This window comes from Malania oleifera, chromosome 3, assembly GCF_029873635.1.
Source record: "Malania oleifera isolate guangnan ecotype guangnan chromosome 3, ASM2987363v1, whole genome shotgun sequence".
In the NCBI taxonomy this organism is placed as follows: Eukaryota; Viridiplantae; Streptophyta; class Magnoliopsida; order Santalales; family Ximeniaceae; genus Malania; species Malania oleifera.
This window is the reverse complement of record NC_080419.1, coordinates 83,206,765-83,337,796: the sequence shown is the minus strand read 5'-3', so window position 1 is coordinate 83,337,796 and position 131,032 is coordinate 83,206,765. Positions and strand designations below refer to the sequence as shown.

Genomic DNA, 131,032 nt, shown 5'->3' with positions numbered 1-131,032 from the left:
ATGGTAGGAAGAGGATCCATCATTAACAATTGTCCTCTTATAGCTGAAAATGAATCATTTAGTCCCATAAGAAATTGAATAGTGTAATCAAATTGTTCACGAGCAAATATTTGTTGAAGTGCTCCACAGGAACATGATGGTGAACAAGAACAATGAGGAGTTGGACGGTATGTTTGAAGCTCATCCCAAAGCGTTTTCAAATGATTGTAATATTGAGTGATTGATAATTGGCCTTCAGAAAGATCTAATATCGATTTATTTAATTGATAGACACACGGTGCACTGCTTCTTGAAAACCTTTGTTACAGATCCAGCCATATGCTTCTTGCATTATCAGAGAACAAAACATTGGAGACAATGTCGTTTGATAGTGAATCTGTAATCCATGCAACAACCATTGAGTTGCATTGCCCCCAAGAAGATCGAAGAGGATCATTAACATCTAGTTGTAGAAGAGAGCCATCAATGAATGAAAGTTTGTTTTTAGCATGAAGAGAAGTGATCATGGAACGACTCTATGTATGATAATTTGTTTCAGTGAGAGGTGTAGTAACAAGAGCAATGCCAGGATTATCCCTATGATGTAGAAAATAGGGTTTAGTAAAATCATCTACTATAGATGAATTTGTAGAAGTAGAAGAAGATGCCATGAAAGCTTCAACAGAGCTTCAAAAAAAAAAAAATTGCATAGAATGCGGAAGAAGTTTAAAAATGCTCTGATACCATGTTAAAACGAATGAAATTTTAACTTTTACTCACACACAAAAATTACTTACACAATCCTTTATATACACATTACAATAAACAGATATTATAACTGAAGAATAAAATAACAAACTGTTGTTATCTGTTAAGCTAACTAGAAAACTGAAGAATGGAAAATGCTGTTGTTGCTGTAACTGATATGTTGTTGCTGCTGTTTAACTGAAATGCTTGTAGAGTTGCTAAGACTTATAATAAAATATCATGTAAGTTTGGAAGATGAATTCGAATAGGGTCAAGACATGAGAGATATGATTTATTTGGAGGCATGTGGAGTGCAATCCAAGACACGTAGGGTGTGAAGGTAAGACCCACTTAACTAACTATTGGAGAATTACCTTACTCCCATGAGGGAAATTGTTTTCGCTCGAGGGGGAGATGGTTTTCGCTCAAGGACAAGAGTTCAAATTGGGTTCGAGTGTTCTTACATGTGTTCCATGATTGAGCAATGACTCCTATTGGTTGCATGACAAGTAATGACTTCTGTTTAAGGGGGAGTGGTTGGGACTCACAAGTGAAGGGAAGATTGTTAAAAATTCTATTAATGAATTTGTCCTACATTAAAAAAATAGTGAAATATGGGTGTTTATATACATGATTGAGCTTATGATTCAATATGTTTAAACTTTTAAATCAAGTTGGTTCTCATTCATATATATCAAGCTCACTTATGGACTCCTCCAATGCTAACAATGTTCTTGTTAATGTTTTTTTTTTTTGGTTCCACAAGTGAGCAGCCAAATTCCCCTACATGTACACGAGACGAAGCATGGACCATTCATTTCGAAGGATATTGATCTGAAAGCATCTAATCGGGCATGACAAACGCATACATTGCCCATTGCTTGTGATCCTCCACGTTTCATAATTTTGGCTCGCTACCCATTCTTTTTCGATTGAAGAGAAAAATCTACTCTCCATTTTTATAAGTTCTTCAATCTCTACTCCTTTTAAAAAAATATATTTTTTATGTTCGAATTCTTATTTGATCCTTGATTTCTTTGTGCTCAAAATATGTAAAATAAACCCTAAGAATAGTCGCACACATACTTCAAGCCATAAATTTTCCCAATTCATCCTTTTGCAGTATGGGGGCTTGGTGAGGTGACAGGTTTTAGCATTAGAAGATTAAGGATTTGGGCAGAAATTTCCAAGAGGTTTCCCATTTGATCCATTCAAAAGGCAGCATTTAATTTTATTTTGTTTATGCTTTGCTCAAAGGAGAAGGTAAATAAATAACGTGATTTGTGTTTCCCTTGAAAGTCGAAGCACGTTTCCCGCGTGGGCTGGACTCTCTCAAGCCTGAACTCATACCAAACGCGCAAATGCTAAACCTAAAAATGCAAGACAAGCTAAGGGATCTATGGATCCAGAAAAGGAGCCACGTGTAACTTACGAATCATGTGCTTTGGATCTCAATCTTCGTACTCTGCCAACTTCCATTTTCAATCCCTCTCTGCTTCATCTATCTAATCATTTGTCTTATCTATTTTTTGTTCTCCTCTCTCTTTCTCTCTCCTAAATTTTTTGAGCAAATGCTTCTTTTATATTCGCATTTACTCAATTATGATTTGGTATTTTTTGAAAGTTTGAATTTTTATATTTTATTTTTGTAAGTCTAAACATGAAAGATCTTGGCAATTTTTTACAGTTGTTGTGGGTACGAACTTTAAAATTTGAATTTATATATGTATGAATTGAAAAAAAATTAATTGTTATATTTTATTCAAATACACGCGAATTCAAATAGAAAATCCAAATTTTATGTTTTCAATTACAAATTATTATTTTAAAAATTTTCTCACTAAAATAGACAAGAAAAAAAAAAACTCCTTTCGCTTTCATTGTTGTGGCCAGGAATCACAATATCTCAATTGCTTCATCCTTTGACTATGGTTACTTAAGAAGAAATAAATAAAATGATTTGGAGGACCCAGGGTGCACTTTAAAGGATCACTCTGATACTTAAATTAGAGAAGGGGAGACTCAGATTGCAATAATAAATGTGAATTGAGTGAGAATGAGATGCTTACCTTTCCCTCGGATCCCCTTTTTATGGTAATGTCATTATGTCTAGAGGGGGTTACAAGCAACTCATGGGCGGTTAGGTAAGCTATCAATTGCAGCTCTCATAACTGCACTACGGATTATTGATTGTTAAGTGAGAGTTATGCGAGATACCCAATGTCACCCAAGGCCAACTTTGTTGCTGCCCGCCTCCATGGGCATATTTGTCAAATTTGGGTGTGCTAGTTTTGTCTGTATCAGTTGTAGTAGGCAAGAAAAACACGTGTTAACTTTGGTACAATCCCAAGAGGGGGGGGGGTGAATTCGAAACTTAAAAAAACTAATCTAACAATAGTATAATGCAACCTAAGAGTAGTCTAAATATATATGAAATTGTAGATATGATATATTAAACAATTTTCAGTACATGCACCACAATTTTAGTATTTCTCAACCAAATACAATGTAGTGTCAATCAGATATGCAGTATATTCAGCAAAGCAATTAAATCAAACACAAAGCAGAATATAATGTAGGAAATGTAAAATTGACACCAAATATGATATCGGGGTTCAGTCAATCCTGCCTACGTCCCCGCCTTGACTCTCTAATACAAGGATTACACTATGAGCTCACTTAACGGGTGAAGCCACACCTGAATACAACCAAGTTAGTTAGCACATGACTGACCTTAACCTTTACAAACAATCATTCTCGGGCTGGATCACCGCCCCCTCAGGCCATGCCTGGAATACAATCAATGAATATGAAATTTTTTGCGTAAAATTTTAAGTGCTTCTACACAAGCATATATATTACAATACAGTACAGATAAATGTGCACTCATAGATGATATGAATTTAATGCTCAGGTGAGATCCAATATGTAAACTCTCTAAGATGTGAGTGTATGTATATGTGAGAGTTTCAACCTTTGATTCAAGATAAAATATTCAACACACAATTAATCAAATGGAGTTTAACACAATCCAAATCAAATATCTCAAGGATATTCTAAATGTAAAGCATAGTAGATATTTTGGATTGAAACTTGCAAAAATAATATCAAAAATTATATGCAAGCTTTCAAGTCTTGCAATATAAGTGTCAAGATTAGCAAGCAAAAAACAAAATCTTCCCAATCAAATATTTATATATGAAATATTATGAGAAAGATTAAACAAGCAAGAACTCTCAAAAATAGATTTTCAAGTAGGTATGAATATATGAGAGTTTCTGCCAAGGAAATGACTTGAAGTGATGCACAATAACTTAATCAAATCTCCCTACTCTTTGTAATTGATTTGCAAGCTAGGGAAACAATAAAGAAGAGCTCTCTTTGTTAAAAATGATTTTGCAAATAAGGTGTAAGAGAGTATGAGTGATTTTTGCTTAAAAAATGGAGTACGATAAAATAGAAGTGTAAGAAATTGAGAGAATTTTGTGCTAATCTATTTGCTAATTAATTGTTAATTGAAGCAAATGAGAAGGTATAAATAGTTTCTCCTCAAAAAGTAACCATTAGGACTTAACGGGGATTATTAAAAATGTTTTAAAATAATTTAAGAAAATTAATCATGTTTAACCGTTCTTAACTACGGTAAAAAAATAAGACAATCCGAGAGTTTTGGGTGCCCAATCCAAGGTTCAGGTGCCTGAACAGACATAGTGCAAAAAAATGTTTTTAAAGTTCGGGTGCCTGAATATGGGCTTGGTTTGCTGATGGAGGCAATTCCTCAAAACAGCGATTCGAGTGCCCGATCTAAAGTTCGATATGCCGAACGCGTACTTTCGGTCGCCTTAGGGTAAATAGAACGTGGGAGTTCGGGCAGCCGAGTTGTTAGGAAAAAGTTAGAATTGACGTTCGGTCGCCCGTGGACGTCACGGTCATTTTGGTTCGGGTGCCCGAAACCAAGTCAACTTTCTGACCGGTCAATGGTTCAGTTTCCCGAGGTGTTTTGAACACCAAGGGTTCGGTCGCCCCACCTCTTATAAAGTTTGCTCTTTCAGTTATATTTTAATTCAATTGTTTCCCCCGATAGTAAATGTGATTTTGGGGACTAATTTAAGTGTAAAGGCAAGGACCTAAGGTCTTTCTAAGGTGTTTGAGTTAGTCCTAAAAACCTAGCGTCAGTCGACCGAAGGGTGAACCCTAAGGTCACTTTATGGTCTTGAGCATTTAGTCCTATCATGCATGTGATGTAGTTTATTATAGACCATATTATATTATACATTAATTAAAAATGAAAGCAAATACAATAGAAAATAGGTCTTCATTCTGTCGATTCTTTAGATGCCATAAATGAAGCTTGATCTTCATAGTCCGTATGACTTGCTTAAGTTCCTACCAACAATGCATGTTAAGGATAAACCTGTTCAAGAAGCTCAGTGCACAGGTGAAAAACATTGGTTTTGTCATAATCAAAATTGGACCAGACTCATAGAGTCAACAACATGTGTGAGTGATTGACTCTAATATAGCTAATCTTTTCTTTAAACTATTGTTTTATTATGTAAAAATATGATATAGTTATTGGAAATAATGCTTAGCCTATCTTTGAAAATTTTGTAATTTTTCATTATAAAAGACATAACGATCAAATAACAAGTCTCTTAGTTCTTGCAATAGTTTGTAGGTTTCTATCAACTGTGATAGTTCTTCATTTTCCTGTTAGTTAATTTAAAATGCTTCATTCTTTATGAAGATTGATGTATATGTATAGCCGTATAGGGTAGGCATTGTGCATTTGTATGAAAGTTGATATTTTGAAAATGCGGAATTGAAATTATATGTTTAGAATGGTGTTACTACCATGTTGACTCCTAATCCTTTCACATTTCAAAGTAGTATTGAACTACTCTTTATTTTGGAAATGGGACTTTAATGTTAAACCATAGTATAAATATATAACTTATATACTTATGCATTTGACAGAAGCATTTAGGACATTAAACTTTTGCCTTTTGATTGACCGAATATAAAATATAATATTATTCATAGTTTATGATCTTTAGTGCTTTACCTAATTACCTTTATGTTGATGTGTTATTATAGTACATATGCTTTAGTAGTTGTTCTTCATAGCTAGGTATATTATTAATTATATATACTTTAATACTTATGAAAGTGTCCATAAAAACAATAGATTATGTATGCCAACTCTAGTGGACTTATGCCTACTAGACTATTGTACCGAAAGTTTCAAATCCTAATTGGAAGAGTGTTATTTTATTTACTTATTTATGTCTTTATTTATTTTTTAAAAAAACTTATTAAATACAAGGAAGAATACATGGATTATGTTTAATGATACTTTTATGCTTTTGCCTCTTTTGATGTAAATATTAGGAGTTTATTTTAGTGTAAAGGCACTGGAGAATGACATGTATGGAGTGTTTCTTTTGATTTCGTTTGGATAAGTAACTGTTATTTAAAATAACTATTATTAAAATTTAAAATATTATTGTATTATGTATATACATTTTAATTAATTTGCCTTAGAAACATGAAATTTTTTATTTAAATATTTTTTGCCCTCATTGATGAAAATTCCTAACTCTGCCACGACACACCTTCACGTGCTTTTTTCAAAGCCAATTTCACTTATTAGAAATAATAGGATCTTTGTAGTTATTATTAATTTTATTGACCATTGCATTTGAATTTGATTCAACATTCAATGTATGTAATTCCCAAGAGAAAAAAATGTCATGGCTATTATTTATTTAAATTTGATAATTATTTCAAAAAGCATGAAATGGATTTCATAATATTTTATTATGAGATTCAATAGTTCATTATTATTATTATTATTATTATTATTATTATTATTAGTCCCACCAAATACTCAATGTGGGTAGAAAAACAACTATTATATGCGTGTGTTTAAATATTTATTATGACCAAACAACCCTTGCCAATGCCACTTATTGTAGACACCACACATGCAAGCACTTGAGTTTTACCATGACAAGATGCTTATATAAGTATAAAATTTAATGTTCTTCTCAAAAAGGTCTTCAGGGGAGTGTTATTCTTGGCCTCAATAATGTTAGGAATCTGTGAGCCCAAAAAAAAAAACACATCATAAAAATAGATGATGCCAGAAATTACGTGGTTCAGTCTAAATTGACTTACGTTCACAGAGCACACCACAATTCACTATGAAACCGAGAGAAAAATACAAACTCTTAGGTAGCTCTCTCTACACTCTTCCTCACTCTTTTTTCTGCATTCTACCTCTCTTCTTTGTACATTTTTCACTCGCACACACCTCTCTATTTATAGATGGCTGGAGGAATTACATTAAATGGTGAAAGAGGAATTACAATAAATCGGCGGACATAGCTCAACGCAGCTCCAGCTTGCACGCGACACCAGCTCACACATGCGTCTTCTGGCTCCAGGTACTTAACAATCTCCCACTAGGAGACGGAGACGCCTCCTCAACCAGTATATGGTTAAATGATGTGCTCAAATATGTTTTCAGGCATGAAAACCAACTAAAGTTGAACACAATTTCAGCTTCTCTGTAGTTACCACATTTGTCAACATATCTGCCGGATTCTTGCTACCTTGGATTTTTTCCAGTGTCAACACTCCATCTTCTAATTGAGATTTGACAAAATAATAACGTTATCCAATGTATTTGGTTTTGGAATGAAATGTAGAGTTCTTTTCCAGATGTATCGCAGTTTGACTGTCGCTGTACAAAACATTTCTTTCCTACTTTATTCCGAGCTTTAACAAACCTTGAAGCCAAATCATCTCTTTACTTGCTTCTGTCACTGCTATGTACTCAGCTTCTGTAGTGGATAGAACAACAATCTTCTGTATCTGTGACATCCAACTAACAACTGTTGTGCCAACAGTGAATATATATCCGATGGTACTTCTACGATGATCAATTTCACCTACAAAATCAGCATCTACATATCCTTGAATTTTCAAATCGCTTTTGTTGAAACATATGCACTTATCAATAGTGCCACGTAGATATCTCAAAATCCACTTCACTGCTTCCCAGTGAGTATTCCCTGAATTTGACATATACTTGCTGACAACTCCCACTACTTGGCCAATATCTAGTATGGTACCAACCATAGCATACACGAGACTTCCAATGGCTGAGGTGTATGATACCTTAGCCATGAAATCTTTTTCTTCATATTTCTGGAGAGACTAATCCTTAGAGAGACGGAAGTGACCTACCAATGGTGTATTTACTGCTTTGACGCTACTCATGTTAAACCTTTGTAAAACACGACTAATGTACTCTAACTGAGATAACCGTAACGTACCTTGTTGTTTATCTCTGGAGATCCACATCCCAAGAATCTATTTTGTAGGACCCAAGTTTTTCACATCAAACTACTTTGAAAATTGCTACTTTAATTTTCTGATCTCTTCTATATCTGATCCTGCGACTAGCATATCATCAACATATAACAATAGGATAATATAGCTAGTACGATACCTTTTGAAGTAGCAATAGTGATTGACATTACACTTTTGAAAATTTTTCCGCTGCATACAACTGTCAAATTTCTTGTACCATTTCCTAGGAGCTTGTTTGAGACCATATAAGCTCTTCTTCAATCTACACACAAGATTCTCTTTACCTTAACCGAATAACCTTCTAGATGTTGCATATAAATTTCCTTATCAAGGTCACTGTGAAGAAATGCCGTCTTCACGTCCAACTGCTCAAAATGTAAGCCCTCTGAGGTAATAATACTCAAGACCAATATGATGGTTTTTAGCTTCACAACTGGTGCAAAAATATCAGTGTAGTCAATTCCTTCATTTTGCTCGAAACCTTTAACTACTAACCGGGCTTTATACCTCTTGGATCCATCATGCCCTTCTTTGATCCTATACATCCATTTGTTGTGAAAAACCTTTTAACCTTTGGGCAACTTAGCTAGTTCCCATGTTTTGTTGGAGGTAAGAGATTTCATCTCGTATTTCATTGCAAGCTCCCACTTGCTTGAATCTCCTTCCTGACATGCTTCAACATAGCATTTAGGTTCTCGTCCATCTGTAATAAGTAAATGATTTATATACCTCCTATTTGGTACATGCTACCGAGAAGATCTCCTAAACTCTGGAACTGGAGTAGGAGGTAGTGGTGCAACAATTTGCTCCACAGGTTCCTTGGCCTAAGGATTCTCGGTGTTCTGTTAAGGATTCTTGGTGTTCCGCTAACGTGTCCTTACACCTTTTAGGACATCATCCACATCTACATAGGTTGTTTCAAACTTTGTAGGTTTTGTTGTGTGTTTATCTTTGTACATTACCTTTTCATCAAAAATCACATCTTCGCTTCTGATCACCTTTTTGTTTTCATTATCCCAAATGCGATACCCATATTCATCTCCACCATAACTGATGAAGGTACATTTCCTGGATTTTGGATCAAGTTTATTCCTGACATGATCATTCATATGTACATATGCAACACAACCAAAAACTCTCAAATGTGAGTCAAGTTTATAGTCCAATGGTACTAATGGACTCCTGTTAATCAAGTAAGGTGCTGTGTTGACTGCTTCTGCACAAAACATTTTGGTAAGCCTAACTACATACACATGCTTCTGGATTTTTCTGTCAACAATCTGTTCATCCGTTCGGCTAGCCGTTATGCTGAGGCGTACCTGGTACAGTTCTTTTCATTCTGATACCATGCTCATAGCTGAATTTCTTGAACCCGGTGTCATCATCCTCACCACCGTTATCGGTTCTCAGCTTCTTGATTTTCAAATCAGTTTCATTTTCAACCATTGTTTTCCAAATTTTAAAAGCATCAAAGACATTAGATTTGTTTTTCAGGAAGTAAACCCATACATTCCGAGAATGATCGTTAATAAATGTTACGAAGTAATGCTTCCTAGCTGTGGATGAAATGGTCGTTGGTCCCCATACATCTGAATGAACTAGTTCAAGTCTCGCCTTCTTTGGGTAACTGGTGTTTGTCTGGAAACTGACCCTCTTCTGTTTCCCAAGTATGCAATCCTCACATGTGTCAATCTTCACTGATTGTAAATCACTCAACTTTCCTTTTAAGTGCATCACCCTGAGTCCCTTCTCACTCAGGTGTCTGAGTCGTTGATGCCAAATGTTGTTATCATCATTTCCTACAACAACTGTAATAGACATGCATGCATTAGGGGTTACATAAAGAGTTTCACTTTTCTTACCTCGTGCAATCATCAATGCACCCTTCGAAATCTTCCATTCATCACCAATGAAAGTTGTGTTATATCCTTCATCTGCTAGTTGACCAACTAAGATCAAGTTCTTCCTCAGGTCTGGAATATATATGACATCTTTTAGCTTCCATACTGACCCGTTCATCTTGATCTTCACTGTCCCCTTGCTGGTAATGTCGCAAGGTTGATCATTGCCAAGGTATACTTTACCGAAGTCACTTGGTGTATGCTCCTCTAGGCAATCTCTACTCCAAGTGGCATAAAATAAAGCTCTAGAGTCTAATACCCAAGACTCCTTTTTGCTCTCTAAAGAGCAGATCAACATATCATCATTTTCTGAAGCAACATTTGCTTCTGTTTTCACCTTCATCTCATATTCTTTCTTTGAACCTTTGCACTGGTTTCTATAATGACCAATTTTTCGACAGTTCCAACACTCAATATTCTTTGTACCCTAAGAACCTGTGTCCTGAGAACCTTTGGGTTTTCTGGATTTGGATCGCATGGACCTAAATCTGCCGTGATTGTTTGATTGTCCATGCCTGCTTCCTCTGCCTCGACTTTCCACGTTCAAGGCTGAACTCGAAGTGGAACCATGGTTTGAATGCATTCTAATTTCTTCCGTCAAAATCTTACTGACGACCTCATCGTATACTAGCTTTGATTTCTCTATGGAGCTACTAATTGTAGTAAGTAGGGCACGAATCTTACTATCAAATGTAATCCTATCTAAAGCGAGTTGATCCGACAACTCGTTGAAACTATTCAAATGCCTGCTAAAACTTTCACCTAGAGACATGGTCATAGTAAATAACCTTTTCATAAGACGTACTTTATTAGTGGTTGACGGCTGCTCGTACATGTTAGAAAGCGCATCCATCAAAGACTTGGTGGATGATATGTGCTTGATATTAAATGCCACAGACTTTGACAACGTCATTCTGATAGTTCCGAGAGCTTTCCGATCAAACAACTCTCACTCATCCTCGTTCATAGATCCTGGCTTTCCTTTCAATGGTAAGTGCAACTCTTTCCTAAATAACTAATCTTCAATCTGCATCTTCCAGAAATCGAAATTGTTGCCATTAAACATCTCGATCTTTGAGCTCTTTTAGTTTAACATCTTGATTCGCTAATCTATAAATGAAATTAGCTTAAATGGACAGCACGATTGGATCCGTAAAAGTCGAAAAACCGTAGAAATGGTTTAAGTCTTTCGAAAAGGGCTCCGTAACAGTTTCAAAAAAACCAGTCAAACCCTCGGTCAAATATGGTCAAACACAGTCAAACTTAACGGAATATACCTCTGACTGATGAAATATTCCTGACGGTGTCACTGACGCTGTTAACAAACGCCGTTTGCTGACGTGGCAGGGTGTGGGTCCATTGTTGACGTGGCACTGTGGGCCCACCTATTGGCAAATTCTGTGGGTCTCACTAGATGACGTGGCAGTGCTGACGTGCTAGTTGCTGCGGTTGCCACGTGGTGACTGACAGGGATGCCGTGTGTCGGTTGGTCAGGTCTGGATTAATTGGTATGGATCCAGGTCAGGTACAGTCCGGGTTGGGTCGAAGCGGCTGGGTAAGGAAGATGCATGGAGCACGTGTGGGAGTGTGGTTGGCAGGTCGCTGGGGCGTGAAGGCGCGTAAAGACACGGATGATTCCAGCGTGGCGCGTGTGGTGCGTATGGGCTCCTTTCGAGCTCTAGTTTGCACTATTGGCTTCGTCTCGACGAGAGGAACATGATGGTGGCCTCAAAATTCAATTTCAAGACATTGGATAGGGTTATGTTTTCGGTGAATTTCTCTAATATGGCTTTTTTGCTCCAAACTAGTCTCTGATTCCACTTGTTAGGAATCTGTGAGTAAAAAAAAAACACACACACACACTAGAAAAATAGATGACACTAGAAATTATGTGGTTTGGTCTAGATTGACCTACGTCCACGGAGCACACCACAATCCACTATGAAACCGAGAGAAAAATACAAACTCTTAGGAAGCTCTCTTTGCACTCTTCCTCACTCTCTTTTCTGCAATCTACCTCTCTTCTCTATACATGTTTCACTCACACACACCTCTCTATTTATAAATGGCTAGAGAAATTACATTAAATGGTGATGGAGGAATTACAATAAATCAGCAAACACAGCTCAACGCAGCTCCAGCTTGCACCAGCTTGCACGCGACACCAGCTCACACACGCGTCTCCTGGTTCCAGCTACTCAACAAATAAAACTCCTATCCTTTACATAAGTGTGCATTTTTATTATTTAGAGGTATTAAAAATAAGTTTAAATAAGAAAAAGTGTACCTTTTCTTGTTATTGAACAGTTTAGAAAGGAAAACAATTAAACCATCAATGTTCGAATCAAAGAAAATATTCATTATATATGTTTGTGACTTACCAGGATATTAGCGTGAACCATCCAAGTGAGATACTAGCTGTAACGCTGCGGTAACATGAAGCCATTGACGGTTTTTTGAGCTCCCATGAAACCATCCATGGTTTGGTCTATACCAAACCATTCTCCCTCTTTTCTGATTTATTTTATTCTTATTATTTTCCAGATCACCACACTAAGCCTTCTATTTTTAATTCCAAAATAACCATAATTTATCGCCTATCAATTTTATAATGCATAAGAGCTATCATCCATGCAATAGTGATTCTTATGTAGGGTAATCCACAACAAAACATAATGTGAATTCTATCATTGACTTGACTTCTACTTCTCAATTACAAGGAATGGTTGATACTGTTATGATGTGACTCACACCATCACAAGTTGTTATTTCATTACTTGTACTTTACACTTGTCTTAGTGTCTTAGTGTTCACATTTATGCATGGACTTGCTTTTTTTTTTTTTAAGCCACCTCGACCTTAGGGTCAATGAATTCCTTGATTTGGGACTCTCTCTCTCTCCACCCCCCATTTTATTTTTCTCTAATTACATAGATCATCACATAGGAAACAAACTTCCTTACCTAATACACCAAAAATAGAACATTGTTCTTAGAGAAAGAGCTTAGGAATTCCCAATTACTTTTGGTGCATTCTTTAACGCTAAAGCTAATATTGCGATCAAGTTTAGGTAATGTAATCATATTTAAGAACAATTAGAACACGTCTTAGAGAGTCTAAACAGTCCCATAAATGAGTATCTCCCAACTAAAATGTAATGCACATGCATAATTAAATGCTTCTAATTGATTTGGGGCTATGACCTTTATGTAGTGGTTGTAATCCTTTATGGTCCATAACTCTCTTTAGTGTTTGTTATACATAATGGAAAGTTCATTTGATTAAAAAATAAAAAAATTGAAGTAATAGTGTGACAAAATTTAATAGTGTGTATTCATGTATGTGTGTGTGCGCGTGAGTATGATAACAGTTAATGGTGTACACACACACACACCCACCCCAATCAATAAGTCACAAATAAAATTATTAAACTGTAAATTTATTTTAAAGATGTAGAGTTTCAATTTTATATGTGTTAAATCAAAGCAATTTAAAACGTGTGTTTGAGTATTGACTACGGCATCTCCTTTATATTTCCAATAGTCTATATTTTAACATATAGAAATTCAAATAGTTGTTTCTTCATAATTTTTTATTCACATAAGAGTCATTTGATATTATTATCAAGATTTATAAAAATAAAAATAAAAATTTGAGAATGAACAACTTGTTTGATTTTTATTCTCAAAATTAAAAAAAATTAATTATCAAATAGAATGAATGGATGCTCATTTTTTAATCCTTGAACCAAAGAACTATTAAAATAATAGTTAAAATAATAAAAATGCAAAAAAAAAAAAAATTATTTTACTTGATTATTATATTTTGGGTAAAAAACACTGATCTCCCTTTAGGTTTGGCAAACAAACACTAACATTCTTTAAGATTTCAAAAATTTTAAAAACCTTCTCTAAGGTTTCAACTCTATAGACTTCCCTTAAGATTTGTCAAAAATATGCAAGTCATTTCATATATTTTACAAGAAAGTAAGTCTTTTAAAAGGTGAAACCTCGGGAAAAGTTTATAAGGTTTTTGAAATTTTAGGAGAGATTTTTATCTTTTTACCAAATCTCATGAGAGGTTTGTGTCTTTTGTTTTCATATTTTTAAAGTCAACTTTTTGTGCTCAAGATCCGCTACATGAAGATTTAAAAATGGTAAAAATATTTTGACTAATTATATATATTTTTTTCGAATTTAAGAAACTTATAAAAAAATTATTTTATTTATATCGTAAATTCAGATAATATGTTTATTTAATTGTAAAATAATTTTAATTTTACAAGAGTGAACTCTAAATATTAAATGCTGCATGAATGAGTTACTGTAATAATTTGTTAAATAAAAAATTGAAATAAAAAATTAATAAATTTTAAAAACTACGATTGAAGTAAAAAGCTAATAATTAGATAAATAAAATAACATATTTTTATTTTATTTTATTACAATCGAAAAATGAAAAATATAAATGATATCAAGCCGCCCTCGCTCGGTCGTTTGTGAGAGAAAATATTCCAAAGTCTGGTAAGAAACGTAAATAAACGAAAGTAGAAGGGCTATCCCCACAATAATAAGATCGGCTGGCTTGTCATCCTTATCAGTCATCTCGCTCAGCCCGTCTCCTTCAGCGGTCTTCTTCTCTGTAACGTTGTCTCTACAGTTGATTCTTCTCTCTATATATACAAACCCGCGCATAACATTTCCTCTTCTACAAGCTCTCTCTCTCTCTCTCTCTCTCTCTCTCTCTCTCTCCGGACTTTCTATTTCCTATCTCTGTAAACCCTAAGTTTAATTTTCTTCTCTTCCACTCGTTTGATCGAAACCTTATTGAGCTCTATCCATGGCTTCTGGATCTTCCGGTCGAACCAATTCTGGTGCGAAGGGGTTTGATTTTGGGACCGATGATATTCTTTGCTCGTATGAAGATTACGGTGCGCAAGAGAGCTCCAACGGAAGCCACTCTGATCCGGCGATCGGAGCAAGTGCTGGCAAGGTATTGAACTCGTCATCTATTTGAGAATCGAAATATGTTTTTGTGATTTTTTTTAGGGTTTTCTTTTTTGTTTAGTTATGAAGTAGTGATTAGGATCGAGGGTAATTACTATTGTATATGACATAAAGCCGCTGAATTTTGTTGGGGGCCTGGTTTTGGTTCTGGTGGACTGATTTGGACTCGGCCGATGAAGCGATCTAAATGATATGTTGAATCGAAGTCGTATGCCCTGTTCTCTTTTGAGCTCCGCTGTGTAATACCTTCTCCTTCTCAACCTTTAACTACGAGGTTCAGATTGACCAGGTTGGAGTGATGCAATTGACTGCTAGAATGGAAGTTTTGAGTCCTTCTTAAGAAGAGTTACATTAAAGTTCCCGGGAGTTGGGCTTGGGGAAGTGGGGAATCATGAGAATTGTTGCTTCAGAGATTAGGAAAGTATGTACCTTTTACTATGATGGTTGTATTTTCCCGTGGATTGAGACGTTTTGTTTTGTTTACTTGCGGGGCTAAGCCCTGTTCCTTGCACGCCCATACTTTTTTACTTGGAAGAGGGCATTTATGGATCTTGTAATGTGTTGATAATTTGTTTGAGAATGTGGCAACTGCCGTGGTTTTCCATTATTAAGTAAAGAGCATGGTATATACTTGTTTGCTTGCGTTAATGGACTTTTCTGGAGAAAATCTAGGTGCATATGGTCTTCATCATTCGATTGACTGAAAATCCTTTTGAAATATTATTGCTGGCCTAGCAATACGCTAGCATTTTGGACTACAATTAATTTCGTAAGATGATAAAGGAATGATGATATAGTGCAAAAAGAGAATTATCTTGCAAGAATTGGACCTCGTGGGTAAAGTGGTACGGATGTATATTGCCAACCTGGCTACTTAATTAGGCTGTATGGGTGCCCCATGCTTGGCAATAAAAATCCATGGGAACGAGTCAAAGCTCATTAGCTGGATGAGATTGGTGAATTTGAATAATATATTGTGCATCAGCCATCAATGTAGTGGGTTGTTTGGGTCTATTCTAGGCTTCTAGTGAACAAATGAGTAGGCTTTGAACAAGTGAGTTTCTTTATGGTTTATTGAACAAGAATTAGGAGGATTTTGGATTAAATTTGTTGATGAAGTCCATTGTATATTTTAACAGAACATTGTTCTGCCTAAACATCCTAGGTAAGGCTGTGAAATGAAAAATCAAGAAAAGCATCCAGTGTTTATATTTGTAGTGTTTTGCATGGTGCCTACTTAAAGTTGCTGCCCTGTGTGGCTGTGTTGATGTTAGATTGAACTGGAAATGTAGGACCAAAAGTAATGACTGCTCGTTAGATCCTGTTTTAAATGTTCCACCTATTTTGTGATGATGCCATGGAATTTTAGTTAGCCAGTTGGTACTGAAATCTTTTTGAGAGCTGTTCCATTTTTCAGCTTTTACTGCTAAACAAGACAGATTCTAGATGTAGTAATGGATGGATGTATTAGTTCTTACTCTCTGTTAGTGTAAAGAACAAAAAACATGTATAATGACAAAAGCACAGGTTTTTTCGTTGCTGTAAAATCATTATCTTGATAAAAAAAATTTGAAATTTAAGTCATATGTTATGAGGGAGAAGCTTTTTGCACATTGGGGCGGCAGTTGTGGCAGAAACATTGCAGGTAAGAAGCTAATTGGCAGACTATTGTTTCATAATTTCGCTCGACTGATAATAGTGTTGAAGATTTTGCATTCTTTTATATTTGTTTCCCATGCTGAATAAATTACAATTCTTCATTTTGGAGCTCCTTCATGGAAATTTAGGTCCATTTTTGGTTTACCCATTTCGTTCAATGAGTTCAAAATTTAAGCTTTTCTTGGAATGTTCCTTTGTGCCCATTTTACTGAAGAAGGGTGGGGAAGTGGTTGGAGAGAGATCCATACTAATGGTTGGATTTTTTTGAAACATTCTGCCTTTACTGTTCAGTTATCTCTGATCCCTTTGAAGTTGGTTGTGGTGAATAATTTTTGGTGACACGAAATCAAAGAATGTATAGTGGATGATCTAATAAGCAATGAGGGAATATTTGATCCTTAAGGATACTTAATTGTCTTGATTGCTACTTACAAAACTCGGCTTGCTTTTGAAGATTGTGGCATTTGTGAATTGATTGCCATAATAGCCTGTACAAGTTTGAGAATGTGTTTTTGGAGCTTAGACGGTTCGTTCAGCTTCTAAGAAAGCTGATTCTGATGGGCTTTTCCCAAACAACTGATATATATATATAAATTTTAAAACTGCTGTTACTTTTGGTGCGTAGATTTTTTCTTTATTTTTTGAGGTGGTGGGGAAGCTCAATTTGCATTTATCTTGCTTATTCATTTTATGGCTGTTGTTGTTTTCTGTTATACCCCCCTTTTTTTCCCATGAAGATGGAATAAATACCCTCGTGAAACTAAGGATTTTTGTTTTTACCCTCTCCTTTCATCTTTTGTCAAGCAGGAATTCCATAAAAACAGAATCTCTAGATCATCGTTGTTCCCCACTAGTACCTATGGGCCCCAGGAAGACTCTCTCAACCAAGATGTGATTTGTACTGTTGAAAAGACGATGAAAAAATATGCTGACAACCTCATGCGTTTTCTTGAGGGAATCAGTTCTCGTCTGTCACAGCTGGAATTGTACTGCTATAATCTTGATAAGTCAATTGCAGAAATGCGATCTGATTTGGTTCGCGATCATGGGGAAGCTGATACAAAGCTTAAATCTGTTGAGAAGCATCTTCAAGAAGTGAGTTACAACTGCCTATGGGATTGTTCATATATCTATACCTGATAATATCTTACGGACTGCTGTAAAAACAGTTTGTTCTTCATTTTCAGTTTTCCAAAGAATTACAAAAACCACCACGTAATCTTTGGAATATTTTGAAGGAAAACTTGGGAAATAATAAAAAGATATTTTCCAACTCTCCTACACAAGGAAAACTAGAGTTTTGTATTTTTTTGGAATATTGAAAATGAACAATGAAAACTGTTCTCTGAAACTAAACAGACCCTTGTTATTTTGTTTTAGTTGAGGTATAATTGTACCTTTTCAATATGTGCATCTTATCTATCTCTCATGACATTTGAACTCCATGGAAGTGTTACCGACAGCTTCCCAGCCTTGGGAAACGATTTCTTGGCCGAAAAAATTATATTAAGGATTGTGAAGTTGTCTTTTGTTTCTTATGAAGGGTATTTAGTGAGCTCTTCTAAACATTGCACTAGGGGACTCTTTTTCAACGCGTGCCCATGGTCACAGCATTTTGTTTTCATTGGAAGCTAGGGAACACTCCAATTGAGATTTTTGTTCAAGGGCATCAGCCTGCTGTACTGTTTAGTTTTTGACCTACATTTGTGATCAATGATTATGGCTGCTAAAATGTTTTTATTGCTTTTTGCCTCTCTGATATAGACCCAGTCACAAAGTTCTAATATCCAAGGTTTTTGGAACAATTAGAATTACTTCTCTTTAATGCCTTGCTGCAGGTCCACAGGTCAGTGCAGATTCTGAGGGACAAGCAAGAGCTTGCGGAAGCACAAAAAGAACTAGCTAAACTTCAGCTGGCACAGAAAGAATCGTCTTCTGCTAGCCATTCCCAACACAGTGAGGAGAGAGGTACCCCCACAGCCTCAGACTCCCAAAGGTCTGACAATGCATCAGATATGAGTAACCAGCAGTTAGCTCTTGCTCTACCCCACCAAGTGGCTCCTCAGCCTTCACTTCCGCCCAGACCTATCGAGCAGCAACAGCCTGTGGCGCCCCCCTCACAAGCTCCAGTTCAGAATGTGACCCAACCACAGGCATACTACTTACCTCCAACCACCCAGTTACCAGCCCAAACGCAACATCCTCAGGGTCAATATTTGTCGTCTGACCCTCAATACCGAACACCTCAACTGCAGGATATTTCTAGGGTGGCACCACAGCCAGCACAATCCCAGGTTAGTCAGGCAACCCAAGTTCATCAATTGCCTCAGTATCAGCAACCATGGGCACAGCAAATGCCGCAGCAGGTGCAACCACCACAGCAACCATCTATGCAACCCCAGATCAGACCCCAGTCGACATCAGTTTACCCTCCCTATCCAAGCCAACCTGCAAACCCATCTCTTCCAGAGACACTCCCGATCAGCATGCCAATGCAAGTGCCATATTCAGGAATTTCTCAGCCTGGGGCAAGCCGTGCTGATGTCATGCCTTATGGGTATGGCGGGGTTGGTAGAACAGTTCAACAGCAGCAGCAGCCGTCACCACTTCCACAGCATGTCAAGGGAAATTTTGCAGGGCAGCCTGGGGATGGGTACTCGGCCACTGGGCCGCACCCTGCTCTCTCCCATGGGAATGCATATGTGATGTATGACACTGAGGGAGGGAGAGCACATCATCCTCAACAATCACCACCCTTCTCACAAGGTGGCTATCCTCCGTCAAATGTTTCTCTTCAGAATCCACAGCCAACCACTAGTGCAAATCTTATGTCCCGGAATCCAAGCACTCAAATTCTTCGCAACCATCCTTACACTGAGTTGATTGATAAATTGGTGAGCATGGGTTACAGGGGAGATCATGTTGTTGGTGCGATACAAAGGATGGAGGAGACTGGCCAGCCTGTGGATTTTAATTCTGTGCTTGACAGGTTGAATGTGCTTTCTTCTGGAGGTTCTCAAAGAGGATGGTGATGGTGAGTCAGTATTGAGGTATGAGACAATGTTCTAACTAATCACATTGCGGCGACACTTAATTTCTGTGCGTGTCCCTAAAATAAAAAGCCTGATATATAGGTTAAGAGTAGATGGTATTTGTGGTAAATATGGATCGAGAGATGCGGAGATTACTGTGTTATCTGTGAATCTGTGATCTCATCCCCAGACCCTGTTTTTTTATTTCGGTCTCTGAATTGAATGAATGTCACGTCTTTAAGTAATTCTAGTAATAGCAATGGAAATATTTCAGATGCGTAATGGAAATATTTCAGATGCGTAATGTTTCTTGTGAAATTATGGATTCACAAGCATAGTGCCTCTTAGTAGCAAGCGAGTTTTCCTTCTGGACGGAGCTGTGGTTGCTCCCCATCTTGTAGATGCATTGACTAACAACCAAGAGTTCAAAATCTTATGTTTTTAATTAGTGTTATCATATGGCCATCCCCAACTCTTTACTAGGATTTTGAATTTATGTGTTGTATAAATTGAACTTTTCATGTGCATGTGTGCAAAGCATACGACAAAAGGTCACAAAAATATAAATATTTTCTGTGTTTAGAAGTATGAATTTTGAACCTTGTATTTAAATTTAGATGGATTTAAGTAAATTTTAATATAATTTTATATTATATTTTATTTAAATTCAATATGAAATTAAATTCAAGGCCATAAGATTTTTATGTTAGAACATTTGAATTAAAGTTTTGGTCTAAGAATATGATGTGAGAATGTTAGTGAGTTGTGCGTACAGAGAGCATTACTTGAAGAGTTGTGTAATTTTGAGTAATGGCATGGCATGATTTCGTCTATTTATTAGAAAAATAAGAATTAGTATTTATCTCAGAGGGGGTGAGCTTTATTTATAGGGCAGCGAAATTAGTTATGTTTATAGGTTAGCTTTTTGTGTTTTGCGGGAAGAAGAAAGTGATGCTATCCTCGGACAGTTGCCAAGTTTTGAAATTTAGCAATCAAATTACCATTTTATTTAGCTTGTTACTCAATCGAATACGAGACTTGTAGTAATATTATTTGGTTTATCGCAAACATTTTTCAAAAAATATCATTCTAATTTTGATGGTTACTCGAACAAACTATGTAGCAGGTATGTAATATTCCTATTTGGGGTTATCCTTCATAAACTCTTGAGATAAAATAGCTTTAACATTAAAAAATAGTACTCAAAAAATTCGAACCGCAAATTATATGATCTTCTTGAGTGCACTTGCACTAGTATTCAACGATTAAGAAAATTAGAGAGAAAAATGACTACCACAAGATAGAACTACTTCTATATTTATAAAAAGAAAATTGAGAAAAGAAAAATATGCAGAGAGACAGTAGCTAAAAATATTTTTGCAGCAGTGATATAAAGCGAACAATGCCTAAAAAGTCTCTGCAATCCCATGTGAAGTTGAACAATGGTTAAAATATACTTCATGAGTTGCCTATTTAACATGATTAAAAGTTCAGTGATAATGTTTGCAGCCTCAAAAGTGTCATCATTCGTTTGAAATCTGTTTGTAGAAACACATCACAGCATCTCATCCTTCTTTTTCTCTTTTGTCTTCATGCTTGAAATTAGTAACAAGAATCTTCACGGTTTCACCTACATATCTAATCACAAACTTGAACAATACATCAACAGTCCTGTTTATTTATTTATTTATTATTATTTTTGACTTGCTTCACATATTTGATTTGTTGTTGATTGAAAATTGCTAGTACCATTTGTGGAGACATTTATGTCATTCAAAGAGAAATATATCAAATATTTGAAGTTTCTTTTCATATGTTATTTGGATGATTCGATTCGCAAGAACTATGATTGGGAAATTGTTTGATTGTCTTTCTCTAAAACATAATCAACCTGAATTTGACACAACAATTTGAAATCTTAGTGGGATACTGGAATTGTATCTAAAATTCTTAATCAATTGAATAATATAACGAATACGCCAAATATTTGACGAAAGGCATGAATGAAAGAAATGAATTGAAAAAAAATAAATAAAAAAAAGTCGCAGTAAAGCAAAAAGAAATGGTATTGGGGATATTTGTCCTATATCTGCAAATCGAAATTGCGCGGGATATTGGAATTACAATCCAGTGTTTCCTTTTCTTGAAAAAATACCAATTAAATGATAGGGTTTCCTGAAACAAGGAGTCGGGTCAACTACTCTATCAAACGATATCGAGCATGTTCCACATTTCTTGTAGAGAAACAAGTGGATTATTTCTTTGCAAAATTTTATTCAACTTTCATATATGATAATTCCGCCAAGATCTCTTGGTTGGTTAGGCTGTAGCGAGACTGTGAGTGCCATTTGCAGAGACATCAATGTCAATTCATATTCCTCAACCTTGCAACCGAAAATTGGATTTACAATTCGAAGTGCATTGAAATATATTAAATAAATAAGCTAACATGCCAAATTGAGATGTGAAGATATGCTTTGGTATCATAATTGTTTATATAGTCCCAATTTATTTATCCGATGGCATGAAAGATATGCGCTGGGCATAGCAAGGCTGTCCAGCTGAGAAGAAACTGCTGTTATCTAATGATGTCTTACCACACAATTTCATTGGATCTAATTTTGTTCCATTTTTATGTCCCAAACATGTAATATAAACGTTAGATCTAGTAAAACAGATCGGGTCAGATAATCCGTGGTGGATTAGGCGGATTATCGGGTGAAGAAATCATGATTCATATTCGACTCGTTTAAGTGGCGGATTGGTGATGGTTTGGATCGAATAATTCATGGCGGATGACAGATAATTCGCCATTCTCAAATATAAATGTTATAATAATTTAAGTTGTATACGACAACTTACAATTAGTTTGTGCATTAACTTTTCTAATAATTATATCAATCATTCAATAGTTTTTACTAATTGACGACTCCTGATTCATGCAAGTAAAACTGTAAGTATTAAGGCATAATAAATTAATCGCAATCCAACTCAAAATAGAAACGCAAACCGTATGACTTGTGTGAGTCTCTCTAAAATCTAAACATCACGTTGGCTTAACAAGGCTTAATCTCGTTTTGATGATAACAAATTAAGATTACTTAACATATCTATGTAAATTTGAGTTTCAGCACTTAAGTGTTTTTGTGAGCGTACGTGAAGAGATTATTTGATTTGAACACTTAAAGTCATGAATCATGAAGGATATAAAGTTATGTGAGACATGAAGCTCGTTGAAGCAGCGCATAGAGCTCAAAAGACATATTGGAAGCTTCACAACATGAAGACTTAGGCACTCAGATAGAATAATAAGATGAAAGTCTCATTTAAGTACTTCAAATTCCAATATTGATTGATTGAAGCTCCTAGGATATGTCATTGGACTTAGACACCTAATGACATCTCATCAGGCGATTGTGGTGCTACTGAATTTGAAAATATACAAGCAGAATAGGCACAGATGATTGACCTATAGGGAACAGTCGACTGACACCAGAATATGCTATTTTTAAAGAGCACAAGCGACTGACCTTCGAGTACAATCGATTGATGCGTATGTTTAAATGAGTTACAGTGCTGATCTTGTTTCCATATCTTACTTGATTGGTTTCCAAATTAATGGAAAATTTGAAGGAAACCTTTTGAAACCCTATCGCACTATTTAAATATCATATTCTCACACGTTAGGGTAATGGAAAATTCACAAGAAAGAGTACGACATGCACATATTTTTGAAAACGCTCTCTAGTTATACTACTACTGTGTTCTTGGTAAATACTCACAGAAAACTAATTTGATCTTTCAAAACTCACACTCTTGAATCAGTTCCGGTGATATACTTTCGAGTTTAAACTTTCATATTGTTTATTTGAAGTATTTTTTTTATTCTAATGTATACTAATTTGCTTATTTGAGGAACTTTCTATTGTACAAGCAATTGTTGCTTTGGTTGTTTTTGTTTTGACGATTCAGGTATTTTGAATTGTTGCCTAGGGAGAGGATTGTTCTCGTTAGAGAGGCGAACTCCACCTTGAACGGAGAGAGGTTGTAACTTCACTTGGTAATGAAGTTGGGAAAGGAAATCCTCACAGCGGGTTGCTTGAGGCAAGGATGTAGGCTGCGGCCAAACCTTGTAAAAATAATGTTGTTCAACTTCTTCTTTCCTAAACTTTTAATTTTTGCAAGTTATAACTTGCGTGCATGATTTTTACTTTTATTAAGAACTGAATGAATATTGAATCTTGCTGAGTTTAGAATCTTGCTGAATTTTGAATAATGCTGAATATCGAATCTTACTGAATATAAACTCGTGTTAAATATTGAATCTTACTGAATATTGAATAGTGTTGAATATCAAATCTTGCTGAGTATAAAAACTTGCTGAATATGGGAGATTAGCTGAATATCAATTTCAGTTGTGATAGAATCTATATTGTCTTTGATTTAGTTATTGGATATAAAATTTAGACAAGTATAAAGTTTTGGAATAAGCTGAGATCTTAAAAGATTTTCTTAATTAAAGCATATATGCAAAGATAAACATACTTCATTACTAAAATTGTTTTTGAAAATATCATTAAGTATTGCTAAAATAAAAATCAGGTAAATTGTTCAGCCGAGTAAATTAAAATTTAATCTTGTGATATAATTGTAGACTTCATATATATATTTGTGGTCATATCTAAAGACTCCTTGTTGATATAGTTTTGTTGTTGCATATATATATGTTGGTTGTGAATATTATTTTAAGTGTAAACTAGTTAAGGGTTAAAATAAAAAGGAATAATACACGTAAATTTAAATACCCAATTCACCTCCCCTTTTGGGAATATATATCCTAATTTCAATTGGTATCAGAGCCTAGGTTGTAACATATCCTGACATGTAGTTACATAAAGATCCCTATGGCACAGTTAGGAGTATCCCCTTTTGGTGAAGGCCAATCTTCATCTAGACCTGCAATTTTCTATGGTGTAAATTACACCTTCTGGAAACAACGAATGAGGATATTTTTGTAGACTATGGATTATAGATATGGAAAGTAGTCACACATGGTGACTTGATTCCCACAAAAAATGAATCAACTCCAAATTAACTCTAGTGCAATGAATGCACTATGTTGTGCCTTAGATGCTAATGAATTCAATAGAGTCATGGGTTGTAAATCAGTTAAGGCAATATAGGACAAGTTAGAAGTTACCTATGAGGGAACCATGAATGTTAAAGATAGTAGGATTGACATGCTCACCAGCGAGAATGAGGCCTTTAAGATGAACTCAGAAGAATCTATCACTAGTACGCACACTAGGTTCACCCATATAATAAATTCCCTTAATGTAGTAGGTGAGAATTATTCTACCTATGAGATGATTAGGAAAGTTCTTAGAGGACTTCCTCCTGTTTGAGAACCCAAGGCCACCACCATAACTGAAGGAAGAAATATGAAAAGTACTTCCCTAGATGAATTAATAGGTTTGCTTCTCACATACGAGATGACGATTAATGAAAGAACTGTTGAGGGTAGTAAACAAAAGAAGACAATAGCCCTAAAAGCTTCAAAGGAGAGTTCTAGTAAGGAAGAGGACAATGAGGCAGATGACGATGATCTAGCCTTATTCACTAGACGTTTAGGGAAATTCTTTAATAAGAATAAAATATTTGCTAGAAAATTCAGAGGGTCAAAGACACATAAGGGTGAGCCAAGTAAGAGTGAAACAAAGAATGAACCCCTTATATGTTATAACTGTAAGAAAGTAGGACATATAAAACCTGATTGTTCACAGCTGAAGAAAGACGCCAAAAAGAAGAAAAAGAAAGCAATGAAAGTAACCTGAGATGACTCAAGCTCAGGTGACTCGGAGATTGAATCAAGTGATCATGAGATTGCTAACCTGTGCTTTACAGCAAGAGACAACGAGGTAAATTCCTATTCAACCTCTTCTTATGAAACTGGTGATGAATCTTGTAACGAATCATATGAAAGTATGCCTTCGTATAGGGAAATCCAATCTGAATTATTTTCATTACATAATAGATTCATAAAGGTGTCCAAGAGAAACATAGCTCTAAGAGAACAAAATGAAACACTTGTGAACCAACAAGAGTCATCAAGATTATCTGAAAAATAAAAAGACTCAACTATTGATGAGCTTATGGGTAAAATAAACTAGATGTCTCAAGAACTAGTTAAGCTACAAGCAAATGGTAAAAGTGCAAAAGACTCAGAAATTTGTAGTCTTAAAAGTAAAATTGAGGATAAAACTAAAATCATCTACAACTTCACTAAAAGAAAAGAGAACTTTGGCAAACTTGTTGGAGCTCAATGAATGTTCTTGGACAAAGAAGGAATAGGCTTCAATGGAATTAAGAAAATGAAGAAAAAGAACCTTTACATGTGGTGCTTTGTAAAAGCCTTTAACAATTATGTTAATACATCTTCAGTTAATACATATGAACACACTGTTTGTTTCTTATGTAAGGAGAAAGGGCACAAAAAATTTGAATGTCCATACAAAAGAAAGAATGTTAAAAGTAAGAAAGTACGGAGAGTAAAAACTGAAAATGAATCAAAAAGACCTAAGAAGGTTTGGGTACCAAAAGTAACACCTTGAATCCCTTCATATAGGTATGCTTTAGGTCCACACCAACAAAAGATAAATGATACTTGGATAGTGGGTGCTCGAGGCACACGACCGGAGATAAGTCCAAGTTCACCTTGTTGACACTAAAGGATGGTGGTAGATATGTCACCTTTGGAGACAACGCTAAAGGAAAAATTATCGGCATCGGTAAAGTCGGTAAGAAACCCTCCTTGGAGATTGATGATGTTTTATTGGTCGAAGAATTAAAACATAATCTTCTTAGCATTAGTCAGCTAAGTGGTAAAGGTTTTGAAGTGACTTTCAAACAAGATAAATGCACAGTTGAACACAGTGAAAAGCATAAAACCTTGTTTATTACTATTCGGGTTGACAATGTATATTGCATTAACTTTGAAAACCCAATATATCAAGAAGTTCAATGTTTCACAGTTGTAAACGAAGCTAGTGGGCCATGGCATATAGGAGATTAGGACATGCTAGTATGGATCTATTGTCCAAATTAGCGAAAAAAAAAAAAAAAAAAAAAACATAGTTAGGGGTTTACCCAGCACTAAGTTTGTTAAGGACAAAGTGTGTGATGCTTGTCAACTTGAAAAACAAACAAAGACAAGATTCAAGAAGAAGAAGCATATCTCCACTGGTAGGTCACTAGAAGTTATTCATTTAGATCTATTAGATCCCACCAAAACTCAAAGCCTAAAAGGAAAGCAATATGCATTCGTCATAGTTGATGACTACTCCAGATTTACCTGGGTGCTTTTCTTATCTTCCAAAGATGAAGATGTAAGATGTTGATTAACTTATGCAAGAAGCTTCAAAATGAAAAGGGGTATGACGTTCAAAACATTAGGAGTGATCGAGGGAGATAATTCAAAAATAAAGATGTTAAGAATTATTGTATTGAACATGGAATATCCCACAACTTCTCAGCATCTCATACTCCTCAACAAAATGGAATTGTTAAGAGGAAAAATAGGTCACTTCAGAAGATGGCTAGGACCATGTTGAATGAGCATAAACTGCCTAAATATTTTTAGGCTGAAGCGGTGAATGTGGGTTATGTAATGAAGAGAGTCTCATTTAGGATTAGCCTAGAAAAGACTTCATATGAGCTCTGGAAAGGAAGAAGACCAAATATATCTTACTTCCATGTTTTTGGATGCAAGTGCTTTGTCCTAAATGACAAAGAGGACCTGAGAAAGTTTGATGCCAAATCAGATGAAGGAATCTTCCTAGGATATGCTGAGAATAGCAAAGCCTTTAGAGTCTACAACAAAAGGACTCTTTCAATTATAAAATCGATTCATGTAGCATTTGATGAGGCTAATCCATTTTCTTCTAAACCTATTGATGTTGATGAAGTAGAAGTAAGAAAGAGTTTAGAAGACCTGGCAACTCAGGAAGTAAAAGATGAGAGTAATGAAATAAGCACACCTGTAAAAGATAACCCTCAAAGTCAGTCTGAATTGCCTAAGGAGTGGAAGTTCGTAAGGAATCACCCCAAAGATCAAATTATAGGTGAATCTTCACGAGGAGTGTCCACTAGATCATTATTAAAATATCTGTGCAATCTTTGTGCATTCCTATCTCAAGAGGAACCCAAAAACATAAATGAAGCAATTAATGATGAATCATGGATAGTAGCCATGTAAGAGGAGTTGAATCAATTTGAAAGGAATAAGGTTTGGAAGTTAGTTTCTAAACTTGCCAATCACTCCATAATTGGAACTAAATGGGTGTTTAGGAATAAGAAGGATGAGAACGACATTGTAGTCCATAACAAGGCTAGATTGGTAGCTCAAGGTTACAATTAGGAAGAAAGAATAGATTATGATGAGACTTTTGCTCCAGTAGCTAGAATGGAAGCTATAAGAATGCTACTAGCCTATGCATCCCATAAAAACTTCAAATTTTATCAAATGAATGTAAAAAGTGCATTTCTAAATGGATTCATAAAAGAAGAAGTGTATGTCGCACAACCCCTAGGGTTTGAAGACTTTCATTTTCCTGATAATGTATTTAGACTAGCGAAAGCCTTATATGGATTGAAACAAGCTCGTAGAGCTTGGTACGAACGATTAAAGTGGCTTTTTGTTAAAAAATGGTTTTTCTAGAGGAAAAATGGATAGCACCATATTCATAAAGTCTAAAGATAATTATATACTTATCATACAAATATATGTTGACTCTATGAGTCCAGTTCTATTTTGATAATGACAAATCACTTGGTATTTGAACTGTACAATTGATTTTTTGAACAGGATCATGATTTAAAATGCACGAATGATGAACTTGTATGGAAGCCATGAAGAACCTAAAGTACATATCACTTGGCGCAATCCATGGAACTATAGGAATGAAAGGATGATGAAGCAAGCTTCAAGTTCAAGATCTTCAATGGAATGGGTATTTAGAATTGAATGTATTTACATATGTCATATGATATAACTCGAAGCTCAAATATACCCTAGATAGACCTTAGGATTCATGCATTTCATGAAAAATACATGTACATTAGTTCTAAGTTGAAAGAAATTTTAGAGGCAAAATTTAGAGGCCTCGTCAACGAACCACATGGCCTGGTCGACGAACCCCATGGCCTCGTCGACGAACCCCATGGCCTCATTGACGAACCCTATGGCTTCGTCGATGAACTCATGAAGGGCACTCGGCGATGAACAGTGTTGTCTCGTCAACGAAAAAATATTGAGAGCCCAAATAGTTCAAACAGTGCTCTCGTTGACGAATGAGTGTTGTACACTCATCGATGAACGTACCCATTCGTCTACGAAGATTGGGGCGCTTATTCATGTTTCAGCGTAGGCACGGACAAAAACTCTTGTTTTTAAATGATCCAAGGCCAGGATCCAATGGGCCGAGAATACTTATAAAAATAATTTCTAAACCCTAGAGCACCATACTTTTTGCCTATCTCTTGAAAGTTTTGAACATGTTGCTAAGAATTGTTGCCTGCACTCCAAAGAACTCACATTTGTTTGGGCATTCGCATATTCAAGATCTAAGCAAATACACGCACAACTTTTGCTAAATTTGGTTTGATCTTGAGGTTTGGAAAAATATTTTATTGAGCTTTCAATTTTTTTTATTAGTTGGTCATCTTTTCCATTATTCGTTTATTGAAAAATCTTTTTGGGAGTAAGAAACTTATTTTCCCATAGTTATTTATTTGAAATTTTTTTTTGGGAATAGTATTCTAAAGTTTGAATCCTTGTGATATTCAAAGTTATATTTTTATCCAAAGAGATCTATCTTATTGGTGCAAAAAGTATTTGAAATTTTTTTTTTAAATCTTTGAAATATTTAAAGTCATATTTTTTATTCAAAGATTTAATCTTATGAGTTATTTGATAACAAGAACTTAGATCTGCATAATATTCAAGATTTTTTTAAAGGATCTTATTTGGTATTCTTGCATAAAGTGATTTGAACTCAAACCCTAAGTTCTCCAAAGCATTTATTTATAAAAATTATTTTTATGAGATATTGATAAAAAGGTAGATTTGTGAAGCATATCATTCTTCTTATAAAGATCATATTATTACATACATACTGAGTTTCAAACATTTATCATATGATTATGTGTTAGGATTTATCTTGTACTCACTAGCTTGGTTAGAAGCATTTTAAGTTATTGCATAAATTGTAATCTTTATTTTGTATACATGGTTCGGACTGTGAATTGGGATTGAGGAGGAAGCTACGCCTCTTGTAAGCAGCAGGTTGTAAGGGAAGTTCCGTCCCAATTAAAGGAGTGGACTTTCAGTGGAATCCTTGAGTGAGTTGCTCAAGGCGAGGACGTAGGCTGGGGTAGGCTGAACCTCGTAAGATCGAGTTTGCATCTCTTTGATCCTTACCTCTATTTAATTTCCGCGTAATCTCATTGTGTATGTGTTGAACTTTTGGTACATGTGTGAGTAATTGGGTAACATTGTACGCTTGATAAAGACACTCATAAAATTAATTAATTGTCAAACATTGAGGTAGTTGTAAGTAGCTGGCAAGTTAGAAATTGATAGTTTTCAAAATTAGAATTTAAATGACCTAATTTTTTTAATATACCCAAATTTCCCCCCTCTTGGGATAACACCGTAATTCACATTTGGTATCAGAGCGGGTTTACATAGACTTAACCATTATTTTTGTAAAAGATCAAAATGGTACACACCGGTGTAACCCCATTTGGTGAGGGACACTCGTCTACTAGACCACCAATTTTCTGTGGTGTAAATTACACCTACTGGAAATGAAGGATGAGTATATATCTTTTAAATGTTGATTGGAAAGTGTGGAGAATAGTTCTAAGGGAAACCATGTTCCTATAAAAGTAGTTGATAAAGTAAATGTACCTAAGATAGAAGATGAGTATACTGATGATGATTGGAAATCTGTTCAAATAAATGCTACTGCTATAAATCTTCTATACTGTGCACTAGATGTTAATGAGTTTAATAGGATAATGGCATGTAAAATTGCTAAAAAGACTTGGGAAAAATTAGAAGTAACATATGAAGGCATAAGGAAGTAAAAGATAGTAGGATAGATATGCTTACTAGTGAATATGAGGCATTTAAAATGACTACTGGTGAGTCTATTCAATCCACGTACACTTGATTCACACACATCACAAATTCATTAAATGCTCTTGGAAAATCTTACCCTACTTATGAGTTGATCAGGAAAATCCTTAGGGGACTACCTCCAGTTTGGGAAACTAAAGCTATTGCTATAGTCGAAGGAAGGAATTTGAAAGAGATGTCAGTTAATGAACTGATCGGATCGCTTATAACTTATGAGCTAGCGATAAATGAGAGGAAAAGTGAGCAGAATAAAACAAAGAGAGTTACAGCTCTTAACGCATCGTCTAACAGCTCTAGCGAAGGAAGTGACTCAGAGTCAGAAGATGACATGGCTTTGCTAACAAGGAAGTTCGGAAAGTTTCTGAAGAAGAATAAGAAGTTTAATAGAAAATTCTGGAACTCAAAATCAGAAAGAGGAGAGTCTAGCAAGAGAAAACAGAAGGAAGATCCGCCAACTTGCTACAACTGCCGAGAGGTTGGACACATCAAGCCTGAATGTCCTAAACTAATGAAAGTCTCCAAGAAAAAGAAGAAGGCTCTAAAATTCAGTTGGGACACGCACAACACAAGCAGTTTAGACACTGAGTCCAGTAGTGATCTGGTAGCCAATCTGTGTCTAATGGCACATGATGATATTGTGGTACAATCGTCCTTCTCAGCATCTTCCTATTATTCCAGCGATTTTGAAAATGAAAATAACATGCTTTCTTACAATGAATTGCAACAAGAATATTTGTACACTCTTAAAATGTTTGAAAAGAAAACTAAGAAAATTTCTGATTTGAAATGTAAAGTTAAAGAACTCTCAAAGTTTATTAAAAAACAGAATGAGTCCCATGCATCTGTGATAAAAGAAAAGGATTTAAAAATTGAGGAATTGTAAATAAATTTGAAAGAAAATTCTAAAATTATTCATAAATTCACAGAGGGCCAGAGTAACTTTGAAAGACTTCTTGGGGCACAAAGAAATTCCCTAAATAAAGAAGGACTTGGTTTTAATGGAAAAGAAAATTTGAAACAAAAACATCTTTACATGAGTTATTTTGTATGAGAATAAAAAACTTATGCTCCATCACAAGACTATTATAAATATACCACATGCTTTAAATGTAAAAGGATGGGTCATATAAAATTTGATTGTCCTTTTAAGAACAAAGATGTCAAAATGAAAAAGGTATGGAGAGTTAAAGGAGATTCAAGCACTAACCCCCATGGACCTAAGAAAAAATGGGTACCAAAAACAATTACTTGAATGTCTATTGGAGGTGTGCTTGAGATCATCCTCCTCAAAAGATAGGTAGTATATGGACAACTGATGTTCATGTCATATGATTAGAGATAAAGCTAAATTTGCATCCATCACACCAAAGGACGGAGGATTTGTCACTTTTGGGGACAATGCAAAAGGAAGGATCATAGGTGTAGGTAAAGTTGGTAACGATCCATCACTCATTATAGATGATGTTTTACTGGTTGATGGTTTAAAGCATAACTTATTAAGTATAAGCCAATTGTGTGATAAAGGTTACAAAGTATCTTTCGAACATGACAAGTGCATTGTTGAATATAAAAGTGATAACAAAATACTATTCACTGTTAAGCGTCATGAAAATGTGTATACATGGTACATGGTACATGCTCAAAGAATATGGATGCTTGAAGAAAAGATGGACTCAATCCAAGGACAAAGCATGAAGTCTCAAGAACCTATAATGTTAATATCTTAGAAGTCTTATGTAAGTGCTTTAATATTTAAAATATGGTTTGAAATATTTTGAAACTTGTAGGTTAACTTATTAGACCTAGATACCTTTTAATATACTTGAAAAATATTTTTATAAGGTCTAAAATTATTTTAAAAAGGTTAGAATCATTTTTGGAATGAAAAGCACAAAAAGAGTGTTTCCAAATGCTGTCAGTTTTTATACATTCGTATTGAGGTGAATTTTTCTCCATTAAAATTGCCTTATTTTAAAATGTATTCAACATGAAAGTTGTAGGATTTTCTCTTATATTTCTTTTGACACCAAGAACAACTAATTTGGAATTATATAGAAAAAGTTATGGTTCAAACACTGAAGCGGGGTCACTGTTGTGAGTCATCTGAACACTGTTCACAGGAGGCACTTCAGCTGTCTGAGCAGCACACAAAACTACTTTAGATGTCTGAGCTTGACACTTCAGATGTCTGAAGATTTTTTGGGACAAAAACAAAATAGGCAGTAGCTGTTCAGACGTCTGAACTCAACACTTTAGACATCTGAACCTAACACTTCAGACGTCTGAACCCTCTCTTCAGACATCTGACCCTGTGTCCAGTACATTTTTTAAAGGGTTTCAGGAACTTCAGATGACTGAACTCGAATCTTCAGAAATCTGAACACTGTTCAATGGGAAAAATTTTAAATTCTAATATATTAAAATATAGCCGTTTTGAGCTCCAAATTTTCTAACAACTTGGGAAACTCTCTAAGGAAACTTTAGTAACATGGAAACAAGTTTGAAAGCCTATAAATACATGATTTTGCAAATCAAAATATATTTAAGAATTGAAAAATCTATTTGTGAAGCTGAAAGCACTCTTGTTCTTACAAGTTCTCTTGCTCACTCATTGCAAAACTCTTTTGCTGAGATATTCTAAAGTGCTAATCCTTCCTCCTCTGAATTTTTACTACTAATCCTCATCTAAGAAGGATATTGGTGAATTCTACACTTGAGCTTCATTCTATTTCATATTGATATTTTACATTGAAGTATATAGTGCTAAAATTGTACTAACTTGCTATTTGAAGAGAGTATACTTGTACGCAGATCTTGTCTTGTGTTTCTTGTAATTCTTTGACGCTCCAAGGATTGTTTGGATCATTGGCTAAGTAAGGGGATATTGCTTAGAGAGGCGGGCTCTAGCCTAAAGGGGTGACTGAACGAGGGGACATCGTTTGGAGAGGCGGGCTTTAACCTAGTGAAGGAGTGTTTGAGTGTGGGGTATCACTTGTAAAGGTTTTGTTCCACCCGTCAATGGAACAAGTTTAGTGAATCCTTTGGTGGTTTTGCCAAAGGCGAGGACGTAGGCTGTGTTGAAGCCGAACCTCGTAAAAATCTCCGTCTCACTCTCTCTTTCCCTATTTTTTATTTTCAATGCATATTTAAATTGCGTGGATGGTTTAAATTTGAAAATCATATAAACTATGTATATTTGGAAATCAAACAAACTTAAGGTTTAATTTTGATTTGGGTTGCGAAAACCGAAAGGGAGTACGTTGGTTACACCATATCTTGCGGAAACCATACGGGAGTACGTTACTTAGTTAACATCCCAAAGATAAATTTACCAAGAGTTTATTTGAGTTCTAAATATTTGGAAGTGATCAGATTCATCTATATAGGGCTTTACATTAGCAAACATAAATTCTCATTCATTACAGGGTTTGGTTCAAATTTGGCTAATATGAATAACAACCATCTTAAGTTTTTATATTACATAAGTGTTGTGTATTGACTTGTTTGTTTACTTTCTAATTATAGTTGATTGATTTGGTTGAATGATTAGATGTTTGTATGGTTAAATATTAAATAAAGAAACTAAGTTCTTGAGTGACAAATTAAACAAATAAGTCACAAATTGGTTAAAAGAAATAAAATAAGTTTAAGAATTCTAAAAAGGAATTAAAAGAAATTTTTAAAAGCCAATTCACTCCCCCTCTTGGGAAGCTATTGCTAATTTCAAGTCCTGTTAGACTATCTCTAAATAAGACGCCTTATGAATTATGGAATGGATATAGACCAAACATCTCATATTTCCATGTTTTTGGCTACAAGTGTTTTGTACTTAGAGACAATGAACATTTAGGAAAGTTTGATGTGAAATCTAATGAAGGTATTTTTCTAGGATATGCCTTAGATAGTAAAGGCTATATAGTATATAATAAATGAACATTAACCGTTGTAGAATCCATTCACGTTGTATTCGATGAATCAAATCCATTTGCTCAAAAGACTGATGAGGATGAACTTGAGATTAATAAGGAATTTGAAAAATTATCTATTGAAGATAATTCAGATAAGAACACCGAAGTTAACGAAACATCCACTGAAGATAGTCAAGTAGAAAAAAAGATTAATGAACTACCTAGAGAATGGAAGTACATAAAGAATCATCCTATAGATCAAATTATAAGAGAACCATCTCGTGGAGTAACTACATGATCGTCAATTAGAAATATGATTAGTCATTTTGCCTTCTTATCACAAGAAGAACCTAAAAATGTGAGTGAAGCAATTGAAGATGAATTATGGGTAATATCTATATAATAAAAATTAAATCATTTTGAGAGAAATAAAGTCTGGACATTAGTTCCTAAACCTAAGACTAAGACAGTCATTGGAACAAAATGGATATATAAGAACAAGAAAGATGAACATGGAATAGTTGTTAGAAATAACGCAAGACTAGTAGCTCAGGGATACAACCAGGAAGAAGGAATAGATTTTAAGGAAACCTTCGCACCTGTAGCTAGAATGGAAGTCATTCGAATGCTGTTAGCTTATGCTGCATTTAAGGATTTCAAGTTGTATCAAATGGATGTTAAAAGTGCATTTCTAAATGACTACATAAGTGAAGAAGTATATGTAGAACAACCCCTAGGTTTTGAAAACCATAAACATCTAAATCACGTTTATAGATTAACTAAAGCCTTGTATGGTCTAAAGCACGCTCCTAGAGCTTGGTATGAAAGGCTAAGCAGTTTTCTACTGGAAAATGGATTTACTAGGGGAAAAATTGATACAACACTCTATAAAAGCTGAAAATGAAAATTTGCTCCTAGGACAAGTATACGTAGATGATATCATATTTGGAGCAACAAATGAAGAGTTGGGCAATGAGTTTGCTAAGTGTATGCAAAATGAATTTGAGATGAGCATGATGGGAGAACTCAACTTCTTCCTAAGACTTCAAATCAAACAAGTAAAACATGGAATCTTTATAAATCAATTGAAATATATTAGAGACTTGCTCAAAAGATTTAATATGGGAGATGGTAAAATTCTAATAACACCTTTGAGCTCTTCTTTGAAATTAGACAAGGACGAAAAAGGTATACCAGTAGATGTCAAGCTCTATTAAGGGATAATTGGCAGCTTACTATATCTGACTACCAGCAAGCCTAACATAATGTTTAGCGTATATTTATGTGCAAGATTTTAGGCTGCACCTAAAGAGTCCCATCTATTAGCTGTCAAAAGAATACTTAGATACTTGATTGGAACCATTGAACTTGGATTATGGTATCTTAAGTATACCTACTTTGAGATTATTAGTTATTCAGATGCTGATTTTGCCGGTAGTAAAATGGATAAAAAAAGTACGAGCGGAACATGTCATTTCTTAGGACATTCGTTAGTATCTTGGTTTTCAAAGAAGCAAAATTCAGTTGCTCTTTTAATAGCCGAGGCAGAATATATAGCGACGGGAAGTTGTTGAGCTCAAACGCTATACATGAAGCAACAACTTATGGATTTTGGATTACATTATGACATAGTTCCTATGAGATGTGACAATACGAGTGCAATAAACATCTCAAAGAATTTTATATTACATTCACGAACTAAACACATAAAAATTAGACATCATTTTCTTCGTGACCATGTGCAAAAAGGATATGTGACACTTGAGTTCATGTGCAAAAAGAATATGTGACACTTGAGTTTGTATGCACAGATGAACAATGGGCAGACATATTCACAAAATCACTTTCGGAGGATAGGTTTATCCAAATTAGACGTGAATTAGGCCTGATGCATAGTTGAGAAGTTGCCTAGAATTACATTAGACTACATAATTAAGGGGGAGCAACTTACATTAACATTAATATTTGGTTAAACATTTCACATTTGGAAATTTTTTCTCGCATTTGGCATTAAACTTAAAGCATGGTGATTGCATGTTAAATTTTTTATGGATACATTACACATGTTGATACTCATATAAACCTTTGAACTTTAATGGCCGATTTGCTTATCCCTGTATATGTAAATTGACACACTGTGTATGTTCGCATTGAAATTTAATTCAACAACACAGATGTATTTGTAAGGGGGGGAAGTAAATTGAATAACACAGGGAGATATATTTCGTAGTACAATTTTGAAATATAAAGGTTGCATTTTATTTTATTTTATTTTTGCAAAGATGAGATATATTTTTGCTAGCACATTTTTTGGTTGATGTCAAAAAGTGGGAGAAATTAAAGCAAAACTGATAAAATGATTTTTGGGAGAAGTTTGTAAGCAAAAATAAATTATGAATTTTCTTTTATCAAAAAGAGGGAAAAGTAAGCAATATTTTTTCTTTTTTAAATAAAGGGGGAGAAGAGTATAGTATAAACATATACTAGTAAAGATATTGCATATTCTACAATGTGTATGAACTTCATTGTATGTAAACTATATCACTGAATTCTAAATTATGCATTATCTTAGGGGGAGCCTTATTAGGCATAACTCAATTTTGCTCATGTATTTGTCATCATCAAAAATAGGGAGACTGTTGACTCTATGAGTCCAATCTTGTTTTGATAATGACAAATCACTTGGTATTTGACTTGTGCAATTGAGTTTGTGAACATGATCATGATTTAAAATGCACGAACAGTAAACTTGTATGGAAGCCATGAGGAACCTAAAGTACATATCACTTGGTGCAATCCATGGAACTAAAGGAATGAAAGGATGATGAAGCAAACTTCAAGTTTAAGATCTTCAATGGAATGGGTATTTAGAATTGAATGTATTTACATATGTCATATGATACAACTCGAAACTAAAATATACCCTAAACAGACCTTAGGACTCATGCATTTCATGAAAAATACATTTACATTGGTTCTAAGTTGAAAGAAATTTTAAAGGCAAAATTTAGAGACCTCGTTGACGAACCCCATGGCCTCGTCTACGAACTCATGAAGGCCACTCGACAATGAGTAGTGTTGTCTCATCAACAAAAAAATATCGAGAGCCCAAATAGTTTAGACAGTGCTCTCGTTGATGAACTCATTGCCTCGTCGATGAACAAGTGTTGTACACTCGTCGATGAATGTACCCATTCATTGACGAAGGTCAGGACGCTGATTCATGTTTCAGCATGGACACAGATGAAAACTCTTGTTTTTAAATGATACAACGGTCAAAATTTAATCTAGGGCCAAAAACACTTATAAAAATAATTTCTAAACCCTAGAGCACCATACTTTTTACCTATCTCTTGAAAGCTTTGAACATATTTCTAAGAATCGTTGCCTGCACTCCAAAAAAGTCACATTTGTCTAGGCATTCACATATTCAAGATCTAAGCAAATTCACGTACAACTTTTGCTAAATTTGGCTTGATCTTGAGGTTTGGAAAAATATTTTATTGAACTTTCAATTTTTTTATTTGTCAATCATCTTCTCCATTATTCGTTTATTGAAAAATCTTTTTGGGAGTAAGAAACTTATTTTCCCATAGTTATTTATTTGAAAAATATTTTGGGAATAGTATTGTGATATTCAAATTTACATTTTTATCTAAAGAGATCTATCTTATTGGTGCAAAAAGCATTTGAAAAAAATTGTTTAAATCTTTGAAATATTCAAAGTCATATTTTTTATTCAAAGATTTAATCTTACGAGTTATTTTATAGAAAGAACTTACATTTGCATAATATTCAAGAGTTTTTTTAAAGGATCTTGTTTGGTATTCTTGCATAAAGTGATTTGAACTCAAACCCTAAGTTCTCCAAATTTATTTATAAAAATTATTATTAGGAGATATTGATAAAAAGGTAGATTTGTGAAGCATATCATTCTTCTTATAAAGATCATATTATTACATACATACTGAGCTTCAAGCATTTATCATATGATTATGTGTTAGGATTTATCTTGTACTCACTAGTTTGGTTAGAAACATTTTAAGTTATTGCATAGATTGTAATCTTTATTTCGTATACATGGTTCAGGCTGTGAACCTGGATTAAGGAGGAAGCTATGCCTCTTGTAAGCAACAGGTTGTAAGGGAAGCTCCGTCCTAGTTAAAGGAGCGAACTTTTAGTGGAATCCTCGAGTGGGTTGCTCAAGGCAAGGATGTAGGCTAGGGTAGGATGAACTTCGTAAAATCGAGTTTGCATCTCTCTTATCCTTACCTTTATTTAATTTCCACGTAATCGCATTGTGTAACGTGCAAGTTAGAAATTGATAGTTTGCAAAATTAGAATCTAAAGGACCTAATTTTTTTAATATACCCAATTCATCCCCCCTCTTGGGATAACATCGTAATTCACAATATATGTTGATGACATTATCTTTCGTGCTACGAATGAGGATTTATACAAAGACTTTGCCAAATGCATACAAGACGAGTTTGAGATGAGCATAATGGGCGAATCTACATACTTCCTTGGTCTTCAGATCAAGCACGCTAAGAATGACACATTCATAAATCAATCAAAGTATATAAGAGACTTGCATAAGAAATTCGATATAGAAGGTGGAAAGCCATTAGGAACTCCAATGAGCACTTCTATTAGTTTTGATAGAGATGAGAAAGGAAAGTCAGTAGATGTGAAATACTACCAATGCATGATAGGTAGCCTACTCTATTTGATTGCTAGTAGACCTGACATCATGTTCAGCGTCTGCATGTGCGCTCACTTTCAAGCGACTCTTAAAGAATCTCACCAAATAGCTGTTAAGAGGATCTTGAGATATTTAATAGGTACTATTGACTTAGGTATTTGGTATCCTAAAGATACAATTTTTTGAAATGATTAGCTATTCGGATGCAGATTATGTCAGATGTAAGATAGATAGAAAAAGTACAAGTGGTACTTGCCATTTTTTAGGACAATTTCTTGTATCTTGGCTCTCCAAGAAACAAAATTCTGTGGCATTATCCATTATAGAGATTGAATAGATTGCAGCAGGTAATTGTTGTGCACAAACTCTATATATGAAACAACAACTCAAGGATTTTAATTTGGAATATAAAAGTTGTACAAATCAAATATGGTAACACGAGTGCCATAAATATTTCCAGAAATCCCATTTCTCACTCTAGGACCAATCATATTAATATTCAACATCATTTCCTTATAGATCATATGCAAAAGGAAGATATAATTCTTGAATTCGTAAATACAGATGAACAATGGGCTGACATTTTTACTAAACTTCTTTCAGAGGATGGGTCCATCTCAATACGACGAGAATTAGGTTTATTACATAGTAGAGAGGTGATTTGAAAAGAAGACTTTAATGTGAATGAGTGGTTGAGTTAAAAGAATATGTAAATCATAAGCCTTGAAGGATAGGCGACTGACACCTCAGTATCAGTCGATTGAAACTACACTGACTTACCAGTATTTTAGGTTCAGGCTTATCAGGTGACTAGCTCCTTGAGTGCAGTCGACTGACTCGTTATTGACTTGTGAAATTTGAAGAAATACACAGGATAGGCGGCTACCTCTTCGAGCACAGTTGACTGACCCGTGACGGTATATATATTTACTATTTGTAAAAACCCTAACTTTTCACATCTAAACCGTATATCTCCACTCTCCCAAAGTCTCTCTCTTTTGTCCTCTATTCATATTTCAAAAAGATTCAATTGATTAAACCTTCATTCTTTCATTCCCACTTCATTTTAAAGGATTTCACTAGTTAGTTTCTTTAAAAACATGCCTAGAACCAAGCTAATGCTGACCCGAGGTTCCTCCTCTGGAAAAGACGATACAAACGACATCAAGAAATGGTTGATGTCACCTCACGCAAAGCAAATCTATAGGAAGCCATTTCGATCTACCAAACCCATATTTGGTAAGGTTTTAGATGTTGAATTTTTTAGAAAATAGTTTCCGGATATTTTACAATTGTTTAATGCTTTGGGTTGGGAACGATTCATAACCTATGTAATGCCCCGATCCTTTATACGAACCTAGAGTGCTACTACATATACTCTGTTATACTTGTATCTGATAAGCATATATAAACAACCTACCCTAAACAGGGACAAACGAGTGTAACTCAAACATATATGTAATCTTGCATAGCGGAAAACATAAACATTCCCATTCGAGGTTCTATTAGATATATATTAGAGTTCTATCTATATTTTTCAGTACATAAGATCCATGTTTAAAACATAAACATATTACATCCTCATACATTCTGCCAGGCTAACAATCCAGTACCAATACAAAAACTTACGACCACTAACAAGACTATATGCGCCAAAGTCCGTCTAGAAGAACTAGGACCGACGTCCTGTAGGACCTGAAATTGAGGTTGTAAGATTCGAATGAGACACTTCTCAGTAAGGTGGAAGATATTACAACAGCACATGACTATATGAGTTTATTCCAGTTAAAAATAGTTGCACATTATTACATACACAATACAGTACTATCAGAGATATATAAACATAATACGACATCATTACAAGCAAGAGTCCTCAAGGTTAGGGTAGGGTACAGGCCCATGCATTGTGTGATTCCCTGCACACAGTACTCAACCATGTGAATTTGCCCATTTCAGTTTTTAAATCATGTATATGAAAATTTAGGACAATGACCAACTTTGGAACTTTAAAAAATATGCCCAATTATCCTGTGGCACGGGTTGTGCACTGATAACTCTGACAGAGCCCTATTCATGCAGGCACTATCAAGCATTACAAATATAGTCCAACTACCCCATCTGGTCTATTATTTAACCAGTGGCCCCATATACTCTTGCAAGCCGACTGTCTTGATACCCATAATGATTCACATGTGTGGTTGCATTGTACCTTAGTAAGCAATGGAACCGTGCCTCAAGTTATTTAAAGTCTCAGATAACCTGGAGTATCTTTCAACTCCTTCGGAGTGTCTTTCAACTCCTTTAGTAACAAGTCGTGGTCTCACTAAATCATATATATAATTTACAATAAAACATAACAACCTGTGCAGTTCCAGTATTTTCACAATCACAATCATGCAATCTTTCATGCATTTTCCTTTTCTGTTAGTCAGTGGTGTTAATCAGCACAAATGCTCTTGGTTCAACCTTTTTACATTTTAAAGCTCAGTGATTAACCAACATCCGTTTTCCATAATTTTAGATAACAAAATGAAATTTTAGTTTTCACAATTCATTCACAAATATAACAATTTAGTATGATCCAGTTCATATCATACGTCATGTTTGTTTCATTAAAAACTGCTTTAATTAGTGTATAATTCGAAAAATATCATTTGGACTGCAAACATAGGTATCCAGCAGTTCCTACCTTAGTTTTAAAGTAGTTAAAGTAGTTTCGGAAAATTTGGAGTTCATATGCCAAAACCCCTATTTTTGCCAAAAACTATAAAATCGTAAAATTGTAAAAAACAACATTTATACCTAGTAAAATTTTGCAGATAAGTAGTCAAAATGTACATAAAGGCATAAGCCATCTTTCTAGTGGTTCAGTTTTCTAAAAATACGGATGTAAACAAATTCCCTTACCTTAATCTTGAAAATAGAAATACGAACGGATTGGTCCAAAATAATGACCCGGGATCCCAGAAACCTAAAAATTGAAGAACATTACTTCATTATATTCACGACTACTACATATATATCGAATCAAAAACGGAATTAGATCCTTACCTCGATTTTAGGGAAAAACCTGAAAATCCTCATATCGAAAATCTGATCCGTTATAACTATGGAGATTCTCCTCCTAATCCACGTAGTGATGTCGGATTGTTGATTCTAGCAACAGACGACATGGAATCCTAGAGAGAGAGAGAGAGTGTTGGTTCATGTTCTAGAGAGAGAGAGAGAGAGAGAGAATGGAATAACTTAGTAAAGAAGGAAATGATATTCTATTTATGACTAGGTTGACCCGACCAGCCTCGTCGACGAGTAGGATTTCTCGTCGACGAGCCTGAGATTTCAGAATCTCTAAAAATCCCTTGGTATCTCCTCGTCGATGGATCTTTGCGTCTCGTTGCCGAGCAACAGAGAAGACTTTGTCGACGAAAAATGGAGCCTCGTCGATAAGCTATGCTGTTTAATCCTTTTTAATTTCCTTTCTATTTTCTTTATTTATTTTCCAGATTTGAGTCCCTACAATCTCCCCTCCTTATAAGAATTTCATCCCCAAAATTCGCCAACCGATACCAAACTCACTCTACCTTACGTCAGAGATCTACAGAAGAGTCGGCATTAACCCATAAAGCAGCTCCGGCCCAAATTTATTACCTACCCTCAGTTATGATGGAGGAATACTGTGGTTACACCATAAAGCTTCGGAAGCTTACAATATATATACAGAATTCTCCCGAAGATCTTATCTACTTACCAAACATACTAACACACATACATTCAGTTACCTGACTAACTTATCTATCTCTGAACAACTGAGGATACTTCTGACGTATCTCAATTTCTAACTCCCATGAAGCCTTTTTCATTGCATGGTTCCGCCACTATACCTTCACTAGCGGTATTTCCTTAGTCCGTAACTGCTGAACTTTTCGATCTAACATCTACACCGGTACCTCCTCATGTGATAAAGTATCGCTAATCTCTAGAGATTTGTAACTCAGCACGTGTGATGGATCTGACACGTACTTCCTCAGCACTAAGACGTGGAACACGTCATGGACTCTGGATAATGCTAGGGGTAAAGCCACCCGATAAGCTACCGAACCTATCCTTTCCAGGATCTCAAAAGGCCCGATATACTGAGGACTTAGCTTCCCCTTCTTTCCGAACCTCGTCACCCTTTTCATCGAAGCGATCTTCAGAAACACCATATCTCCTACCTAAAATTCCAGCTCTCGTCGATGAGTATCACCATAACTCTCTATCGACTCTAAGCTACCTTGATTCTCTCCCTAATCAACTCAACCTTTGCAGAGGCCTGCTGAATCAGTTCCGAACCCAGAATGTAATGGCCTGCTTAATTAACTGATTTTTTTTTTATACTATGATATTCTAAATACTCTGATACCATATTGGGGGTAAGCTCAATCATTAACCTAAGCAGCGAGAAGCGTAAATCACATAAACGTAACCATAAATCATTACATACAATACTAATACCATACAATACAATACCAGAGTTCTAACATGTTTCCCAAAATATACAAATATAACTATATCCCCAAAATACCCTCAGTTAGCTAGGGCTATAAAAAAATACTCAAAAAATACTCACTTCACTGACAGGGCACTATTGAAGCCCCTTTATCTGCGAGCCTGGTCTGCTCACCTACATTGATCACCTGAAAAATGATTCAACACTAGGATGAGCCAACGCTCAGTAAGAAGAAATATGCTATTACTAGTGTGTGGAAAATGAGCTACAATATCATGAAAATTTGTTTCATATAATCATGTATAACTGAATACGTAAATACAAAACAAGTGATAAAATACACCATCCTTTCCATGTTGCTTAACAAATCAGTATTGTAGGATTACTATTCAAAATACTTCTAAAGTACGTAAGTATGTTCCTTGTTCAGTAAATCTGTATGTACGTAATAGTAACTAAAAACTTTCCCTGTGGATAACTGTGTGTCATGATTTAACCCCTCATGACAGGGTTGTGCGGCCCATAGGTGGGATTTACCCTGGTTGGCCAACCAGGAATAAATCACTATACTCCATCAGTCTGATTTGCCCACCTCAACCCATATCTGATGGGGAGCCTGTCCACGTGAAGGGCCTAGGTGATCGACCTGCTACCACGTATTATCTAAATAGGTGGTTGCACTCATAACATAACGTAATATTTGTAGTAACGGTACCGTGCTCTGTAACTGCATAGTTCAACAAGGTCTGATATTATATAATATATTTCTATATACAACTATCTGATTTACCATGATTCTGAAATAATCGTAATAACCATGTTATTGCATAAACTGTACTGTAATTCATATATCATAATACTGAGAACTGCATAATCATAATACTGAAGTTTGTATAATCATGGTACTGAAATACCTAAAATCATGGTACTAAAATACATAAAACATATCTTCTTACTAAATTCATATTCTCAAGCCACATCATACTTTAATACATAATATTTTAAAATGACCTAGTACAACATATTTTCCTTACCTGACTATTGAAAAGCCCTTATGGTTTACTAGCCTAACACCCATAGGGCCTTCTACATAACACCCTGAAAACAAAATTTTCCAGAACAGAATATCAGTATTTCTTTGCCTACATCATTTCCTATAACTATCATAAGGCCAAAAATGGGCTTAAAGGCCTTACCCTGAATTTGGGATGAAATCCAACTTCGTTTAACCAACGATCCGCTTCGGCAGACTTGTAGAGAACTTCGCCAGGAGCGTTGTGGTAGCTTTAGATCTTCAATTCGACAAGGAATAGGCCCAAAAACGAAGAGAGAAGTGAGAGAGAGACGTAGAGAGAGAGAGGAGAGAGAGAGGGTGGGTTGAAAATGGATAAAAATCCAATTTTTAGCTATTTATAGGGATAGATTCATTGATGAGACACGTCACCTCGTCGACGAGTCCTTTATTAAATTTTTCAACGAAACCCTGTATTCATCGACGAAATTCAGAGCAGCCCATTCTTTGCTTGGTAGTTTCTCGTCAACAAATTTCCTCATGCACTCGTCAACGAATCCCTGTATTCCTCCCTCTTTAATATTTAAATATCAGTATTTTTTGGGTCGTTACACAGTATTTACCGCTTACCTACTTGATCCCAGTACAACGAAGATTGACATCGGTGACCATATAATGCCTCGTAAGTTGCCATCTCTATGCTAGTCAGGTAACTGTTGTTATACGCAAACTCAACAAGTGATAGATACCATATCTAACTGTCACCAAAGTCCAGTACACAAGCCCGCAACATATCCTCTAACGTCTAAATAGTCCTCTCAGATTGCCCATCCATCTGTGGGTGGAAAGACGTACTGAACATTAGTTGTGATCCTAAGGCATCTTGTAAACTCTTCTAGAAACAAGACGTAAAACGGGGATCTCAATACGAAACAATAAAAATAGGAACATTGTGGAGTCGTACAATCTCTTGTATATATAGCTTTGCCAGCCTATTCAAGGAATAATTGACTCTGATAGGAATGAAATGTGTAGTCTTCATCAGCCGATCAACTACAACCCATATAGCATTCTGCCCATGCACCGCCACAGGTAATCCTGTCAAAAAATCCATCGAGATGTGCTCCCACTTCCACTTGGGGATGTCAAGTGGCTGAAGTGGTCCTACTAGAATCTAGTGCTATACCTTGACCTACTGACATGTCAGGAACTGCTCTACGAAATGGGCAATCTCTCTTTTCATGTTGGACCACCAAAAAGATTCCCTCAGATTTCGGTACATCTTCGTACTACTAGGATGTATGATGTAGAGCGAACAGTGTGCCTCCTCCAGAATAACCTATTTAATTCCGGTGTCATTTGGTGCACATACTTTGTTATGGAGTCACAAAACCCCATCACTTGAGATACTGAAATCCATCTTTAACCCATTATGAACTCCTTCTATAACCTCAACAAGTTCTGGATCCTCTTTCTGCGCTGCTCGGATCCTCTCCTGCACGGTCAGTTGTACGACCAAGCTAGCAAGAACAGCCTAATGATTTCCTTCCACTAGCTCCAAGCCTAACCTTTCCAGGTCTATACAGATCTGATGCTGAACTCCCACCACAGAGACTGACGCATCCACAGACTTCTGACTCAGAGCATCAACTACCACATTTGCCTTCCCTGGGTGATAGCTAATAGTATAGTCATAGTCTTTTATCAACTCAAGCCACCTATGATGTCTCATGTTCAACTCTTTCTCGGTGAAAATGTATTTGAGACTTTTATGATCAGTAAAAATCTCGCACCTTTCACCATACAGGTAGTGCCTCTAGATTTTCAATGCAAACACTACAGCTGCCAATTTCATATCATGTATCGAGTAGTTCATCTCGTACTCTTTAAGTTGACGAAAAGCGTAAGAAACCACCCTACCCTGCTGCATTAGAACACAACCAAGACCCTTCTTAGAGGCATCACTGTAGATAACAAATTCGCCATCCCCAGATGGAATGGTCAGAACTGAAGCAGTAACCAGTCGCCGTTTCAGCTCTTGGAAACTCAGCTCGCACACATCAATCCAATCATACCTCACGTTCTTCCTCGTCACTCGCATCAAAGGACCTACTAAACTAGAGAACCCTTCTATGAATAGTCTGTAGTAACCTGCAAGACCCATAAAACTTATGACCTTTGGAACATTCTTCAGTTTCACCCAGTCCACTACTATCTCTATCTTACTCGGATCCACTGATACTCCTTCCTTAGACACTACGTGCCCTAGAAATGCAATATGTTTCAGCCAGAACTCGCACTTCTTCAGTTCATCATATAACCTCTTCTCCCTAAGCACTTTCAATACCAGTCTTAGATGAACTTCATACTCTCTAGCACTCCTAGAATACACTAGGATGTCATTAATAAATACCACGACCAATTGGTCTAAGTCTTCGTGAAAGACCCGATTAATCAAATCCATAAATATTGCAGGTGCATTAGTCAAGCCGAATGGCATAACCATAAATTCGTAATGGTCATACCGAGTTCGAAAAGTTGTTTTCGGAACATCCTCCGTTTTCACCTTCAACTAGTGATACCCAGATCGTAGATCGATCTTAAAGAAAATTTGCGTGCCCTGTAGTTGGTCAAACAGATCATTGATCCTGGGTAACAGATATTTATTCTTTATCGTTACCATATTAAGTTCTCTATAGTCAATGCACATCCTCAACGACTCGTCCTCCTTCTTCACAAATAGTAAAGGTGCTCCCCAAGGAGAAACACTTAGTCGAATGTACCCCTTATCTAGCAACTCCTGAAGTTGCTCTTTTAACTCTCTCAATTCAGCTGGAGCCATACGATATGGAGCTTTCAATATTGGTGTCGTACTTGGAGCTAACTCTATAATGAATTCCACTTCACGGTTTAGAGGTAATCCTGGCAAGTCCTTTGGAAACAAGTCAGGGAACTCACGCACTATAGGAATCGTCTCCAATTTACATTCTTCTGCTGGCGTATCTTTCACAAATGCCATATACCCTTGGCATCCCTCCCAGAGCAATCTACCAGCCTGCAAAGCTGAAAGGATCCATGGTGCAGAACGCACGTACAACCCTACAAACTTGAATTCCTGCTCCTCTAGAGGTCTAAACATCACTTCTTTCCCGTGGCGGTCAATACTAGCATAACTGGAAGACAACCAGTCCATTCCTAGGATGATATTGAAGCCATACATGTCAAATACTATAAGGCCAATTGGTAGTACCCTTCCCTGGATCACTACTGGGAAATCACGGACTACTTTGCTACATACAATTGCCGATCCCGATAGCGTAGCCACTACTAGTTCATAACCCAACTGTTGCATCTCTAATCCACACAATTTAACAAATCCCTGGGAGACAAAGGAATGTGTTGCTCTTGAGTCAAATAATAGAACAGCTTTATTGGAAAGCATGTAAATATTACCCGTTACCACATCTCCAGCGTTTTTTACATCACCTGGAGTCAAGGAGTACACCCTAGCCTGAGCAATACCCCCCTTATTGTCCATCTCATGGCGCCTACGCACCACCTCTGAAAGGCTGCTGTGGAGCTCCGTCGTATCTTGGCAGAATACAATCCCTCACCTGATGTCCCATCTTGCCACATCATAAACAAGCCCCCATAGCCCTCCAACACTACCTTGCGTGAGGTTTCCCACACGTAAAACAAACAGAAGCAGATGTGGTACTTTGTGAAGCACCACCACAGTTCTTCTTCTTCTAGTTACCCTGCTTTGCCCCTCCATAAGAACTCGAAGGTGTAGGTCTCTTCTTAGAGATTTGACCCCCGACATCCTCCTGTAGACTCTTCTCTACTATAGTGGCTTTGTCAACTAGAGCAACAAAGTCCTGCATCTGCCAGATAGCCGTTGGCTTACGAATCTCCTTCCTCAGGCCCCTTTAAAATTTCCAAGCCTTTATTGTCTTGTCCAGAACCATGAATGGAGCAAAATGGGATAGCTCTTGAAATCTAGCAGTACACTTCTGAATTGTCAGCTGCCTCTGTTCCAGACTCATAAATTCCTCCATCTTGGCATTTCTGACCGTAACTGGAAAATACCATTCAAAGAATAATTCCTTGAACCTAGCCCACATCACTACTACAGGGATGGGTCGATGCTCCTCAAGTATCTTTACAGATTTCCACCATCTCTCTGCTTCGCCCAACAACTTGAACTTTGCAAAGGCTACTTTATGCTTCTCAGTGTAGTTCAGGATGTCCAGAATCTTCTCAATCTCCTCGATCCAATTCCCAACTTGAATCAGGTCTGCACTTCCCATGAAAACAGGAGGTTTCAATCGCGTGAACTGATCGATAGAATAGCCTAATTCAGTCGCAAGACGACCTTGCCCCTTATTCGTCTGAACCACCTCAGCCATCAAGTGCTGAGTGAAGTCCCACAGAACATTTGTGGAATCACTCCCAGCCTTAGGGCCAGCTCCCTCACTGCTTCTGCCTCCAACATTGGCAATATTATCCCTAGATTTGATCCTAAAAAGCAATAGAGGAAACCAATTAGAAGCTTAACCAACTAACACAACAATACTGCAAACATACTTCCTATAATAACAGTCCTAGTATTGATGTACCCTAATGACTCACATGCTCATTCTGACTCGAGTTCGGCCCTTCCACTTAGAAATAAAATCGCCAATAGGTTTCCATGATTTTCTGAACCTTTCGAATGATCCAGAAAAGCACAGAAGTCTGTCAATGGATTTCAGTATCCAGGTATATAGCTGCACTCGCTAATCTTATTCACATCCTATACTCTGGTATATTCTAAACTACAGAACCTAGTAACCTAAGCTCTAAGTATACCCCTAACCAGGTAGTATAATTCGCATCACACTTCCAACTGGTTAAGGGCTCTAATACAATACTGTAATGCCTCAGTTCTTTATACGAACCCAAAGTGCTACTACACATACTCTGTTATACTTGTATCTGATAAGCATATATAAACAACCCACCCAAAATAGGGAAAAACAGGTGTAACTCAAATGCATAGTAGAAAACATAAACATTCCCATTCGGGGTTCTATTAGACATATACTAGAGTTCTGTCTGTATTTTTCAGTATATAAGATCCATGTTTAAAACATAAACATATTACATCCTCCTACATTCTGCCAGGCTAACAACCCAGTACTAATACAAAAACTTATGTCCACTAACAAAGCTATACGCGCCAAAGTCCCTCTAGACAAACTAGGACCGATGTCCTATAGGACCTAAAATAGAGGTTGTAAGATTCGGGTGAGACACTTCTCAGTAAGGTGGAAGATATTACAACAACATACGACTATATGAGTTTATTCCAGTTAAAAATAGTTGCATAGTATTACATACACAATACAGTACTATCAGAGATATATAAACATAATACGACATCATTACAAGTAAGAGTCCTCCAAGTTAGGGTAGGGTACAAGCCCATGCATTGTACGATTTCCTCCATATGGTACTCAACCCTGTGACTTTGCCCATTTTAGTTTTTAAATCATGTATATGAAAATTTAGGACAATGACCAGCTTTGGAACTTTTAGAAATATGCCTAATTATCTCGTGGCACGGGTTGTGCACTGATAACTCTGACAGAGTCCTGTTTGTGCAGACACTGTCAAGCATCACAGATATAGTCCAACTACCCCAGCTGGTCTATTATTTCACCAGTGACCCCATACACTCCTGCAAGCAGACTATCTTGATACCCACAATGATTCACATGTGTGGTTGCACTATACCTTAGTAAGCAATGGAACCGCGCCTTAAGCTATTTAAAGGCTCAAATAACCTGGAGTATCTTTCAACTCCTTCGGAGTGTCTTTCAACTCCTTCGGAGTGTCTTTCAACTCCTTTAGTAACAAGCTATGGTCTCGATCAATTATATATATAATTTACAATAAAACATAACAACTTGTGCAGTTACCGTATTTTCACAATCACAATCATGCAATCTTTCATGCATTTTTCTTTTCTGTCAGTCAGTGGTGTTAACCAGCACAAACGCTCTCGGTTTAACCCTTTTATATTTTAAAGTTTGGTGATAAACCGACACCTGTTTTCCATATTTTCAGATAACAGAATGGAATTTTTCAGTTTTCACAGTTCATTCACAAATATAACAGTTCAGTATGTTTTAGTTCATATCATACATCACATTCGTTTCGTTAAAAACCATTTTAATCAATGTATAATTCGGAAAATACCATTTGGACCACAAACATGGGTGTCCAGTAGTTCCTACCTTAATTTTAAAGCAATCAAAGTAGTTTCGAAAAATTTGGAGTTCATATGCCAAAAATCGTAAAACCGTAAAATCATAAGAAACAACATTTATACCCAGTAAAATTTTGCAAATAAGCAGTCAAAATGTACATAAAGGCATAAGCCTTCTTTCTAGCGGTTCAATTTTCTAAAAATATTAATGTAAACAAATCCCCTTACCTTAATCCTGAAAACAGAAATATGAAAGGATCAATCCAAAACAGCAACCTGGGATCCTCGAAACCTAAAAATCGAAGAACATTACTTCACTATATTCACAACAACTACATATATACCAAATCAGAAACGGAATTAGATCCTTACCTCGATTTTAGGGAAAAACCCAAAAATCCTCATATCGAAAATCTGATTCACTATAACTTTAGAGATTCTTCTCCTAATCCACATAGTGATGTCGGAATGTTGATTCTGATAACAGATGGCACAGAATCCTAAAGAGAGAGAGAGAGAGAGAGAGAGAGAGAGAGAGAGAGAGAGAGAGCGTTGGTTCGTGTTCTAGAGAGAGAGACAGAGAGAAAATGGAATAACTTAGTAAAGAAGAAAAGGATATTCTATTTATAACTAGGTTGACCCGACCAGCCTTGTCGACGAGTAGGAGTTCTCGTCGACAAGCCAAAGAAGGTCACTCGTGGTCAAGCAAGTGACATCGTCGACGAGCCTAAGATTTCAGGGTCTCTGAAAATCCCTCGGTATCTCCTTGTCGACGGGTCTTTGCATCTCGTCGTCGAGCAACAGAAGAGACTTCGTCGACAAGAAATGGAGCCTCGTCGACTTATTAGTATAACGAAAAGAGATGTTCATATGAACAGATCAATAGTTTTTTATTTTTACTTTTAAAATATTTTTATTGATTTAAGAAAATATTAAATTTTAAAAATTAAAAATTCTAATAATCAATCTGAGTTCTAAAAAACAATGATAATAATAATAATGAATCATGTGATTCAATACTATATTGCATTTTGAATGTTTGCTTCAAATTTCATTTTTTGATTTATGATAATTAAACACTACAAAACAATGTTTGGTTTCATCCCAATATTGGCCTTCTCCACCAAAGCTCACGACTAAAAAAATATATAACTATATAGGTTGGTTAAAAAGTGGAGGGAAAAAATTTTGGAGGGGAAAATTGAAAGTCATGGAGAAAAGAAAGAGACCGATGAAAAAGAAGAAGAAGTAGAAGAAGAATTTGGAAAATGCTCATATACTACTCTATCGCCATTTAAAACTTCAAATGTTAATTAATTTGAATTTAACCAAGTATAGTAATTACATATTTTCCGTACATAATTATTTTAAATTTTTAACAATCGTGTCAAAACTCTTGCGTGCCCACAAATCTCTCTTAATTACCAAAAAAAATTGAATGCACAATAAATTTCGCTACTTGGTCCAGTTAGATTTAAGAAAATCTCGCTACTTGGTCCCGTGAGATTTAAGCAAATCTCGCTGGACCAAGAAGTGAGATTACATCAGAGTCATTCCAGGAAATATTTTTCCCGAATAGGGTATTATTTAATATATTATTTTAAAATGAAGACAAATCGGGAAAAAACTCGTGGGGTGTGACATCTTCGCTTATGTGCTCAAAGCCTAAGAATCTACACCTGGGAGGGGGGTGTGGCATGTGGACCTCGTGGACTATGGTCGCAAGCCACGTGTGCGTGGCTGTGGGGTGTGGGCTAAGTGGGTTAGGGCCTTGGGGGGGATTTTGGGCTCTTATGGGTTTATCAATAATGGGTTTTTAAGTGGGTTGGCGGATATCCTCTGGATAAACTTGACCCGACTCATTAACGGGGCGAATATAAAATGAAAAACCTTATTCGAATCATTTAATAAGTGGTTGATTATAAGCCGATTAAAATGGGTTGGATTCGGTTCGGATTAACGAATTTGTATCCATTTTGCCAGTTCTAATAAATGTTAAACATGAAACCCAAGAATTTATAGATGCCTAGAAACTTGCACAACTACTTTCACGCTACTTAATTACATGAAATCAATTACTAATCCCTAATCAGTTACCTATGTTTATGGTTTGCGGAATGAAATTAAAGTAGGAAAATAGTTAGGGAGTGGAATTACTTTCAGAATGCAATTATTGTTTTTGATTAGTAGAATGGAATGGGTGTAGGAATCCTTGTTTCCATTTCTTTCTAATATTGGTATTTTTCAACTACTTTATAATAGAATGAAAAGTAAGACATTTTTTTTTTATAATTGCCCCTAGTGCACAATTATTTAATTGTGTAATTATTATTATTATTTTATAAAAGTGATTATTATTAATGCTATTGTCGCGACGTTCCCAGACGCAAATTTGGGATGACTAAAAATGATGAGGGTGGTTTTAAAAATGTGATCTTCATGGAAAATATGGTGTGATGGAGTTGTCACTAACCTTTTAGTATGGTTAGAACACTTGATTAGTACCCAATTAAAGGTAGAATTGGTTTGCATTACCAGAGTCCGGCTCGGGAGTTCGGTTACGAGAGGGGTAGCATCCCCTACGTGCCCATTCCTACGAACGATACCTAATTAATAAAAAATTATCCCAAAATAAATTCAAAAGGCCTTTTATTTTACTCCTTTTGTGAATGTACAAAATGCAAATAAATGAGCCACATAATATACAATATGTACATATTTCCTCAGAACTGGGGTACGGGAAGCTTGAAAAGCTCATTAACTTTTGTTGCAATCATCGGGAAAAAAATCAAGAAAATACTTTATAAAAATACGCTCCTAGGTTTTTGGAAATTTGTAGGATTTTGCTAAGTAAAAATATATGTTTTGTAACCTTAGGAGGTTTTTGGACTCATTCGGCATGAAAACAATTTTTCAGAACCTCAAAAACATTTTTATGGTTTTTTAATGATTTTTCTAAGTGCAAAAATATTTTTGTAAATTTTGTGATTTTTTAATATTTTCCCAAATTTTGAAATAACAGAAAGATAATTAAAGCAAAATAATGGAAAACAAATCCTAAAAATATTTTTAGAATTTTTTTTTTTTTTAGTTTTCTGAATTTTTAGCATTTTATTTATTTATTTTTCAGAATTTTTGTGAATTTTTATGAATTTTTGTGAATTTTTATGAATTTTTGTGAATTTTTAAATCATTAAAAATAATAAAATAAAAGCTAAATCGGTTCTGAGCGGTTTAGAGGACCCAATCGATTCAGGGAGAACCGGTATAAGAGGGGGGCCAACATATTTAAGGTCTAGTTAATACCAAAGTCAACACATGTTACCTTCTGCGGGTCGTATGTGTGGTCAAGTGTGTGTACATGTGCAATGGTGAGTGTAAACAGTGTGTATTTTTTAGTGTGCGCATGAGTATAAAAGTGTGTTTTTTAGTGTGTGCAGGTGTGTGTGAACAGTGTAAACAGTATGTGAATAAAGTGTGTGTAAGTGAAATGTGTAAAATGTGTGCATAGAAGTCCGTGTGTGTGTGATAATGGGTGCAAATGTGGATGTTGTGTCTTCACAGATCCCAACTTAAATAGCCACTCCAAACAGCAACATGATCTAATTAATCACCATCAACATGGCTACATCAAACCCAACTACTGCCATCACATTAGTTTCAATAAACTGGATGCAACGTGGAAATCAAGCAAATTCTCTTCTCTGTGGTGCCCATAAGCCTTGACTTGCAAGAAAAATCAAGTTTCTGCAATCTAAAAAAAACTTGAGCACCAGTTCCATGTGCTTTGGGGAAAGATTAACCGCAGTTTTGAGGCCATTATACAGACGGCGGCATGTCACAGATGGTTTACTGTGTGCTTTCCAAACACTCAAGCTAGAGACAACAAACACATAAGCTGCATGTTGTAGATGTTAATGGTCATTTGGCCACTGAAAAATGCATTCAAAATACCAACAGAGAAGCTAAACTAAGTGTCAGTGGATCCGGATGCAATACCTGTTTGCTAATGTATGTATCATACTCCCCGGTTGTTCTGGTCTTGGATCCCTCCCTGCTGCAAAGCGAACCTCAAAGCATCTGCGCAGCTGATTCATCTTCCCTCTAACAAAGAATTTTTGAAGTGCCTCTTCAAGCAACCTTTCCCCTAGAGAGGTTCCCCATCGAATTCTATGCAGTCATCAATCTCTGAGAAGTCACATCTCTTTGAGGCATTTCATCAAACACCTTCCCTGCGAGGAGAGAAAGGATGAGTGAAAGCTAAATATCAAACTTTATCTTTACCTAATCATTGCATATTCAGGAGAATTGAATTCCATCTCTATAGAAAGAGCAATAAAAGACTCATATGCATCATGTTTAACTTTTTGAATATTGAGGCTCTTCTGAAAACCCTAAACATCATATCCATCTCTTAAAACTTTATGATTAGATATGGATTATTCTCAGTAATGTGCAATACAGTATGCTTTAATGTCTACTCTCTCTGATGCATTTGTGTTCCATAGGGAGACTATACTAACCAACTGATAAAATATGGTTTTATAAATACCAGTATAGTTATTTTAAATATTTATAGTGTTTGCTTATACTGCTTGGAATTCTCAGTGAAATCTCCCTTATAAGCAGTTATTTCATCTAAGCTTGAATTCAAATCTAAAAAGAGAGATTTTATAAAATTCCAATTATTATGCTCACCCTACTTTCATCTTAGATTTATAGCATACTGTAGCCCATACGTTTAGTATAATAAACTTCTTTCTACCCACATTAATTCTTATATTCATAGCATCTAAGCTCGTATTCAAATTTATAGGAGGAGCTTTTGAACTTACACTTCTATTTTGTTGCGCTTACCTTATCTTCGGCTTAGATGTGCATTGAGTTATAATGTGGCATGTGCTTAAATGCGATGATTTTATTGAAAATCTTAATTTGAAATTTGTTGTTTAGCCATAATCATTTGTGTAACCATATGATCCCTGTTTTAAATTTTCTGATGTCTTTGGATCTATATGGTTGTATTTTTCTGGTCATTTTATGAGTTGTTTTTCAACGCTTAACCAGGAAAATGTTTGCTTACTTAAGATTTGTAATAAAGTTTCTTTTTCAGCAAGTATCATCCCCAACATTTTCTGAAAATATCAAAAGGGGAAATATATTTTAAAAATTGCTTTTGGGGCAAGAACTATTTTCAAAACAAAATTGTTTATATCTTGCCTTATTGTTTATATTATGTATAATTTCATGACCAGTTCATTCATATTTAAAAATGCATGTTAACTAGTTAGATTGGTCTTATGATCAAACCTACACTAGATATCATATGTTGTATGCTTTGAACTCAAATCTTTTATGGGTCTTACTATATGTGTAAATTGAAATGATTTGTGAATAATTCTAGTCTGACCATGTTTATCATGTCTTTTTAAATTTTAAAATGGCCAGTTATACCCCCTTTTTTTTGTGTAAAATCGCAATTTTTGGACAAACTATAAATTTTTATGCCCATTTATTTAGTTAAAAAGGGGGAGTTCTCTTAACCTAAGTTTGTGTTAAATGAACAAATTTTTTTTATACTTAGTTTAGCCATTTTGCTGATGCCAAAAAGGGAAAAAATTATAAGCAAAATGACAAATGACTTTATGCCAAAAAAGGAAAAAAATTTTATAGGGAAAATATTTTTAATGGGGTAAATATTTGAGCTTTAATGTGCTTTAATACTAAAACTAAATGCATGATTATTTGAAATGTCTAATGTCTTTTGATATGTTTGAATTGCACTGCTTATCTTTTAAGTTATGCATATTATTAGGAAGAGCATTTTCAGGCTTAACTCATTTTGATCATGTGTGTTTGTCATCATTAAAAAGGGAGATATTGTTGACTTTTTGAGTCTAATTCCTATTTTGATGCTAACAAAGTACAAGTATCTTATGTGTGTATTTAGTATGTGAACATGTTCATAATTTAACACACATAAAAGGGAATTGAAAATGGAAGCTGTGGAAGAACTTGAAGCACACTCATTCTAGCGTATTCCATAGAAGTGTGATGAGTAGAAGAAGAAGAAGACATATATTTATATTGCATTTAGTTTAGAAATGTCTGTAATAATGCATGACTTACATGACGTGGTTAAATGCTTAAATGACCATAGACTGACTATAAGAGACCAACACTATCATGAAAAACCTTTTCTAAAAATGCCTAAATCTTACAAAGGTTTTAAAATAATTTTAAGGAAAAAAACAAGGCTAAAAATGATTTTTACAAGAACCTCGGTCGACTTACCTCCTCGTGTATAAAACACCTCAGTTGATCGACCCTTCATCTTAACCTATCTTTTAAAGCCTCAACCGACCGACCATAGCATTTTGGCATGTGTTAGCCTTAGCCGACCAAGCCATATGCCTTAAAAATGCCCAGCCGACCGGCACTATTCACTCGATCGATTGGCTCTTGTGTTCAGCTAACCAAACTAATGAAAGGTTTGGAATCGCCTTTGGCTAGCCGACCAGTGCCTTCCACGGTCGACCGACCAACATAGAAAATTTGAATTTTGGCTTAGGTCAGTCGACTGACGAAGTCGTTAGTCGACTAACCCTCTCAAGTTGTCTAATTTTTTAGCGTTAAAATGTGTTTAATTTTTAATTAAATAAATTTAAAATACCCTTCGTGTCCCTAAACGGTCATATTTTTAGAAAATCTATAAATATCTCTTTCATAACTCATTTTTAATTAATGCTTATATTGTAAATCTTCCCAATATTTTTTGTGCTTGATTTTACTCTCTTTCTCTCATTCCTTTGAAAAACCTTTTTGAAAGAGAGCATCTATTTTGTTTGGGCATTTTGTTTATCATCAAAAGCACTTACTCTCTCTTTTTTAAGCTTTTATCTTGAAAATCATTCTTGTGAGAAAGCTTAAGTTTCTCCCATATATTTTCTTGATAAATATTCTTTGGGGAAACTTTTGTAACTTGTGAATCTTTTTGCACATTCATTGCAAGATTCAAAAGCTCACTTGTGTTTATTTGCAAAAATATTTTTGATCTAAAAACCCTAACTTCCCTTGAACTATATCTTTTAGATATCATTATTTGGGAAATTTCTTAAGGGTTTAAGATCTTTGAAGTATCTATTGCATACTTCATTTTAAATCAAAGATCATATATTTTCACTTGTACAAAAATCCCTTTGAAAGCCAACCCTAGGTTCTCCTGCACTTTTATTGAAAAGTATTTTTAGAGAAATATTTGTTTGGGTTTAAATCTTTGAAAAGCTTATTATATATACTTCATTCAAAGATTGGGAAAATTTTTATTGAGAAAAATACCCATACTCTATTAAGCTTAAACTTATATCATTTGAGAGTGCATTTTAGGGCTTAAATTTGTACATCTCTGTTTTTGTAGAAGCATTTTTATTTGTACACAAAAAATTCATATTTTTGTATTCCAAGCGTGGCCTGAAGAGGAATACACCGTCCTATAAGGTGTACTGGTTTGGCTCTAACCTCGTTAGGTGAACGGAGTAGACTCTACCTCGTAAGGAGATTTGATTTTGTTCCGCCCGGTAAGTGAACTGAGGAGACTCCGCCTCGTAAGGAGAAACTAGTTTGGCTTAGTCCGGTGAATTGAGTTAAGGTGATTCCACATTGTAAGGAAAATTGGTTTGACTTCGCCCGTAAATGAGTCGAGGAGACTTCGCCTTATAAGGAGTACTGTAAACGGCGTCGCTCCGCTCGGTTAAGTGATCGCTTAGTGGGATTCTTGGGTTATTGGCCTAAGACGATGACGTAGGTAGTCTTGACTAAACCTCGATAAAAATATTGTGTCTGCTATTCTTTCCCTACACTATTTAATTTCCACTCTTGTATGCTTATATTAAATTTGTTGTGATTGTTATATTTATTTCAAATATTTGCATACGTTTATTTTTGTGGTATTGGTATTTGCATAGAAAGACCCTAGGTTATGTACTATTGGTTGTGGTTTAAAATTGAACACACTTAACCTAAGAAGAAATTTTTAAAATTTCCAATTCACTCCCTTCTCGAGATTACACCATTCACATCATATATATATATATATATATATATATATATATATATATATATAATTTTCTTTTTTACTTTCCTTAATAACTAAACAAAAGAAAATAGATTCCTTCAAATTTTCTTTTCCTTTCCCTTATATTTTTAAAGGTCCAAACAAATCCACAATAAAAAATTAGTTTTCTTCTTATTTTTTTAATTCCTTTTTCTTAAGTAGAAATTTTATGCTATGTTTGGATAAAGAATAAAATAAGAAAGAAATATATTTTCTTTTACATTTCTTCTCTATATCAAAATCTTATTAATGATGTATAAAATTAATTTTTGGGCAAAAGACACTCACCTTTTTTTAGATTTACCAAAAAGATAAAGACCTCTCTCCTTTTGAAGTTTCAAAAAATGCTACAAATATCTCCTGAGGTTTCAAAAACGTTACAGATCTCCCTTGATATTTGTCAAAAAAGATTGAAATATCCTCTAAAAAAACTTATCTTTTTGTAAAATATAATAGGATATTTGTGTTTTTTTAACAAATTTCAAGGAAGACTAATGTCTTTTACCCTTAATTTTATGTTCATTGGCTTACTACAAATTTTATTTATTTTTTATTTTTCTTAACTACCAAACATAAATAAAAAATTATTTTATATTTCTTTTCTTTTCTCAAATATTTTTCAAGTCCGTTTGACCAAAATCTCATTTCTTCCCAATTAAGATCTCATTTCTAGCCTTCATTATTATTCTTAATTTTCCTTTGGGTCAAACTTATCCTTTTAAGAACTTAATGCACCAAAGATGTAATGTATTTTCATAACCAAAGGTACCTGCTAGGTAAATATGCAATTAATCTATTAATAAATTTAGATCTGATTGCAAATTTATAAATTAATTAATATAAATTTCACCTTTTTTCGTTAATCTTCGCACATAACACGAGATCTTTATTAATTAATATTACGATATCTTTATTAATTAATAAATATATATACTTTATTTAAAGTAATTAAAAATCAAACGAACGCATCCATTGAATGGCGACAGTTAAACGCCGCGTTTTGACTTCCTCAGATTACACATTGTGTCTTAGTCTAAAAGTAAACAAATGGGTAGTTGTAAACGAATAGGAGAGCCACATGGGAACGCCTCAGAAGTCAGAAGGCGGAAAATATTAAAAGAATTTTTTGGATAGCGTTCCCTCGAAGGCAATATATTGTAACCATAGAATTCTGGGACCGGAACGGGTCAGACATTGGGATATTCAACTTTCCCCCCCAAGTTTTTCTGAATTATGGGTTTGGCCCTATGGTTTTTGAATTTTCATTGGCTTCCCCTGGCACTTTTTCTTCTTCTACCTTTACTAGTTCTTTTACTATTATTGTTATTATTTTATTATTGCTATTATTATTGTTATTGTAATAATTATATGTTGGAAATAGTGTGATCCCAAGAAGGGGGTAGAATTGGATATTTAAAATTTTTTTGACTAATTTAAATATTTCGTTAATTTACTACATACCATATCACATTTAACATTAAACGTGTGCATGTAAAAAGATTAAGTTATTCGGTTCATGCATACATGCGTACCTCATTCAAAGTAAATATGTGCATGCAATTAAATATAACAATAAATAATGTATACATACTGAATTTAAAGTGCAATAATTTAAATGAGACAGTGAGAGAGAGACACACAAATTTTATTATCGAGATTTGGCCAAACCAGCCTACATCTCCGCCGTGGGCATACCCCCAAGGATTTCACTAAACTTGCTCACTAAACCGAGCGGAGAAGAAGCCGTTTACATCCTTTCCTTACGGGGCGAGGAAAACCCTAGTTCAAGTACTAGGCTGAACTGAATTAGTCTCACTTGTGGACCTGAGACTTCCCAGTTCAATTTTTGGATTGAACCGAACCGATCTCACTTACGGGGTTAAGACTCTCCAGTTCAATTAACGGGTTGAACTCAACCAGTACAATAAGAATAATTTTTGTACATAATATAGTATTTTTAAATACAAGCAAAAATGTACACATTTAAAGCAAAAGGCAATTTTTTGAGGTTCGGGTGCCTGAAAATGGGCTCGGTTTGCTGAACCGAAGACGATTTCAACAGACTGCGGTTCAATCACCCGATCTAAAGTTTGGTATTCTGAACTTGAACTTTCGGTTGCCCGAGGCATATTTGAACGTGAAGTTCAGGCGCTCAGGGAAGGTGAAAAGTGACCGCTTAAAGGTTCGGTCGCCCAAGGTCGCTCTGTTCAATTTGGTTTGGTCACCCAAACCAAGTCAAACTTGTTGACCAGTCAAACATTCAGTCGACCGAGGCATTTTCAACATATACAGTTCGATCGCCCGAAGCCCTTTCACACTTACGATTTTGTCCTGATTTTTAGCAAAATTATGTGCAAAAACCAAGGGTCAATCTAAGGTCTGGGCATTTTAATTTACCGTAAAAACTTGGCGTTGATCGACTAAGCCCTAAGGTCTGTCTACAGTTCTGTCTGAGCATTCAAATCATTTCATGCATATGCATGCATTATTACAGACCTGAATAATAAAAATTAAAATGCATACACAAATTGAAGCAAATGTCTTCTTCTTCTTCTTCTTCTTTACTCTCCTGCCCTTATGAAATATGCCAGATAATATCGCTCTTCAAGTTCTTCTGGCAACCATTTATCAGTATATTATGTTCGTGCTGAATTGAAAACATGTTCACACACTAAATGAACACATAAGATACTGGTGGTTTGTTAGCATCAATATAGAGATCGGACTCAAAAAGCCAACAATCTCACCATTTTTTATGATGACAAATAGCCAAGAGCAAAAATGGGTATAGTCTGAAAAGGCTCCCTCTAAGAATATGCATAATTGAAAATATACACAGTAAAACTCAAACATATTCACGAAAAAAGACATTACAAGAAATTATGCATTTAAATTTTTGCGTTAAAGCACAACTGCTCAGAAATTTGCCCTTACCTAGAAGCTTTCCTATTGGTCATAATCATTTTGCTCAAAAGCATTCTCCCATTTTTGGAATCAGCAAAAAGGGCTAAGTTAAGTAGAGAAGATTGATCATTTAAAACAAACTTAGCAAAGAGAACTCCACCCTTTTAAAAATAATTTTTTTTATTTTCTTATAAAACTCTCCCTCTTTTTAGTATAAGATTTCGGCATAGATATCTATAACTGTTAAAAAATATAGCAATGAAGCACATACAACAGTTTAACTGGTCATTCAAATTTAAAATGACATAATGAACAAAGTCAAATAAAAAATATACACAAACCATTTCAATTTAAGCATAAAATAAGACCCTGCAAAGATTGGAACTTAAAAGGCATGCGGCCTATGAAAAAATAGGTTTGAGCATAAACATGATCTAACAAGTTCACATGCATTTCATGAATGATGCATGAATCAGTTATTTAACACCCTTAAAAAAATTTATAAATAATATAATTTCATGACACATAGATTTAATAAAAAGAAGCACAAGTCAAGAATGCATTACAACAAACAAGCAAGAAACAAGATATATTTTATATAAGTTCAATTCTTGCTTTCAAAAATGTATATATATAAATATGTATAGATAAAAATATATTCTCTTAAAATTTTCGATAAAAACTGGGAGCTTATGCTTGCTGAAAAAGAAACTTTAATTCAAACTCAAGCAAGAAAATGTTTTTCTGGTTTGACATCTAAGTGCAATCCATAATATGACTAGAAAAAGCTAACCACATAGATCCCAAAGATACAAAATTTACAAACAGGGATCATATGGTAGAACCTAAGACACTGTGGCAAAGAAAATATTTTTATTTATAATATTCAATGAAGGTATTACAATTAAGCACAAGCCACAATAAATCCAAAAACCAAATCTAAGTTAGAAATGTTGTGAGCACAACAAGATAGAAAAATAATTTTAGATGCTCCCCCTATCAATTTGAATACATGCTTAGATTCCGTTAATTACTTATGCTGATATTGATAATGAAAATTCATTAAGAGTTTGAACAGTATAAGTACTATTTTCATTCATAAACTAATTTTACTGGATATATGTTAAACCGTTTGTATTTCACCAGTAAAATCTTTCTTAGAACACACATGCGCTAAAAATCAACAACCAAGTCATGCATGGTGTTCATGCACCCCAAGAACAATCTATATAAAATATTAATGCAATATAGATAGGATATGATGTTCATGGTACTAAAAAAAATTTTGGACTCAAAAAGTAGAAACAATGACAAATATGAGTCCATGGGTCAAGTGATTCAAATCATTTTTCAAGGATGGGGCTTAAACTCCCCAATATAGTCTCACGCACACATATACGCTCAAGGATGAATTTCGTTCAAGTATATTCATCACATGTCCATCCTTCCAAATATTACTCAGCATGCAAGAGGTTATAGACATTAAGTTTATATTTCTTAAAAGTGGGGCTTAAGCTCCCTCTGTAAATTTGCATGCATACATACTTGCATTAAGTTCAAGGATGATAGTCTTTTAAGAACAATCCTCATATTTCATCCTTTCTAAGAATTTCAGTATGCGGAAAATATTAAGCATTTAGCACACAACATGACATATTGCATTTTAATTTAAATATGCAATAGCCAATCAAGGCTATACTCAAGGGTAATGCAATAGGGGATCAAATAGAATGACACACCTCAAAACACGATGAGAGTGTGTAAAATGAAAAACTCCCCTTAAGTCATGTAAATTTCCTAGTCAATGGACCATCATCAAAATATGGAACGCTCAATTTAAAAAGGATGATGCTCTACCATTTGGGTTAGGAGTGAAAGTACATAACCCAAAGAATTTGACCAAATGGTGTCCATGAACCAAGTTCATCCTAAGACACAAACTAAATGTGTACACGTCTTCAATTTATAAAGGATGATGCTCTACCATTTGGGTCCGAAGTGAAAGTACATAACCCGAAGAATTTGACCAAATGGTGTCCATGAACTAAGTTCATCCTAAGACACAAACTAAATGTATACACATCTTCAAAATATATAGCAATTTGGATTTTACATGTACTAACCTATGCAATTACTGTGCATCCTAGGAAGGAAAATGTGTTACTTATACTAATCAAAAATTAATCACTAAGTATACCAGATAGTATAAGCGGTCTTTTTAATGCAACTATACTGGTTATCTATTAAGACATTTTATTATATGTTTAGTATAGTCTTCCCTATATGTTATTGTGCATGCGTTTTTAATAACGAATGAAAATAAATATTCATTTATCATTCACTCAACCTTTCAAAAACATTTGGGCATGCAATAACTAATTATCTTGATACATGATTTTATTTTTGGGAAAAATTCTACCAAAATTTTGGCAGCATTTCATCTGTAAATTGGACTTTTTTTTTTCATTTTTCCATGTACCTGAAACCTGATAGATTCAAGCAAGCAGTATAAAATAATCTACATCATGCAGATACCATTCAATTAAAGGCATGCGAGAACCTATATCCACTACCAGCATACAATTCTCATCAACTGCATCCGCAATACAGGAGGCATTCTAGACTAAGCATGCAATCAGGTAATTCAATCAATATATCAAATAAAATATAACTATCCATCAGAAAATAAAATCATTATGCAAGTAATGGATAGTGGCATTCAGCTCAAAAACATATTAAAGGAAAAATTATCCATTCATCAGAAGATATAATCATTTAGCACAAATGGATATTTGCGTTCAGCTCATACAAAGCATCCAATATATATGAAATGATAAGTACAATACAACAAAATGCATATTGGATGAATTTTCAAAACATGCTGCTCCCCCTCAATTATGTAGCAAGAGCATTAAATTCTTAGCCAAAAGTATTAGATTTTCAATAGACGAACTTAGGCATTTTATTGCTAAGCTTAGGAAAATATGATATAATATAAGTTTTAATTTCCTAAAGCCCAACACAATATGATGGACAAAACAATATGCTATATTTAAAATATTTATACTAAAGTTTATATATAGCACCATTTTACAAATTTAAACACCATTGTCCATTTGAAGGGGATTTATTTAAACATGTTTATGAGATTTAATTTAAGAACTGATAATTTGATATAAGCATGCACTAGACAGTATTATCATATATTAACCAATCATAATTATATGTATATATTAAGTTAAGATTGGATGTGATCACTAATACTCAGTATTGGCTAGATTTTCTTAAGGTTCTCAATAGAATAATAGAGTATACTAAAATATAATCTTTTAAGCACGAAACTTTGTCTAATCATTTAAAGCATTTTGATTCCTTATGTATATATCCTAAAATCTTATTAGTATTAACAAAATATTCTTCTTAAGTACACCTTATAATATGGCATGTTATAATCACAGAATTATCATAGTAAGAATAAACATAAAACATGCAGCATGTGAATCAAGCATCAAATAACATAGAAAGAGGAAGATATACCTTTCTAGTTTACTCCTTCATAATCAATTAAGCTCATAGTAGCTTTTACCTCTCTCTCGACTTTTCTATATTTTTCAGATATTCCCAAAAACCTTAGCACCACAACAAGACATGAACTTTCAATAACATTAGTAGCTAAGGCAAAGTAAAAGTATGCATGACACACAAATGATATGCATTAAAACACATGTTATGCAAATTCAATTCATTTTCAAATTTTGGAAAATTTGCATTTTGAAAACATTTTCTGTGGGATATGAAAAATTTTGAAAACTCTTTCCAAGTCCTCCAATCATTTGATTTTACAAAAGATTTCAATATTTAAATCGTAAAATCTACGCAATGAAAACAGTGGAGGATTTGCAAAGGGTTGACCCTCAAAATAGGGATACACAAAAAAAATGAACCATTGCAATCTTTATGCAAATAACGGTTAAGCTTATTGCAACCGGGCTCTGATACCAATTGTTGGAAATAGTGTGATTCCAAGGGAGGGGGGGGGGGGTGAATTGGATATTTAAAAACTTTTCGGCCAATTTAAATGTTTCTCCAATTTACCACATATCATATCTCATTTAATATTAAACGTGTGTATATAAAAAGATTAAGTTATTCAGTTCATGCGTACATGCGTATCTCATTTAAAGTAAATGTGTGCATGCAACTAAATATAACAGTAAATAAATAGGCATACACATACTGAATTTAAAGTGCAGTAATTTAAATGAGGTATGAAGAGAGAGACACACAAGATTTGTTATCGAGGTACAGCCAAACTAGCCTACGTCCCCGCCTTAGGCATACCCCCCAAGGATTCCACTAAACCTGCTCACTTAACCGGGTGAAGTAGAAGCCGTTTACATCCTCTCCTTATAGGGTAAGGAAAAATTTATCTCAATTACTAGGCTGAGCCGAATTAGTCTCACTTACGGGGCTGAGACTCCCCAGTTCAATTTTCGAGCTGAACCAAACTCGGCTCACTTACGGGGCTGAAACTCTCTAGTTCAATTAACGGACGAAACCCAACCAGTACAATAAAAATCGTTTTTGTAGATAATACAATATTTCTAAATACAAGCAAAAATGTACACATTTAAGTTCAAATGCAAACACTCTAGTATGATATGAAATGTATGCTCAATAGAGTAAGAGTGTGTTTCTCAAAATATTTTTCCAATCTTTGAATATAATATGTGTGATGAAGACTTCAAAGATTTAAACCCTAAATCAAATATTTCTCCAAAAATATTTTCAATAAGACATAGGAGAACCTAGGGTTATAGTTTCAAAAACTTTGCATGAAACAAAATATATGCATTTGAAGATCTAATGCAAATAAAAGCAAGTAAAAGCCCAAATAAAATATATGCTCTCTTTGAAAAGATTTTCTAAAGAATAATAAAGAGAGATTCAAAGAGTAAAAGATTTGCCCCAATGAAAGAGTTTTTGCAATAAAAATGTTATTTGGGGAACTTTGATTAGGATAAAATTAGAGAGAAAAAATGGCTAATCAAAATTACTAATCTAAGTTATGAAAGGAGTATTTATAGTTTTTTAACAAAATATGACCGTTAGGGACTTATTGGAAATTTTTAGAAAAGTTTAATTAAGTTATAACCTTGATTATCGTAGTTAAAAATGAGCAACCCAAGAGTTTTGGTCGACTGAACTCATCCGAACAGACACAAGAGAAAAAAAAAAAAGAGTTTTTGAGGTTTCGGTGCCTGAAAATAGGCTCCTTTTGCTGAACCGAAGGCGATTTCAAAAGACTGCGATTCAATCACTCAGTCTAACGTTTTCGAACTTGAACTTTCGGTCGCCCAGGGCATATTTGAACTTGAAGTTCAAACGCCTGGGGAAGGTGAAAAATGACCGCTTAAAGGTTCGGTCGCCCGAGAACGCTCTGTTCAATTTGGTTTGGTCACCTGAACCAAGTCAAACTTATTGACCAGTCAAACATTCAGTCGACTAAGGCGTTTTCAAAGCACACAGTTCGGTCGTTCGAAGCCCTTTCACACTTATTATTTTGTCCTGATTTTTAGCAAAATTATGTGCAGGGACCTGGGGTGAATCTAAGGTTTAGGCATTTTAATTTACCCTAAATACCTAGCGTCGGTTGATCGAGCCCTAAGGTCTGTCCATTGTTCTATCTGAGCATTTAAATCATTTCATGCATATGCATGCATTATTACAAACCTGAATAATAAAAATTAAAATGCATATACAAATTGAAACAAATGTTTTCTTCTTCTTCTTTGCTCTCCTGTCCTTATGAAATATGTCAGATAATATCGCTATTCAAGTTCTTCTGGCATCCATTTATTGGTATCTTATGTTCGTGCTAAATTGGAAACCTGTTCACGGACTAAATGCACATATAAGATACTGGTGGTTTGTCAGCATCAAAATAGAGATCGGACTCAAAAAGCCAACATTATAAAATAATGTGTGAGTAAATGAAAAAGTTAAAAATTAAGGGACAAAGTTAATTTAATCTCATTCTTAGTATATAGTTAGAATTTTTATAATTCTAATATTTTTTAGTTCATGCTTACTAGCGATGATATATCACAAAGAGATTGATGATGGGGAAATGAGGAGGAGGCTACATATGTATCCCATAATCGAGACTTCAAGCAAGTCACTGTAGTCACTTTGTCACTAAACGCAGTGGTTAAAACCTAATACGATCTTGTACCACTCTCTGTAGCCCACTGTTGAAAATGGAGTGAGAAGTTAGAATCTCCAAGTGCCAAGGACACATAACATAAGAAGGAAGAGAATAAAAAAAAAAAAAGGTAAGCAAGCCTAACCATATCATGCACCCCATTGTCTTTCTCACAACACTTGCTAACTCGATGATTTTTTTATTGTTTTATTTTTGAATCCTAACTTTGCCGCCACTTTATTATATGACTACGAGAATGTCAAGTCCAAGGAGGCCCCTTTGGTAACTAAGAAGACTACAAATCCAAAAATCCCTTCAATAATTTGGAATAGCGAATAACCATTACATGCTCACATTCTTGTTATAATAATAAGGGGAAAACAAGCCAGAAGGATGGATGAGAGCTTTCATTAGTGTTCACTTGCCTCAAATACCCATTCCAATCGAATGAGCAAAAGAGGTTGAGTAGGGCCAAAAGAGAGTGATCATAAAATTAAAATAGAAAGATTACAAGTAGTCACCCCATAAGGAACTAGGCTTTAGAGATGATTTGAGCACTTTACTCCCCTTAACATTTATCGTGCCCAAATCTTGGTGCAAATCTAAAATGATCCAAAATACACTGGCTCAATTTTAGGAAAAAAGGAATCCAAGAATGATGCACAAAAAGATACTATAAATTTCATTAGGATTACAAGTATGACATCATAGACGACCAACACATAAGGGATGTGATTAACATGTTCATCCAAGATGGTCTTTGACACACATTGCATGATCTACAGAACCAACACAAGATACGACTACTGAATAGTGGGGACCATACGTGTGATCTTTAGAGGTCTAACAAGAGAGGATTCAACATCACCCCCAAAGGATTTGGCTAGTGATCCGTCCAAACCTATTTATAGTAAGTTGATGGCTAGTTTCAGTCAAATTTGAGAAACAATCTCATTCTTGGACTAGGACCTTAGATGCCTACAACAACCTAATGACACTTTGATGGTCATCATCACCACTCCCAACTATGACGTGAAGAAAGTCCTCCTTAACAGTGGTGGCCTGGAAGATTTATACATATACTTTAATAGAAGAAGTTCCAATTAATGAAGATAATCTCAAATCTCTTAAAGCCTATAAAGACACCTCTAGTAGGCTTTGCGAGGGAGATGGTGTAGCCTCAAATACAATAGCTCTGCTAGTTTCCATTGGGGTTGGGCTCTACAAGGCCTCTACGATGGTGGATTTCCTTATGGTCAAAACCCCTTTATCTTATAATGTGATCTTATGGAGGCTATTTTGAACTACATAAAGGTTGTAACCTCAACCTACCACTTGATGATGAAGTTCTCAATTAGTGGTAGAGGAACCACCCTAAGGAGACCAAGTCATGGAATGCATAATGTTGTTTCAAGGCTTTGAAGGGGAAGGGTATTCAAAAAGAAAATATGATGGTGGAAGAACTTCAAATCCACCATGAAGAGAAGATATTTGAGTTGTTGTTACCTTAGAATAGATCCCTCTTAACAAGAATATACTAGACAAGATGGTCTACAATGGATCACCAGCCCAAAGATCAAAATAACGATTAGTTATAGATCTAATTGTTGGCCCAAGTGGCAAACTAAGAGGGGGCGAATCAGGTTTAATAAAAATTAATATGTTTGAATACAAAATTTTTTTTAAAAAGTAATCAAACCAAGAAAACACACAAATAAAGAGCAATTTAAAAAAAGCAGAGTAGGGAAGAGAAATTTCAAATGCTTCTATAATGATTTGGAAACTCGGCCTTCATCCACTCTTTCAAGGTCAACCACCTTGAGGTTCCACTACACCTCTTGCTTTAATGATGGCATGGGCACTACCTATGATCTCCTTGCTTTTACGGAGGTAAGGTCACCAACTTACAAACGACATTTGATTACGCTTGAAATTTTCCTCACAAGGAAGGATTTACAAATAAATGAGAAAAAAAATTCAAATCTTTTTTAAAATTTTCACATAAATGGCTTAAGATGTATGATCACAACTTTAAATACCAAACCACTAGACCAAAATAGTTTATTATCATCAAAACACAATTAATGAAACCTTGGGGCTAACAACCTTCTCCTTTTTTATGACGACAAACTATTTTCAAAAAATATGAATAAACTTGTAAAGTAAACAGAGATATTCAATGAAACACAGTTAAGTAAAGTATGTCTTTCAATTTGCATACTTATAAAAATTCCTATTTTTCATTCTTCTCCTCCTTTGACATCATAAATTCGAATAAGAGAGGAGTGAAGATATCAATTGAAAGAAATTTTCAAAATGCTCTCCCTATTTAATTTATGTGTATGTGTGTGTGTGTGTGTGTGTGTGCGTGCTTTTTAAGGAAGGTGAAGTATAGTCATAAAATTTTTCACGATATCCAATATAAAGAACTTGCCATGAAACGACCTGCTAATAAAGTAAAATAATTTTCCCCCTATTTTAATATCCAATAATAACCTAAACAGTGGAAGTCCAATCATATAAAATAAGTCCACATATAATACAATACCAGAGTGTCAAATCATTCCACGATATACAAACAACATTGTTTCTCTCGAAATTACCCTTTCTAATACCAAGGGTTTACAAAACATGTCACCCAAAAAGGAATACTCACTCTCAAAAAGGGTAGTACAACAGCCCCTCTACCTGCGAGCTTGCTCCACTCGCCTAACTGGTTCACCTAAAAAAAAATTCAACACTGGGATGAGCCAACGCTCAGTAAGACGAAACATGTTATTACTAGTGTGTGGCCACTGAGTTATAGTTAGTAAAAATAATCTGAATTAAGAGTAATACGAACAATTGAATCTGGAAATGCCGATATTACATAACTTACAAAAACACCATCAACTATATTATTTAGCATGCCAATTTGTATGAAACTACTTTTCGTACTAATACTACTATTTCTGAAAATCTACTTATACCTATAATATCTGATAAAATTCCCCTAAATGGTTGTATGTCATGATTTAACCCTTTATGACAGGGTTGTGCGGCCTGAAGGCAGGACCTATCCTGGCTAGCCGACTAAGGTAAGTCAACTGAACTCCAACAGTCTGATCGGCCCCCTTAATCCATATCTGATGGAGAGTGTGTCCCGACGTGGGCACAATCGACCTCATACCACTTACTATCTGAGTAAAGTGGTTGCACTACTGAACTGAATATCTGTAGTTACGGTAATGTGCTCTACTGTCTAATCCATCAGGGTCCGATACTATATAGGTCACTAATATCTGTAATATATTGTTTTTACTGTGGTTTCTAAAACAACCATAACCCCATAAAATTTAACAGAGATTTCTAAATAAGCTGACTGAAAATCTGTTTTCTGTATAACTGAACTATGTCTGAATAACTGTATATTGGGGCGTTATGGTACTGATAAACATGTTATTCTAGAATTACTGAAAATGCATATTTTTGAATATACTGTTCACTGAAAAATAAGTCATTCTATATCGTGCAAATATCATGGTATTTCTGTTAATGACTATAAACATAGTATTCACAATTTCTATAAATATTGTACTGTTTCTGTTATCGACTCAAGCCACACAATTACATACTAATATTATCAAGTCCTGGAAACTGTAATATATATATATATAACTTGAATAGTAATTTGATAAAAATATATAATTTATGTTGAAATTATAAAAGGGTTCCCTAGCATAGCATGTTTCCCTTACCTGACTACTAAAAGCCCCCTGTGGTATACTGGTCTAACCCGCAGGACTTCCTACTCAACACCCTGAAAACAACATTCACCAGAATAGAATCAATATTTCTTGGCCTACATCATTTCCTACAACTTCCAGAAGGTCAAAAATTGACTAAAAAACCTTACCCTGATTTTGGGAAGAAATTCAACTTGATTCCACCGACAATCCGCTCCGGCAGACTTGTAGAGAACTCCACCAAAAGCATCGTAATGGCCTCAGATCATCGATCCAACAACTGACAGGGCCGAAATCGAAGGAAGAAGAGGGAGGAACCATAGGGGTAAAGAGAGAAAGAGAGTTTACGACAAATTCTGTGATTAAAAATCAGTTTATGACTATTTATACTGCGGGATTTGTCGACGAGCCACATCATCTCGTCGACAAGTCCTTAAGTAATTTCATCGACGAACCTTATCCTTTGTCGATGAAATTCAGAGTAGCCTAAATTCTCCTCTCGATTTTTTTCTCATCAATGAAGCTCACCCTCGTCAACGAGGTCTTGTTGTACCATCGTCGACGAATCCCCTGTATTCGTCAATGAGACCCTGATAAATTTATTGGGGTATTTTTCCCAAAGTTCGATGTCATCGACGAACACTACGAATGCCTCCTTTTGTTACTGTTTCCATTTCTCTCCCTCATTATTATTTAAATTCTATTATTTTTTGGGTCACTACATGCCATGCTTTGAAATATAGCTCCCCCTTGGTCAATATCAATAAAGAATGGTGGGGGTATGAGTTTTTCAATTTAAACCAAAATTAATATCACCTACTTTCATGAGATATATATGATCAATATGCTCGAGATTCATTCAAAAAATATGCGATTTTGATCAAATAAGTTCTTTAAAATGAAAATTTTCATGAGAATGGCTTAGCAATACTCAAATTTACAATCTCTCCCTAAACCAATGCAATTCAATTTGCAAAAATTTCAACAAAGTTTCATATTAAAATTTCAATAATTCATATACATTCATCAAGCTGCACACAAAAGTCTATATCAAAAATTTAGTATTGCTCCTAAAAAGCAATCAGTCAATAAAGTGTTACAATTATAAGACTATTTTCACCACACAATCATCCATCAAAGTTCATAATTTCCAATTTTTGTACAAGTCTCAAATAGCAAGTTACCACAACATTTCCATTATAATCCATAATCAAAATGTTCCAAGACCACAACCCAAAGATTCAACATAATTCACAAATGTTCACCTAATGTACATAGCCCAAAGATACAAAAAAAAAAAAATAAGTTCAAAATAAGCATATATCTCATCAAAGTGACCAAAAAAATACAAAATACCAAAATAAAAAACCCTTAAGGTGGTCACATAGGAGGTGGGGAGGATGTTGGTGGTGATGCATCAGTGTTGTGCAAATAACCACCATTGCGTAGCTAAAAAACCAACAAAACCATTTCGGATCAAGCAATACAACAACCAATGATAAAAAATACGAAAACACAATCACATATAGGTAATTATCAAATCAATAAAACATATGACACGAGAATTTAAGTGGTTCAGCAATGTGCCTACGTCCATGGGAGCAAGCGACTAAATTTCACTATCAATCATCAAACCAGAATTACAATATTATTTATATGCTAACCCTACACATACAAAAAACTTAGGAAGTTCCTATAGTACCCCTATAGCAATCCCCGGAGGAAAATCTTTCGAATTCCCCAACCTACTAATCTTCCCATTTCAAAATTCAAAATATGCGCTGACTAAAATCATTGACGATTTCAGCAAACCATCAATAGTTTAATATCGAGATTGAGTTGTAAAACCAAAAACCGTATCGGTTTCACCTAAGGGTAAACCATCGATGTAATAATTGGCCAAAACGTTCACTATTTTCTTCCTACAATTCAACTTCCTTGTTTTCATCACCATGCTTTACCTGTGCATATGTTCCACTCAATATGAGCTACATACTTCAACAATATCCACCTTGGAAAATATTCACCCCTTAGGAGAATATGAAAGCATAACCCAGAGCTTCACCTTGGACAGTAGGTTGGGACGCCTCCCATCTAACAATTGGAGATGTTGATAAAGTCCAAGCAATGCTTTAACTTGTCCATTGTAACAAGATTTGTCAACATATCAACTGTATTTTTAGACGTGTGAACTTTCTCAAGTAGTAGTTCACCAGAAGGAACCAGTTCATTGATATTGTGAAACCGCACATCTATGTGTTTGGTCCTCACATAATACACTTAGTTCTTCGCCAAATAGATGACACTCTAACTATAACATCGTAGCTGAACTCCACCTTACTGAATACCTAGCTCCTTGACTAACCTTGTAAGCCACAACGCTTCTTTGGCAGCCTCAGCCATTGTCATGTATTCTGATTTAGTTGTAGACAAAGTAACAAGTGACTACACTATAGACCTCCAATAAATAGGCCCTCTCATGAGGGTGAATGCGTACCTATGGTAGACCTATTGTCATCCAAGTCCCCTACATAGTCTGCATCCACATAACCTACCACTAAAGGATTTCCCTATTTTATGCTGAACATAATGTCATAATTTGTTGTATGCCTTAAGAATATGAAAATCCACTTGACTGCATCCTAATGTTGCCATAGCATACATCAAAGACCCCACTCCACTGACATAAGGGACCTTTGACATGTCATGAACATCAATATCTATCTTTGGGCACTGTGCGATAGACAACCTAAAGTGATTCGCTAACAATGTACTCACCGATTTAGTATTAACCATTCTAAACCTCTCCAAAACCTTCTCCACATAACTGCTCTAAGATAACCACAATCTCCCTGCAGCTCTGTCCCTACGAATTTCTATCCCAAGAATCTCCTTTGTTGCACCCAAATATTTTATGCCAAACTCTTTACTCAACAGAGTCTTCAACTGATTTACCTTAGTTATATCCTTCACAACAATCAGGATGTCATCTACATAAAGAAACCAAAAAATTAGGGAATCGTCTTTAAGACTCTTCACATAAATACAGTAGTCATACTTACACCTCCTATAGCCAATCTAAATCCTGTAGGAGTCAAAACGTTTGTACCATTGCCTCAGAGACTACTTTAACCCGTAAAAAGATCTCTTCAGTTTACAAACCAAGTGCACTTGTCCAAGTTGACTAAACCCTTCTGGCTGTACCATGTAAATCAGCTCCTCCAAATCACTATGGAGAAACGTTGTCTTTATATCCATCTGCTCCAAATGCATGTCATAATGTGCCATTAATCCCAACACTACCCTAATGGAAGTGTGTCTAACCATAGGAGATAAGATCTCATTATAATCAACTCCTTTCCTCTGTGAGTAACCATTTGCTACTAACCGAGCCTTGAACTTCTCTCCTTATTTTTCTGATACCATTTCTTTCTTTCTATACACCCACTTGCATCCTATCACCCTCTTCCCTGCTAGAAGCTTAACCAACTCTCATGTCTGATTCTTATGTAATGATTCCATCTCCTCTTCCATAGCACCCATCCATCTACTTTTCTTCTGGTTGAGCACTGCCTCTTAAAAAGTAGTAGGATCCTTGGTACTAGTAATAAGTGTATAAGACACTAGATCATCAAATACATACCTGGGCGATGGCCTGATAGTGCATCTGGGTCTATCTAGAACTATACTGCGTTACTGCTAGTTTCCTGAGCTAGAACTTTATACGTCTAGCATATTGTCATCTCCACCTTGAGTTTGTAACTCCACCTGCACCACATGCTCATTGTTGCTGTAATTTTTTGGCATTTGTTTCTCTTCTTCTTCTTGAGTATGATACAACATGGTTTTCTCATCGAAAACTACGTCTCTACTGATCACCACCATGTTTGCCTTTGGATCTCATAGTTTGAACCCTTTCACCCCTTTCTGATACCCCAGAAAGATGCATCATCTAGACTTTCCATCAAGATTTGATCTCTCCTCACTAGAAACATGCACATAGGCTAAACATCCAAACACCCTCAAATCAAAGTAGTCTACCGCGCTGCCTATCCATACCTCCTCTACAACTTTCCCATCTAGTGCTGCCCTTGGTGATCTGTTAATTAGGAAACATGCCATATTTATTGCCTCTACCAAGAAGTTCTTCGCGAGCTTTGTATTCAACTTGAGACACCGAGCCTTTTCTATTATGGTTTGGTTCATCCTTTCCACCACACCATTTTATGGTGGCATCTTATGTACTCTAAAATTTCTCCTAATGCCATGCTACTCGCACAACTCCATGAACCTCGAATTAGTGTACTCATTTCCATTATCTAACATGAGGCATTTAATTTTTCTCTTAGTCTGGTTTTCCACTTCAGTTTTTCACAATTTGAACTTGGCAAATGTCTCTGAATTGTGTCGCATGAAGTACAGCCAGACCTTCCATGAGTAATCATCGATAAAACTCATAAAGTATATATGTCCTCCTTGTGATGCTACTCTCATCGACCCCCAAACATCTGAATGAATGTAGTCAAGGACCCCCTTCGTCTTATGCATGGCTGCCTTGAACTGCACCCTATTCTGTTTTCTAAGCAAATAGTACCAGCAAAAATCTAGCTTGCATGATTTGACCCCCTTCAAAAGAATTCTCTTATGAAGCTTCATCATTCCACACTCACCCATATGGCGTAATCACATATGCCACAAGACGGTACGGTCTAACTTAGACTCTACAGCTGCACCTCCACCTACAATGGTGGTACCTAACAGTGTATAGATATTCCCTAGTACTTTCTTCCCCTTCATCATGGTTAGAACACCCTTACTCATCTTCATTACCCGACTTTCAAACTTGTAACTGAACCCATTACAGTCTGAAGTGACCAAAATTCTTTCTCAATTTCGGTATATGCCTAACATCACATAACATCCTCACAACGCCATCAAACATTTTGATCGTGATATTCCCTATTCTAACAATTTTGCATGAAACATCATCCCCCATCACAATGAAACTAGAATTTTCCAACCTGTAAGTGGTGAACCAGTCTTTGTTGGGTGTCACATGATAAGAGCACATCGAATCTAAGATCCAAGAACGTGTAAGACAATATGAACCAGATGAAACCAAAACATATTACCATCATAGCTCCTGAGTCTCCTTCTTCCACTACATTCGCCGAGTTTGATGAATCTTATTTATTTTTTGCATTCCTCATCTTCCTTTTTGGACAATCCAATTTTATGTTCTCTTTTTTACCACACTTAAAACACTGTACGTCCTTCCTCTTCCTAGGATTGGACTTAACCTTATTGTTACTCGGTCCACTCTGAAACTTGCTTCTCCCATGATCTTGGTTACCCTTCACCACAAGCCGTTTAACATGTGAATTCTCATCGTTGGACTTCTTCCTCTAGTGAAAGCCCAGGAGAGTACTTGTGATATCCTCCAAATCCAGAGTTTCTTTTCCTCATGTCAGAGTCGTAACTAGATTTTCATATGTAGGATACGTAGGTAGGGAATTCAGCAGCATCAACCCCTTTTCTCCGTCCTCAAACTTCACATCAACTCGCTTCAGATCACTAATGGTCTGATTGAATAAGTTGACATGTTGATTCATATCCAAACCCTCTACCATCATAAGCCCATATATTTTCTTCTTAAGATACAACTTTTTTGTCAATGACTTGGACATATACCCGCTCTCCAATTTCAGCCAAACTACCACCGACGATTCCTCATCCTTGACATGATACATCACGTTGTCAGCCAGACAAAGCCTAATAGTCACCACAACCTTCACTTCCAATTCCTTCCAACTCATGTTGTCTATGCCTTCTGGTTGCCTCCCATACAATGCCTGCACCATATCTTATTGCACTAGGAAGTCCTTAAACCCTTCTCTGCCAAAGTCCGAAATTTTTCGATTTATTGAACTTGACAATGTCGAACTTCGCAGAAGAAATCCCAGCTATTGTAACCAATAGCTCTTATACCAATTTATTGTGCAAATAACTACCAATGCATAGTTGAAAAACCAAAAAAATAATTTCAAATCAAGCAATGAAACAATTATGATAAAAAATACGGAAACACAATCACACACAAGTAATTATCAAAGCAATAAAACACACGACACAAGGATTTACGTGGTTCGACAATTTGCCTATGTCCATGGGAGCAAGTGACTGAATTTCACTATCAATCATCAAACTAGGGTTACAATATTGTTTATATGCTAACCTTACGCGTACAAAGGACTTAGGAAGTTCTTATAGTACCCTAATAGCAATCCTCAGAAGAAAATCCTCCAAATTCCCCAACCTACTGATCTTCCTGATTCAAAATTTGAAATATGTGCTGACTAAAATCATCAACATTTTCAGCAAACAGTCGACAATTTAATACCGAGACTGAGTTGTAAAAACTGAAACTGTCAACGATTTTCTACCGATGGTAAACTGTCGATGTAACCATCGACCAAATTGTTGACTGTTTTCTTCCTGTAGCTCGCCTTCCTTATTTTCATCACCATGCTTTTCCCGTGTATATGTTCCACTCAATATAAGCCACATACTCCAACAATCACTACATCATATGGTCTATATAGAAGGTCATGTCCCAGAAAAAAGAGTGGAGCTCTCCTCTCATAGTTTGTTGTTCAATCTTTTGTTCCTCAATCCTATTTTCAAGGTCTTCATCAGCACGAGTGACCTTATCACCATCAGATTTAGGCTCCTTTTCTTCAACTTTCTTAGAGTCAGACTACAACACTGGACCATCTAAATGCATAAAGGCTAGTGTGCTACAAATAAGATCATTGGGAATGGATCACGAATACGTTAACTTGAGGTCCCTATAGTGATCAAAGACGTGAGTGAGTAGCATGTCATGCGGCAAGCATCAGGTGACCCTGGAGGTGGATTTGAAGCATTCTAACATATACCCGAGAATGATATGTTTGAGATTCATTCGAATGTTATCAATGAGGGTGTACAAAATCTCGACTTGAGAGTCAGTAAGAGAAACAAAAGGCCCTCTATGGGGGATAACATTTTGGGCTATGATTTTAACAATAACTTTGTGTTAAGAATGTAAATAAATGGTTGTGTTCATATGATTAAATTTAGAAAATACCTTTGCTTGGGTAGGGAAAGAGTCTTTAACCCCCAAAATATGAATGATAATACAAAATACCAAAATTAGAAATGCCTAGAAGACTACAAAGGATAGAACGATTAACAATGACCCTACAATATCAAACTATAGAGGCTATGGTCGAATAATCAAGTCTAATGGTAATATTTCTATAAAATTCCTTAACAAGAGTAGTACTAACACGTTACAAAATTGAAAAAAAAAAAGGTCCTAACCAGCTATCCTGAATAAATCAGTAACACCCAAAGTCAAAAGTTCTTGAAATGAAATGGGCTTACTAGTGGCTAGCGACATGGCGATGACTGAAGGAATCAGAACACTGGGCTTTCTAGATTATTCTAAGGAGGAGGTAAAGAAGAAGGAGATAGAACACGACAAGGCGACTAAGCATTCTTCCTCACAAGAGTTTTGTACTATTGACCACGTGAGGATATGCTTTTGGAGGCCATTGTTAATTAAAGATAAACCAATTAAAACTAAGAGAAATTGATGGGGAAAGTCATGGATGGATGCTTCTACATTGAAAATGAAGGATTGGGGCTATAGATCAAAAGGAGACTAAGTGGGGAGAAGGGTTAATTGTAGAAGAAAGATGAAATGGAAGTAAGAGGAAATATTTTGGCATTTTAAAACTCAAATACCGCTTATCGGTCAATTGCCCAAACCAGACGAATCGACTACTTGACCTTACTGCCAAGGTCGGTCAAACATGCTTAAATGACCACTTAACCACCCTATAGATTGGTTAATTGTCATGCTTAACAAAAGAAAGAAATGCCAAAAAAAGAAATACCAAGGAGGAGGGAGGTCCAAGGGAAAAGGAGAAATGCCACAAGAACAAAATAAAACACAAAAAAAAAAAAAAAAGTTAAGAAAGACTTGACCTAAAAAGATCAATCACTCAAAAGTAAGTACAAATCAAGTTAATGCTTATTTTCACTAAGTGGGTTTTAAAAAATGTTTCCAAGTTTAGTCTTAATGTCAAAATTTTGTTCCCTTTTTCAAAAAACTAATTTGTCAAAAGTTTCAAATTTTCAACAAAAAAGCATGACATTAAGATGACAAACTTTCAAAGATTATTCAATCAACTCATTCGAATGTCATCAATTCAAGAAAATCTCATTTTAATGAAAACTTGGGTTGGCAATTATTTCGATTTTGATTTTCAATGCCCAAACCATCATCAAATACAAGTCTTCTTCATTCTTGTAAGGAGCTGGCACTGCGAAACCCTAAAGCCTCCTCCCCTGTGGTCGTCGGTGCTCTAACCGCCACAACCAGTGTTCGCAGCTTCGGTCAGCTACAACAACCAGCCGTCTCGGCCTCTCCCAGGACAAGGGACGTTGCATGCCAGAAGGTTGTAGTTGTGAAGAACATTAACGATAGGGTTCTTCATCCCTGCCCCTGATGACCCCCGCCTCACCACTGTCGCCAGAATCGAATGCCTGCATCGCCATCACAGAAGACCTCGAGTCTTGGCTGGGATCTGCACCCCCGCCCCCGACAACCCCCACCTCACCACTGTCGCTAGAATCGAATGCCCGCATTGCCATTACAGAAGACCTCGAGTCTTGGCTAGGATCTGCGCCCCCGCCCCCGACAAAACCGGCTCAACACCGGTGCCGAAATCCCTTAACTACACTAGCATCGCTGGCTTCCTCCCCCCTCAACGACCTCGGTCTCCTCTCCGACCTCGACCTCTTCCATCCCGCCCCGATGACCCCCACCTCACCACCGTCACCGGAATCAACCTGAACTATGCCCGCCCTCACTCCCCGATTACCTCAGCCTCCTCTCCGACCCGCCCTCTACCACACCAACTCCAACTGCTCCTTCGGCACCTTACTTTACACCTTCACCGACCTTCGCCTCTTCTACGAACTCGATGGCAGCTCTCTAGCTCGGTTGTCGGTCTCCATCTCCCTTCTCTAAAATTCCTTGATCTCCATTTCAACAAGTTTTCAATGGCAGCATCCCGAACCAACTCTTCAGATTGAAACTCGTTGCCCCTCAAACACTCTACCCCCTCAGAGTCGCTGTGCCTCTAAGCGCCGCCACTGCATTCTCCCCTCTCCATCACCGCTTTTCCCTATGAAGCGAACACCAAGACTCAAGGTTTTTATTTTCGTGGAGATGCACGAGGGGTAGCATTGAACGAACTTGTGACAAAACTATGAGTCGTCGCCATCGAAGACAGATCACGAAAACTGCACGCCATCGCTGCTCAGGGAGTCACCAAACAATGCAGGCCAGTATCTTTTCCATTTAGAAAAGTTTAAATTTAATCTCAATATATTGCAATCCAGTTTCATCCCCCGCCGAGTCCCAGGGTGGAGTCATATGCACAAGTTGTGAATAAAAAAGTGGAGATGTCTGCGTTCAAAATTCCTATGAGATTGCCCATTGATATCAATGGGGAATTGGGATTTATTTTATCATAAGCAGAGATGGTTAAGGCTAAGGAAGAATTTCGTTTTGCATTAGTAATGAAATTTTTGAGGAATCGACCATCTATTGATAAAATTTGGTTATCGATTGTGAAAACGTGGGGTTTGACGAAAATTCCAACAATCAGTATTATATATTATTATCACGTGTTAATTTACATGGAAAACGAATGTGACTTTCTACATGGTTGGGCAAGGGAAGGTAGAACAATGGAAGACAATTATTTTCGGCTGTTCAAGTGGACAAAGGATTTTGATACAAAAAAAAAAAAAATCTCCATTGGCTCCTCAATGGATTTTCTTACCAAGGTTACCAATGCATCTTTATCGAATGGATTTTCTTCAAATAATAGCGACTCATTTTGGTTGTTATCTTGGAACTGATAATGCAATAATCAACCGTGTGAAAGCATCGGGGGCACTTATTTGCGTGGAAGTTGACCTAACAATGGAACCAATAAAGGGGTTTCCTCTTGTTTTATCTCTAAAACAATATATTTGGTAGGAGGCCAACTATGAAAAGATGGGTTTTTTCTACTCTAAATGTTGCAGGCAAGGACATACCTCGATTGTTTGCAGCGTGGGAGAGAAGCGAAGGGAGGATGAAAAATATAAAGAAACAAAGATATGGAAACCAAAGACTAATGATGGTGTAATAAAAACCAATATCGACATGGATAAAGGGGAAAAGAAGGTGGTGCAAGAAGCAGGACCCAGTAATGTTCATATGATGAAGCAGATTAACGAAAGAGGCCCTGAAATAGCAAAAATTCTTGTGGTTCAAGGAAAAGGGGATCATGTAAGGCAAAACTTTGATATATCGCAGAGAGGATTGGAAAATAATGGGAATGAAGGTTCAACAGAGAGTAATGAAGGGGAGTATGAGGAAGTCAGGTGTGATGATGATCCTCGAGTTTCAGATAATGAACCTATATCTCAAGAGGAAGTGGACCATGTGGATAGTTTTAAACTAACTGAAGGTGGGGACCAAGGTTTGCATTAGGAGGAATTGGCTCGGGGTTATTCGTCCGAGAGGGAGGAAGGTGAAATATTAGTTTTAAAGGGCAAAGAAAAAATGTATGAGTCTAATACAAGGCAGGGATGGATTTCCGTAAAAAAATTCTATGAGGAAATCTCAACGGGTTCTCATCTGACCACATAAATTAAATTTATGATTGATACAATTCTTTTCTGGAATATTAAGGGGTTGGGCAGGTCTAGAGGTAGGTTAAAGAAGCTAATTAAAAAGTTTAATGTTGGGTTGTTTGCTATTTTAGAAACTTTCGCGGCTGAGGAGCGGATGGTAATGCAGGATAATTTTCTTAATTATCACCATTTTATATCTAATGAAAATCAGGGCGGTAAACTGTGGCTGTTTTGGAAGGATATAAATGCCTTTGAGGTGATTTCAATCACGACTCAGAAGATTTTCGGGTGGTTTTTTAAGGACCGACAAAGAATTTTGGTGAGTTTTATCTATGCCAAATGTTCTTATGTTAAAAGAAGAGAGTTATGGTAGAAACTAGAGGAGTGGCAATTAATATTTTCCTTGGTTGGTCCTGGGTGATTTTAATGTTATTCGAACGGATATAGAAAGAATTGGTGAAAATCCAAGACCACTGTTACCTATGATGGAGTTTAATGACTGCTTACATCATTGTGGTCTCATTGATTTATCAAACATAGGCTCACGAATGTCGTGGTGCAATGGCCATGAAGGGGTGGCTCGTAGTTGGGCTAAGCTTGATCGTCTTCTTATTAATAATGTTTTTTCCAACCTATATGGTTCGGCTCAATTCAAATATCTGAGTCGAAAATCCTCATATCATAGCCCTATGGTGGTGTATACAAATATGTCTTTCTCTCCGTATGACCCTACCCTATTTCGGTTCTTGTATATGTAGAGCTCGCAAGATATGTTTTTGTCGTGTCTTAAAGATGCTTGCATCAGGAATGACTCGACCTCAGGCCTTTTGAAACTTGCTATTCGCCTTATGAGAACTAAGGTTGCATTACTTGCATGGAATAAAAATGTCTTTAGGAGAGTGGGAGAAAATTTAAAAGCGCTTGAAAAAAGGATGGAATATCTAGAAAATCAGCTGCAAGCAGGTTTCTTTTAGGATGTCAAAGCTGATTACTTGACTACTAAGTTGGAGATTCAGGTGTGGGAGAATAAGGAAGCATCTCGCCTAGGACAATTTACGAAAAAAAAAAATGGTTTATTGAGGGGGATCAAAACTCTAAATTCTTCCATTTAGTTATCAATCAGAAGCAGAATAAGAGTCATATAGATTGTATGGTTCTGAATGACGAGAGGATATTGGAGGGTGCGGAAGCAATTCATAATGAAGCAGCTGTTTTTTTCTAGAATTTTCTTTCAGGGTCTTCAGCGGTTGAACCATGCGATCTCTCCGAGTTAATTCAAAGGTAAATTTCAGATGTTGATAATAATTTCCTCTGTGCCGAACTGACAGAATAAGAAGTTAAAAGAGCGGTGTTCTCTATTCCCAAAGAAAGCAGTCTGAGACCGGATGGATTTGACTCTGAATTTTATTAATCTTGCTGGGACATTGTAAAAAAAGATCTATTGGATATGGCAATGGTTTTTTTTTAGGGCACTACTCTGTCCAAGTTTTTTTCCTCTTCATTTATTGTTTTAATTCCGAAGGTGGATAATCCTTCTAGTTTTGATAAATGTCGGCCTATTAATTTATGCTCTGTGGCTTATAAAATTATTTCCAAGATTATTGTTTTTAGACTAACCGAGGTTGTTGATAAGTCGGTCTCGCATGAATAAGGCGCTTTTATTCATGGGTGTAGTATTTTTTAAAATATTACACTTGCTCAAGAAATAGTTCAGTCTTTGCAAAAAAAAATGGTTGGCGGCAATGTGATGGTAAAACTCAATATGGCTAAGGCTTATGACAGAGTGAATTGGAATTTGCTTTTGGAGGTTCTTAAGGCTTTTGATTTCTCTGATAGGTTTTGCAAGCTCATAAAAAAATGTGTGGAGTCACCATGGTTTTCTGTTTTGATGAACCGAATCTTCAAAAGGTTTTTTCAATCTATGAGAGGCTTGCAGCAAGGGGATCCACTCTCTCCTTATTTATTCATCATAATGGAGGAGGTTTTGATAAGGTTGCTTAGGAAAAACTATGAGACTGGTTGGATTGGTCAATTTAATTATTCGATTGGGGCCCCATTGGTTTCGCATTTGCTATATGTAGATGATATTCTTATTTTTGCGAATGGTGGGTAGAGGTCTATTAGAAATTTATTTTACGCTCTGAAAATGTATGAGAATTGGTCGGGTCAAAAAATCAGTAAGACTAAGTCAGCGTTATTCCTTTTGAAATACATCACTCCTGCTCGGAAGCATGGTTTATTGATAATCACAGGTTTCATAGAAGGTAAATTTCTAGTTACATATTTGGGTAAACCTTTGGTGTTTGGAAAATTGTTTTCCAGGACATTGAAGCCTCTTGTGGAGAAGATTAGAAAGAAAATTGTAAGGTGAAAATCTAAGTTGCTCTCGCAAGGTGGAAGATTGATTTTATTAAGACATATGTTGTCTAACATGTAGTAATCGGAAAAAAAAAAATTTAAAAAAAAAATATATAATAATAAAATAATAAAATAATAAAATAAAATAAATTAATTAAATTAACAAGTAAAATAAATAGTATGATAAGGAATATATATATATATATATATATATATATATATATATATTGTATCATGTATATATATATATGTGTGTGTTTGTGTGTGTGTATATATATATATATATATATATATATATATATATATAAGTAAGTTATTATGATATGTATGTAATATAAAGGTTAAAGGTATATATATATATAGAAAGTGGAAAGCTTCTTCAAGAAGCTTACTTGGATTTTTTTTTGGAAGTGCTCTCTCTCTCTCTCCTCTCTCTCTCTCTCTCTCCTACGACTCTCTCTCTCTTCGATTCCGGGCTAGTTTTACACCGGATCGACAAACCGAAGCCACCACGACGCTCCTGGCGAAGTTCTCTACAAGTCTGCCAGAGCGGATCGTCAGGGAAACGAAGTTGGATTTCATCCCAAATCCAAGGTAAGGCTTTATATTTAATATTTAGATTTTTGACAGTTGAAGAAAGTAATATACGCGTAAAAATACTAAACTTTAATATTGGAAATTTTCAATTCTAGGGTGTTGATTGGGAACGTTGGGAATCATTCCTAAGTTGAGGTAAGACTTTTTAAGTCGAATTTGACTTAGTGGTAGTTATAGAAAATGTTATACGTACGAAAATACTAAACTTTAATTCTGCGAGTTTTCATTTTCAGGGTGTTGAGTTGAGAACCTTGTGGATATAGGGAAGATTTTCTTAGGGGCTTTTCAAGAATCAGGTAAGGGGATAAACTAAGCTAGTTTTGTTTTGAGAAAATGTATATATATATATATATATATATATATATATATATATATGTAGCATCTGGTTTCAGGAAAAATAAATATATTTATATATATGATTTATATTTGGAAAATACTGTTTAAATGATGATATGTTGAATACGTAGAAAATTTGTTTAGTGTGGCATGAGTATAAAAATGTTGTGAAATACTGTTTTTTTTTGGAATGGGGACGATATGGATTTCTATGATGGAAAACTAGCGTACGGGCCGAGATATTTTTATATGTATATGTGATTTGCCGGCATACGAGGCCGTGCTATGTGATTTGCCGGCGTACGGGCCGTGCTATGTGATTTGCCAGCGCACGGGCTGTGCTATGTGATTTGCCGGCGTACGGGCCGTGCTATGTGGTTTGCCAGCGTACAGGCTGTGCTATGTGATTTGCCGGCGTATAGGCCGAGCTATGATAAAATGTGTAATACCGGCGTACGGGCCGATGATTTTCATGATACACGTATATATGTGAAATGATATGATTGATGGAAAATAAATGATATGAGATATTTATGTATCACGGTTTTAGTATATGTATATGATATCATAACCTGGTTGGCTTGGTCTAGGCTAGCACTTGCACGGTACCGTTGCTATGTGTCCATGGTCCTCGTGATCATGATATCTGTGCTAACGCCGCTGTACGGAGTGGTGTGAGATTGGATGGTCGATGTGATTATTTTCAAGAAGTGTGCTATTATCGCCCCTGGTGTACGGACCAGTCTGGGTAGACCCATCAGACCTACAGACTACTGTTTGACTTGGCATTGGTCGGCCAACCATTGTCAGGTCCCACCTTCGGGTCACACAACCCAGTCATGTGGGGGTAATACATGACAACAGCCAGCTAGCCTACCAGGATTGTTTTATGTTATTATTAGTGTATAAGATGAGATATGTTTCTGAAAATGCAGTCTATTCTGCTACGTGTTGATATATATATATATGTATGTTTTCCCAGATTTGATAAACAGTATTGAATATGTTATGTATGGTATATGTAGAACACATAATACTCATGTTGCCACACACTGGTATTAGTTTATTTCCCTTACTGAGAGGTGTCTCACCCCTAAATCTGATACATTTTTCAGGAGCCCCTAATAGGAGAGCGGGAAAAGCTCCGCTGATCTAGATCAGTTGTTTGCCCTCTTTGGAAGGGTAAGTTTTTGGTATGGACAGTTAGGTTTTGTGGGGATTGTCCCTAGATTTCATTTTTGAGATGTATATACTGTGAGATAGTAATTGTAGTGACTCTGGTATGTGTTATGCACATTATGATGAGATGTATATGATTTTATACTTTCTGCTGCGTATGCTTCTGCTGTATGTTTTGTTATATCCCTGGTGCCCACGGGCCCAGGTGGATTGTGACCTGCTGAGTTGGAATGTATGATGTGATGATAATTTATTTATATATAAAAAAAATATATGTGAAAAAGGAGCAGGTCGTTACATAACATGCCTATTCATTTGATGTCTGTTATTAAGGTTTCCCAGGTCACATATTATTGCATTAACTCTATTCTTTCTAATTTTTTATGGAGAGAGGTGAAAGATAAAAGAAGATTCCATGGCGCTCTTGGGGGAAAATTTGTAAACCTACCTTGGAAGGGGGTCTAGGCTTGAGAGATCTTAAGGAAGTTCAAAAATCTCTTCTCATGAAATTTGCCTTCAGATTGCTCACCTCTAACAATCTGTAGGCAGGTTTTTTCAAGGCTAAATATTGCAAAAAATATCATTTATTAATAAGGAATGGGAAACCAAATGACTCTTGGTTCTAGAAATCAATTATGTCCACCATTCCAGAAGTTATGGATAATGTTAAAATTTTGGTGAGAGGTAGGAACTCTTCTTTTTGGTTCAATAGGTGGCCGTCATCGGGCCCGTTATCTATGAGCACTGAGGATATTTTAAACAAGAAACAATGTATTAAGGATTGTTGGCTGAGTAATAATTGGAACTCTGATTTAGTACTAGAATTGGTTGGTGCCGATAAAACAATAGAAATTTTACACCAGGTGCTGGCTGGTAAAAGTGGGCATGATATTTTTGTCTGGAAGCCTACTCCTGACAATAATTTTTCTACAAAAACGGCTTGGGAGGCTGTGACGAGCAGAAGTGATAATTTTGTGTGGAATGACTGGTTTTTGCATTCTTTATTATCCAGAAGAATCTCAATGTGTTTATGGAGAGCCTGGTTTAGATGCTCAGTTGTAGATGATAGAATTCAAGCCAAAGGAATATCGATGGCTTCGGCTTGTGATTGTTGCGTTCAGAGAAGTCAGGAAAACATTGATCATATTCTTTCTTTAGGTGAGGTGGCTTCAAAGGTTTGGTGTCGGGCTATTGTGGCTTTGGGGATTCCTTTTCAACGATCCCTTCCCTAGAAAAATAAAATGACAAATTGGTTCCACTATGCTCAAAAATCGTCTATTAAAGGTATTTTAATCGGGTTGATTCCGTGTTTGATTACGTGGTGCCTCTGGAATCGAAGATATAAAGCGAGAATGGAAGGAGTTTATCAAAGTGCAGATCAGATGTGGAGAAGCATTCGATTATGGGTTAGTTTTATTGCTAAGAGCACCAATTCTTTTCAAAAATTGAAGACGTCAGACATTAAGATTTTGAATGAGTTTCAAATTAAGCATCAGGGAGTTTGCGATAGACCTGGAAAAATTATTTCGTGGGTTAAACCTCCAGTAGGGTGGATAAAACTTAATTGTGATGGGAGTTGTAGGGGCAATCCGAGTACTTCGAGAGGTCGAGGAATTATTCGGAATTACCATGGCATGGTAAAACGGATTTTTCAAGTTATTTTGGTAATGGTACAAATAATAGTGCGGAATTAAAAGCAATCAGGGAAGGAATTCATTTGTGCAAACGTTTGCATTATTTTAATGTGATTATTAAAAGTGACTCTAAAATTGTAGTTGATTGACTTCAGAAAGGTAGATGTACTTTGTAGTATCTTTGATATTTTTGGGAAGAGCTCGTGGTGGAGTTAGAAGGAGTGAATGCCATGGTGATGCATCAATATAGGGAAGGCAATAGTGTGGCTGATTTTCTTGCTAAGAAGGAGAAATGGGAAACAATGTAATCTATGAAGAACAACATCTTCTACCATGTTATCTGAAAGGTATTCTTCAGATGGATAGGTGGGGTCTCGGTTCCATTCATCGTTAGTTCAACTCTAGAGTTTCGTTTGGTGTATTTTGATTTGATTTTGGTTATGTTTATGTTTTTATCTTTTTTGTTAGTTATGTTTAGTCTTGTTGTCCTAATTTGGTTGGTTGCTGGTGTTATTTTTTTGGGAGGGTTTTTCTGTAATCTCCCTTTTGTTTTTCTTGTAACCATGGTATTCCTCTGCCAAAAATGAGGGTATATTAATAAATAAATGGAGGTGCCGCCCTCTTTTATAAAAATATAAATAAAAATTCAAGTTTTCATGATTTCAAAGAGCTCAAACTTTCAAAAAAAAAAAAAGAATATATACAATATGCTTACTTTCCAAAACACTATTTTTTTCAATTAAAAGGAGATTTTTGAGTTCATTAATTGCAAGTTTACAAGATATTCTGAAGATAAGCAATAAGCACAATATTCACATAATATCAACAAGAGTTTTGTATTCAATGAGCTTAATTTCTACAAAGATATATTTAATTTTCATAAGAGACTCAATCACACCCAAAATCTTAGTATATTCGAAATCAATATGATTATCATTCACAAAGATCATAGCATTCCATATACTCAATAATGGCATGCTGTTAATTCAAGCAGGCTTTCCAAAGGCCAAAAGTTCTACTCAACCATATTTGATCATAATATCAAAATTCACACATCATGTTAAACCCAAATGTTAGCAATAGTTATAAACAAAAGATCATACAAACAAGTGTGTCACATCTATACAATTTATATATGTCGACACGAACTTAGGTGGCTCATTTGGTTGCCAACTAGTTTGATGACCATTTTGAAAATCAAGTGTAGATAATTAAACCATCGATTATCTAACTTACTATTTTTATTTTAGAAAATAAAGTTACCACTTTATTTAGTTTTGAAAAGTAAAACCTTTTAAAAAATGACTTTAGATTTAAGAAAACAATTGTGAATGGGGAAGGTAGGGTATTTAATTCCTTTTAGATGCAATTTAAAGAATTAACACTCTACAACACTCATTTCATGAATGGTTGCCATGTTTACCTTGTGTGTCTATCTCCCTTAAAAAAATTAAGTTTTTGTAGAGAGAAATATTTAAAAATCATGGAGAATGAATTGCAATAGTGGTCGGTTGATTGTGTGCGGAGACTAGTTGACTGCTTGCAACAACCTTCTCCTTTTTTGTATTTTTATAGGAAAATCTCTATATCCCAAAACCCCTTTTGAAAAGACTTTTATAAGATCTATACAAAGAACTTAACCTCATAAAGACCCTACTACTTAATGTCTTTTTAAAACAAACACGCATTCACATAACCCTTAAAACAAAAAGGAAGAAGAGAGAAGAAAGTGGAAAACTTTTGGTTTTTGGTTATTATGGTTGAATCTACTATGTAGAGAAGTTATATATCCCCTAAAGAGGAATTAATTCATCTGCAGTTTATCAAAACATTTTCAAACTAGAGTTTAGAAAACATGTTGATGATTATTAAGATCATTGAAAACAATTAAAGTGTTTGGTTGAAAAATCTTCTTTCATTTGAAAACTTTGATTTTTTAAAAAACTCTCTGCACGAGTGGAGCCTTGAAACCAAGTTCAAGTTACAAAAGAAGGCATTTTCGACCCTTAATCCACTTCATAGGTGATTATCCATGAAAATTATCGTTCTTTTAGTTTTTAACTTAGAAAAAGTTAGTTTTTTGGTGGGAGAACCACAAACTTGTCAAGAAAACTCCTTGATAAACAATTTGAAAAATGCTCAAAAGCCACATCATGAGCATTCATTCTAGAGTTTGTTTTAAAATACTTGAAAATACTCAAAAACTTTTGAGGCATCCAAAGCTTTTTCTTGTAAAAATATAATATAAAACCGCATACAATAGGCTCTCCTTGATTTGTACATTCTATGGACCCCCATGTATGTGGATCTTTTTGTATTGGGTTACCATTTGTGTGTATGTGATAGTTGATAATTTTTTAAACCCATAAAGTAGAGATAAATTATTAGATAAGGTAAGTGTTATAATTTATTTAAGTTAGGTGATTCCAACTTTCTCAAAATGTGAGTAAGACTATAATTTTTAGGGATCGTTTGGAACCACTTGTGTAAAAGTGTTTCTTAGAAAAAAAAAAAATTGAATTTGATAAGTGCTGATAATAAGTATTGAAAATTATAAATGGTGTTTAGTTGTATTTAAATAAGTGGTATATGGATACCTATTATTGTTATAGGATATTGCATGATTATTTTTAAATATATTTTAAATTATAAATATTAATATTTTGAATTAACAAATTTCATTAATCATTATTTTAATTATTTATAATTAAAATGTTTATATTTTCTATTAAAAATAATATAAAATTATTATTTTAAATTAATAAAAATATTTTTTTAATGAAAATCATGTATACATGTTGAGAATATAAGTAGTGTGGTGTGTGGGTCATACGTATATGCTTTCATAACACGAGATAAACCTAGCATTAGCTTACTAAACTATTTATAAAAGTGTAAAGTCAAATATAGTAATTGTTAAAGTGACAAAATTTCTAATGTCAATTTTACCCTTCATCATGTATTTTATCTAAAATAAAACTTTCAAATGTATCCCAAATTTCAAATTTAAATGCTTCGAGCCCTTTCTGATTTTACCATTGACTATGGAACTCTTTAGACACCTAATTTTATTCGGGCCTTATATGACTAAACGGATATTAAAATTTTAAGTTTTAAAACAATTTTGAGAGATTTTTTTTTCAAAATTCAAAATGGACAACAAGATCTATTGGAGTTGAGGCACTCTACATGATGATTTGGGTGTGTTGATGACAAATCTTCATGTAAAGTTGTGTTATAGTCTAGAACCAAACCGCATAAAGTGATTAAGAGAAAGAAAGCGAGACTCTTTGAGGTCATTTGAGTGAGCATACAAAGACAACCATGACTAGTTTGAACGTCGTGCCACAATACTAGATTGTGGTAACTTTTGGAACTATTCTAAAGCGAAATTGTTTGGGGATGCTATCAAAATTGATGGCATGAGTAACAATGCAAAGGAATTCTTATATAAAGGTTTGTCAAGCTCTAATTGGGGATGAAAGAGTTGCAAAGGCATTCTTAGCTACAATAGTGTCATAGTCTTTTGCTATCAATGAAATTATGGCCTTCTTTCTTTGAGGCATAGTATTCACATGATGAGAGAATCAAATCTAGTAAGAAAGGAGGTGTCGCCCTTTTTTACTAAAAAAAAAAAAAAAAATCTAGTAAGAAAGATGTTTTTTCTTTTTCCTTTATTGTTGGATCATCCTACTATGTAGTATTTTTCATATGAAATCTAGTAATTTTAGTAGATAGAGATATTGGGTTGTCTTGTTAGTAATGATTGGACATTACCACTTGGCACATAAATATTAGTATAATTTTCTAATTATGTGACAAGTTTAGGACGTGTCTAATTGATGGAAAATAGTTTTAAGTTTTCGTTCTTTTTTACTTTTCAAAGAATTACAAAAAAGGGGTAAATCCAACAATACCCCAAGAATTTTATGAATACGACACTCCACCCTAAAGTGTAACTTTCTTAACAAAATGAATCAAAATGAACCTTTTGTTAGTTGACCATTAGTCAATCATTTGTATATGTGGTTACCCTTTATAATCAAATGATATTTTAAAATGACAATAATTTCATAAATTAAATTAAGAAAATTAGTCAGTATAATAATCTTGAAAACTAAATAAATCAACCGAAGACCTAGTCTCTTAAATTGACTAGTCTAACCGACCTAGACACTTTGAATCAACCAATTGACATAAGCATGACAAAATAATTTTATTATTATTTCAAAAAATTTTAAAATATTTATGAAAAAATAAAAATTACTAATAAATTATTAAAAATACTTAGAAACAATAATGCAACAAAATGCTTATTAGTTGTAATCTTCATAAAACTTTAATGACTAAATACATCGTAGAACAAATATAAGCATAGTTTAAAATTTTTAAATTCAAGTAACTTCATCAAACATAGGGTTAAGAAAATGTGAACTAAAATTTCAAAATTCATATTTCAAAAATAAAAAATTATAATGTTAAATGTTAGTTCTTCTATATGTAAAGTATGAATGCTAATGGGCAAAAAAAAAAAAACTCAAATTTATATTCATTGGTTGACCTTTATTCGAGCCAATTCACTGAATTTTTCTAATTTTATCTAAGTTGCTATGTTATTAAATACAATATTTAATCATACTCAGAAAGCAAGCTACAGTTCAACCAATTGGCTGATTCAAGCTAATTCTTGTACTTATTTTTTTTTAAAGATATATTTAGTCATTTAATTTGCAGAAAAATTATATATAACAAATATTTTGGAACAATATAATTGCCTTAGCATCTTTTCTAAATTATTAGAATTATTTATTTATTTTTATATAGTTTTAGTTTTTAAAACAATAGTTCAATTATGTTGTTATATTTCAACTAGTTGATTTGAATCGATTGGATCAATGTGACTGATCAACCCAATATATAGGTGTCCAATTTACTTGTAAGTTTAATTTTTAAAACATGTTATACTTAATTTAATAATGAATTGAACAATTTCTAACTTAATTTATTAATTAATTTATTTTCTTATATTTATTAATTGAATGAAAAAGATAAAATTATCATTTTATTGAGGTTAGTATTTATTTATTTTTTTCCCCTAAACTTAGTTGTTGACTAGTGGAAGGTTTTTTTGTCCATAAAATTAAATCTCAAAAGGTCTAGAAATTTAGTGGACAGGGTGTCGTTTTCAGAAAACTCAAGGAGTATTGTTGAATTTTACCTAAAAAACTAAATTATTTTTCAGATTTGCAACATTTGTATAGAAAAAAATTAGAAAGAAAATAAACCCTTTTATTTTCTACCTTTTTAGTACAAATATTTAAAAATTTAAGATTTGTTGTAAATGAAATAAAAAGAGGGGGAGGAGAAATTTGAAGTTATAGAAATTCAACAGTCTAGTTTTTCAAGAATTAGATATTGCTAATCATCTTATTATTTCATTTTGTTGTAAAGCATGTCCTTATATAGGCAAATACATTAGCATCACAAAGGCTAACCACATAACTTATTATCTAGATAGTCATCCACATAAATATACATGTTTTACAACACTTCCCCTTGAAAGACTATACACTATGAATATGCCTCATTAAAACCTTTATTAAGGAAAACCCCGTGGGACAAAACCTTAATGAAAAAAAAAGAGTACAGTATTTATACTTTTCCTTAAAAATACAATCAATTAAGAAATGTCCTTAAGTTGTCGCATTCTAATATTATGTACATGTTTTTTGAAAATTAAAGTTGACAATACTTTTGTGAATAGATCTGCTGAGTTACCATTTGAACTAATTTTGCAAATGTCAACATTTCCTTTCTTCATAAATTCATGAGTGTAAAAAAAATTTGGTGAAATATGTTTAGTTCTATCACCTTTTATGTACCCACCTTTGATTTGTGCAATACATGATGCATTGTCCTCATACAATATTGTTGGCATGTCATTCTCTAGTGATAATGCACTTATCCTTTTAATGTGTTGGATTATAATTCTTAACCATACACATTCACGACTTATTTCGTGAACTGCCAATATTTTTGAATGGTTTGAAGATCCAATACTTCTTAATATAACGCCCCGAACCCTTAAACCCAATCCGGTGAGTTATACCTGATAAAGTCCTGATAATCCATAATTAAACCATACACAAGCAGCGAAAAACATAACTATGATCTTTTTTTTTTTTTTTTGCTAAAAGAGGGCAGTACCTCCATTTATTTATTAATAAACCCTCACTTTTGGCGGAGGAATACCATGGTTACAAGTTAAAACCAACCAACCAAACTAGGACAAACAAAATTAAATATAACTAACAAAGGAGATAAAAACATAAAAACAACCAAAAACAAAACGAATTACACCAAACAAAATTCTAGAGATGAACTAACGACGAATGAAAACAAGACCCCACCTATCTATCCGAAGGATACCTTTTAGATAACGTGGTAGAAGGTGTTGTTCTTCGTAGGTTACATTGTTTCCCATTTCTCCTTCTTTAGCAAGAAAATCGGCCGCACTATTGCCTTCCCTATATTGATGCATCACCATGACATTCACTCCTTTTAACTCTACCACGAGCTCTTCCCAAAATTCCAAAAGATACCACAAAGTACATCTACCTTTCCGAAGCCAGTCAACTACAATTCGTGAGTCACTTTCAATAATCACATCAACATAATGCAAACATTTACAAAAACGAATTCCTTCCCTGATTGTTTTTAATTTCGCACTATTATTCGTATCATTGCCGAAATAACTTGAAAAAACCGCTTTTACCATGTCATGGCAATCCCGAATAATTCCTCCATCTCCTGAAGTACCCGAATTGCCCCTACTACTCCCATCACAATTAAGTTTTATCCACCCTACTGGAGGTTTAACCCAGGAAATAATTTTTCCAGGCCTATTGCAAACTCCCTGATGCTTAATTTGAAACTCATTCAAAATATTAATGTTCGATTTCTTCAATTTTTGAAAAGAAATGGTGATCTCAGCAATAAAACTAACCCATAATCGAACACTTCTCCACATCTGATCTGCACTTTGATAAACTCTTTCCATTCTCGCTTTACATTTTCAATTCCAGAGGCATCACATAATCAAATATGGAATTAGCCCGATTAAAATACCTTTAATAGACGATTTTTTTGCATAATGGAACCAATTTGTCATTTTATTTTTCCAAGGAAAAGATCGTTGGAAAGGAATCCCCAATGCCACACTAGCCCGATGCCAAACCTCTGAAGCCATCTCTCCTAAAGAAAGAATATGATCAATGTTTTCCTGACTTCTCTGAACGCAGTAATCACAAGTCGAAGCCATCGATATTCCTTTGGTCTGAATTCTATCATCTACAGCCAAGCATCTAAACCAAGCTCTCCATAAACACATTGAGATTCTTCTGGGTAATAAAGAATGCCAAAACCAATCATTCCACAAAAAATTATCACTTCTGCTCCTTACTGCCTCCCAAGCCGTTTTTGTAGAAAAATTACTGTCCGGGGCAGGCTTCCAGACAAAAATATCCTGCCCACTTTTACCCGCTAGCACCTGTTACAAAATTTCCCTTGTTTTATCAGCATAAACCATTCCCATACTAAATCAGAGTTCCAATTATTATTTAGCCAACAAACATAACTATGATCCTTAATCATACAAATAACACTAGAGTTTACTAGTTCTATCCATAATCCATAATAACCATTCAACACCTGTATTTCCATATATACACATATCTCCAAAAAAATATACACCATTCACAACACTAGTATGTTTCATAACTATTCATAAAATTCAGAAAACTTAAAACATAAAAACATTAAACATAACTTATTTACATCCCAAATATCATCAATAATATTTATACCCTTTCCTTTATCGAGAACCCCACAAATGTTACCAACCTTGAGCTTCTCTAAGCTCGTTTACGTGATGGTCCTGAAAAGGTAAATTTGTAATTAGGTGAGACACATCTCAGTAAGGGAAAGAAACAATATATATTAAAACAATGTGTGGTCCACATGAGATTATAATCAACATTTGAATATCATTTGCAAAACTAATAACATATATTCTGAAATCATTTTCTGAACCCTATTAAACACATGCAAAATATTTACCCACGAAACTACCCAAGGATAGGGGTGATTACCTGCCCATACAAGTAGCACCCCTCTGTTCTAATACATTAGGCAACCTAAAGATCATAACTGAAGCATACCAAGACACTCACCTTACTCAATAAGCCCTCAAGTGAAAGATTAATCTCGTACTTACACAATTCATACAAAGGTTTACTAGCAAAGGCCCCTAATAATAACAAAATCTACCTGCCTATACAAGTAGTTTTCCTCTGCTCTAGTGTGTTATGCAGCCTATTGCTACATCTGATACTACTAGTGCACTCGCCTTTCTCAGCAAGCCCTCAGGCGAAGAGTTTGCTCCGTCCTAACATGACATGTTCTACTAGCATAAATACTTGATAATATCATAATACATTATTCTGTTTGTCATTATTCAACCATCCATAACTGTTTATGTTCATAACTTTAGCATTTCTTAGCATTTCACTTTACGTAACCTTTAACATTTTACATCGATCACATTTCACATTTCATATTCATTTCATTCACATTTCGATTTCATTCATTTTCATTATTTTCATTTGTACTACAGCTCCTTTTAGTTGTACATCAGTTAGTCCACATAGATATGTGCTAAAATCTGCTAACACAACTCCTTTTAGCTGTCATCAATTAGTCTACAGCTCATTTCAGTTGTCATTGCATACATCGTTGCATCATCATACACAAACAACGTAGTCCTTATACATTTCATTATCATTGCATTTCTTATATAGCCTGCATCTCATACATATAACACACATTCAAACAGCATTACTATCCACTCATGTTACACATTTTAGCAGTAAAAGTCATACATTGCCTGTAAAATAAGCCAACTAATGTTTAACGTTTATATACTGAAAATACTTTTCATTTCTTACATAATTATCCTAGAAATATTTTTCACTTTCATTACTTCGTTTTCATATATACATAGCTAAATAAGCAGCCCTACGCTCAGAAAACATAATTTACACAGTTGGCATTTTATACCCATATGAAAACATATATACATATATTTAACATATTCCATTTCATTTAATTCATAAAAACCTTTAATATATAAATTTCCCCCTTACCTGAATCCTTGAAATTCACCAACAGGTATCCCAAACTGATGCCTATGATGCTCACCCGGACCTTGGTTCAAAAACCCTAGTTTAGTTAAATAAACCCCAAATAAACTACTATTTCTACATTTTCTCAACTTATAAACTTTAAATAAACTTATAAAAACCCAAAACTATGAATCCAGACCCTTACCTCAACTTAGGAGCGCTTCCCGAAAAGCCTAGTTTAGAAAACTATCCCGCTTGATGTGTAGAGATTCTTCCCTAAAACACCGTAGCGACTTCCGATCATCGATTTGGGCTAAATTCAGGCCAGATTCTTAAAGAGCTAGAAGGGAGGGGAGACGATCTAGAGAGAGAAAAACTGAAGGAAAATAAGTTTCTATCACAGAGAAGCTTCCCCAACCTTCTTGTACTCGACTTTGCCACGTGGACTCGTTGACGAGAAGATAGGACTCGTCAATGAACCACTGAAGAACATTCATCGACAAGGTCATGAGATCATCAACGAGTTTTACAACAGTCAAAACCCTCTTGGTTAATCCTCGTCGAAGAGACATACTTACTCGGCGACGAGGCTCACAACTTCACTCGTCGACGAGAAAATCCTACTCATCGACGAGCACCTGCTTATTTTCCCCTTTTAAATTTCTTTTCCCTTCTCTTTTTCTTTATTCCTTATTTATATTTTTCATTTATTATTTTTCTTAATTATTTTATCAATAAAATTTTTCGGGTCATTACACTTTACCTATTAGGAGTGATCGTTTGCTTTATAGATCGCCATGAGATAGTAGTATCACCACATGTAAAATATAGTCTGTTTGTGATCGAGCTTTATGATGATCAGAAAGATATCCAACAGCAGTATATCCTTTCAACACAAAATTTACTCCCTTTAGGTAAAACAAACCCATATCAGATATGCCGCAGAGATAACGTAGAACATGTTTTACTCCATTCCAATGTCTTTGAGTTAGCGTAAAACTAAACCTGGCTAGCAAATTTACCACAAAAGCTATATTTGGTTTAGTACAATTTTCAAGATACAAAAGTGCTCCTATTGCACTAAAATAGGGTACTTCAAGACCAAGGATTTCTTCATCATCTTCTCGAGGACAAAAAAGATCCTTTTTCACATCAAGTGAACAAACAACTATCGGGAAGCTTAATGGATAAGATTTATCCATATCAAATTTTTTCAAGATTTTTTCTATATAAGATGATTGATGAATAAGAATTCTACTTGTTAAATGTTCAACTTGAAAACCAAGACAAAATTTTTTCTTCCCAAGATTCTTCATTTCAAATTCTTTCATTAAGTAGTCAGCAGTCATTGAGATCTCTTTTGGAGTTCCAACTACGTTTATGTCATCAACATAAACTACGACTATAACAAATCCAGAATTTATCTTCTTAATGAAAACACAATGACAGATAAGATTATTTTCATATCTAATTTTTAACAAATATTTACTTAGATGATTGTACCACATTTGTTTAGATTGCTTCAAATCATACACGGATCTTTGTAACTCAACAGAATATATTTGTCATTGTTTTGGATTATATGCTTCAGGCATTTTAAATCCTTCAGGGATTTTCATATATGTGTCATTATCCAATGAGCCATACAAGTAAGTTGTTACTACGTCCATGAGGCATATGTCGAATCCTTTAGAAACCGTTAAACTAATCAAAAATCTAAAAGTAATTGTATCCATAACAGGGGAATAGGTCTCATTATAATCTATATCAGGCTTTTGGGAGAAACCTTGTGCTACAAGACGCACCTTGTATCTCACAATTTCATTCATTTCATTTCTTTTACGTACAAAAACCCATTTATACCCAACAGGTTTGACATTCTCAGGTGTTTGGACTACTGGTCCAAATATCTTATGTTTAGCTAATGAGTCTAGCTCAACCTGTATTGCTTCTTTCCATTTTGGCCAATCATTTCGATATCGACATTATTCTACATTTTTTAGGCTCAGGCTCATTACTATTAACAATTTATGATGCAATCGCATATGCAAACACATTGTCAACAACAACTTCATTTCATCTCCACATATTTCCAAATTTTAATGAGATCTCATAATTTTTCGATACCAGAACTACTTCTGGTGTTGCTTCTGTGAAAATATGGGATTGTTGATATATATTTCTTTTGACCTCTTCTTGAGTATTAATGAACTCTTTTGGAGTGTCACTTCTATTCACTTCTATTCATTTCTTTTTGCACCAATTGGTCTATCACACTTCTAGCACACTTTAGATTCATTAGCTGCTATTCCCATTGGGTGTTCTTCAAGAACAATCAATCTAGCAGGAATATTTGCGGCCGAAACATGTGATTGAGTGACCCTTTTGGTGTCTCTAAAAACACCTAGCAATTGATTTGCAACATTCTGTAAATGAATTATTCTTTGAACTTCAAGTTCACATTGATTTTTGTGTATCAAGATTGGACAAAGTTGGTGTGTTCCAACAAATTTCATGTGTTTTTAATCCTTTACCTTTTTCCTTCTCCTAATGACGGGAAAACTGATTCATCAAATTGACAATCTAGAAGTCTTGCTACAAAAAGATCGCTTGTTAGTGGTTCAAGATATCTAATGATAGAAGGAGAATCAAAACCAACATAAATACCAAGTCGACACTATGGTCCCATCTTACTTCGTTGTGCAGGTGCAATAAGAACATATACAACGCAACCAAAAATTCTAAGATGAGATATATGAGGTTGGTGGTTAAACACAAGCTGTGAAGGTGAAAACTTGTGATATGTAGTTGGTCTAATTCTATTCAAAGATGCAGCATACACTATAACATGACCCCAAGCAGATGCAGGAAGCATTGATCGCATAAGCATAGGTCTAACAATAAATTGTAAACGCTTAATGAAAGATTCCGGTAAACTATTTTGTGTATGAACATGTGCAATAGAATGTTCAACACTTATCCTACTCATATGCAATAGTCATAAAATGCTTTTGAAGAACATTCACCTGCATTATCTAAACGAACAGTCTGAATGGGATGATCAAGAAAACTTGATCTTAACTTTATTATTTGAGCAAGAAATTTAGCAAAAGCAACATTATGAGTTGAAAGTAGACAAACATGTGACCATGGAGTGGAAGCATTAATTTAAACCATGAAATATCGAAATGGTCCACAAGATGGATGGATTGGACCACAAATATCTCCTTATATTCTTTGTAGAAAAGATGGAGACTCTAAAGATAATTTAGATGGAGAAGGTCTGACAAGTAGTTTTCCTCGAGCACAATAAATACAAAAATAATCATCAGGTAAAAGAACTTTTTGATCATTTAATGGATATCCATGTGTATTTTCAATGATTCGTCACATCATAGTTGAACCAGGATGACCAAGACAATCATGCCAAAGTATAAAACTTCTAAGCTCGGAGCACTTCCGGTGCATAAAATTTGATTCAACCATCCTTATTTTTATGAAATATAGGCTAAATGAAAAACTTGAAAAAATTTTCTAATATGATCTTCTAGTTTGAAACAGTAGATGTAATAAAAAGATATTCCATATCTCTATTTTTTGTTTCAACGTGATATCCATTACGACATATATCTTTAAAACTTAGTAGATTTTTTCGGGATCTACTAGAATACAATGCATCATCAATATACAATTGTCCCATTTGGAAACATAATGTGAACTCTTCCAGAGCCCTTTATTACATTTGTAGAATCAGATATTGTATTAACATTAATTTCAGCTAATGTTAATTGCAAGAAATATTTTTTAACATGAAAAATTGTGTGAGTCGTGCCACTGTCCACCAAATGCATGTCATCCTCCATTTTATCAAGTTTATTTTGTATGATCTAGTAAATGAAAAGTAAAATTTAAGAATTAGGAAAGATTACAAAATATTACCAAGCATATAAAACTTTTAATAAAAAAATTACATAAGTTAATTTTTCAAAATAACATAAACATGAAGATAATTTAATAGTAGACATTTCCATCCCCAATCAAATGATCAATTTTGCCACTAGGATCCTAAAAAGAATCAGAAACATCAAAATCAACATCCAAAAGAGACTAATACTTAGCATCAATGGGTTCAGACAAATTCACTTCAGCATTTTTCCTTTTTCCTTTTAATGATGCCTTGTAAAGATCAACTAGGTGTTTTGGAGTGCAACATATTCAAGACCAATGACTTGTTGTTCCACACTTATAGAAAATATTGTCATTATTTTGCATTTTGTTATTTTGTTTAGAATTTTCTTTATTTTTTGCCCATTTTCTTTGAGTCTTTTCAGCAACTTTGCTTTCAAACTTTGAAGGATGATCATCACGGGTCCAACAAATTTTCCTATCACGACCCCTTTTACCACCACAGCCTCATCCACGACCTTGAGAAAAAGCCACATTCACTTCAAGGAATGATGTTGAGCCAGTTGGAAGAGATTGATGATTTTTCAACAAAAAATCATTATTTTGTTTAGCTACAAGTAAACAAAAAATTAGTTCAGAATATTTTATAAATCTACGCTCTCGATATTGCTGCTGCAGGAACGCATTCGAGGTATGGAAAGTCGAATATGTTTTTTCTAACATATCATCATCGGTAATTTGTTCTCCACATAATTTCAATTGAGAGCTAATTTTGAACAAGACTGAATTATATTCACTTATAGTTTTAAAATCTTGCAGTTGTAAGTGTATACAATTATCGAGTTTTTGGAAGAATTACCGTTTTTCGGTGTTTATATCTCTCCTTTAAGTTGTTCCAAAGGACTAATGAATCCTTAATAGTAAGGTACTTAATTTTCAATTCTTCGTGTAAATGGTGTCGAAGGAAAATCATTGCCTTTGCACGATCCTGCAAGGATACTTGATTTCCTTCTTCAATTGTACTTTCAAGATTCATAACATTAAGGTGAATCTCAGCATCAAGTATCCATGGCAAATAATTTCTTCCAGAAATATCAAGGGTAACGAATTCAAGTTTTGTGAGGTTTGACATCATAAAGTCACTTTGAAAACAAATAAAAATTCAAAGTTAAGTAAATATTAAATGGAAATGTTATTCTCACATATATCCCAACATAAAATTATTTAAGAACACATACTCAAGATAAGAGATATAGTTAACGTATAAATATAGTTTAACAAAAAACTAAAGTTATATAGATAACAAATATTAAAGAAAACAAGATTCTTACCTTAGAATAATACCAACGAAACTTGTTGTACCATTAGAAACTTGATTGTGCTGATAACGTGTTATAAATGAAATAAAAAGAAAAATTTTTTTTTTGAAGTTATAGAAATTCAACAGTCTAGTTCTTCAGGAACTAGATATTGTTAATCATCTTATTATCTCATTTTGTTGTAAAAGCATATTCTTATATAAGCAAATATATTGACATACCAAAAGTTAACCACATAATGAACCATTATGTGAGCAAACCATTGTAACCTATTATCTAAATAGTCATCTACATAAATATACATGTTTTACAACCAAAATAAGCTAAAATTTTTACAATTTTTTGGAAAATTAAAAATAGGGAATGAAATCTATTTCTTACAACTAAACAAGCCCTAGTATATGAATTTTTTTTTATTTTTTTATATAGAATTGAATACACACACACACACACACACATATTTGGTCTTTTATATTTGGATATTATTATGTGCCAAAAATTAAATTAATTTATAGAAATTTTGTACATAAACCTAAATGATGTAAATAACATTAGCAAATAATATTATTTCCACATTTTTTCCGTGTTACTAAACAAAATTACATTTCTGGGTAATTCCCCCCTCCCTTTCCCTTTTTCATTAACAATCGAAGTGGCATTGGAAATTTTGAACTCTTTACTTACCTTCCTTGTCAATTTTCAAGATCCAAACATTGTGGTAATGATTCTAATATACACTTGTGCCTTTCAAAATAGACTAAAACATTAATTTATTGTACAAGTATGTATATGTGTGTAGTTTTGAATTAAATATTTGATATCATTAAGTCCCTTGATGATCCTAGAATTTGCATTTAAATTTGATTTTATCTATGATTTATTATATTATAAAACCTATGTGCTATATATTGTTCCATGTGATACATGACTATCAACATCATATATTATCAAAGTTTATGTTTAAGTAAAATTAATTAAGTTGAACGGTTCATATATTTTTGAATCTAATTGTACACAATTGTCAGCATCACATATTGCCAAGATTTGGATGATTGAGTTCATGAAGCTATGATTTTGTTCGAACTTCAAATTATTTACCCTCTCACAATTCACAAGTGTAGGGAATTAACACAAAATTCTCAGATCCTATGAGAAACAAAAAATAGAGAAACAATCCACGCCAAAGAAAAGTAATTACACGCACAAGACAATATTTACGTGATTTGGCAATTTTGCTTACATCCACAAAGCTGCAGGGATTTCACTACGATCAAGAAGAAAAAAAATAGAGACTACAGCTATACAATGTTTTCTCTCTCGCTCTCAAAATGACGGTCAAACCTAATCACCAAAAAACAATAGTTTTATATACTACGCACAGGGTTTCCAATGGGCTACAAAGTCTTTGTTCCATGGACTAAGCCTTAGGATAGAAATCTCTCATTAATAGAAAGGTCAGGTCATCATTCAGATCAAACGCAACTAGGCTTTACAAAATCCAACAACAAGTATGATGGTCAAGCGAGCCAATTAAGTTATGCAGGCCTATTGAATTGCATGTGTCACTATCTAGGACTTGTTTAGAAAATTTAATCTCAAAATCACCTTTTTATGAAAACTCAATTAACTAAACAAAATCTTTTTTTTTTTCTTGATTATTTCCCTTCGTATTAGGTTGAGAACATGCTTTCTAACTCAATCCAACTATGGATAACAAGGCACCATTCTCACTTCTATCACCAAAATAATAGAGCAAAAATTAGGTTGTGTCACAAATATGGAGATCTCAAAGATAAAAAGGAATACCCTTGCCAAGATCTACCCATGAACTTCATGTCAGTGCACTGATCACTTGCCATCCACTAGTTAGGTCCAGGGGAAGTGAGACCACATATACAAGACTCGTGTAGGACTCAAAGGATTACACCCTTTAATAGTCCAAAAAGATCTAGAATGACACTATTCAAAAAAAAAAAAAAAGCTAGTGGCGAAGGAGGGACAAACATCAAACCTCAAGGTTAAAAAAGTATTGGGCAATCTCATTCCTGAATGGATTGTCCATGGGGCTTTCCATCCCATATAGAAACTGAAGACACCCCTTGAGGATGTCTAGAGCCCTCCCTTGAGCACTCCTTAGGGTGTTTGTTTAGTACCTAATAGGATATTGGTGGAGGTCGGCCACTCGCCTGGTGTTCTTCCAAAAATCAAGTATCTGAAGTATTCCCATTCACATATGAGTAACCGTGCATTAAACATCTAATGATCATAAATATTTAGTTTGAAAACATGACAATCAATATTATTCAAATCAACCACAATGTCATAGTGACATATTGGAACCATCCCAATAACAATTGTATAGTTGCATCCAAATTAATCGACATTCTCCCCAAGTCAAAATTGTATACCAAAACCATGTGTCGGGATCGTAAAACTCTAAGAACTTGACACCATGTAGGTGAGTTGCTTCGTAACCGTAAGGAGTAATTTGAGAATGTTGGTCTTCCACAATTTGATCATTTATAAAGAAATTTTCTTCATAATGACAACCTTTTGTAAGATCCTATAATAAGTCAATCTCCATAAGTGATGTTCAATCTCCATAAGTGATGTAAGTGTTATAATGTACCAATGCAACAACCTCAATTCCTTGTCTTCCATCTCTAAAGGTGTTGCTTAATTAGAAGACTAAAAAGTATCCAAAGATTGCTTAATTTCATTAAAATCGATTAGTATACGTAGGCTAGGATCATTGTTGACTCTTGATTTATGATCAAGCTCTATTGCCATGTTTCCATTGTGTGCACTAATATTACACTATACAAATAGGATCCAAGTAGCACACCTACTTGCTTTTTTGGTAAATGCCATCATATCAACGCTAAATAATTAAATAAGTAAATTAAACGTATTTGGATCATTTAGATGTCCTACTTTGAATTTTAATGATTTTTCTTTTAAAAACATATGAACATGTATTTATTGTAATTCTTTATCAAAATGTAACATGTGCATGTTATTAGCAATAAAGATAGTAAGAAAATAACAATTAATTTAAGTAAATAATATAATTAGTTTACTTCTTATAATTCTATGTAATGAAATATGTGAGAATATTGTGAATGTTGTGCTGCATATATTTGTTATCTTATCATCTATTCAATATGTTTGTACCCCCTTAAATTGAACTTTATTTCTTAAGAAATATTCTATTAAAGATATTTAGAAACAAGAATTGAAGAAGTGGTTGTTTTGAATTTGTTGAAGCTCGGTCACTACAAAGTTAGCTCTTTAAACTCACTAGCATGAAACTCGTCAATGTAGCAACTAGCAAGTAGGTTAGATATTAAAAAATAAAAATAAAAAAGAAAAGAAAAGGATAAAAAAAGAGAGAAAAAAGGAGAAAACATTATATGCTCAAAAAGAAATACGTAGCACATGCCTTAAGGTGAAAAGAAACCTAAGTTTCTATTTTGAAAAAGAAAGATCATCAATGGCCTCTTTACATCAAGAAAGCATTTAATTTGAGTTGCTGATCTGTTGTTTATGGTGTGGCTCTTATACTTTGTGGGGGATTATAAACAAAGAGAAGAAAAACATATGTTGGTGCAGTAGCAATGACTCGTTAACGAGTGCCCTGTGCTCGTCGACGAGTAGATACCAAGAGCCAAAAAATCTTAGAGCAAAAGACTCGTCAATGAGATGATAGGCTAGTCGACAAGTGGGCTTCTTGGACTCATCGATGAATCCCGATTCTCGTCGATGAGTGTGCCTGGGCTACGAGAAATTATTTGAAATTTGAATTTGAACATTGTGACAGTTGGGGATTCGGAGGGAAATCTCCAAGGGCTTGTTATATATGCTCTTCTGTGCATATTTTGACATGTAAGAGAGTAAGAGAGGGGTGAGAGAATGAGAGAAGCTCATTGAGTGTGTATCTTTGATTTTCATAGTGAATCTCTTACCGATTACTCTTGTGGATGTAGGCTTTAGCGAACCACGTAATTCTTGGTGTCGTTGCTCTTATCTTTACTCTCTTTATATTGTTGTGGTCGTGGAATAATTTTTTATTTCATCATTTTAGATTGTTGCATATAGTATTTTTTTAATCCTTTCAATGTTTATTCCACTGTGCATTGTTTGAAGAGGCGTTATTTTCACAACAATTGGTAATTGAAGGATCTCCTAGTTCAACAAGGCATGGTGAAAGGTTTATATAGAAGTTCAATCGGATAGCATGGATGCATCGACTTGGAATGAATTGGGAGCAATCATTAGTTTTTGTTCTGCTAAAGACGTGTTGTATCACGTCATGGATGAGAATTCTCTAGCATTAGTTTGGTGAAAACAAGAATGTTGATATATGTCTAAGGGTTCGTCAAAATCTGCAAGTGTAGTGGAGGAAGACTCAGAGTGTAGTGATAGAGATATGCTATGTGTTTCATCGGGTTCAGAGTGCCTCACAGGTGATTCTTGGATCTTAGATACCTGATGCTTTTATCCTATAAAATGATTTGACATCTACAGGTCAGTTTATACCGATTGTATTTTGATTGAAAATGATATTTCATGCAAAATGTTTGTTATTGAAAATGTCAAAATCAGAATGTATGGTGATGTTGTAAGAACCATATATGATGTAAAGCTTGAATCGGAACTAAGGAAGAATGTTATTTCATTGGGTATTTTAGACTATAATGGTTATTGTTACAAGTCTGAATGTAGAGAAATAAAAGTGTGTGAAGGTAACTTGATAGTGATGAAAAGGGAAAAAGTAGCGGGAAATATCTATGCACTACATGGTGTTACGGTTGTAGGTGGAGTTGCAACTGTTGAATCTAAGTCAGGTATCCTGTGGCATATGCAGTTAAAGCATATGGGTGACTACTTGTATTCAGATATTTGGGAACCAATGATGATAGCATCATGGGATAGACATATGTATTTCGTGTGTTTATCACAAAGGGTCTTGGTGTACTTTATGCAGTGGCTGAGATGGAGAACTAGACCGGGAGAGAGATTCTCAAGTCAAACATTGGGGCTGAGTACGTTGGTTTCGTTCAAGAAGTTTTGTGAGTAGGGCAGGTCATATACAGGGCTTGCAGGATACTTCTTGGTGAAGTCAGTGAGTATGGCATGTTTCCCGTGTGATCAACCACCAAAGGTATTGCTAGATGGGAAAGTTGCAGGTGAATTATGGGCAGTTTTGTAGTAGACTACTCAGTCATGAGTGGATGTCCACTGGTGCAATATTCTAGTGATGAAGGATCTAGGCTTAGTATTATATTCAGACGGTACACTTTTCTGGGGTATAAGAAAGGTGGGTACAAGCTAGGTGATCTTATAGCAAATGAAGGGGTGATCGAGGACATGACTTTTGGTGATAAAGTCATGGGACAGCGTGCTCAGGTAAAGGAAGAGAAACAAATGCAAGAAAACTGCGGCAGCAGCAATCATGTTATTCAGGTGGAGTTAGGGACTCAGGGCAGAAATGTGGGGAGTTCTATCTCGGGTCAACAGTATCACAGTATGAATGGGCATGTGATGTAGGTGGAGCAACAGACTCAAGGCGGAGATGACATAGTTCATATTGTAGGGAGTTTTTAGCTCGGGAGACCGGCAAAATCACAATAGGCTCATGTGTACTACCAAACCACTAACTCAGGTGTGTGAGTTGGTGAGGCTTCCATTTTGGAAAAGGGTGATAGGATGTCGTCGAGTGATGTATTTGTTATGTGTGAATAACATGTAATTGGCTGGAAATGCTTTGTCTGGGATTAATCAGTTGGAAACTCTATTGAAAGGTTTTGATATGAATATGTTGGGTACGACCAAGATGGGTCTTGGTTTGCTGATTTGCATGGACAAAATTGTAGGGAGATTGGTGTTATCTCAAGGTGGTTTTGTGAATAGCTATATGGAGATTGGTATTATCTCAAGGTGGCGTTATGGACAGAACCGCAGGGAAACTTTGTTTGCCATATCAAGGGGATTCTATGGAGAATCAATATGGAATGTCTACCGCTTGGTACTCAAGGACAGGCTGTGATATTCAGGATATGTCGGAGGTCCTCCATGATTGTGCAATGGGGTGTTTCAACATGCAACAAAGTGGACCATCAATTGTTAGTTTTGTAGAAGACTATGTAGGGGGATTTGGTGATATAAGGCTTGCAGTAGCTTTTGTGTCTAATTTTGTGAGATAGTCTTATTGGAAGCCTAAAGTGAAGTCTTCGGATATTGCATCTACAACTGTATCGGGGTTGATGGTAGAAGCTAAAGCTGCCATTGACAAGTTCAAGTGGCGTTATTTGGACTTAGTGCATGTCTCCAAGTGCTAGAAAGGAGACGGTCTCAACCGAACGTTCTAAGTTCAAGGTGCAGCAGTCAGATATTGTGACGTCCTGCTTAATTTTCATAATTTTTTTCCATAATACAATAAAACTCATATAATAAATCTAGTAGATCATAATCCACCTGGACCCGTGGGCACTAGGGATACATCAGAAACACATAATGGAAGCTTAAGCAGTAGGAAACATACAATCATAATATCATAAATACAAAACCATCCATCACAATACCAGAGTTACTATATCCATTGTATTTACACACATAAACCACCCAAAAGAGTCCTATGGTCATTTCCCACAAAATTCATCTAACCCTATAACAACATACATACCCTTTAGAGAGGGCAAACCAACCGTAACTATCTTAGCGGAGCTTTATCCGCTCTTCTATCTAGGGCTCCTGAAATGCTTATGAAATTTTGGGGTGAGACACCTCTCAATAAGGGAAATAAACTAATACTAGTGTGTGGCAACATGAGTATTTCCGTGTTCTATATATAATCATACATAAACATATCAGTATAACTGTCTGTATCATATCTAGGAAACATATATTCTCATATCATGGCAGAACATACAGGATTTCCATAAACATAATTCATCTCATATAATATAATACGAAAACAACCTTGGTAGGTTAGCTAGTTGTTGTCATGTATTACCCCCACATGACTGGGTTGTGTGGCTCGAAGGCGGGATGTGACAATGGTTGGCCGACCACTGCTAAGTCAAAAGTACAGTCTGTAAGTCCGATGGGTCTGCCAGACCTGGTCCGTACACCAGGGGCGCTCACACTTCTTAAAACCACATCTACCATCCAACCTCACGCCACTCCGTACAACAGCGTTAACACAAATATCATGATAAATCATGAACACATAGCATCGGTACTGTGCAAGTGCTAGCCTAAACCAAGTCAACCAGGTTCTGATAACATATAACATATAATGAAACTATGATACATGGATATTTCATACCATTAATTACCAGATCAATATCATCATATCATTTTGCATATGTACGTATATCATGAAAATCATCGACCCATACGCCAACAAATCATATCCATAATTCGGCCCGTACGCCGACAGATCATATTCATAGCTCAACTAGTACGCTAGCAAATCATATCCATAGTTCAGCCCATACGCCGACAAATCGTATCCATAGCTCGGCCCGTACGCCGGCAAATCATATACATAGCTTGGCCCGTACGCTAGCAAATTATATAAAAATTTTGGCACGTACGCCGATTTTTCACAGTATAAAAATCCATAACTTTATCATATTCCCAGAAAACAGTATTTCATTATAAATTTTACTCATGCCACACGAAACAGGTTTTTCGTATATTTAACATACCATCATTTTTAGTAGTATTTTCCAAATATAAAACATATATTAATATATTTATTTCCCTGAAATCAGATGTTATAATAACATACATACATTTTCATAAAAATAACTAACTTAGTTTATCCCCTTACCTGATTCCTGAAAAAGCCACCTAAGAAAACAGTCCTGCACCCGCAGGGTTTCCTGATCAACACCCTGAAAACGACTTTCCCCATAACTAAACTTCAGTATTTATACATGTACTACACTTTCTACAACTATCAAAAAGTCAAATACTGAGTAGAAAGCCTTACCCTAAATCTGGGATGAATTCCAAACTCGTCCCACCAACGAGCCGCTCTGGCAGACTTGTAGAGAACTTTCCTAGGAGTGTTGTGGTGGCTTTAGATCGCTGAACCAGCAGAAAATCAACCTGAGATCTTAGAGAGAAGGTAGGAGGAGCGTAGAGGAGAGAGAGAGAGAAGTGATTTGCGCAGGTTTTCGGCTAAAAATGAATTTTACCTTACTTATACACTAGCATTCATCGACGAGCCACATCACCTCATCGACGAGGTCTTGAAGACAACTTGTCGACGAACTCTCTCCTCGTCGAAGAAATTCAGAATCACCCAAAACCTCTCTCGGTATTTTCTCATCGACGAATTACACCCTCGTCGATGAGTCTAATATACCGCGTCGTCGACGAAGACCTGCTATGAGTCCCTTTTTAATTTCCTTTTCTCCCTTCCTTTTATTATTTAAATATTATTATTCCTCTGGGTCACTATAGATTTGTTTTTCCGAGTTCTCCTAAGGGGCGTATAATCACCAAGGTGGAGATTGTTATTTATGGTGTGGCTTTTATACTTAGTGGGTCCTTATAAACAAAAGGAGGAAAAATATATGTTGGTGCAGCAGCAATGACTCGTAGACGAGTGCCCTGTGCTCGTCGACGAGTAGATACCGAGAGTCATAAATATCATAGTAGAAGACTTGTCGACGAGATGATAGACTAGTCGATGAGTGGGCTTCTTGAACTCGTTGACAAATCCCTGTTCTCATCGAAGAGTGCGTCTGGGCCGCGAGAAGCTATTTGAGTTTTGAATTTGAACGTTGTAACAGTTGGGGATTCGGAGCGAAATCTCTGATATGCTCTTCTGGGCATATTTTGACATGTAAGAGAGTAAGAGAGGGGCGAGAGAATGGGAGAAGATCATTGAGTGTGTATCTTTGATTTTCATAGTAAATCTCTTACCGATTGTTCTCGTGGATGTAGGTTTTGCTGAACCATGTAATTCCTTGTGTCGTTGCTCTTTTATTTACTTTCTTTGTATTGTTATGGTCATGAAATAATTCTGTATTTCATCATTTTAGATTGTTGCCTATGGTATTATTTGATCATTTATAATATTTATTCCGCTATGCATTGTTTGAAGAGGCGTTATTTTCACAACATGATCATTAAAAAAGTTCCTTTTATGCTGATGAATCTCTCATAAAGAATGCTATGGCATAAATGTAGTACGAACAAGAGTGTTAATATGATAACTTGTTGAGTTGTTGAATTAGTTGAGTCATGCTTGATTGACTTATTTAAGTTGGCTCACAATGCTATTGATTTTGTCACATATTTTGATCTTACTTATACTATTTTGACAATATCTTGGTTATACTTATGAAATTTATATTTATTATATTCATTTTTAAATCACTTTAACTTGGGTCATGAGTATTTGTTAGACAAAGTTGACTGTTGGTTTTGAATAACCATTTTGTAATTAGACTCGGTGTTTGTGTGTAAAAAACATAAGTTGTCACTCTGATGGAGTAGTAAATATCCAACTATAATTCTTGGTGAGTGAACATTGGTCATGTGAGACTAAACTATTATAAACTTTGGTGTTTTGCTTGTTCTTTATAAATTAATTTTCATGTCCACTTGTAAATAATTACATAATTAACAATCATGAAATGTAAATGTCCTATTAACCAGTAATATTCTAGTATGCACCGAAGAATTTTGAGCAACTAAAAAATTTCAATTAAAACTTGATTAATTAATACATGTTATGAAATTTTGGATTAAATTTTATAATTCACATTTAAAATAATCTTCTAAACTCTTTTTGAACAAACTTTTGGACAATTATAATTTTCAATTACTTACTAATGAATACCATGCACATCATATATGTGCAAAAATTTAAAAATAAAAATATTTCAGAAAAGCAAGGGGGAAACATTCATATTTTTTAACCTATATACCATTTTTATAAATTCTTATAATTCTTCAAGAGATAAATGAGATAGGATAATACTAAAATTGTTAGATAATATGACCAATGTTGAGGATTGTCTGCTAGAAATAACTTTAATACATAAAACCTAATAACCCAAGATCATCATCTTATTCAATTAAGAAAATTAAAAGCGGAATAAATACCTGAATTCATAGATGTGTCTGATTTGATTATCTAACAGTCTTTAGCAGAGAGTTTTAATCTTTCACAGTCAAATCCTTAAGTGTCTCACTTGTATTCTTCTCTTTAGATGGGTAAAAGAAAGAATGTGAAACTATTTCTGATTCGACTTAGAGATTATAACTCTATTAGGTTTTCCTTATATATTTGGTTATTTTAGAACTACATCAGTCCTAAATTAACTTAATATTGAGTTTCTACACATTACAAAATCTAAACCCAATAGATGTTAAAATAATCCAATAACATAATTGTTTTTAAATATGTGAGCCCACAATAGGAAATTAAAATTTCATAACATTGTCATGCAACATCAAAAACTAGTATAAGATCAGTTTCATTAGAGATTTAAGTAAATACAAAATTTTTATATTAAACGCAATAAGTTTTTTAAGTAATTAAGATTCATAAATAAAAAATTTTAGCAAATAATATCATGCATGCATAGCATGGGATTGCCCACATTATACATATAATGTGTTTTTATTCCCTCACAAAAATAACCCAACAATTTGGGACATATGCAATGGAGTTTCTCAATTTTAGAACTTTAAAAGGGCAATTTAGTGACTAGAATAGTGGAGGATGTCCCACTTAAAATTGTGTGGCTGAAAAAGAAAAAAAATTGATTTTTTTTTTTTAATGATTAACAAGGGTTTGTATTGTTGCATATATATATTTTTTTATTTTTCATTTTTTGCTTTTTCAAGAGTTATAAAAATATCAACTTATTTTTCAATTTTATAAATCTTTTTTTAAGAAAAAATAAATAATAAAGGGTCTATTTGGTTGTGAAAAGTAATCTTATCTTTATTTTTATATTTTAGACACCTAATTTTTTAAATTTTTCAAAAATTATATAAGAAATAAAAAATGTAGAAAATAAGAAAAAAAAGTTTTTTGGTTTTCATATTCAAATTTAGAAAAAAAAAAAAATTAAGTTCGCACACTTATTTGAAAAATTAGAATGGAAATAGAATTATTTTTCATAATTCAATAATGCCACGACTTTTTTTTATTGTCTTTCAATTTTTTTTATACAAATATTGTAGAATTGAAAAATAAACTAGTTTTCTGTAATTCTTTAGAAAAATAAAAATAAAATAAATTTCCATGGCTAAATAAGCCTAATATTAGCATTAAATAAATTACTACGAAAATGTTTGAATAGTTAATTGTTAGAATTTGTGTATTCCCAAGAGGAGGGTGAATTGAAATTTTAAAACTTTTCCTACGTTATGTTTAAATCCACAAGCAGTATACCGCAACCTAGGGTCTTTCTAAACATATGTCAATTACCCAACAATATAAAACTGAGTAGATAAATAAAAAAGTTATAGTAAACTCAGTATTTCACAACCATTCAAAGCATGTATGTAAAGTAATCAAGATAATAGATAATACCATACATATACAAAAATTAAAGTGCGAAGATAAGGAAACACACGATATGATATTGGAGTTCGACCAATACTACCTACATTCCCGCCTTAAGCTAACAAGTAAGAGGATTCCACTAAATTGCTCACTTGCGGGTGGAGCGACACCGTTTACAACACCTTACAAGCTGATGCACGTAATTCTCTTAACTGGGTCTAAACCAATCTGGTGCTCTCCTAACTGGGTCTGAGTAAATCCGGGACTATTCAATGGGCTAGTCTCTCCCTTCCGACCATACATCGAGAGTACAACAAATAATCAAATAGTTTTTTTGTACAAACAAAATGCTTCTTACACTAAGCAGATATTTGCCAATAAGCACAAATACACTCACGTATGATATGAAATCAAGTTCAATGTCAGAATGTGTATTTTTCACTCAAAAATATTTCTCAATAAAAACCAAGTGTGAAAAATAGTTTTTTTACTAACAAAGAGTAAGAGACCTTCTACGTAAAGATATTAAAATAAAAATATGCTGAAGGTACTCTTTTCAATATGCCAAGATTTTTCCCAAAACTAGTTTTTCAAATAAAACTTAGCGGAATTAAGATTCTTGCTTAAATATAATTTTGCAATGAGAACACAATCACCCCAAAGATATTTATCAAGTAAAATATATGGGTAACCTCTAACAATACTTTCAAAAAGATTTTCAATAAATAAATATGACTGAGAGTATTATGCCTAGAATGAAGAATCAATGCCCAAATGAACTCTCTCTAAAAAGGATTTTCAAATCAATATGTAAGGAGAATGAGTAGTATGCTTTGAAAGATTGAAAGAGTTTGAGCAACAAGAGGAGTATGAGTATAAAAATTTTAGAGAATTTTTCCTTAATCAATTTTGCTAATCTCATACTAATTAAGACAAATTGGGAGGTATATATAGATTTTGCTAAAAATATAACCGTTGGGGACATAGAAGGCATTTTGGAAAAAGTTTAATGACGATTAATAAAATTAACCTCGTTTTATCTCGGTAAAAAATTGACCAACCCAAAAGGTTTGATTGACCATATAAAAGGCTCGGTTGACCACTTTAACAAGTTCGATCGACCGTGACAATTTTGAACTAAGTATATGGTCGACTGTCTCAGGGCGATTCCGAGCCCTTCGTAGGTTCAGTCGACTGTGGCCAAAATGAATTACAAATTTGGTCAGTTGAACAGTTGGGGTTTAGAAACGCTTCAGTTCGGTCGACCTAGGACGATACGTTCATTTTAGAATGGTCGATCGCGCAAAGTCAAAATGTTGACTTTCGAACGGCTTGGTCGATAGTGGCATTTATACTGCCATAGGTTCGGTCGACTGTGGCTAAGTCTTTTTAGTCAACAAAGGTTTGATCAACCCAGCTGAGTATAACTAAGTGGGTTTGGTCAATCGTTATTTTCTAATTAAGCCTAAAAACCCGACATCGGTCAATCACTTTGCTTTTGCCCCGATTTTGACCCTAATCAATTTAAACATTTTTGTATGAATTTAATTGTTAAGAAAAAGTTTTTCTGTGAAATGTGTTGGTCCCTAGGGTCTGTCTACGATCGTTCTGAGCTATTCGTTCACATCATGCATTATTACAGACCAAATTATAAAATAGAAATGCAATACAATTTAAAATAGATGTCTTCTTCTGTCTTGCTCTTCAAACTTCATGGAATACGATAGGATGTATGATCTTGAGGTTTTTCTTGCTTCCATTTTCCCTTGACCTCATGTGCATATTTAGATATAGACTTGTTCACACTCTAAATGCACACATGAGATACAGACGTTTTGTCAGCATCAAAATAGGGACCAGACTCAAAAAGTCAACAATAGTGTTTATAAAAAAGAAATAGTTTGAATGATAGTTTTAGAACTTTTTTTTAGTGTCAATAAATCTTTTTTTTTTTTCCAAACATATAATAGTTTCATTATTACTTAACTGATACCTCAGTCCTTAAGTAGTTTGATCATTGACCTTCACATACACGTGCTATCTTGTGGTTGGGCAGTTGGAGTTCATATATTAAATTTGAATTTATATAAACTCAAATAAAGCGCAATACAATATTATATGTTATGTTTAATTCAAATTCCTCAAAATTGAAATTAAAGTTTTGAAACTAACCTATCTAGTGTAGCATAGAGTCGAATATAAGAAATATTTATATTATTTTATAAATATTTCCTTAAAGTGATTCACATTTCAGCTTTATTTTATGATTCCAATAACCACATTAAGTGATAGTTGTGATTGTTTACATTCCACATTAAGTGCTCTTGGTGGTTATTTATCCAATGAGTGCATGAATTAATAGTCTTATTAGTGATAATGTTACAAAGTCTTCATATTTGTTCCTTGGTGGATGGAACTAATGAGAGAACTCAAAAGTCATAAGAGCTATGTGAAGAGTCCCTAGTCTTGCCTATAAAAGGGTCTGTGTATTCCATTAATTTATCCCATTAAGTCTAATGTAAAGACTAGAAGATACTTCATAAAATTATAGTTCTATTTTCTAAAGATTGAAGTAGATCTTAATAGTATATTTACAAGTCAAGCACAATGGACGAAGGTACAAATTTTTCCACTGCTCATGTTTTTAATATGTTATTCTGCTTGATATTCTTTCATTTGGTATTGGAGTCAAGCCTCTTAGCCTATGCTTGATTAGTAATATTGACTCTATTTTGGAGTTATTTTGGGCCTAAAGTTTTTTTACTCAAGAATTCCTAATCAATCTTGGAAGTCAATATAAATGTCATGTGACTTGATTTAAAATTTCGGGAGTAGCCATAACATCTTAATAAAGCAAATCAATTTAAAAGTTTGTGCCATAATATGGTTATTGATATTAAAAATTGTAATTAAGTTATGAAGTCGGTGACTCAACCTTATAGGGAAGTTATTGATTTTATAATTTAGTTAGTATGAGAAAGTAAATTTATCAATGTGATGAGGTTGCCCTAATGCCCTTAGGATAATGGGTAACTCTTTGTCATATTGATTAAATTTATTTGCCTTACTAGTAAATTCATGCGTTTTGCAACCTTGGCCCATAGGAAGGTGGAGTTTACTATATAAAGCTTTAATATTTTATTTCATAGCATTAAAGTCATTTCTTGGTTTTGCAGTTTTTTTTTTTAATTAATAGTGTACAACATGTTCCAATGCTTGAACATAATAATTTTTCTGACTGGAAGGATTCTCTTATATTTACTCTTGGGTACATGGATCTCGATTATGCACTTCGGGAAGTGAAACCACCTATCCCCAAGGATGGTGACACACAAGAAGCCATTGATAAGCATGCATGGTGGGAGCAAACCAATCGTTTAAGTCTAATGCTCATAAAGTCTCGTATGGGAAAGAGCATTAGAAATGCGATTGGCGAGCATAAACATGTTAAATATTTTTTGAAGGCAATCGAAGATCAATTCGTCAGTTCTGAAAAAGCTTTTGCTAATGCCCTAATGAAGAAATTCACTAGCAAAATTTTTGACAACTCTTAAAGTATTCGTGATCATGAGGGACTTAGCGGTTGGATTAAAATCATTAAAGATGGAGATTGAGGAACCATTTTTGGTTCACTTCATTCTGAACTCTCTTCCTCAAGAGTATGGACATTTCAAAATTTCATACAAAACTCATAAAGAAAATTGGACTATAACAAAACTCATGACTATGTGTGTTCAAGAGGAAGAGAGGTTGAAGCTTGACAAACCAGAAGTGCTCACTTGGTGGCTCATGCGAAGTCAAAAACCAAAAATGGCAAATCTAACCAAGGCAATAAGAAGCAAAATTTGTTAATAAAGAAAAATGACAATAAAACACTTAAATGTTTCTTTTGTCACAAGAAGGGTCATATGAAGAAGGATTGCCTGAAATACAAGAAATGGTTAGAAAAGAAAGGTAAACTCCTTTCTCAAGTATGTCATGAATCTTTTTTATTTTTTTATTTTTATAGAAGCACCTAAAAATTCTTGGTGGATTGATTTTGGTTCTACAATTCATATTGTTAATACCATGCATGGATTTCTCAACCTAAGGAAGCCAACGGAAAATGAGCGATTTGTCTATTCAGGAAATAAAGGACAATCCTCGGTCGTGGGTGTTGGGAAATTTAGAATAATTTTGCGATTGAGATTTGTTTTAGATTTAAACAATGTATTTTATATACCAGAATTTTCAAGAAACTTGATTTCTGTTTCGAGGTTGGCTATAATGGGTTATGGTTTCTTATTTGAAAATTTTGTTACTATACTTTAAAAACAAAGTTCCTATTGGTACTGATATTTTAGTTGAAAATCTTTTCAAGCTTGACTTAGATCCTAATTTTGAGAAAAAATTATTTATATTTGAATGTTAATGCTGGTATTAAAAGGAACCTTTTAGATAAAAGTTCCTCTTTATTATGGCATAAAAGATTATGACATATCTCTTTAAAGATGATTAAGAGATTAGTAAATGAAGGAATCCTAAAAACTCTTGATTTTATTGATTATGAGACTTGAGTGAACTGCATAAAGGGTAAGCAGACCAACAAGATATTCTAAAGGTTCAAGAAGGAGCTTTGACATTCTTGAACTCATACATACAAATATCTGCGGACCATTCTCCACTCCTTGCCTCAATGGGGTCTTCAAGAACAACCATTGCTAGGACATAATATTCACAAAGAAGAGGTTCAACCAGTAACAAGTAAATACAATCAGATTCTACTAAATCATTACCTAATAAGGAAGTAGTAGTTAGGAAATCCTCAAGAATAAGGAAACCTGCAATTTTCGATGACTATATTGTATACTTGACGGAGTCTGATTTTGATGTTGGACCTAAAAAAATCCAATCATGTTTTCACAAGCCATAAGTGCAGATAAATCTACACTGTTGCTAGATGCCATGAAAGAAGAGTTGGAATCCATGTATAAGAACCAAGTTTGAGATCTCGACGAATTACCAGAAGGGAAGGCAACTATCGACTGTAAATGGGTCTTTAAGACCAAGTGCGATGCTTCTGGTAATGTCAAACGATATAAGGCTCGATTGGTTGCTAAGGGTTTCACTTAAAAGGAAGACATGATTATTATGAAACCTTCTCTCCTGTCTTACAGAAGGATTCATTTAGGATAATAATGGCTTTGGTAGCTCATTTTGATTTAAAGTTACACCAAATAGATGTGAAAACGACATCCCTTAATAGGGATCTTGATGAAGAAGTATACATGAGGTAGCCTGAGTGATGATAGTCATAAAGTTTGCAAGCTAAAGAAGTCAATCTATGGTTTAAAACAAGCTTCCGCCAATGGTATTTAAAGTTTAAGAGGTTATCATCTCATGTGGTTTTGATGAGAACATTGTAAATTAATGTATATACCTTAAGGAGAGTGGAAGTAAGTTCATTTTCTTGGTTATGTATATAGATGACATTCTACTTGCGAGTAATGTTTTGGGTTTGCTATATGAGACTAAGCAGTTTCTATCTCGAAATTTTGAAATGAAGGATTTGGGTGAAGCCTCTTATGTCATTGGCATAGAGATTCACAGAGATAGACAACAAAAAATTTTGGGTTTGTCTTAAAAGGCTTACATTAAAAAGGTTTTAGAGAGGTTTGGCATGAAAAACTGCAAGTCCTCAGTAGCTCCCATAAGTCAAAGGGGATAAACTTCGAAAAGACCAGTCACCTTAACATGCATTGGAAATGGAGTAGATGAAAGACATTCCTTATGTATCTGTTGTGGGAAGTTTAATGTATGCTTAGGTTTGCACTAGACTTGACATAAGCTTTGTCGTTGGATTGTTGGGTCGCAACTAAAGTAATCCAGGATTCCAACATTGGATAGCTGCAAAGAAGGTAATGCGATATTTACAAGGAACCAAAGATTACATGTTGACTTACAGACACACTGATCTTTTGGAAGTAATCGGGTATTCAGATTCAAATTTTGTCGGTTGTATAGACAATAAAGAGTCAACCTTTAAATATATCTTTCTTCTTATTGAAGGAGCTATATCCTGGAGGAGTGTGAAACAAAAAATTATCGTCTACTATGGAGGCAGAATTTATAACTTGCTATGAAGCATCAAAACAGGCCTTATGGTTAAAGAATTTTATCAATGGTCTTAAAATTGTTCATTCTATAGAAAGAGCGATAAAGATTCTCTGTGATAATTATGCTGCAATGTTCTTTTCTAAAAACAATAAAAGTGGAAGCAGAAGCAAGCATATCAAAATAAAGTTCTTAGTGTGAGAAAGTATATGAAGAAAAAATTGGTTACAGTTGAACACACCACTACATACTTGATGATTGCGGATCCAATGACCAAAGGTTTACCGGTTATGCAGTTTAAGGGTCATGTGGATAATATGGGCCTTTGTGGCATTTAGTTTTTCTTTTTCTTGTACTTGTTGACATTTTGTCACACAAAGAGTTATTTTGATGAATTATTTAGTATTACGCGTATAAAGATAAATTCATCATATCCATCGGGATATTAAGGTTGGACCTAAATGACGTTAATATTTCATAAAGTTTTTCCTAAAATACTTACTTATGAAGTATTAAATATTGTAACACATAGAAGGGAATGCTTGATAAATAAAGCGCTACCGCTATAGTTCCTTATGTAGTATGACTTAAGTGAGTGGGAGTAATCACAATAAAGACTATGTGTATGCAATTAAAGTAATATCATGACTCATTTAGATAAAGAATCCGTGTTATGTGAACCAAGTGGGGGAATGTAAAAAATATTTATATTATTTTATAAATATTCCCTTAAATCTACCTATCTTGAAAAAAGGAATAATCATGAAGAATCAAAAAAATTATCTATCTTCCAATCGTGTAACAATAAGTCCAATAAACTTCCTGACCAATATAATTAATATTAAACTATAAATATTTAGTATCATCACCTTCATTTATATATATTTGCCCAATGAAAATCCGTATTAAACTTGAGTTGTATAATGAAAGAACCTATTCGTCTCTTTTCCGTCCTTGGAATTCAAGTACAAAATTTCTAATATGAAAATACAAGCCTTAACCAAATGTAGGTGTATACATATACATAAATGCATGTATGTTGTTTAGAGCTTGGCAGTTCCTAAAATCAATATCAATGTATTTTTTTGGGCTTATTGCAATTTACAATAATGAATTTATATTCATGGCTCGAATTAAATAATTTGAATTATGTTTAAGAAATGTTTCCAATTTCTATAAGTTTAATTAAACTATAAAAATATTAACAACAACTTTGTACGCCTTGATTCAAGACAAATTTTAAGGTAAATTATCAAAAGGCTATAATTATGCTCCCATTATCTATCTATATAAATTATAGTAGGAGACTCTTGATTGGCCTAAAATAAAATTATAAGAACTTTTCAAAAAGTTTTTGTATGACCGAGTTAGTAATGTATTTATTATGATTACCTATATAATTTAATATACAATATTTTTAGATTTTTCTAAGAAGGAAATGCATTCATTAATTCATAGTTTGAAAAATACATATTTTAAATAATTTTTATTAAATTTTTTTTTAAGTAAACTTGAATTTGAGACAAATAAATTAGTAAAAAAACATTATGCTTCCTATCTTATTTTTATATTATTTATAATAAAATTATAAACTATAAATATCCCAACATATTAAAACTAAATAATTAAATATGGTGCATTTCAAGAGTCTTTATTTATTTTTCATAAAATAAAAAATTATAAAAGTGGCTCACTATTTTATGAGAATGACAAGGGATGGGGCCTGCTTTAGAATTAAGAAAACCTCAGTGGGGGAATTTGTAATCTGTTATTTAACAGAACTGCCCATTAATTACAATTTAAAACTATAAAAAGGAAAAAATAGAGGGGGGAAATGGAAATGCCACTTCATCTCCCTCGCTTTCAGACGTTTTGAAGAAAACCTCCGCTCAGAATAGTCGTACAAATATAATATTATTCTTTCTCTCTCTACATTTCTCTCTCTCTCTCTCTCTGCCTCATCAGATTCAGCACTCAGCAGCTTGGCCAATTAGGATCAGTCGGCATCTTCGCCGGAGACTAAACAGTGGTACTGTTCGTCCGCCGGCACCACCAGGTCCGCCATCAAAGTATAGATCTCCGGGGCCATGAGCCGCCGCCACCGGCAACCACCCTCCGGCTCAGCCCCACGACCCAATCCCTCCCCCTTACAAGAAGAAGCAGAAAAAGAAGAGGCCTACAATATCATCCCAGTTCACAATCTCCTCGCTGACCACCCGTCCCTCCGCTTCCCTGAGGTACGCGCCGCCGCGGCAGCCTTACGCACCGTCGGCAACCTCCCCAAACCCCACTTCTCGGAATGGCTCCCCCACATGGACCTTCTCGACTGGCTAGCGGCCTCCTTCGGGTTTCAGGCCGACAACGTCCGCAACCAGCGGGAGCACCTTGTCCTCCACCTCGCCAACGCACAGATGCGCTTGCAGCCCCCTCCGGACAATATTGACTCACTGGACCTCACCGTTCTCCGCCGTTTCCGCAAGAAGCTCCTCAGGAACTACACCTCCTGGTGCTCCTACCTCGGCCGCAAGTCCAACGTTTGGATCTCCGATCGCCGCGAGGCCGCCAATGACGCGCGCCGGGAGCTGCTTTACACGGCGCTATATCTCCTCATATGGGGTGAGTCCGCAAATCTCAGATTCGTACCCGAATGCATATGTTACATTTTTCATCATATGGCGATGGAATTGAATAGGATTCTTGAGGATTATATTGATGAGAACACGGGGCGCCCTGTGCTCCCCTCTATCTCTGGCGAAAACGCATTCCTGAACCGCGTCGTAACGCCCATTTACGAGACGATTAGCGCCGAGGTCGAGGGAAGCAGGAACGGGACCGCCCCGCATTCTGCCTGGAGGAATTATGATGACATAAATGAGTATTTTTGGACTCGCCGGTGTTTTGACAAGCTCAAGTGGCCAATTGATGTTGGAAGCAATTTTTTTGTGACATCCAGTAGGAGCAAGCGTGTGGGTAAGACTGGCTTTGTGGAGCAGAGGTCGTTTTGGAACTTGTTTCGGAGTTTTGATAGGCTGTGGGTTATGTTGATTTTGTTTCTTCAGGCAGCGATCATTGTTGCTTGGGAGGGTAATGACTACCCGTGGGACGCATTGCGGAATCGTGAGGTTCAGGCTCGGGTTCTCTCTGTGTTTTTGACCTGGAGTGTTTTGAGGTTCCTCCAATCCCTTCTTGATGCGGGTATGCAGTACAGCTTGGTTTCAAGGGAGACTTTGGGGCTTGGAGTGAGGATGGTTCTGAAGAGCATAGTTGCTGCAGGGTGGATTATTGTGTTTGGGGTTTTGTATGGGAGGATTTGGTCACAGAGAAACAGTAACCGAAGGTGGTCTGGGGAGGCAAATCGTCGGATGGTGATTTTTCTTGAGGCTGCATTAGCTTTTGTTCTCCCAGAGCTTTTGGCGCTGGCTCTCTTTGTTCTTCCCTGGATTCGGAATTTCCTAGAGGAAACAAATTGGAGGATCTTCTACATGTTGTCATGGTGGTTTCAGAGCCGAACTTTTGTGGGACGTGGTTTAAGAGAAGGTCTTCTGGACAATATAAAGTACACAGTGTTCTGGGTGCTGGTCCTTGGTACAAAATTTGTATTTAGTTACTTCTTACAAATCAAACCCATGATTGCCCCAACGAAAGCCCTTTTGGATCTTAAAGATGTGAATTATGAATGGCATCAGTTCTTTGACAACAGCAACAGATTTTCTGTTGGGCTATTGTGGCTTCCTGTCATTTTGATTTACCTCATGGATTTGCAGATTTGGTATTCCATATACTCGTCTTTTTTTGGTGCTGCAGTTGGGTTGTTCGCACATTTGGGTGAGATTCGAAACATACAACAGTTGAGGTTGAGATTCCAGTTCTTTGCAAGTGCGATTCAGTTTAATCTCATGCCTGAGGAACAGTTACTAAATGTGAGGGGAACACTGAGGAACAAGTTTAATGATGCCATCCACCGATTGAAATTAAGGTATGGGCTTGGCCGGCCTTATAAGAAGCTCGAATCAAACCAGGAGGCAAACAAGTTTGCTTTGATCTGGAATGAAATAATTTCCACATTCCGGGAAGAAGATATTATTAGTGATCGTGAGGTTGAATTGCTGGAGTTACCTCAAAATTCGTGGAATGTTAGGGTTATTCGCTGGCCATGTTTGCTACTGTGCAATGAGCTGCTACTTGCTCTAAGCCAAGCTAAAGAGTTGGTGGATGCACCTGACAAGTGGCTCTGGTATAAGATTTGCAAGAATGAGTACAGGCGTTGTGCTGTCATAGAAGCGTATGACTGTGTCAAGCACTTGCTGCTTGATATTGTTAAACGTGGCTCTGAAGAGCATTCCATTGTTACTGTCTTGTTTCAAGAAATTGACCACTCTCTTCAGATTGAGAAGTTCACTAAAACGTTTAACATGACTGCACTGCCGCAGATCCATGCCAAGTTGATAATTCTTGTTGAGCCGTTGAACAAGCCCAAGAAAGATACTAACAAGGTGGTGAATGTCTTACAGGCACTTTATGAGATAGTAATTCGTGATTTTTTTAAGGACAAAAGAAGCATTGAACAGCTGAGAGAGGATGGTTTGGCTCCTCAGAGGTCAGTGTCCAGTTCAGGGCTGCTCTTTGAAAGTGCTGTAGTGTTGCCGGATCCTGATAATGAGATTTTCTATAGGCAGGTTAGACGCTTGCACACAGTTCTTACATCTCGGGATTCAATGCACAATATCCCAACAAATCTTGAGGCCAGACGTCGAATTGCCTTCTTTAGCAACTCACTGTTTATGAACATGCCTCATGCTCCCCAGGTTGAGAAAATGATGGCCTTCAGTGTTCTAACACCGTATTACAACGAAGAAGTTTTATATAGCAAGGAACAACTTCGAACTGAGAATGAAGATGGGATATCCATCCTATACTATTTGCAGACAATTTATGATGATGAGTGGAAGAATTTCTTGGAGCGGATGCGCCGAGAAGGAATGACAAATGATAATGAAATATGGACAGAAAAGCTGAGAGATCTACGTCTCTGGGCATCTTATAGAGGTCAGACACTTGGACGCACTGTAAGGGGAATGATGTATTACTATCGGGCTCTCAGGATGCTTGCTTTTCTTGATTCTGCATCTGAGATGGACATTAGGGAAGGATCTCGAGAACTCAGTTCAATGAGGCCAAGCAGCAGCTTGGATGGTATGGGCTCACAAAGATCAGCTTCTTCAAGGAGTTTAAGTAGAGCCAATAGTTCAGTGAGTTTGTTATTCAAAGGCCATGAGCATGGGACTGCCTTGATGAAATATACGTATGTGGTTGCCTGCCAGATATATGGAACTCAAAAAGCAAAAAAAGATCCCCATGCTGATGATATTTTGTACCTAATGGAAAATAATGAAGCCCTTCGAGTAGCTTATGTTGACGAGGTTACTGCTGGTAGGGATGAGAAGGGGTATTACTCTGTTCTTGTGAAGTATGACCAAAAGTTGAAGAAGGAAGTGGAGATCTATAGAATTAAATTGCCTGGTCCCTTGAAGCTTGGAGAGGGAAAACCAGAGAATCAGAATCATGCCCTCATATTTACTCGGGGGGATGCTGTTCAGACTATTGATATGAACCAAGATAACTATTTCGAAGAGGCACTGAAAATGCGGAATCTTTTGGAGGAATACAAAACATATTATGGTATCAGGAAGCCTACTATTTTAGGAGTTCGTGAACACATTTTTACTGGTTCTGTCTCATCACTGGCTTGGTTTATGTCAGCTCAGGAGACAAGTTTTGTCACCTTGGGACAGCGCGTATTGGCAAACCCTTTAAAAGTTCGAATGCATTACGGCCATCCAGATGTGTTTGATAGGTTTTGGTTTTTGACTCGTGGTGGAATTAGCAAAGCTTCTAGAGTGATTAACATAAGTGAGGACATTTTTGCTGGCTTCAATTGCACATTGCGTGGTGGCAATGTTACACACCATGAGTACATCCAAGTTGGCAAAGGAAGAGATGTCGGACTGAATCAAATATCCATGTTTGAAGCGAAAGTTGCTAGTGGAAATGGTGAACAAATCCTCAGCAGAGATATTTATAGGCTGGGTCATAGACTGGACTTCTTCCGTATGCTATCATTCTTCTATACAACTGTCGGATTCTTTTTCAACACGATGATGGTTGTCCTGACAGTCTATGCATTTCTATGGGGCCGGCTTTACCTGGCTCTTAGTGGAGTTGAAGGTTCTGCTCTGGCTAATGATAGCAATAATAACAAAGCACTTGGTACAATTTTGAATCAGCAGTTCATCATCCAGCTTGGTTTGTTCACAGCACTTCCAATGATTGTGGAGAATTCTCTTGAGCTTGGGTTCCTTGCAGCCATTTGGGATTTCTTAACCATGCAGCTCCAGCTTTCTTCTGTTTTCTACACATTCTCCATGGGAACTCGTACCCACTTTTTTGGTCGTACCATTCTTCATGGTGGGGCGAAGTACCGGGCAACTGGTCGTGGTTTTGTCGTGCAGCACAAGAGCTTTGCTGAAAACTATAGACTCTATGCTCGTAGCCATTTTGTGAAGGCGATTGAACTTGGGCTTATACTTACTGTTTATGCTTCACACAGCCCCATAGCTACCAACACTTTTGTTTACATAGCTATGACAATCTCAAGTTGGTTTCTTGTATTTTCTTGGATCATGGCCCCTTTTGTATTCAATCCTTCAGGCTTTGATTGGTTGAAAACTGTTAATGACTTTGATGATTTTATGAACTGGATTTGGTACCGTGGCAGTGTGTTTGCAAAAGCTGAACAGAGCTGGGAAAGGTGGTGGTATGAGGAGCAGGATCATCTGAGGACAACTGGCCTTTGGGGGAAGTTGTTGGAGATAATTCTAGATCTCCGTTTCTTCTTATTTCAGTATGGGATTGTATACCAGTTGGGTATTGCTGCTGGAAGCACCAGCATCGCTGTTTATTTGCTATCATGGATCTATATGATTGTGGCTATTGGGATTTATGTACTGGTTGCATATGCCCGAGACAAATATGCTGCAAAAGATCACATTTACTATCGGCTAGTTCAGTTCCTTGTGATTATTCTTGTGATACTTGTGATCATTGCCTTGCTACAATTCACTGATTTCAAATTTATGGATATTTTCACAAGTCTGCTGGCATTCATCCCCACAGGGTGGGCCCTGATTTCCATTGCGCAAGTGTTGAGGCCCTTTTTGCAGTCCACCATGCTTTGGGACACTATTATTTCCATGGCTCGGTTGTATGACATAATGTTTGGAGTGATTGTTATGGCTCCCGTTGCACTACTATCATGGATGCCTGGGTTCCAGTCGATGCAGACAAGGATCCTGTTTAATGAAGCATTCAGTAGGGGACTCCGGATATTCCAGATTGTGACAGGGAAGAAAAGTTTTGACTTGTAATTCGAGGTAATATTTCATAACTGTTTCATTTTCTTTACCTTTTCTTTTTGCCTATCATTATTCTGTTTAGCTGCAGCTTGAAATTGATATGCTGTTGAGTTCTATTCTTTGATGTTACTGGAGTGGAGCTAATTAGTAACTCTGTGGTTGTGTCAGAGGCATTGTGTTGTTGAGATATTGACTGGAATTTTTGAATTATATTCTTCAACACTTGATTTCTAGTTGTTCTTTAGTGTTTCCACATTTATCAGATTGCATATTTCTGATCTAGAACAAAACATTTATTGCAATTTTCAGGTTTACATTTTTTTTCTTTTTTTTTTTTCCCTTAAAGTTTATGTGCAACATGAGTTTTGTGCCTCTAGTATTTGCAAAATTTGCTTCCAATAATCCCTTGTGTATTCTTTCTTGCAATTTGTCTCATTACTCTTGTTTATCTTCATCTCTTTGAGTGGAATTATATTGGTCATGTTGAAGTTTGATGTGTGAAATCCATTTAATCTTGTTTTCATCAATTCATATTTTTGCTAGGTAGGTCAGATTCATAATAAGTTGTGTAATGAACTGACCAAGATAAATGGAAGCAAACTTGTATGCAAAACAAATGGGCTAATTTAGCTTTAGTTTGGCTTCTCACTGATTAAGTAGCTGTTGATGTCAATCCATTTTGGGTTAACATGATTAACTAGATTTTGTGCAATGATAATGATTAACATGATTAATAGTCATTATTTTTAATTTTTTATGTTACTATTATTATTCTTTTTGTTATTATTACGTAGGAATACAATTTCATTCTTGAAATTTGATTCCGTTTCAAGCTTGATTCTCAAACCAAATAGGGGGTTAGTTCTTATTTTTAATAAACTTTTGCAATATCGTTATCTAGTGTCAATGGTTAACCTATATGCATATATATTAGACAAATTAATAATACATTGTCATAATTATACTTATTTTGATTTCATAATTATAATACATTTACTAATAGATCATACTATTCTTTTTTTTTTTTAAAATAATAAAAGATGATATTTCATTAATAGGAGAAGAATTTACAAAGAGGAGAATAAGACATCTCCCGTCATAATTTTGAATATGTCATATTATTCTTAAAATGAAAATTTTAAAAGGAAAAAGTTATGTAGCATACCAAAGCCATATATCTTTTAAGAATAATGAAAAAGTTTATAGAAAAGAAGAGGGACTTGGATATGATTTTTATAGACTTAGAGAAAGCATACGATAGAATATCTAAGGAAGTTTTATAATGGGTTTTAGTAAAATAAAAAAAAAAGGTGTATGTACTAGGTAAATTAATGTCATTAAGGCTATATACGATGGAGTAATGACTAGCGTTAGGATTATAGGTGGAGAGGATAGGGAATTTCTACTTACATTAGGTGTACATCAAGTATTTGCTTTGAGCTCTTATCTTTTTGCTCTAGTGTTGGACAAACTTACTAGGAGTATCCAAAATGAGGTTCCATAGTGTTGTTTGCTAATGATATTGTTTCAATTGATAAAATTTGGGGTGGAGTGGAATCTAATTTAGAATTATGGAGAGAAGTGAATGTAGAGGTTTTAGGATAAGTAGAAATGACAAAATACATGAAATGTACTTTTAGTCATAGTATGAGCAATATTAGAGAAAAAGTTAAACTTGATGATCAAGAAATTAATAACTTGAGTAAATTTCGATACCTTGGATCTATTATGCAAGCTAAAGAAGAAATTGAAGAAGATGCAATACATGGAGTTAAAGCAAGGTAAGTAAAATAGGTAAGTGCTTTGAGCGTGCTGTGCGATCGTAAAATACTTTGAAAATTAGAAAGGAAGTTCTATAGGGTGGTTGTAAGACCAACTATGCTATACGGATCAAAACATTGGCCAATATGCTGAGATGAGAATGCTAAGATGGATGAGTGGTATAACATTAAAAGATAAATTACGGAATGAACATATTTGCGGTAAGTTACACATAACTCTTGTAGAAGATAAGATAAGGGAAAGACAACTCAGATGGTTTGAGCACCTGCAATATAGGCCAAATAGTGTGCCGGTGAGGAAAAGTGAGCTAGTTACTATAAGGGGTAGTAAAAGTGGTAGAGGTAGACTTAAAATAATTTGGAATGAGATAGTGAGTAAGGATTGAATTTGGCGGAAGAAATTACCCATGATTGTGTAAATTGGAAGAAAAGGATTTATGTAGGCTGACCCCACCTAGTGGGGTTTAAGTCTTGGTTTGTTGTTGTTGTAAAAGTTATATAGCATAGAAGAATATATTATATGTGACAATCTTATCAATGTAACAAAAATTAATAAATTTTGTATCGGGTTATTATGTAACATTGTGCATAAAAATATGTTAGCCTATTAGAAGTCTATATATACAATGATTTGAAAGACATTTGTAAACATAATATGTTGCATGGTAAACATGTATAAAGTACTTTAAAAATATACAAAAAGTATTATTATGTATCAATAATTAAATT

At 35.0% G+C, this 131,032-nt stretch overlaps 3 protein-coding genes and 1 non-coding gene across 10 annotated transcripts in view; 3 read left to right on the top strand and 1 right to left on the bottom strand.

The window, feature by feature from the left end:
* Window positions 1–14,505: 14,505 nt before the first annotated feature.
* Window positions 14,506–19,949, top strand: LOC131150905 (uncharacterized). Its single transcript, XM_058101978.1, has 3 exons — window positions 14,506–14,999; window positions 17,480–17,767; window positions 18,511–19,949. Exons 1-3 carry the CDS (start codon window positions 14,847–14,849, stop codon window positions 19,702–19,704), a joined length of 1,635 nt encoding a protein of 544 aa, XP_057957961.1. The 5' UTR covers window positions 14,506–14,846; the 3' UTR covers window positions 19,705–19,949.
* A 28,998-nt stretch (window positions 19,950–48,947) lies between these two features.
* On the bottom strand, window positions 48,948–78,079 carry LOC131151402 (uncharacterized). The gene is made up of 2 exons (XM_058102646.1): window positions 77,721–78,079; window positions 48,948–49,539 (listed from the first exon to the last, which is right to left on the bottom strand). Exons 1-2 carry the CDS (start codon window positions 78,077–78,079, stop codon window positions 48,948–48,950), a joined length of 951 nt encoding a protein of 316 aa, XP_057958629.1.
* Window positions 78,080–122,945: 44,866 nt separating this feature from the next.
* Window positions 122,946–131,032, top strand: part of LOC131150904 (callose synthase 12-like) — a 40,315-nt gene continuing 32,228 nt past the window's right edge. For 6 of the 7 annotated variants that reach the window (XR_009135636.1, XR_009135635.1, XR_009135638.1 and 3 more), the window contains exon 1: window positions 122,952–128,540. Coding sequence is in view for 2 of the 7 variants with exons in the window: in XM_058101977.1 (XP_057957960.1) it covers window positions 123,198–128,534 (5,337 nt within the window). In the remaining 5 variants the exon portion in view is untranslated. Of the gene's footprint in view, window positions 128,541–131,032 lie in introns of all 7 variants that reach the window. The other variant, XM_058101976.1, reaches the window with a different exon arrangement.
* Window positions 126,175–126,255, top strand: LOC131152512 (small nucleolar RNA J33). The gene has a single exon (XR_009136009.1). It is a non-coding gene; the product is annotated as a small nucleolar RNA J33 (small nucleolar RNA).

Excerpts from the sequence above, each read along its gene's own strand:
- LOC131151402 (XM_058102646.1), bottom strand. The coding sequence starts at position 78,079 with ATGGTGCAGGCATTGTATGGGAGGCAACCAGAAGGCATAGACAACATG. Across the intron at positions 49,540-77,720 it reads CTGCTGAATTCCCTACCTAC|GATCAAATCTAGGGATAATA; the intron begins GTATCCTACATA and ends ATTGCTTTTTAG.
- LOC131150905 (XM_058101978.1), top strand. The coding sequence starts at position 14,847 with ATGGCTTCTGGATCTTCCGGTCGAACCAATTCTGGTGCGAAGGGGTTT. Across the intron at positions 15,000-17,479 it reads TCGGAGCAAGTGCTGGCAAG|GAATTCCATAAAAACAGAAT; the intron begins GTATTGAACTCG and ends TTTGTCAAGCAG. Across the intron at positions 17,768-18,510 it reads TTGAGAAGCATCTTCAAGAA|GTCCACAGGTCAGTGCAGAT; the intron begins GTGAGTTACAAC and ends GCCTTGCTGCAG.